The sequence below is a fragment of the Bos taurus genome, chromosome 10, assembly GCF_002263795.3.
Source record: "Bos taurus isolate L1 Dominette 01449 registration number 42190680 breed Hereford chromosome 10, ARS-UCD2.0, whole genome shotgun sequence".
NCBI lineage: Eukaryota > Metazoa > Chordata > Mammalia > Artiodactyla > Bovidae > Bos > Bos taurus.
The window spans coordinates 85935632-86079810 of record NC_037337.1 but is presented as its reverse complement, the minus strand read 5'-3'; the positions used below and the strand labels follow the sequence as shown (position 1 = coordinate 86079810).

Below are 144179 nucleotides of genomic sequence, written 5' to 3'. Positions count from 1 at the left end.
ATATTCTATGAGTTTGCAGCTTTAAGGCTAAAAATACACCCTAGAGATACACTGCCAAAAGGTTGCCAAGACAAACGCATACAACTTACACTAGAGTATTACATTAGCAATGAAACAAAAACAGCATAAGCATCCACTGATAAGGAAATGGATAAAGAACTGATTATTCAACCAAATGATGGTACACTAGGAAGCCATTTAAAAAGAAGGGTAGGGAATTCCTGGCAGTTCAGTAGTTAGGACTCGGCGCTTTCACTGCCAAGGGCCCAGGTTTCAATCCCTGGGCAGGAAACTGCTGTGTGGTACAGCCAAAAATAAAATAAATTAAAAAGAATGGTAGGTCTGTATATACTTAAAAGAAAGATCAAGGCAGACTAGCTGGAAAAGCTTTATGTGGACCATGTACAATGTTATACCTCTTACTTTATTGTGTTTTAAAGGCTGCATACAAATATCACTTTTATTTAATTTGCCATCTGTGTGGAAGACCTATTGAACATCTTGGCTTCATTATTTTGCTCCCTATCATAGCTAAGCTTCTTCAGAAACTTATCTACATTTGCTGTTCTGCACTTCCTCATTTCCTATTCTTCAAATCTGCTCAAAAGTGGCTTCTCCCCTCAACTCTCTAAGAAAGCTTGACTTTTTTTTTTTGACCAGACATCAACAATCACCATGTTGCCAAATTCAATGGTGAGTTCTCTTTTCTCAGTTTATCTGTCTTCTCTGTATCATTTAACAATGGACTATTCTTTCCTTCTTAAAACAGTTACTTCTATCTGAACTTCTAAATTTTGGAGTCCCGAGTCCTATTATCACTTCTAACTTCACTGGTACTTCGCTGAACTTCTGAGTTTTCACTCTCAAACTTATATGTCTCCCCTACTTTACGCTAATTCAGTAAATGGTACCACATGCATGGAATGCTTATGGCCAGAATCCTGAAACGTCACCATTGAGCCCATCCATCCTGGACCCTCTACATCTGATCCATTAAGAAGCTCCACAGATTCTCTTCAGTACTCTACTTCACACCTGACTCTTTTGCTCCATGACAAAATGGCACAAGCAGCCATTCCAGACTCCTTTAAGGTTGATAACGTGCTAACCACGTGAGGCTCTGTTCTCCATTATTTAAGTTATTTGTACATTTTGATCGAATAATTTGTAAGGTCTCTTTTGCAAATGTGTAATATGGTGCTGCTGCTGCTAAGTCACTTCAGTTGTGTCCAACTCTGGTGCAGTATAAACCAAACCACTCTAAAAAAATAGCATTCGTGTTTATCTGACTTTAACGTTCTAAAACCAGATGTCTACACAGGCCTTTAACTGTTGGTAATCACTCGTGGTCTCTTACCCTCTTCTTCCCAGGCTCAGAAGCACGAGTGTCGTAATCATCAGGGAGCTGAAGATAGTCCTCCATTCTGCTGGCAATAGCCTCCCAGTCACGTTTCCTTTTTGTGCCAGTTCTCAAGCCATCCAGCTTGTCTGAGGGACAAACACAGAGCCGCAGCATTAAGGAAGAGTGTGAGCTTGCACACGACACACAAACAAGGGGAAAGAAGGCTGGAACACCGTCGGAGGGCACATCCGCAATTCCGAGAGCAGCACCACTTGCAGATCCAAACTCTCTTCTTAGCTGAGATAATATCAAGTTCTGTGCAATTTCCACTCTTTATCTGGTGTTCATACCGGCAGCCTTTACATTACTATACTGGTTTAAGTAGCAAATATGGGCAGAGCAAGAGAAGACACTTGTTTACTGGGCTCCTTATCCTCCCCACCCACCTAAAATCACACTTCAGCTCTCATGTTCTGATGAAAAGCAACGCTGAGTTTTTCCAAAAGCAACTTCTTCCATTCTTTTTTGTTTTTGTTTCTTTAACACAACATTAACACCACCCATTCGATCTGCAATCATGTGTGATATTGTGTTACATGAAAAACAGGTAGTATAAGAACTTAATGAGCCAAGCTAATGCTTGGGAAAGTTTTAGATGAACAGTTTCTTGGGATTTTGACCACTGGTGACAGGATTTGCTGTAAGTTAACGTTTACAGGTAAGTTGATCATACAAATCCCCACTGTCTTTGGTTGTACTTTAAAGTGCTGCTGACTATTCTGAGGCTGAGGGCTAGTCAGCCAAAGTAGCTGGATCTGAATTTTCTTTCTGAATCCTCAATCTGAGAGGCTTTCCAAAGGCCCCAGACTTTAATCAATTAAATTAACAGGGAGTGCTGATTCAGAAATTATGAGATATGAGTTTAGGTGTCTTCAAGAACACACGATGGAAATGTGTATAGTCTGTTTTATTGGTTGGTAGTTGTGATCTTGAATTCTACATGTGAAATATTATGAGTTATATATATATACACACACACACATATATATGTACATATATATATAAAAGCTACACTGAAGCACTAAACTTTTGGATCATCTACAGTTATAAAAACATACTATTATTAAGTAGGTCAATAAAGGAAAACCTACACACTTCAGAAACATACAATAACCACACTCCATTTAACTCCATAAATGGTGAAGAGTATATATAAAAGAAACCTTTTAGGCATCAAGGCAGACAGAACGTGAAAGAAAAGTACAATGGAAGCAGGAGGCAAGATGAGTTTATGCTTCAAATGTAAAAGTTACACACACAACTAATTGTGCATACCATACAGATCTCAAAAACCAGTAAGATTTTGCATACTTGTCAAAGCTTTTATTTCCTAAGCCCCACCCCCATAAAAGCAATATTATTGAAAAATCAGCAAGGCAAACTACAACACTTTACAAAACTCAAGAAATTTTTATCATATCACTTTGGCAAATTTTTAACATGGATGAGTGCAACAGAAACAGTCTTCTAACCTCCTCTGTAAATCACATGCCATACCAAGGGGCTCTAACCTACATGTACAGGACAGGCCGTATTACACAAGATCTTACAGGTGACACCTTGATTGCACAGGGACATAGAATATGGTATTAGAAAAACCAGTGAAGCCCACAAACAGTAAAACTGTTCTCAGTTGAATACTGTAAAGTATCAGCCGCTCCAACACACTTATTGAATAAACGTCAAAGGATTTCCAAACTTAGTAAGATCAACTTCGACATTTACATACTTCAAAGGAAAATTTCATATTTCAATTCCAAGAATAGAACATGGTCAGGCAGCAATTACAGAAGGACAGTGTGAAAACTACAAGAACTCTTCCTCATACACTGGGTGTATGACAGGAGTTACACACCAGGAGTTTCACATTTGTAACACGGAAGTTCAGAAGAGTATGTATTTCTAGTCTGAACACCCTTGCTTGTAATATTTAATTTGAAATTTTATTGTACACAAGTTTAAAGTTTCCTTCTTGGAGCTGAAGAAAGGTTCATACCTCCTCCACATGGCATCCTGGAAACTCAAACACACAGATGTATGGCATAAGGTAAGGGAAGAGGAATCTGGGGTATTTGTTAGTTACAGAAGACGACTGGTATCCAATACACTCATACTAATGATTTTCAGAGGTTTGAATTTAAAAGATGAAGTTTGAAGATGAAGATGAAAGTTTAAATATCCAACTCTGCATGTCATAGGATTTTACCATATCTTCAAAACAGTATATTATATATAGCACAACAGAAAAAAATTTTTAGATACATCTATATGTTTTCTAAACATAAATGATATTTCTGAAAATTTGCTCATGGTGAACACACAAGGGTTACATGCCTATACAAAATAATTACATTCCAACTGGGAAGAGATGAAACTGCCTGACATGTAGAAGGCCAGTACACAGTAACTCATAAACGGAGACAAATGACGCTGAGATGAGAAAAGCAAAAGTAAGCTATATGAAGAAACCTAAATTAGGATGACAACAGTCTCAAGTATACTTTTGGTTTTTTACTGTTTGAGAAACTAAAATCATGTCAGTGGAATTTAAGCAGCTTGAATGCTGAATCCTAGCATTTGATGTGGCTTGTAACAACCACCCTTGCCTTAGGGCGCTTGTGTCCCAGCTGGAAAAGAAGCAAAGTGCTCCGGAGAGTGGGTCACAGACAGTCCTCAACAATTCCATGACAGCCAAGCCAGATGCAACTCAGGCTAGTTCTGAATTTTCCTAAAATCACACTGCTTCTACTTTCACACACACACACACAGGCTGAACTGAATACTATACTTAATGAACACAGATCAAGACAACAATAAGATTTAACAGTTGCTGAAAGATTACAAGTAAGTGAATACTTTCTCATTTGCCAATTCATCTGTAAGTCAAAATTTCTCAGTTACAGATTCAGCTTGTCTAGCTCAATACATGCCACCACGTGTCCACCCAGCATAATCATGTTACCAAGAGATATTTAAGAAATGTTGGTAAAATAGAGTTGTACCTGGTAGTCAAATCTATTGAATTTGTTATGATAAGGAAGGTGACAAAAAAGAACAGAGCCTCGTGCTTTAGGCTCTTCTTCTCAACTGGCTCCATGGACCCATATCAAAGGAGTACTCCCAGGAAGGCTCACACTCCTTCCTCGACAGATGATTTAGCTCTCAAGACAACAAGGTGGTGCAAGAGGCGAGTCATTAGATGGAACATCACTGTCACAAACGAAAACCCAGCTGCAAACATTTAAGAACTTCTTTCCTAGACTCATTACTGGATCTTCAGTGCCTTTAACTGAAACGGTTTATTTAACATCTCTATTTCTGGCATTGTCTTTAAAATGGACTGCATCTGTGGGACTTCTCTGGCAGTCCAGTGGTTGAGACTTGGCCTCCCAATACAGGCGGTGCAGATTTGATCCCTGGTCAGGAGGCTAAGATCCCACAAGCCTCACAGCCAAAAAAAAAAAAACCTAAAATGGACTGAATTTGTATTAAATGTATTTTCTGAGAAGCAAATAGCAGACCAGCCAGAATTTTTTCTGGAAAGTGATATCAAGATTAATGTCATATTATCTTGGATAATCATCGTAACTAAATTACATTTTCCTTTCTCTTTAGATATTAGAAAGGAAAGTAAGAGTGTGGATCGGCTCAAGTTAAAAAAAGCATTATCCTAGATAATATATTACAAAGGCCTCTTAAAGATCATATGCTTAGCTAAAATATTGTATAATTCCCATATCTCTTTAATTACCATTTCTCTTTGCCCCAAAAGATAATCACTATTTAGAAAAGCAGGAAAGAGGAAAATGATTTTACAGTCTTATAGGTTATTCTATAAGTACAGAACTTCAGATTTAAACTAATGTTAAAATAAACATATTTATAGCATTATTATTTAAAACTAATTTGTTGTTATTATTTTCCTACACACTTAATTGCATTTAAGCACTTTCGAATGCTTTAAAAGTTCAGGAAGGAGACAGTTGGTTATTATTAAAATGGATTTCCCACAGAGGAAGGACGAATGGAAGAATATGTCAGTAACCACCACATAAAATTTTCACATGCCGTACACTAGAAAATTCTAGACTTTGCAACAAAGCATCTATCCCAACAATATGGTAATACTACTGTTTACCGAATTATCTTTTAACATTAGATCTGGTCAACATCAATGGCTCACATGACCAACTGGGCACAATAAAAGGCACAGTCTATGCAACTGTGTGTAAAATGCACCCCTCTGATGTCAGAAACACAGATAGTATATCCCAAACAGTGAAGCAGCTAAATTATTCAAATTTGTTCTATAAATTTAAGGTATGTTTCTATGGTTACTTCAGCTCTGGGGGTTACAGCATAATTACAGAAGAGAAATGCAGAGACCAACAGTCATACTTCATACAGTAGCATGGTCCAGCTTTTTAAAAAAATCTTATAAAAAAATAAAAAATAAATAAAAAAATCTTATATCACCAGCTTAAATTATTTACTAATACATCTTAATCAACATATTAAATGGTTCTCTTTAGGCGAGATTTAAAAAAAAGTTATGTAATATTACCATAAAATACTGGTGGAAAATCCATTGGATATATGTGATTTTCTACTTGACAAAGAACCTCACATTAAGCAACTCCAAGTTTTTATTTAGACAATAATTTTCATCAGTTTACCTTGTAACCTGCACTAAAGACCAGCTGGAGGAAAATTTTAATGGAAACTTAGAAACCAGGCTCCTCAAAAACCTAAATTATATATCTACCTCCCCCACTTACAAACTTTTATTATACAAAGAAAATAACTGCTTTTTAATTAATTTTTAAACTTCAATATTTATTATTTTTACTATCACTATTATCCAAAATATTCATAATCCACTTCAATTTTGAACTACAGTTAAATATTTTTTTATAAAGGTAGAAATCTCATCTATACCAACATTTCTGATTAATATAAATGAATGGATTTTAGAAGTGACAATATTTTATTACTAAATTTATCACATATTTGCATTTACTCTGTCACAATATATAAAATGAAAGTCAGCAAAACAGACTGAGGATGTAGTAAGGTAGGCCTAAAATCTTTGTTTAAGCAGAGATTTGGGGGAACTTGTTCTTCTTACAGCAGAAAGATCTATGACCATTACCATCAGGTATCACATATAAAAACAGGAAAAAGGAAATACCCACCTAGCTTTGCCTCAGATGTGTCCATCTCCCATTTGCTTTTCGGAATGTAACCCTAAATCGTACACAGAGAGAAGCTCGAAGGGTTAGAAAGAGACACATACATGCATATCACTTTTGAATTGGAAAAGCATTACAACTGGGAATGGATTCAGTTTCCACTCACTATTTATAAATATATCCTTAGGGAAAACAGTCTCATTATCTCTGAAGAAACTGAATTACCAAATTCACGAACTTCACTACCCAGATTTGAGGACAGGCACTTTAGAATAGTATCATGAAGGCGCTTTGAGGCAACTACAGCTCAGGACACAACTGTAGTCTGAAAAACAGCTGTACAGCAAACACAGTAAGAATGTCTGGTAGTCACTACGCTGCTACTATGGTGGTTACTACGCTAAATACTATCCTTCAGAGCAGCAGAGAGCTTATCATCCTGGCCAGGTCATTTCTAAATACAACTGCTATTATTAAGTGATAATAGCATGAGGTCCAAGGAGTATTCTTCAAGACAATTACTTTGTATTCCAGTGTAATTTTAGATACACAATTATTAAGTTCAACCTCATTTTAAAATGATTCAATCCATTTACCAGTTAGATCTTACAAAGACTAATTTTACTGAATCTATTTCAGAGTATTACTTTTTCGTCAATTGGAAGCTAGATTATTTCTGATATTTTTTAAAAATTACACTTTTTCTATTATATGAAAAACCAGAAATCTCCACAGGCAATTTATGTCTTATTTAGTAAAATAACTGAGTGGTTTATTTCAAAGTCCTATAAAGATTTGCAAATTTCCCAATGTACCTATTTAACTATGCAGTAAAGCCTTTCAGTTTATTTGCCTAGCAAATGTATGCCTTTTCCATATAATTCACTGATTTATAATTAATTTCCATATAATTCACTGAAGTAAAACAGGTTTCACTTCATTTGGACTGTGTTCTTCTCTATTAGATCTTTACATACAGAACTTTAATATTAGGACTTATTATATAGGACAGATTCATCAAAGGTGTCAGCATCTTCTTTTAAGAATCTTTCTACTATTGGTAATGCTGAAGTTCACAGAATAGACTGACACACAGGTAAAGCTGGAAAGCATGTTGAACAGTTCATGACAATAGCTTCTGTGTAAGAGTTTACTAGAGCATTATCAATCTTACAGGAAATCAACAGGTTTTATACATTTGTAGTCTTTAAGCCAGACTAATAATTCAACTTCAACTAATTAGGTAGTATTTCAGATTATAAATTATATTATCTTTTCCAAATACATTTTCAATAACAAACAAAGACAAAGGTTGAAGTGATGGTGCTAAAAGTTTGGTACTGATGGAATCTGTACTGTTATATCTTAAAAATCATCTAAAAACCTTAAGTGTCACTAGAATAATATATTTTAAAATTCTGAGTCATATCTACAAGGTCCACTGAGGCATTAAAGAAGACAAAATATCATACCAATGATCCCCCCAAAGGAGTCTCTTGACCAAGAAAAGTATGGATTTCACACAGCTGTAGTAATCAGTACAGAGTAGAAAACAAAGTTGAGTGAAAATTCCATTAAAATGGTCTGAATGACAAGAGACTTGCTCTTAACCCTTTTATTAAAATTTTCCAAGAATCTTTTACTCCTGGAATAGAACCCAACAATAGGAGATCTGGATTCTGCATTTTGAAAAAAGGTTAAGAGAAGTTTTATAACATAAAGGTTAAGTAAAATGAGTATGTTAAGCTCTCCCTGCTGGAACTACTCTTTTCTTCCTTAAAACTTAAAATCATCTTCTCACTCTATGAAACATTAGGTTACTTGGAAATAAAAGAGAGAGTTCAGCAGGGTAGAGCTCTAAAGTTTCAATGCCATGTTTCTGGTGAAAAAATATTGTATTACAGTGTGTTTCACTTTGAAAAATAATAGTACATTCAATTAAAAGTTCCAAGTTTTGACCTACACCTAAGCAAGTCAGATGTTATGAACCATATCCTGAACTGAAATCTCTACAAAGGAAGACAGAGTTTCAGAGAGCTGACATTATAGGCTTCTCATATGATGGCTTTCTAATATGCACGCTGCAAGTAACTAAACTTGTCATTAGCCATATTCCAGGACAGCGTGGACCTTTAAGTGAATTTCCTACCTACACCTTAGATCATGTATGTTAAAATACAATCTAATTAAATAAAAAGACTTCGTTTAAAGGAAAAAAAAAACATACTGAGACTCAAATGCCATTAACTTTAAAGCTTATTTTTTAATCCACATACGAAATCTAGGAATGTAGAGGTTGACACCATCTCTATGCAAACACACAGTTTCTATCCAGAGTCCTCTATAACACACATGGGGTGATGAAACCACTTCTTAGCATGTATTCTCTAGGGGGAGGAATCGGGGTTCTCACTTTGTACATTTTCAGAAGAATATGAAAAGCAACTTTAGCGAGGGCTGAAGTATTAAATAAAACAAATAATATTTTGAATTAAAAAAGCAACACTATTTCAAGGCATTGCTAATCTCTGTACCGCATTAGCAAACACTGAAAATAACATAAGTCTGGAAGTCACATACTCTTGAATGACAGGGTAAGGCAGACATCACAACAGAGGTGTGATCAAAAGCATTTACAGTAGGTACACGGGAACTCTGAATTCACACTTACGTAAGCCTTTAATTAGCCTAAGCAAAATGCATTGCCTACACAGTCAAATCATTTTCCCCATCACTTAATAGGATAAAATGCAAAAGAACAAATCCGGGAGTCAGTGGCAACCCTCTGCCTCCTCATTCAATAAGTTCTTCTGCCTCAGTTTATAGAAACTCAGTTATGAGCTCTTAGAGCAAAGAAGAGACAATTATGCATAAGTTGGATAGGCTGTACCATGTATTTGCTGGAATGTAAAAATGCTCTTTCATATGTAATTGATTTTCTTAAAAAGTATATTCCCCTAGAGCCACCCACAAATAGCTGAGTGAATACAAGGGTACGTTTCTTAGCATTCTTAAAATTTTCTTGTTAACAACACAGTAGAGGGTTCTTTTCCTTTGGTCAGGGTAAAAATAAAAAGTATCCAAAAGTCTCCGTGAAGATGATTCTGGAAACTTTTACCATTAAGGTGCATATCAACAATAGTAATCTGACCACAGAGATGAATTTAAACCCTTAAGAATTTTAATAAAGAGACACTTTGTTCAAAGTGGTTGTTCTGTCTCCTACCAGTTCGCTTTCCTCTTCCTCTGCATCTTTCTTTTCATCCTTCTGTTCTTCAATATTTGCATCAAAATCTTCCATCTCCACCTACACCACCACAATAATCACACATAAAATAGGCTGAGTTAACATTCAGGAAAATGTTGAGTCCCTCACTGAGATCTGAAATGAGCACAGTTGCCCAGAGCAAGATGCACACTCACTGTTACATACTAGGAAATTTCAAAGTTTCTAAACTTTGAAACAGAACTGACAGACAAGATGATATTCCCGCCTTTCATTTTCCTGGGATATCTATCTTTATAACTTCCTGTGAAGTTGAATATAATGATCTAAGTTGATGGTTATCTGTTTTGAATGGCTATAGATTACTAGGATTTCTTTTGAAAATCTTTAGTAAGTATTTTTTCAATCACGTAAAACACGGTATAATTCAAATCTCAAAATGTAAGAAAGGGTATAGTAAGAAGTCGGAGGAGAGCTTGGCCCAGAAGAGCAGCACTGCAAATAGAGAGTAGATAGACTACAGAAGTATTTATAAGATAAAACTGACAAAATTTATAGACTGACTACATGGAGGGATAGAGTCAAACAGTGGTATAAAGGGAGTCAAAAATAATGGACAGTAAAAGAGTCAGGGTTTCAGAAACTTAGTCATTGATGGGTCTCGTTACTAAATAAGAGATTATTAGAAGAGGAACAGGTTTGGATGAATTATACATTGAATAGGTTGGGTTTGAGGTATTTTAAGGTAATAGCAATACATATCTTTTGGTACAAAATTTGGAAAATAATAGTAGAATTGTAAAAATCACCCATAACCTCTCCACTCAGATATAATTACTGTTAAGATATTGATAAAATTCATTCCAAGCTTTACAATTTAATATTAAGGGCATATAAGAGGGATTCAAGGTACCAGAAAGACTATCTACACAGAATGTGCAGACTGAAAGCAGAGCCTGGGATATAGCCCTAAAGAATTCCAACATTTAAGGACTGGATAGCAAGAGAAGCCAGGAAAGGAGACTTGCATCATGACCTGAGATGCAAGAAGAAAATCAGGAGAGGGCAGACTCACAGAAGCCGAGAAAAAATGTTTTCAAGAAGGTGGACACAGTCACATGTGGCAGCAAAATTATGCAACAAAAGTGAGAATTGTTCACTGTCATGAAACTCTCTGGTGAGAGAGTCTCTAGAGAATGGCTGGGACAGAAGCCAGAAGGAAATGGGTTGACAAGTGGCATGGGAGGCAAAAACACATAAAAATACAGTGGAAACATTGAGTATCGACAACTCTCATTCACAGGAAGAAGTCAAAAAAGCAGAGGTATATAACTGATTAAAAGAGAAAGAGCTCTCCTTTTCCATGATAAAGATTTATTTCTACCAAACAAATAATTGATTTAGATAAGAATTATCAATCTATGAAAATCTGTCAGGGAACAGGATATTAACAGTTTCAAAGTATCTCCCTACAGATCACTTATTACAAAGAGAAAAGTGTAGAAAACTTTGAAGATATCACCAAAACCAAGGGATCAACATTTTAATCAACAATAATAAAATAAGTTGACATCATATGACTCCTGATATGATGCACTAAGAACACGTCACTGCTAACGTTTAACCTAAAGCTAATCATGACAAACCCACAATGATGGGAGCTAACAGAACAGTTAACTGACCAATATGCTGCAAGATTTCTTTGTCTTTCATGACAGTGACATAGATGAGAAACCATTTTTTCTATTAAAAGGATTGGATCCTGGATTTTAAGAAACTGCTATAAAGCACATTACAGAAACAACTGGTGAAATATGACTATGGACTGTACATGAAAGAATTCAAGAAATTTATATCACCTAATGTGGGATCTTTGGAGAAGGCAATGGCACCCCACTCCAGTACTCTTGCCTGGAGAATCCCATGGACGGAGGAGCCTGGTAGGCTGCAGTCCATGGGGTCGCTAAGAGTCGGACATGACTGAGCGACTTCACTTTCACTTTTCACTTTCATACATTGGAGAAGGAAATGGCAACCCACTTCAGTGTTCTTGCCTGGAGAATCCCAGGGATGGCAGAGCCTGGTGGGCTGCCATCTATGGGGTCGCACAGAGTCGGACACGACTGAAGCGACTTAGCAGCAGCAGCACCAATATGGGATCTTATCAAATGTTAAATTTTTTGAATTTGATAACTGAGATTTCTACTTCTGTAAGAGAATGCCCTTGCTTTTGGGAGGTATCTTCTGAAATACTTAGGGGATAAAGGGTTTATGAGGTCTGCATTTTTACGCTCAAATGGTTTCACAGTAATAGGAATAGTAGTAACAGTAACAACAAGAAAAAACAGAAGAAATCTAATAGAGAAAAATGTGACAAAATGTTAACAATCAGTGAATCTCAATGAAAGTCATGCAGGTATTCTTATACTAATCATGCAGCTTTTCTGTAATTAAAAATTTTTTCAAAGTAAAAATGGTGGAGAAAAAGGTGGCTTCTGCAGTGCTTTCGAGCCAAAGGACACTCACCTCTTCAATAGCGGCATCCTGCAACAAAGAACGAATGTCCAGACGCATCATATGACGAGGTGCAGCTTCCCAGTGATCAGCCATCTAATTGAGAGATTCAGGAGCTCAAGTTATCTCTGGAAGCTACTCAAAGAAAGACCAAGAGACCATGCATGCCCTCTATGTTTTCTTAAAAAATAATAATAATAATAATGATCACCTTATTTATTTCTTTAAGCTTTCGTCCATGAATATTCCTCTTGCCACAAGTCTGGTTATCTGCACTCATTTCAGCCAAATACACCTAAGAAGAAATGAACAATGATTAAGCAAACAAATGCAAGACTTACATGATAACACAAAATACTCTAAAGTTCTTTAAATCTATACCTCAAATCCCTTGGTTTTTGCTGCACTCCAAAACTGGTCGAAATGTCTAACTCTGTCATTGATGGCGTCCAGGATGATGAAAGGGAAAAAGCCATCATCCAGAGTCTTTTTGAAAGTTTTGAACATGCTGGTACGGTAGGTTTCCTCCATCTCAGCTTCATATTCATATTCCATTACCTAAGATTCCCCACAAAAGAGATACAGAGTTAGCAAAAGCAGGAGTCACCTTGCATCTCTTCCCTAGTTAGCATTTGGATAAAGAAAGACAACTTTCCTTCTTTCTCAGGTGTAGTCTTTTCCTTCACACCTGAGCACTGAAGTTTGTGTTCAAAAAAGTCAATAATTTCTCTCTGAACATGCTTTCAATACTATTTATGAATTAGGATGTAATCTGAGAGGAATATAGTGTACCTTCTTTTTCACTTTCTTTCCAGAATCTGGATCTTTTTCTTCTTTTTCTACTTCAGTGATGAAGTAATCATCCAGGCTTAGAACTCTGGGTGCAGGTCCTCCGAATTCTACCTCCTTATCCTAAGTATCAGATATTCAAGAAAGTTAAAAAGAATTTATGGAATAAATTAATAAATGTGCACAAAGTTTTTTCTTATGGTTAAATACCACACAATCTTCTTGTGGTTTCAAATCAAGCTGGGGCAAAAGTATCTGTCTAAGCAGATCAAAATGAGACAGCATCCACCTGGGCCAACTAGAGCGGATCAAACAGGAAATACCTGTGTCAACATCACATTGCTTGTTAAGAAGGCAAATGGCTAACAAAAGCAAGTAATGCTTTCACTTTTCCATACTCACTCGAATAAGTTTTGCAACATGTGTCTTTCCACTGCCTGGCAATCCTCTCATTATAACAACAATCTGAAACACAAATAAAAAAAAAATTACTTAGTTGTTTTTTTTCCACAATGAATTGATCTTAGAGTTAACAATGACCTAATATTCTCCAGGAGAGACCATACCATAGGCCATGAAATAAACCTTAACACATTTGAGAGGACAGGAATAATACAAAGCATATCCCTGGCCACAATGGAAAGAAATTTAAAAGTTTGGGAAAATGTAAAAATGAAACACCATACTCTTAAATAACCAATAAATCAAAGAAGAAATCAAAACAAAAATCAGAAAACACTTTGAGATTAACAAAAATGAAGACACAACATAAGAAAATGGAAGAACAAACTAAACTAACTAACAAATGTTTAGTACTAACAAACTAAACAAACTAAACTAAACGTAAAGCAAGAAGGAAGGAAATAATATTAGAGCAGAGGTTATTAAAATAGAGAACAGAAAATTAAAGAAAAATCAATGGAACCAAAAGGTAGTTCTCTGAAAAGAGCAACAAAATTGACAAACCTTTAGCTAAACTAAGAAAAAAGAGATAGGATTCAAATTACTAGAATCAGAAAAAAAGAGAGGACATGAGTGCCATCCTTACAAAAATTTTAAAAGGGTTATAAAGGACTACTATGAAACCGCATACCAACAAACTAGATAACTCAGACAAAATGGACAAATTCTTAAGAGAGACACAAGCTACTAAAATGGTCTCAAGAAGAATAGATAACCTGGACAAACTTAGGACAAGTGAAGAGACCTAATTAGTAGTCAAAAAACTGCCAACAAGAAACACCCAGGCCCAGATGGCTTCCTCATTGAATTCCAACAAACATTTAAAAAAAAATACCAACTCTTCACACTTTCAGGAAAAAAAAAAAAAATAGAATAAGAAAGAACAATTCCCAACTTATTTTATGAGGCCACTATTTCAAACCAGCATATAATCTGATACCAAAACCAGACAAAGACGTCACAAGAAAATTTGGTATCTCTTATGAATATGGATATAAAACTTCACAACAAAATATTACCAAATTGAATCCAGCAACATATAAAAAGAATTAAACAAGATAACCAAGTAGGATTTATCCCAGAGATACCAATTAATATCTAAAATCTGTTAATGTAATAATATATCAATACAATAAAAACCAAAAATTCCCAATGCAGAGAAAGTGTTTAACAAAATCCAACATCCTTTCATGATAAGAACATTTACCAAATTAGAAATGGAAGGGAACCTCCTCGACTCGATAAAGGACATCAAACGAAAATGCACAGCTAGCACAGTACTTAATGGTGAAAGACTGAAAGTTTTCTTTCTAAGTTCAGGAATAAAACAAGGATGCCCACTCTCACCACATCGATTCAACACTGAACAACTATGCAAGAAAAGAGGCATCCAGACTGAAAAGTAAGAAATAAAACCATCTCCATCTGCAAGATTATATCATCTCACATACAGGAAAACTTCCAAGGAATCCACTAAAAATCTATTAGAACCAATAAATGAGTTCAGCAATGTGGAGCAATATACAATCAATACACAAAAACCAACTGTATTTCAATACAGCTGAGCAAGCCAGGAATGGAATTAAGCAATCCGTATCTCTTTTTCTTTGATGGCCCTGCTGTGTGGCTTGCAGGACCTCAGTTCCCCAACCAGGGACTGAACCTGGGCCACAGCAGTCAAAAGTGCTGCATCCTAACCACCGGGCACCTGAGCCATCTACATCAGTAACAACATGACACATGAATGGATTTAAGCAGTCCAATTAAGAAGCAAAAAACATGATCTAAACTACATGCTGTTTAGAAGGAACACATCTCAGACTGAAAGACACAAACAGATTGAAATTAAAAGGATGGAAAAAGGTATCAGCAACCACAGGAAAGCTGGAGTAACTATACCAATAATAGATGAAATAGACTTTAAAACAGTGACATACATACATACATGGTTCAAACCTCTGACAGAAATCCCAGTATCAGTTTATTTAAATGGAATCTATTTATTTTGCAATACAGGGTAAATGTAAGAATGTGTGTGTATATATATAGATATACAGATAGACAGATAGATAGATATCTATGTATCTCTCTCTATATATAAATGGAGGTCACCAGGAAAGTAAGTCTAAACTAATCAAGTTCTTCTAATTCTTCCTTTTAAATTCCACACACCATAAGACCAAATCCTCTTTCCCCTTCTTCAAAGTGCAATTAATTTCTTCTTAATTATTTTCTATAATTTAACACCTTAAAAAATTTTTTAATTAGAGAATAATCAACACTTTCTTTTTGCCAAGCAATTAAGCTCTAATTTCTTAGATTCTAAAGGATAGGCAGTTTATGAGAAATGATGATTTGGAGATGGCAAGATGCCATGAATCTGATATTAATACTATGTCACACATGGAGACAACCTAAATGTTCACTGATGGATGAATGGATAAAGAAGATACACACACACAACAGAACACTACTCAGCTATAAAAAAGCATGAAATAATGCCATGGATGGACCTAGAGATTATTACTAAGTGAAGTAAGTCAGAAAGATAAAGACACAAATACCATCATTATATGACTTATATATGTGGACTTATATATATGACTTATGTGTGGAATCGAAAATATGACACAAATGAATTTATCTACAGTACAGAAACAGACACACATACATAGAGAATAGACCTGTGGTTGCCAAGGTGGGGAATGGGGGAGGACAGACTGAAGTTTGGGATTAGTAGATGCAAACTATTATATACAGACTAGGAGAAGGCAATGGCACCCCACTCCAGTACTCCTGCCTGGAAAATCCCATGGACGGAGGAGCCTGGAAGGTTGCAGTCCATGGGGTCACTGAGGGTCAGACATGACTGAGCGACTTCACTTTCACGCACTGGAGAAGGGAATGGCAACCCACTCCAGTGTTCTTGCCTGGAGAATCCCAGGGATGGGGGAGCCTGGTGGGCTGCTGTCTATGGGGTCGCATGGAGTCGGACACGACTGAAGCGACTTAGCAGCAGCAGCAGCAGACAACAATAAGGTCCTATTGTATAGCACAGAGGACTATGTTCAATATCCTGTGATTAAACTATGGAAAAGCATATGAAAATATGTATCTATACATGTAATTGAATCACTTTGCTATACAGAAGAAATTAACACAACCTTGCATATCAACTATACTACAATAAAATAGGTTTTTAAAAATTAAAAATAAAATACCATGTCACAGAAAAGTACAGAAGTTCTGTTCAGGATACTAAAAAGATCTCTTATCAGCTTCTGATTTGCAATAAAACTAGTCAACCCCACAGGACTCACTCTCTCAGGTCTGCTCTCTCGGCCAGGTGGTTTCAAAATATCATCCACATTCTTAGATTCAGGTTTCTTCTCAACCCGTGGAGCTGGAGGTGGCTGGTGGCTTATTGAAGGAGCTGGCAGGGGCATTCGCTCCTCTGGGTAACTTCTTCGTTCTCCTAGGATGCCAGCGGTTGAACAAGATTACTATTTATATAGTAATTATTTAAAATTTTAATGCTCTCCACTCCTCCTAATACATATATATATATATATATGTTAATATATATGAGAACGAGTCACCAGCTTAGGAAAACTTATTCACATAAATAGGTATGAATTGCTAGTTTATTTAAGTCTAATTTATAACAGTGAAAAACTAAAAGCAATCTAAGTGTTCAAAAATAAGAGTCTTACATCTTATTCACTTGATGAACTATCATAGAGCCATTAATATAATAGATTTACATACAGAAAATTATATACAGTATAGTATCAATGAGAACAAGCACAATAAAGAAACTGTATGCAGACTTTGTTTACAACTTCATTAATATGTATGTGAAGAGAGAATGAGAGGAAATATACAAAATTACAATGGCTGTGGTACGGTAGGTAGGTGGTAGGATTATAAGTGATTTTGTTTCTGTCTTCCAAAATTTCTTTAATAATGTAAAAAAGGAGATTTACATTTTATTTCATATGACTCTTTTTGGTGATAATGTTGCCATCTCTGAGAAATCTGTGAGTGTATTTCACTCTGAAAGTTTAAACCCAGAGCTACAATCAAAAGCATCTCCTGTAGTTTTCAATTCTCAGCATCTTTATAGTTAGTAAGGCACTAATCTACCTCCAAACATGGACGGTCCTTCATAGGCTGGTCGGTCAGACTTGCGATCATAGGAAGGCCTATCAAACCCTCCTCTTCTGGATGAGGAATGCTCTTTTTTGTCTCGATATGACTGAGTCCTAGAAAGTTTGACAGGAAGTGCTTTGGTAAATAAAAAACATATGGCGGTCTCTTATAATGCAACACCATTATATGCCCAATTTTCTCTATGGGTAGTTACCATTCATAGTCAATATTTATATTTTTATTTTGCTTTTCCATTTAGATCTGCCTTGCATGCACACATCCAGAGCTCACAAACAGCAAAAATTAATTGTCTGCCTATTAACTAAGCAATGATTACAACTCTGTTGACAATACTCTTTCCTTTCTCCATCTCCCATTTAACTCTCTGAAAGTCAAGCTTGCAAAACTCAAGAATCGAGTCTCCTGAAAATTGGTACTCTTCCCTCTCCAAATTATACACACACATGCATGAGAAAAATACATCATTTACTAAATTTCCCTTAACTACACTGACTTTGGCTGAACTTAAGTATATGGTAATTTGCACACCCAGCAAAGATAGTTTTCACGGCATACCTATCATCTCTAGGTCTGCGTTCTCTGTCAAATCGATCCCGGTCATAGTCAATAACACCACGATCTCGGTCTCGATCTCTATGTGTCTCCCGATCCCTTTTGAAATCTCGATGATCTGCCATGACATTGCTTTGACGATCAAAATAAGGCTCACGATCTCTGTCTCTGTCGTAACGATCTCGTTGGCCTGCATGCTCTGCAAAAACAATTAAAGTTAAGAACTACATCCCTTTTTTCCTGAAATAAAAGCAGAAAAATACAAATCTAAATTTAGAACTAGTATAAACTGCTGCCCTAAATTCAACGTATGAATCCTTTAGCTATATTAAAGGGAGGCCCAGATAATCTTACCAAAAGGAAAATCATATGATAAATAGGTCCAAAAAGGTTTAAAAATACTGATCTCCCTGGGACCTCTACCTGTTTCAAAAGTTGATCTTTCAGGTAGTGGATCTGGACGCAGAGTTATTCTTTCTCCATAGGGTATCTGTTCAACTTTATTAGTGGATATGTCTGGTAAACAAAAATAAGGATAAAAACACAGTAAGAGTGAAGCTTAAGGAAGCCAAAGTTGAAGCTGACAATTCCTCTAGAATCCTAAGTACAAGTCTGCCATTTTTACCTACCTCGGCCATGGCCATAATCAACAGTCTGCTGCACTGGTGGTGGTTTGGACATGGGTGGCATACCCATAGGCATTGGGCCAGGAGGAGGGATGGAAGGGTGAACAGGTGGGGGTGGCAACACTGGAGCAGATGGAATTGCTGCAGGTTCAGATTTAAATTCCGAATTCAGTCCCTGCTCATCATTTGTATCCCAGAGGCCATAGAAAGAATCTTCATCCCAGCGTTCTTGTTCCACAGCTGAAGTTTGTGGCTTTATCACTGGAGGAGGCGGTGGTGGAGGAGGAGGAGGGGGTGGTGGTGGCGGTATTGGGATAGGTGGCCTGGTCACAGGAACAGATGATCTTGCTGGTGGGGCAGGCGGTCTTACAATTGATCCTGGTGGCTTACCCATAGGAGGCGGTGGTCTGTAGGACCCTGGAGGCTGGAGAAGAGGGTAAATGGCTTAATGAATGAGCATACCATCATATGTTCACGTATCAGTAGAAACCTGGTTCTCATTACACTGAACTTATTCAAACTTCAAAACTTTCTGTACTTTAAAATACACCATCAGGGAGACAATATATGCAAATCACATATCTGATAAAGGACTTATATTGAGAATATAAAAATCTTTTAAAAGACAATCAAAAAATATGGCCATAAGATTTGCATATATTCTTCCAAAGAAGATGTATGAATGGCCAATACCCCATGAAAATACGCTTAACATCATTAGTCATTAGAGAAATGCAAATTAAAACCACAATAAAGTACCATTTCATACCCAATAGAATGGCTATAATTGATAAAACCGGCAATAACAAATGATGGCGAGGATATAAAGAAACACGAAGACACTTAGGACTTACAGTTAGAAAGTAAAATGGTGTAGCCACTTTGGAAAATGTAGATTAGCTGTCGCCTGGGACCTGGGGTAGGAATGAGGATTAACTGCAAACTAGCACAAGGGACCTTACTGGGGTGATGAAAATGTTACACAACTGAATTACAGTGATGGCTGCACAACTTAGTAAATTTACTAAATATCACTGAATTACACACTTAAAAATGGACAAATTAGATGTATGTAAATTATACCTCAATTAGGTTGGTTTAAAAAAGGGACAAAAAAACCTGCCCTCAAAACTATCACCTCCTCCCTCCCTCTGTCCCGGCTGCCTTCTCCTCTGCTCATCTTCTCTCCTACCCATCATTTTATCACGAAAGTCTTCTTGCTTGACCAACCCTGGGCCGTGGCTGATTGCCTGGCCTCGATCTCACGTTCACCACTTCGTTTAAGAATCTCTGCTATAAACTCTCTCTCCACTCTAGTGACCTATCTCCTCCACAAAAATAGTGAACTTCCAGTGAGAGAAACAAATTCTAGCTAGCTCCCTCACTTCTATCCAGTTCATCTGGTTGACAATAGCTGTCTGTGGCAACACATGACATCAGTGACGGGAAATGACAAAACAAAGAAATCAAACGGACATTGAGTATTCTCTCTGACAAGCACCGGATGTCAACTGAAATGTGTATTACGGAAATAGTAGAATCTCTGGGAAGATAGGTCCTATCTACTTAATACTGAAATCCAATTGTCAAATTTTATTTTAATCTTTGCAAGTAATGTCTGATTTGAATACTCTTTATCCATTTATTTCTGTGTTTCTGCCTTGTTTGTTCTATTGACAAACACACTGACGGTTACTTCAGGCCTTGGAAAGTCAATAATGCACATTACTTACATATTTACTCATACACAAGCTAGGCTTTAAAAACAAACTTTTTGAGTAGCAAAATTACATTTTGGCTAATATGTTAGGAATATCATTTATCAAGAGGCCAATACAGGCTAAAGACAAATGACTACTACCTAAAGATAAATTTTAGATTACAGCACTTTAAACTGTGTTAGAAAATGCCTTTGTATGGCAAAGCTACTGTATCTGGAGCACAGCTGTCCAGACATGTTGTGCATATCTTAGGAACTCTTTGGACTATAAGTAAAAAGTGTTTTCTTCATAGTACCCAGTGATAGCAACACATACATTTATGAAAAGCAAAACACCCCTACAGTATTTACATTAGAAAGGATTAATATCTATACCATAAATTCATAAGAAAAACCTGAAGAGTCAAATAGATAACAATAGTCATGTTCACTAATTATCAAAACTACCAAATATATTGTAACATTTTATTAAACTATTCAATCTACCAAAAATATTAAGTAGCTCATGCTACTAAGGCTACAACACAGCTTTAGAGAGCTGTTGACTACATTACAGGAATCATTAAAAATGTCCTTGTTCTTTAGTCATTAAAAGGATTCCTAAAGGATCTTTAGGAATTTAAAAGTACTTTTAAGAAGATACCTAAAATAAGAATTTGAAGCATAATGCATTGTGGTTTGTAGAAAAAAAGAATGCAGATGCGAGCTTATATACAGAATGGGCAAACAACAAGGCACTACTGCACACTCAGAGGATACTAGCCAATATCCTGAGACAAACCGCAGCATGAAGAACATCTTAAAATGCACGTATATATGTGTACACATATATATACACACACAGACATACATAGATATATGAATCACTTTGCTATACAGCAGAAATTAACACAACACTATAAACCAACTATACTTCAATAAAAAAATACTAAAACTATTATGAATTTGATATAAAGACATTCATTAACATTACATTAATAAGAGTAAAAGATTAGAAACAAAGGTCTAACAGAAACAGAATAGTTTTAATAAACTATTATGCATCAAAAATATAAAGCATGTAGCAAAACATTAAAATGTTTATGATTTATCAAGTAAATAAAGCAGAAATGTAGATTTATAATCTAAAGCTTCTACTGTTTGCTAAGAAATACAAAGATAAAAGACATAGTTCCTATCCTTATGAAGAATAGGCAAAATAAGACAGAAGGCAAGACAGACAAGAAAACAGACAATCGAAATACAGGACCATAAGGGTTCTGGCAGAGAACTTAATCACGTGACTCTTTAACATAACTTCACTGCCTGAATTGGGGCATGATGTTCTATCCCTTTCCTTAGCTAAGGACTAGGAGTTTGAACAGGTAGGGAGGCTAGGAAGCTCATATGAGCAGGGCTCACAGGGAATCCTTGCATAGTCCAGATGAAAAATAGGACTATCTGAACAAAAAGGATTACCAAGAAAATCTGTGTTTTCTGAACACAGAGCCATATACATAGTTCTGATGTGCTTGGTGTACTTAAACTGTAAGGGGAAAGCATTTCTGTCACACTTCCGACCATACTCCTAAGATTCTCAAAGGTTCATTACCATTAGCGTTTTTCACTTTTCCAAAATTTTCATTTTTTACAGAGGAAAATTATACTTATTGTAAAACAACAACAACAACAACAAAAAATCAAACGACATACAAACATACAAAGTGAGAACCATTTCATTTTTCTGAGTACATTATTTTCCCGTACCGGATACAATCCAGGTCTTGAAGGTGTACTCTGTAATCTTGAATCCTGGGGTGGCAGATGGTCAGGCATTTGAGGCTCAGACCCATAGTCTTTCATCTTTTGAAGCTGTTCTTTCTGTTCTCTGTAAACAAATAAAATTGCCATTGTATTTAAGGCATGTGTTCTCTGTTCCTAAGTAACTATAATTAATATCGAAAAACAAAAAAGGAAACTAAACACCTTGTTTCAAACTCTCTATAGAGTACTCATAAAACATCTCCAGGGTAATACTTTTTTGTCTTTACGAGCTAACTTATCAGACATCTACAACCTATAAATAATGATAAGTTATTGAAGATCTAGAAAGGATCAATTCTAGAACCTGCCTCTTTAGTCTGTTTTAGTATCTCACCTACTTGTCATGTTTTTCATTCATCCAACCAAAATCTCTTGCTGATTTTTTTTTCATTCAGTAGTCTTTAGATAAGTGGTTGAAAAATGGTGGCACGTGGGCCAAATGTATTTGGATATATATGAACACACAAAAAGGCTTTTTACAATTTGGCTTTCATTATCAATTTAAAAAATCTGTGCTAGTTGACACTATTTACAAAGCAAAAAAATACATACTTTTCAATATAAATTCAAACTTGCAATTTGGAAACACTGGGCCTACACTCCCACATGCCAGCAATCACTCAGTGGAGCAGCGGCCGCCAGCCTTAGATGAAGCGCTTTGCTACAATCCTCACACTCAGTAGAGTTATACTGGCCCACTTTCACTCATTTTAGTTACCTGTCTGGTTCTGGTGGGCATTTTAGTTTAAGGCCCCTCTTGTATATGGTGAGAACAATAGGTAGCCTAAACCTTTAAAAACAACACTTCATGTTCCTAAAGAGTAATTATGTAACTCTTCAAGATTCTCTTTAAATGGCTGGTCAAATTCCTTTCACTTTGTCTTACATCCACAATCAACACGTAACAACATGTACCACAACCTCTTCAGACCTTTTACAATTTTCTTCCTACCATTCTGCAAACTGTAATGACCCAAGTGAACACAAAGGGTCAAGTGTAAGAAAAAGATTACTTTCTGCCTCATGTAACTCATATTGTGACTTTCCTGACACAATATGGCTGACTTGTATTCAACTGTGACCATTATTACCCATCATTTCACATATTTTGTTTAATTATGTGGCCTAGAAAGAGCTTTTTAAAAGGAATGATGAAGTAACTCTTATCCAGCATTTCTATACAAAGCAATAATGGATGAAAAGGAAATTTCAAAAAGGGAAGAAACCTTGGTAGCTGAGTAACATCAATCAGCTTAGTGTTCTCCTTAAAGAAAAAAGACTTTAGAGTTGGACAGACTTCAAATTCTAGGTTTACCAATTCTAGTAGCCAAGTGGTACTCTCTTGAGTCTTAGTGAAGCGAGAATACTACTACTTATCTTTGCAGTCCTTTAAGATAAGGATTTGAAATACGAAGATTGAGACGATAACACAGTAAATTATCAGCACAGTGCCAGCACAGAGTAGGTGTTAAAGATATCCATAATTTAAAAGTGAAAATAGTAGTAGCTAAGTGTTCCATAACATGCTTTCTACATCTTCATGAGCAATCTGGAAAAGTTAAATCCCTTAAAGTGTATCTTCTGTAGACCACAGAAATTTGTTGTGTTGCCTGAGGCATCTGATCTTTCATTTTATATGTATTTTTCCTCATCATACTTTCCCAGTTATAAAGCTTCAGCTATAATTTAATTGTCATAATCTACAAATATAGACCAGAATTGAAAAAATGAAAGAAACAATATACTGGAATATATAAAAAACTAACCATTAATTTATTTTTGCAAAAAATTTGCTAATTCATAAGAAATTATTCAAAAAGTAATTTCTCATTGTAATCTGTCAGTGACTCCTAAGGATTACATAAATCAATACATACAAAGCACTTAGTACAGTCCCTGGTATATAGCAAATGTGCAATAAATGTTAACCTTTATTATTACGGCTACTAATGGGAAGTGTTATGTAGATACCTATATACATAGGTGATTGTAAGTCAAGAAATCTAAATTCTATTCTCCATTTCACAAAGAAAATATTTGCTTATATAGAAACAAGTAACAACCTCAAGCAGAGATAGCTGCTTCTGGTTATAATGAAAGATCAAACATTCCCAAAAGGAAGAATCAATAGTTAGACAAATCTGAGGCTGCTTCCGGGTAAACCATTCTTAGCTTCAAAAGAGAAAAATATAAATCCTTCCACCACTTTCCAAAGTTATACCAAAGATTAGTAAATATGAAGTCTATCAGATCTAGTAACAAAGAGGGGGGAATAAAGGATTTTACATACGAGCTCTGTGAAACCCAGAGTACCGGAAAGTTGAAGTCTGAACTTGACATAATCACAGGTATGACATGTCAGCAACATATCTATAAAAGTCAAGAATGGCTACCAAATTTTCATTTTTCAGGACATAAGTTTATAATTAACACAGTTCCTAAACAGCCATCCTACCCTAAAACAGCAATGACTAGAAATTAAAATTAAAATTATGTGGTAAAAACTTAAAATGATTCCATTCAAATATATCACATCATCGTTTTAAAAAGAGAAGTATGCATGTGGCTTGTTCTAGAAGAAATGATCTTAAGTAGTCAACTTACCGAAGCATTTTCAGTTCTTGTGCAGCTTTCAGAATGATTTCATGCTGCCTCTGACTGAGAACCATTACCCCTCCAAGGCCTTGGTCAGAGTCTAAGTTTGCATCCGACCCCATCATTTCAGAAGAATGATGTGAAGGCATATGTTCCGCCATGGGGGAATGTCTATCCACATCAGATGGGTACCATCTGTCTGACAATCGTTCTCTTTCCCAGTCCATTCTGTTAGGAATATAATCTCGCTTTTCCCGCCAGATATCTCGTCTTTCTGGATACTCTCGGATCCTCAACTCACCCCTATCACGGAAATCTTGATCATACCCATGGTCTCGGTTTCTTTCTTCTCTCCATCTATCATCCCGGTATCTATCCATAGGTGGGAGAGGTGGGAGGGGTGGTAAAGGTGGAAGAGACGGAATATCTCGTTCACGAAACTGCGATTCTTGTTCATCCAGTGGTCTCCCATAATCTCTGTCCCACTCATTATCCAAATTTCTATCATACATATCCACGGGTCTTCCGATGCGGTCCACATCCCTGTCCATGTCCCTGTCCATTTCCCTGTTGTAGTCCTCGTCCATATCCTGATCTCTCTCCCAGTCATCCCACCATGGGCCTCGTCTATCCCCATCATGAGATCGAGATGGGGCTGAAAACCTGTCCTCTCTGTTATACGGATCTAGAGTATCATCTTGATAGTCATGTTCACATTCTCTCCAGTATCTCTCTCTATCCCAATCATCAAGTCTTTCTCGTTCCATTGGAGCATTTCTACCATCTAATGGGAACTCTTCGTGCCCTCTCTCTTCTCCATGGTTCCAAGGAGCCCTAGGAGGCTCATCTCGGTGATATGGATACATTTTTTCCCCACCGTCTCCTGGTTCTGGTCTAAATGGACCTCTGTCACGACCAAATTCTGGTCTTCCCAGTCCCCTCTCCCGACCACCAGGCCCTCGAGGCAGTCCCCTCTCCCTGCTCCCAGCTCTCCGGGGTGGCACTCTCTCTCTACTCCCAGGTCTTCGAGGGGGTCCTCTCTCCTGACTGCCAGCCCTCCGGGGTGGTCCCCTTTCTCGGCTGCCAGCTCTACCTCTGTCCTGGCTGCCTTGCAGACCACCTGGCACTTTCTCCCGAGTGCTTCCCGGCCTCACCAGCCCTCTGTCCCGGCTGCCTTCTCCTCTGCTCATCTTCTCTCGACTGTCTTCTCTTCTACCCATCATTTTATCACGAAAGTCTTCTTGCTTGATCAACCCTGGGCCGTGGCTGATTGCCTGGCCTCGATCTCTACTGACTAGTCCTTTATCCCGTGTGTCTTCCATTCTGCTTTGCCCAGGACCTCTGTAAGATGAGCTGCTGCCTTGATTGCCTTCTAACCTATTGTCTCTGTTATCTGGCCGAGGTAGCCCTTTATCTTGGTTGTTTTCTGAATGGGGCAGACCAATACCCAAAGGTTTAAAATCATTATCTGCAGTTAGTGATGATGATGTTGCTACTGCTGTTCCTCCCTCCATCCCCCCGGTTTTTGAGGGAAAAGTAGATTGAGAAGGTACAGCTTTATTTGCAAGGGGCACAGGGTGAGTAACAGCTTGGGATTTGTCCATTTGAGTCTCCATACTGTGAGAATCCTGGTCCCAATCAGAAGGCTCTATGGGCCCTTCCGAGACTTCGCTTTTAGGTGGCTCTTGCTGAGAGTCGCTTAGATTCTCATTTGACTGAGCCGCCTTGCCATCCTTTACATCTGCAGCAATGGGAAATGTAGCTGATTGCATTTTAAAATTCTTCTGCTGGTTACTACTGGTGTCTGCTAATGGTTCTTTGTTTCCTGGTTCTGCTTGTGACTTAGGTTGCTGCTGATGTTGCTGTCCAAAAGTTGGTTTGGGGCCTTTCCACTGTGGTCCACTCTGTCGAGGGCTGAGGGATGTATTGGGGGTAATATAGAACTGAGATGCTGGCCCCCGGGGAATCATTCCCCATTTGCTTTTAGTGCCCTCTGCTGGGTGACCTTCATATCTGGGTCTTGGCCCATCGGGGCGATTTCCTTCAAAACGAGGCCCTTTGGGTCTCGGTCCTTCACACCTTGACCCTAAATCCTCAAATCTTCGAGGACCATCAAATCTACAAGTAAAACAAAAGATATTACTCAAGACAGTAAAGCAGAAAAAAAATTTTTTTCCATGTAAAAATATTTAAGGCAATCTTGCCTTAGAATTTTTTTTACAAAAATGACTGCTAGTCATTAAACAAATCCTGAGATACCAATATCTTAGAACCATTATGTTAAGGTGGCAGAGCTCAGAAGGTCTTAGGACAAATCTCCTGCAGCAAGTCACTGAATTGTTAAAAAGCAATGATTAATATTGTGCCTTAATAAAGACAGAAAAGTCCATTCTTGTCAAACAGGGGGAAAAAAAAGTCCCATAGCTAATTCTAAGAGTACTTTTAGAGTTAAATTATAACTAAAACCTAAAAATGAAACAATTAGCAATGTTAACATAGGATGAGTATAAATATTGTTGGAGCTAACATTATCATCCTAACTGACAAAAGTTTAAAAAACAGCAGCCAGCTGTGTCTTAAGAGCACGCCCCAACATTTAAAAATCTGGACCAAGATATTCTGCTATGGACCCACTTGCACATTTGATAAATATTTAGCGTATATCCTCTGTCGAGTACTACGCTAAATCCAAGAGATACAAGAATAAAATGTTCTTTGCCCTCAAAGAACAATTCTTTGTCCTCAAAGGGCTTACAACAGAAGAGAAAGAATCTAAGTGTAAATAATTGCCAAAAGATGCAATGACTAACATCTATCTGCATATAATAAGGACAACAGAGGAGAGAATGGTCAACCCTATGAGAGTGAAGGTGGTGTTGTCCCATAAAGGCTTTCTATAACAGAAAATGCTTTAGTTAACTCAAGAAACAAATTCTCAGAGACCAGGTTAACAGAGAATACTGGAGCTGATGCAAGTGGGTGGCAAGGATTTCTCAGGTTAAGGAAGTATTATGAGGAAAAGCAGAAAAACACATACCAGCATAGCATGTTTGGAAGTGCAGTTTGGCATGGCTGAAGGAAAGAGGAGACAAAGTCTGGGACGGCCGGGAAAGAAGGAGTGGAACAGCAGCACACGGAGAGGTAAGGTAAAGGGACAGGCAAGGTCAACTCCCAGAAGACCCTGTGTACCTCGGCGCCACAGACTACTGGTACTCCTCCAATACACATTTCCATTTTCTTACTGTAATTGAACCTCTCCATTTTTAGCAAGACATAAGGATAGCCAGACTAAAGACTCTCTTTCCCAAACTCTCTTGCAGGGAGAACTTGCAGCCCCCAATGAGCTGACAGTGAAAATGATTTTTCCAGTGGTCATGTATAGATGTGAGAGTTGGACTGTGAAGAAGGCTGAGCGCCGAAGAATTGATGCTTTTGAACTGTGGTGTTGGAGAAGGCTCTTGAGAGTCCCTTGGACTACAAGGAGATTAAACCAGTCCATTCTGAAGGAGATCAGCCCTGGGATTTCTTTGGAAGGACTGATGCTAAAGCTGAAACTCCAGTACTTTGGCCACCTCATGCGAAGAGTTGACTCACTGGAAAAGACTCTGATGCTGGGAGGGATTGGGGGCAGGAGGAGAAGGGGACAACAAAGGATGAGATGGCTGGGTGGTATCACTGACTCGATAGACGTGAGTCTGAGTGAACTCCGGGAGTTGGTGATGGACAGGGAGGCCTGGCGTGCTGCAATTCATGGGGTCGCAAAGAGTCGGACACAACTGAGTGACTGAACTGAACTGAGTGGTCAACTTAAAGGGAAGAACACATTCTTCTCTTCATATTCTCTTTTTCATGCTGGCTCTGATATGGTGGTGGGGCATCCTGAACCATGTAGATATGGACCACATAATAAGAGATGGTAAAGTAACAAATGAGAAGGAATCTGGATTCTTGACACTGTAGAGTCACCACATAAGTCCTAAAAGAGAACAAACCTCCAACTTGTTAAAACCGTGGACTTTGGATCTCTGTTATAACAGATGAATTAATTCAGCTGGGTAAGGAGTTAGAGGGCTTCCCAGGTGGCGTGGGTGCTAAAGAAGCTGCCTGCCAATGCAGGGGACATAAGAGCCACGCGGGAAGATCCCCTGGAGGAGAGCATGGCAATCCACTCCAGTATTCTTGCCATGAGAGAATTCCCATGGACTGTAGTGTCCATGGGGTCGCAGAGTCAGACATGATTGAAGTGACTGAGCTTGCACAAAGAGTTAGAAATTACCTTAAGCACTCAGAGACGCTAAGTATCTTATTTTTAAAAGATTGCTCCAGCAGAAAAGTAGCAGATGGATAAGTGGGAAAAGTTGATGGTACACTGTCTCTACAGTCTAAGTAAGTGAAAGTGAAGTCTGTTCTAAGACGGTGACTGAATGAGGAAAAGGAGGAGATAAAAGTGAGAGATGTGAAGGAAGGTAAAGCTGATAAATTTTCTAACAGGTGCGATTTAAAATACTGGAAAAGGAAGAACTAGGATGGTTCCAAGGTTTCTGGCTGAGGTGATAGTGATGCCTTTCATGCCTCTAAAGAGAAACAGAAGGGTTTTTCTTTCATTAGTTAGGGAAATAAATGAGAGTAATAAATTCAGTTTCAGCAAAATATTTACTTCCTATCCCTGTGACGTTAGGCTTTGCTGATCTGGAAGTCTCAGTTTCAAAGGGAGGAATGCTTCCATCGGGCAACACAAGGACTCTATTAAAACTTCAGTTCAGACTGCCACCTGGCCACTTTGGGTTCTGAATCGACAGGCAAAGAAGGGAGTTATTACTGTACTGGCTGGGGTGAGTAATACTGTCTTTCAAGGGGAAATTGGGTACTTTTTATACAATGAGGGTGAGGGTATGTCTGGAATGGAAGAGATCCTCCAGGACACTCCTTACTACCTTTCATGTCCTATGACTAAAGTCAAGACAAAACTACAATTACTCAATCCAGGCAGGGCTGAGAATACCTTAGACCTTTCAAGAATGAAAGTTTGGGACACTTCATCAGGCAAGGAACCTGGACAAGCTGAGGTACTCGCTGAGAGCAAAGAGAATATGGATTAAGTAGAGAAAGAAGGTAGTTATAAACACCAACTGAAATTACATGACCAGTTGCAGAAATAATGGGTGTGTAGAGTAGTTCTTCCTCAACATTTGCTATGAAATGTTTAAATATATACATATTTATTAGTCAGATATTTCTGACTGATTCTTCTTCCTTATCATCTAACATAAGATGTATTAGTACTAGCTAACTTTATATCTCAGAATTTCAGTCACAGACTATCAAAGAGGGGACGTGAGCCAGCTAGGGAGAACAAAGTTGATTTCCCCCAAAACAAAAAAAAACAGAGACTTTATAATCTTTTCTGGGAAAATGGTTAGAAGGTTTTTGGTTGTCCAGGGATAAATATTTCCTGTTAGATACAAAATCCCCCCCACCCTGTGACCCACCCTAACCAGAAACACAGAAGCAAGAGAACTCTGGGAAATGTACTTCAGCCCAGTCAAGCTGACACAGAATCATCACAAGGAATTTAAAAATGCATAAACTCACCATAAACAGAGAGAAGGGGCAGCCAGCAGATGAGAATTTTGTTTTTAAACTCTAGATGACAAAGAACAAACATGAGTGGTGACACATGGAGCAAGAAGAAGCTGCAGTTTAGACTGCCGGGAGCAGAGGAGGGTACAATCAAAATGGGTCTGGCTTGCCCACAGAAACCCAGAGAAGGTCAGGATTCTCAGATGCCAGGGATGCTGGGGAAAAGACTAGGTAAGACCTGCGGCTAAAACGATGTAAATTAAAATCCATATTCTAAATCATCGATCAGCCATTCCCTGGGCTTGAATTGTCTCTAAATGCCTGAATTTGAGGGTCCCCTAGCATTAGCAGACAATCCTCTGGCCTCCTACAGCAAAGTCTTGACAATTGATGAGCCCCCCTCCACATGCATAAACAGTGCCCCATCAGTTTCACTGTCTTCCTCTCAAGTATAAATGGACAACTAAAGATCACAATATATTTGAGGAATGCCTCCAAAATGAAAGGAAGAGAATATGGATCTGGAAGAAAGAGCAATAATGCAAAAAAGCAGAAGAGAACTTAAAAATAAACAACTCTCAAGTTAGTATCCTCAGAGAGAATTCTTAAGATATAGTATCAGTAAATCAAGAACAATTTGCTATATATAAAAAAGGATCAGAAGCAGAACTATAGAAATTATTTAATTCTCAAAATAAAAAAGGCAATAAAAGGACCAGAAGTATCTCAGAAAGTTTAACAAAATGAGAGAGAACAGAAAGAAATATAGTCGGTTCAAAATCCTACAAATCAGGGGTTCCAGAAAAAGAAAAACAGAAAACAAGAGAAAAAATTAAGAAATAAATGAAGAAATAGGACAAAGAAATTTCCCAGAGTTAGACTCTAATTTCCAGATGGAAAGGGTCCAGTTCACTAAGTATTCAGTACAGTTAATAATACTGAACAAATACAAACCACTATAAAATATTAAAATAATGAAGATTAAATAAAAATTTTCTAGTAGTAGGGAGAAATCATCTAAAAAGGAAATGAATCAGAACAGCACAACAGTTATACTAGGTAACAGAACAAAAGAGAATGCTTGCTGACCCTAAACACTGATCCTAAATTATGTTCAACTTCAATGGACAAGAGTTTAAGTAAACTCTACGAGTTGGTGATGCCAGGGAGGCCTGGTGTGCTGCAGTCCATGGGGTCACAAAGAGTTGGACACAACTGAGCGACTGAACTGAACTGGAAACTATTAAATACTATGGCACTGGTACAAAAACAAACATACATATCAATGGAACAGAAGAGAGCACCCAAAAACAAACCCAGGAGCATGCAGTCACCTAATTCATGACAAAGGAGCCAAGAATATACAATGGAGATAGGATAGTCTCTTAAATGAATGTTACTGAGAACAGACAGCCACATGCAAAAGAATGAAACTGAACTACTACTGTATATCATACACAAAAATTAACTCAAAATGGATAAAAGTGTAAGACCTGAAATCATGAAACTTCTAGAAGAAACAAAAGGCAGTAGGCTCCTTGACATAGGTCTTGGCAATGATTTTTTGATTCTAAACATCAAAAGCAAAGAAACGAAAGCAGGCCTACATCAACAAGTAGGACTGCATCAAACTAAAAAGCTTCTGCTCAGTGAAGCAAACCATCACTAAAATGAAATGGCAGCCTACTGAATGGTAAAAAATATTTGCAAATCATGTATCTGATGGGCTTCCCTGGTGGCTCAGCTGGTAAAGAGTCGGCTTGCAAAGTGGGAGATTTGGGTTCGATCCCCTGGTCTGGAAGATCCCCTAGAGAAGGAAATGGCAACCCACTCCAGTATTCTTGCCTGGGAAATTCCATGGATAGAGGAGCCTGACAGACTACAGTTCATGGAATCACGAAGAATCAGACATGACTGAGCGAGTTCATGTATCTGATAAAGGGCTAATTCCAAAATACAGAAAGAACTCATACAACTCAATAGCAAAATATGAAACAACCTGATTTTAAAATGAGCAGAAGATCTAAACAGACATTTTTCCAAAGCAGACATACAGATGGCCAAGAGATACGTGAAAAGATGCCCTACACCAATAACGGAAATGCAAATCAAAACCACAATGAGATGCTACTTCACACTTGTTAGAAAGGCTATTGTCAAAAAGACTAGAAATAACATGCATTGGTAAGGATACAGAGAAAATGGAACCCTTGTGCACTGTTGGTGGGAATGTAAATTGGTGTAGCTACTATGGTAAACAGTATGGAGGCTCTTTGAAAAACTAAAAATAGAAATATCATATGACCCAGCAATTCCATTTCTGGGTATTTACTGGAGAAGAAAACGAAAAAACTAATTCAAAAAGACACATGCCCCTCAGCGCCCCGCCATGTTCACCGCGGCACTACTTAAAATAGCCAAGATACGGGAACAACTGATGTGTCCACTGATGAATGAATGGACAAAGAAGATGTAGCATATACATTAGATGGAATGTTACAAGAATGAAATCTTGCCATTTGTGACAATATAAATGGACCACCAGGGAATTATGCTAACTAAGTTAAATAAGTCAGAGAAAGGCATACCATATGACCTCTCTTAGACGTGGAATCTTAGAAAAAAATTTAATTAATTAAAAAACCAAGCTCTTAGATACAGAGAACACATTGATAGTTGCCAGAGGTGGGGTGTGGGAGGTGGGAGAAATGGGTAAACTTTTTATTTTCTTTTGCTTTTTAGTTTAAATAAATTATAATAAAATATATTCAACCTCAAATTATATATTCAAATTATTCATCAAGTGTGAGGTTAGATTAAAACATTTTCAGGCATACAAGAATTCAGGGAACTTACTTCCAACCCACAATTTTTTAGTTAATTGAACAAGCACTCCAGGAAAAAGAGGCACTACACCACAAACAGAAAGCCATGAGACTCAACAAACCGTGAATCCAATCTAGAATAAGAGTCAAAGGAAATGACAGAATAATAGCCATATGACAGATCTTCAGAGCAGCCAACCAACCCAGGTAAAAGCAAGAGGATGCATGAATTTGGGAGAGAGAGCTCAAGAGAAAAAGATGTCGCTTTGGGGACCGGAGTTAAGAGGATTATTTAAAGATGTTGCAAGAAGAACAGCAACTGGAAATTCTAAAAAAAAAAAGGTTACTACACTAAAGAAAAGGTAATCACAGTATACTGCTTACCTCTATGAACAACATTACTTACTGATTTATTTTAGAATAATGATATAAATATCATTGGGCAAATGGGGTTACAGAATAGTAGAAGAACTAAATTTTACCTATCAGAACAGGAAGTAAATAAGTAGTATCTAAAATGTATAAATGACAAAAGGAACAGCACATTCTTTAGTACTATAAGGTAATTACCAAAAGAAACAGCTGAAGAATTAGAAGCTGTCCTTAGGAAACACATTGACAGTGGTTTGGAGCAGTGGGCAGTTGTTTCTCTTGATTTTTAAAAAAATTATATGTATGTATCATTTTTATTAACAATGGATTTAACAGACACACAAAGAGTGTTAGCTTTAACCAGGAAAAGGGCTTCTTCTGAGACCACAAGAACTATGAGGATGGCAACTGAAGTAGTGGTAAGGCAGAGAAGTAAATTTCACTGGGCCTGAAAGCCTTGATTCTCGGGCAAGGAGAAAAATTAAGGATACAAAGAGAAATAATGTTTGCTGAGACAGAGAAGGCAGCAATAGCACAGAATGTCTATGCAAAATAATGAAGGCTTGACACAGCTATTGCTGGACAAAGGGGAAAGGAGCTGACCAACTGCTGGTCAAAGGTACACCACAGGAAGTCCAGGTTAGGATGCCATGCTTCCACTTTGTTCCCTGGTTGGGGAACTAATACCCCTCAAGCTGCATGACCCAGCCAAAAAAACAGTATGTCTCAATGCTAAGGATAGAGACCATATATTTATGAAGGAAAAAAGTATGCCATTTCAGGCTTTGTGATGATTTGGTTCCTTTTCTTGAAGTTACATTCATCAATTTATTAAAATGCCTAGAGTAACACGTTAGGCCATTAAAGATGTGTAAAATCATCTGTTCTGTATTCAATTCAGGAATTATTAGCTCCTATCAGCTGTAAGAGAAGACTATACACAATACACAAATCAGTATAAGAACATTCTTTAATATGTTAGGTAGTATTATAATCAACTTCAGAATGAATAAACTATTTTCTAACTAAACTGTGAATGCCCTGAGAATTTTACCCATAACTGAGATATTTGGCATATGCAACATTTATTGAACCCCTACTAATTGTCAAGTATTGTGTTACTGCTGTAAATAACTTGATACCTAACCGCAAGGAGTTCATAGTCTGTAAGAAGAATGAGACAAGTAAATCAGCAATCAGAACAGAATTTGATAAATGTGGGGCATGCTGGTCTTGCTCACTGAAGTATTCCCAATGTCTGACTCACTGAAGGTTCTCAACACATTAACTGTAGAAGTCCCATCCCCAGGGCAGGAAAAACAGGAATCGATAAAGCAAAAGATGACATAAAAGGGATTAAGAACAGAGAGCAGAGCACGTGCAAAGGCCAGAGGAAAGGATAAAGGAAGCAGGAAGCACTAAAAGGTGTGAAAATAAAGAAATGAACAAGGCAGAAAAGCTGTAAAAGGTAATGAAATCACTTGTGTAAACCTCACGCCTGCATATATAATACAGTGTCCATGAAAGGGGAGGGTGTTTTGCTTTCACATTAAATTGCTGACCAGCAGCCAAGCAACATCATTTTATTTTTATTTTGGTGGTCAGAAATATGTTAAACCAACTGAAATATACTTTCAACACTACATACAAATGGCAACCAATTTTTCAAAGTTCAAGGATGTTACAAAATGTCAAACTATCAAAACCTTTTTGATTTATAAAAGTAAAGAACTTTTCGGCCCTTGGAACAAATATATTAAAAGTTACTCATATTAAACATATGTACAAAAATAAGCCATCTTCACATGAACACAATGAAATATTATGACCTTTTTGACATATAAAAATGTATTGAAAATAAAGTACAAACAGCACACATCTGCTCAATCACACAAAGCACATGCAATGCACACTGGCTAGACGAAATGAAAAAGAGGCAAATATCTGGGGTTTAAATATTTTGAAAAGTTTTGCTTGTATAGTTAGGTATTTCAGAAACTTCTAAAAGATAAATTTAATCCTGTTTTTTTTTCCTCTTAGCTTCATTTGTAAGTATCTATGTCATTAAATATTTACTGTAAACATTAAAGAAAATCCTAAAACTAGGCATGAGACCATTAGAACTAGGAACAAAAATTTCAAAATGCGATACAAAAAATATAATCCAAATTGGGTACAAAAACTTAAGAGGGATATAGAAATATAAATACCCTTAAACAAGATAATAATGTCTGATTATCACAATATTTATATAAACACACTCACATCAGCAGATCATGGTAATCACAAGATGCTAAATTCTGGAATCAAATGCCTGCCCTTTTGGTTTTCACGTCAAATGCCATTTTCTAATATGTATAACTAAGATCTTAAAATCAAAATTCCAAAGAGAAGTAATCATAAACAGAAACAGCCATGAAAATGGAAGAATTAAGAAAAAGTATGGTATTAATAGCCCCTTGCTAACAGTTACAGAATGGAAGAGGTCATATTTCCAATCCTAAAACTAACAACAAGTGGGTAAAACTGATCTGAAACCTTGATATTATAAAAATGTCAGTTCTTCCTCAATATCATCAATAGAATCTATACGATGTTCATCAAAATTCCACCAGTTTTTTTTTTTTAAACTGACAAGCTGCTTACATTATAGGGGAAATAGAAAGGACCAAGAATAGTTAAGATAATCTAGATCAGGGGTCAGCAAGCTACGGCCCATGGGTCAAACCCAGTTAACAGTAATTTTAAAAACATTTTATAGGCTAAAGAAAGGAACAAAGAAAAATGTTTGAAAGAGACTAAATGTGGCCCACAAAACCGAAAAACATTTACCACCCGGCCCTTTCCAGAAACAGTTTGGTCACCCCTGATCTAGAAACACAGACCTGGAGGACGCACACTAAGAGATGGCAGGATTCACTCTGAAGCTACAGAAATTGAAACTATATGACACTGGTGGAAGGACAAACAGACCAAAGAGAGAGTCCACAGACAAATCTACACATGTATTCACTTATGATGAAGGAGACACTGCCAAGCAGTAAGAAAAGGATGCTTTTTTTCAGTAGATGGTACTGGAGTCAACTTGACAGCCACATGGAAAACAATGAACTTTATACCCTGTCTCTTACCATACGTTAACCAAAAAAAAAAACCAAAAACCAATTCTATATGGATTGTTGATTTTAAAATAAAAGGTAAAACAATAAAAGACAAAATACAATAACATATTTATGACCTTAGAGTAAGCAAAGATTTCTTAAACAGGACATGAAAAAGCACAAATCATAAAGAAAAGATCAGTAAATTAGACTACTAAATTAAAAAACCAAGAATATCTATTAATCAAAAGATATCATTAACTCTTAGGGTTCATTTCAGCTCACTGGATCCAATTTTAGTTTTTAAATTTTTTTTAAACAGTTGTTTTTAAGGACTGATAGTTCATGACTTTATCTCTTACAGGCCTTCCTAAGAACAGAGAGAAAATTCACCTTTTGAAAAACAGAACTATCTTGCAATTACAATATAGGTTCATTGAATTCTTTCATAAATCTAAGACATATTACGGGATCTTCAGTGACTTTTTTTCTATATAATGAAATATTTTGTGATTTGCTTATCCTAGAATTCATTATTATTCATCATTACTTATCACTTATCCCCAACTACGCTAAAGGTTAGAATATAAAGACAGCAAAGGAACGACAAAACTGTGAAATGAGTCGTCGCCCCTCCTGGATCGCCCAAATATTGCAGTTTGCTTTTAGGCTTCATTGAGCACAATTGAGAACTGAGAAATTTTCATATCCTGACAAAGAAAAGTGTAAGAGAAAGTTGTGTCAAAATTATTAGATGAAGTAAAGATAAATGCAGACAGCTATACTCCAGGTTCTAATAAAAACGTGAAATTAATCATACAAGCGAATCTCTAAAGAGTCCTTGGATGACAATATTCTAGATAAATATTCTCAAACTCGAGAGAGGATGTGAACAATATATTTCTAAGGACAGAAAGGAAATATGGCATTGTCATCCAGCTATTAAACAGAAAGACTTCCTCATGTATCTTTGGCAAGAACCTAGACCATTTTGCTTTGCTCAAAGAATACATGACACAATTATTTCATCTTCTATAATGTTTCTGTGCCAAAATTTACTTGATGCAAGGATTTTTATTCTTTTAAAGTTTTATTAAAACTTCTGGTAAGTTGTTTTCCTTATCCCTTTATTCGTACTTCTGTACGTTATTTATAAAGTTACTTTTAAATTAAAAAAAATAAAAAGGTTCCACTGGACCATCTAGATGGAATAGTGAAGACTAATAGTTTTCTAGTATCCTGAAGGATAAGAATGCAAAAAGTGCTGCTGAGTGAGAAACAGTCAAGACAATTTAGACATAGGATATACAAAGAACTGGTATCTAGTCTATATAAAGAACTCCCACAAGCCAGTAAGAAAAAAAACATAACCCAACAGAAAAACAGGAAAAAGACTTGAACCAGCATTTCACAAAAGAGGAAATCCAACTGAATGATAATCAAATAGAAGTCAATTTCATTCGTCATCAGGGAAATATAAATTAAATCCATATTACAGTATGACTAAACACCCACCAAGATTACTAAAATTTAAAAGTTCATTAATACCAAGTGTTGATGAGGGGATAAAAAAATTGCAGTACAGAAACACTGATGATGAGAGTATAAACTGACACAACCACTTTGGAAAACTGACCATATTTATCAAAGTACAATATTATTCATACTCCTATGACAAAGCAATTCTAATCCTTGGTGTATACATCTAAACAAAATTAAGTACAAACACACATGCACACATACACACGTGCATATCTAAAGGGACATATATAGCACCAAAGAAACAATGCAGTGTTATGCCAAAAACTTAAATGACCATCAAATTAGAATGGATAAACAGATTGTGGTATATTCATACAATAAAATACTGTATAGGAATGAGAATGAACAACACTAATGAATCTCACAATAATAAAATGTCACGTAAAAGATGCCAGACTTAAAAGAGTACACATAGCATGAGTCCATTTACCAAAATACAAATTTCAGAAATAGGCAAAAGTAACCTATCACGTAAAAGTTGGTATAGTGGTTACCTTGGGATAAGGAAAAATGGGAAGGGGCATGAGCAAGACTTCTCAGTTCAGTTCAGATGCTCAGTCGTGTCCAACTTTTTGCAACCCCATGGACGCAGCCCGCCAGGCTTCCCTGTCCATCAACAACTCCTGGGAGTTTACTTTAACTCAAGTCCATTAAGTCAGAGATGCCATCCAACCATCTCATCCTCTGTCGTCCCCTTCTCCTCCTGCCTTCAATCTTTCCCTGCATCAGGGTCTTTTCAAATGAGTCACTTCACATCATGTGGCCAAACTACTGGAGTTTCAGCTTCAGCATCAGTCCTTCCAATAAATATTCAGGATTGATTTCCTTTAGGATGGACTGGTATGACCTCCTTGCAGTCCAAGGGACTCTCAAGAGTCTTCTCCAACACCACAGTTCAAAAGCATTAATTCTTCGGTGCTCAGCTTTCTTTACAGTCCAACTCTCACATCCATACATGACAACTGGAAAAACCATAGCCTTGACTAGACGGACCTTTGTTGGCAAAGTAATGTCTCTGCTTTTCAATATGCTATCTAGGTTGGTCATAACTTTTCTTCCAAGGAGTAAGCATCTTTTAATTTCATGGCTGAAGTCACCATCTGCAGTGACTTTGGAGCTCCAAAAAATCAAGTCTGTCACTGTTTCCACCGTTTCCCCATCTATCTGCCATGAAGTGATGGGACCGGATGCCATGATCTTAGTTTCTGAATGTTGAGCTTTATGCCAACTTTTTCACTCTCCTCTTTCATTTTCATCAAGAGGCTCTTTAGTTCTTCTTTGCTTTCTGCCATAAGGGTGGTGTCATCTGCATATCTGAGGTTATTGATATTTCTCCTGGCAATCTTGATTCCAGCTTACGCTTCATCCAGCCCAGCGTTTCTCATGATGTACTCTGCATATAAGTTAAATAGGCAGGGTGGCAATATACAGCCTTGACGTACTCCTTTTCCTATTTGGAACCAGTCTGTTGTTCCATGTCCAGTTCTAACTGTTGCTTCCTGACCTGCATACAGGTTTCTCAAGAGGCAGGTCAGGTGGTCTGGTATTCCCATCTCTTTCAGAATTTTCCACAGTTTGTGGTAATCCACACAGTCAAAGGCTTTAGCATAGTCAATAAAGCAGAAATAGATGTTTTTCTGGAACTCTCTTGCTTTTTCAATAGTCCAACAAATGTTGGCAATTTGATCTCTGGTTCGTCTGCCTTTTCTAAAACCAGCTTGAACATCTGGAAGTTCACAGTTCACATACTGTTAAAGCCTGGCTTGGGGAATTTTCAGCTTTACTAGCGTGTGAGATGACTGCAATTGTGCGGTCGTTTGAGCATTCTTTGGCATTGCCTTTATTTGGGATTGGAATGAAAACTGACCTTTTCCAGTTCTGTGGCCACTGCTGAGTTTACCAAATTTGCTGGCATATTGAGTGCAGCACTTTCACAGCATCATTTGTAAGGATTTGAAATAGCTCACCTGGAATTCCATCATCTCCACTAGCTTTGTTTGTAGTGATGCTTCCTAAGACCCACTTGACTTTGCATTCCAGGATGTCTGGCTCTAGGTGAGTGATCATACCATTGTGATTATCTGGGTTGTGAAGATCTTTTTTGTATAGTTCTGAATATTCTTGCCACCTCTTCTTAATATCTTCTGCTTTTGTTAGGTCCATACCATTTCTGTCTTCTATTGAGCCCATCTTTGCATGAAAAGTTCCCTTCAGTTCAGTTGAGTCACTCAGTCGTGTTCGATTCTTTGCAACCCCATGAATTGCAGCACTCCAGGCCTCCCTGTCCATCACCAACTCCCGGAGTTCACCCAGACTCACGTCATCGAGTCAGTGATGCCATCCAGCCATCTCATCCTCTGTCGTCCCCTTCTCCTCCTGTTCCCAATCCCTCCCAGCATCAGAGTCTTTTCCAATGAGTCAACTCTTCACATGAGGTAGCCAAAGTACTGGAGTTTCAGCTTTAGCATCAGTCCTTTCAAAGAAATCCCAGGGCTGATCTCCTTCAGAATGGACTGGTTGGATCTCCTTGCAGTCCAAGGGACTCTCAAGAGTCTTCTCCAACACCACAGTTCAAAAGCATCAATTCTTCGGCGCTCTGCTTTCTTCACAGTCCAACTCTCACATCCATACACGACCACTGGAAAAACCATAGCCTTTACTAGATGGACCTTTGTTGGTAAAGTAATGTCTCTGCTTTTGAATATGCTACCTAGGTTGGTCATAACTTTTCCTCCAAGGAGTAAGCGTCTTTTAATTTCATGGCTGCAGTCACCATCTGCAGTGATTTTGGAGCCCAGAAAAATAAAGTCTGACACTGTTTCCACTGTTTCTCCATCTATTTCCCATGAGGTGATGGGACCAGATGCCATGATCTTTGTCTTCTGAATTTTCTTGAAGAGATCTCTAGTCTTTCCCATTCTATTGTTTTCCTTTATTTCTCTGCACTGATCACTGAGGAAGGCTTTCTTATCTCTCCTTGCTATTCTTTGGAACTTGCATTCAAAGGGGTATAGCTTTCCTTTTCTCCTTTGCTTTTTCTCTTCTCTTCACAGCTATTTGTAAGGCCTCCTCAGACAGCCATTTTGCTTTTGGGCATTTCTTTTTCTTGGGGATGGTCTTGATCCCTGTCTTCTGTACAGTGTCACAGACCTCTATCCATAGTCCTTCAGACACTCTATCAGATCTAATCCCTTGAATCTCTTTCTCACTCCACTGTATAATCGTAAGGGATTTGATTTAGGTCATACCTGAATGATCTGGTGGTTTTCCCTACTTTCTTCAATTTCAGTCTGAATTTGGCAATAAGGAGTTCATGGTCTGAGCCACAGTCAGCTCTTGTTTTTGCTGACTGTATACAGCTTCTCCATCTTTGGCTGCAAACAATACAATCAATCTGATTTCAGTATTGACCATCTGGTGATGTCCAGGTGTAGAGTCTTCTCTTGTGTTGTTGGAAGAAGTGTTTGCTATGACCAGTGCATTCTCTTGGCAAAACTCTATTAGCCTTTGCCCTGCTTCATTCTTTACTCCAAGGCCAAACTTGCCTGTTACTCCAGGTGTTTCTTGACTTCCTACTTTTGCATTCCAGTCCCCTATAATGAAAAGGACATCTTTTTTGGGTGTTAGTTCTAGAAGGTCTTGTAGGTCTTCATAGAACTATTCAACTTCAGCTTCTTCAGCATTACTGGTTGAGGCATAGACTTGGATTACTGTGATATTGAATGATTTGCCTTGGAAACAAACAGAGATCATTCTGTCGTTTTTGAGACTGCATCAGACACTATTAATTTCTATTTCTTGATTTGAGTAGTGATAACATGGGCCTCGGAGAAGGCAATGGCACCCTACTCCAATACTCTTGCCTGGAAAATCCCATGGATGGAGGAGCCTAGTGGGCTGCCGTCTATGGGGTCACACAGAGCTGGACACGACTGAGCGACTTCACTTTCACTTTTCACTTTCATGCATTGGAGAAGGAAATGGCAACCTGCTCCAGTGTTCTTGCCTGGAGAATCCCAGGGACGGGGGAGCCTGGTGGGCTGCCATCTATGGGGTCGCACAGAGTCGGACACGACTGAAGCAACTTAGCAGCAGCAGCAGCAACATAGGCCTAGCTATTCATGAAAATTTACTAAGGTATACACTTATGATTGTGTATATCTCTGTATGTTACTCTTCAATAAAAAAGCTTTATTACTGAAACTAAAAGACTCTTGGAAACCAACATTCACTAACATGACAATTTACTGGAGCAGGGGTAGTCTTCTACAAGACTTGGTGAATTCAATGATACATACACACATATACAGTTTCAAAAAGTTGCCTCAGAATCTCAACAATGTGGTATGCTATTTACATATAATGCAGTTATGTTACTTGAGTTCTTGTAAACCTTCAGTTTTTTGAAAGCAGTCTAAATCCAGATTTTTCAGAAAACTGTTAGCAGGATTAAGGTAAAAAATGCGAGCAGCATCTAATTCAGGGACAAAAAATGCCATTCTTATCAAAGCTGCAGGTGGAAAAAAGCTGGGAAAGGGTATCTCATACCTAAAAGCAATGTAACCTCCATTCACCAAGATTTCAGCAGACTGGAATGCAGGCCCAAACCTAACTAGATAAAATATAAAGTCTTAGAAAAAGAAAAGTAAAAAGACCAAAAACTGTACAAGTTCAGGGTGAGAGAGAACAGTAAGATGAAACAGTAAGATGTTTAATAACAGAAAGATGAAATAGTAAGAATAACAGTAAGATGAAAAAGACCTAGGAGGCCAAACTGACGTTACGCTCAACACGAGTCAACACCATGTTGACTGAAGCCACCCACCCCCCCCATAAAAAGCAGTATGTTCAGCTATAAAAGTACATTCTTTGTGTCAAAGTTAGTAACAGTCCTATGGTCTGCTCCATCTAAGTGTTCATTCTGAAGCAGACTGACAAACCAAAAGCTCTTCAAAGGACCATCAACAATAAAGCAGGAGAAAGCTAGGCACCATGAACATTATAGCAGGAGAAGGCTAGAACCCATGTTAGTGTGAAAAGAACAGAACTTCAGCTTATGTGATGGCAGGGCAGAACGGTTAAGGCCGGTGGACGGAGACAAGAGGATGGTCTTTAAACAATGGTAGGTACACACTGAAGAACAGGATAATTCATTATGTACTGCACCACACAGGCAGATCTAGAATCAACGTGTAGAAGTCAAGGCAACATATTAATACTCAATGTAACAAATAAAGTTTCTAGAAAACTGTATAGGGCAGTGCTGCTTACTGCAGTGGCAATGCTGAACATCATCAACTGCTTGTCACAGGAAGAGCAAAGGACTTAAGAGTGGATCAGAAAGCCTTGGATTCTAACCCCACCTCAACCATTTATTTGCTATGACATCCAGGGCAATTTATCTGTAACCTCTCCGAATCTCAGCTCCCTTTACCCATTTACTTCATAAGATGATGGAGAAGAACAAATTAGGTAACATGTGCAAGACCCAGGATGACAAACTAAAACGCAACACCAAGGTGAGTTGCTAAAGAGGGAAAACTGCACTGTTTAATTGCTAAGATACTCCTAGCGCTGAAATTATTAACTGTACCTTAAGGCAAGAAAAAACTTAAAATAGGTCCTAAATTTACAAAATCAAGATTTTGGTAGGCAGAAGAGAGAAAACATTATTATGCCAGAAAGAAAGGGAGCAGGAAACCTATGCTGTATAGGAACAACATAGGTTACAAGAATGTCACACAGCACGTCAGCTACCAGATCTAAAAGGTAATGCTCTCAATCCAGGAGTTAAACAGGAATTCAAATCAAGATGAAACACGTGCCAAATAAGCCAAGACTACAAATGCACTTCTAATCACTGACAGGATGAACATCACTGAATCACAGCATTAAACACAGTGCTTAACTAGCGCTCTTGCTCTTGGGACCCTCTAATCTCAGCCCCTACTGTTGCATGCAGGTTCACCTCCCCCACTTTATGATCCTGAGCAAGATACCCAATCCTCTCCACCCCTAGTTTATAAAGCGTAAATGTAGGGATAAACCTGTCAAGTTCACAATCTATCAAGAAGACTCCATGGGATAATATATGTAACGCTTCTGAGAAGAGTTCTGGTACTCAGAGGAATTCATGTCAATTGCCTCTAACTAGCTTTCATTTTTGTATGGAGTTTTGTTTTCTGAATATAAACTTGGGGAATAAATAAAAGACATATTTTGTTTTCAAATATTTAATTTAGGTAATGTAGATCCATCAACAGAGATGGGAAAACTAATCAATACTGATAAGTGAAAAATCAAGTTACGAAATATTACTTAGTACGACTCAATTTTTTATAACATATGTTTTAAAAATTATCTCCAGATGGTAGAATTAGGTGACATTTACTTTTTTCAATACTTTCCTATTCTGTCTACATTTTGTGTAAGGAGTATATATTTCCAGTACAATTTCCAACTGGAAAAAATTCTAACTGAAAATGTTTTTCTATAAGAAAATAATCATTTAGGCCAACTTTAGGAAAAATATTTCTACAAATTTGGAAAAATAAATTTAAGCCCTTTTAAAAGGTAAAAGAAAAAATTTAGAATCTATTGGTAAATATTTTTTGTGCTTTTCTAAATAAAAATGTGGTTCAGACAAGAGAAAAATATCTCCTAAAGAGAGGAAAATATAAAGGATAAAAGTTCCATGGGGGCAGGGATTTTATCTGTTATGTTATAGTCACTGCTAGAAGCACAGAGCAGAAACTTAATAAATATTTGCTGAACAAATGGATAAAAGTCCTGTTTACCCTTAAATTTCACTGCCTATTTCACTAGATACTTATTCATTTTTATCTCTAACAGCTAGCATATCATCTCACAAAAAGAAGTTACCAATCCAGTTATTTGTCAAATCAACAAAGAGTAAAAAAGATCAATAAATAAACAATGATTTTGAAGCTGAAAGTCAAAGTCACTAAGGAATTGGTAAGCATTATTTTAAAACCACTACATTCATCCTGGAATAAAATCTCTACATGTAGGATAAAAGCAGTGACATCAAGGAAAGGGGGTATGTTGCCATTTCTAGATTTCATTACGCCATGTCTAATGAGTGAATAATACTAACATTATGCATTGTAAATCAAGAATATATATAAAAGTATAAAAAGAATGTAAACGCCTACTCAACCTACAGCAGCAAAACAGCCACCATCCACCCCCCACTCCTTCCCACCCCCTCCCCAAATAAAAAGGCAGACCTACCTTGGGCCTCTTGGACCTTCCAAGTAACTGCTTCTAGGAGGATCTGGAAGCAGTCCACCTGACCTCCCTGGCATATCCTTGACTGTGGCGAGTGGCTGAGATGGAGCAGCTGAGGACTCCCCAAGTCCTTGCTCAGATGAGAACGAACTGTATGGCAGAGCAGACTTGCTCAGAGGAGCTTTGGAATTCACTTGGTCTGATGGGCCAAGGGCTGACTGCAGTGGAGGGTGGTAAACCGAGGGTGGGGCTGAACCAAAAGACACAGGGGTGGGCAGCAGCGCTGGTCGAGGTTTCTCGGGAACTTGTGAGTTCTGGGAGCTGGAGGCGGGTGGAACTGGGGCCGCTGTCAAGGGAGGAGGCATCCCCTGGGGAACTCCGGGGGGAGGGATGCCTGGAGGAGGTGTGGCCGAAGAGAGTGGGGCGAGGGGCATGACAGGGGGCGGTGCGGTCGAAGCCAGAGAAGGTGGTGGAAGCACCGGCGGCGGCCCTGCTGAGGACAGGGATGGTGGGGGGAGGACGGGCGGCGGCCCCGTGGAAGAGAGAGACGGAGGCATCACTGGCGGGGGCACAGAGCTCGGCAGAGACGGTGGCATCACAGGTGGGGGCATGCCAGGTGGTGGGACTGACGGCAGGGCTGGGGGCATCACTGGCGGCGGCAGCGACGGTGGCAATACCGGCGGGGGCATTGTTGGCGGGGGCGGAGGCATCTGAGAATAGGGGACAAACGGGGGCGGCATGGACATGTTCCCCATGTACTGGTTCTTCACGTTCTGAAGTGCGCTGACTTTGTCCTGGAGATAGGTCTGAGTGGCTTTCATGTGTCCCTGCCACGTCTTCCACTGCTTCTCATACTCCTGGAGCTGATCTTTGTGAGGGTAGGAGTGGAGCTGCTCCTCCCACAGCTGGAACTCCCGCTCCCATTCTTGGTAGAGGTGTTGGAACTGCTGCTGCTGCATCTCGTAGTGCCGCAGCTGCACGTCTACGGACATGGTCTACAAACAGAGGGATGCAAATGACTGTTAAGACATTCACAGAAGGGAAGTAATTTTAAGCTGAAATATCAAGGAGTCAAGGGTGTTTAAAGCCTTAGGAACTCGGACCACAAGACTAAGGAAGGCTAAGGATATGCTTGTTAAATCCCTTCAACAATGATCATTCGCCTTTCTCCTTTTAACTTAATTATGTAAGTTATCACAGAGTCAAAAAAAAAAAAATATCAACTGGACATCCTTTGTGGCGCAGTGGGTAAGAAATCTGCCTGCCAATGCAGGGGACCCGAGCTTGATCCCTGGTTGGGGAAGATCCCACATGCCCACAACAAAGCCCATGTGCCACAGCTACTGAAACCCATGCGCCTAAAGCCTGTGCTCGGCAACAAGAGAAGCCACCGCAATGAGAAGCCCATGCATTGCAGCTAGAGTAGCCCCCATCCTCTGCAACTAGAGAAAACCTATGCAGCAACAAAGACCAGGCACAGCCAAAAATAAATCAATTAAAAAAATAAATAAAAGGATATGCTTAAAAAAACCCAACTAATCACTAAAGCAAACACATATCTCAGCAGTTTTTAATATTACATATGGATCATTTTAATATTATTACTGAAAATGATCTGTTATAGACGTAAGTTTACACCTCAAAGATACAAGACATACAAGGATCTAAGTCACTTCATCTTTTGTGGTGTATTTGCACAGGCTTTCTGGGGTGGTTGCTTTGATCTTGTCAGTAGATTTTTGCTTGTCATACTTTTTAGGCAAAACACAGGTTAACTTGAAGCAACATAGGAAGTTCTGGTTCTTTTCTCTTTTTTTTTTTGGGGGGGGGGGGCAGTCTGCACAGCTTGCAGGACCTAGTTACCTGACCAGAATTGAATCTACACTCTCAGCAGTGAAAGCTCAGAGTCCTAACCACTGGACCGCCAGGGAATTCCCTGTGTTTTTTTAAACTGAAATATAGTTAATTAACGATATTGTGTATCAGGTGCACGGTATACACACACACACACACACACACACTCTCTCTTTTTCAAAATCTTTTCCATTATAGGTTACTATGAGCTGGTGAATATAATTTCCCGTGCTCTGCACTAAGTCCTTAGTGTTTACCTATTTCACAGACAGTAGTGTGTTATCTTTTAAAATCCACAGGTGACAAATGTGACAAATAACTACTTGGGCACTCCAGGGGGAACATCTGATACTTTTCCTTCATCACACTTAAATCTCTTTCATGAGAAACAAATCCCTTAAGCATCTGGGACAACTTTCCACATGTCCGTGAGGGAAGCTCTCACCTGGATGTGCGGCGGATGTTGTATAACCTGCTGGTACTGCTGCAGGATCTGCTGGAGCTGAGTGTGCTTCTGCATTATTCCCTGGTACTGGAAGCCAACTCGATGCTGCTGATGCTGCTGCCAGTGTGCGGCTGCAGCCTGCAACTGCTTCAACCTGGCATCTTCTTCCGGGTCCTCAGACTGAAGGTGAAAGAGGGGGTATGCTTTATTCTAACCATAAACAGCTTTATTCTAAGTCATAAACAAGAAACATGAATATGTAATAAAGTATTATGCTATAATAGTATGGTATCAGGAGAAGGCAATGGCAACCCACTCCAGTACTCTTGCCTGGAAAATCCCATGGACGGAGGAGCCTGGTAGGCTGCAGTCCATGGGGTCTTGAAGAGTCAGACACGACTGAGCGACTTCACTTTCACTTTTCACTTTCATGCACTAGAGAAGGAAATGGCAACCCACTCTGGTGTTCTTGCCTGGAGAATCCCAGGGATGGGGGGGCCTGGTGGGCTGCAGTCTATGGGGTCACACAGAGTCGGACACGACTGAAGCAATTTAGCAGCAGCAGCAGTATGGTATCATAAAGTCCAGAATCCCTGCAACTCTGGCTGAGAAAAGCTATTCTATCTTCAGATAAAATACTTAGTTCTGTTAAAATCTTAGTGTCTTACCCTGTGATCATGAATACTAACACAAAGGAATTTACAAATCCCACAGTCTTTGCTGTAATAATCACCTCACTGTTCCTCAATAGGATAACCATTTCCCCAGCAGAAAGTAATCCACAGTTAGTGTCCTTTCCACTATATGAGAAACCTCTTTTTCACCGTTAAGTCACTTTTCACCAGCTGACTACAGTGTAATCATTATGTTTCATTAATGTTTCTACATAAGGCTCTTGGGAGAACAATGACCTTTGGACCAATCTGAGGACTTTCCATGTGCCAGCCAGTAGGTTAAGCTTCAAGGATTATCACATTTAATGCTTCAATGGCTCTATAAGAAAGCTACAATTTAAATATGCCCATTTTTTAGATGAGGATATTGAAGTATAGAATGGTGAACTAACTTGCTCAGAGTCACCACCAGTAAGTAGCAGTGCCTGGACTACAGCACAGGCAGTTTGACAATAAAGCTGAATCTCTTAAATTATTGCCCTGTGCCATCAACATGAAAACATCCACCCTGGCATCCCTTTAGTGCTTAGAGATACTCAATTCAGAAGAGTGTCTAATTCTTCAATTTCACTTAAACCATGAAAAAAATGTTCTTTTCTAAATCCCTTGAGGCGTACATCTGATTATTCCACAAAAGAAATTTTACATGCACTTAAAAATGAAAAAAATATATCCATTTAAAACAAAGGTATATATATACATACACATTTATATATATGAATCAGAAAAAAAGCTGAATAACTTAAAAATACCAAGTAATTAATTTCATGGTTACCTGGGGCTCCTCAGGTGGGAGAGGAGGTGCTGCGTCTTCATTAGTGGGTGGTAATGGAGGCTCCTCAGATGCAGAGGGTTCTGGTACTTGGCTGGTGGCAGGTACAGTAACTTCTTCTTTCACTGGCTCAGCTGCATCCTTTGCTACAACAGGACCCTTTTTGTGTCCCGGCAAATGCACTTTTGTCCTCTGCTGCAAACTAAGCAGGTGCTGTCGATACCAATACTGCTGCTGTTCCTAGAACAGAAACCATTTTTTTTTTAAGAATTTTAGTTGACAATCCTACATATCTGCAATTTGGCTTTGACAGAGAGCTACATCTGTGTCTGTGTTCACGTACTTATACATAATAAAAGGCAAAGCTGAACTGAAAATGGCAAATAAACAAGATCTTTCCATTCCCCCCCCCCCCAAATGTATATAATTAAGTTAAACCAGAAGGGGACGACAGAGGATGAGATGGTTAGATGGCATCACCGACTCAATGGACGTGAGTGTGGGTAAACTCCAGGAGTTGGTGATAGACAGGGAGGCCTGGCGTGCTGTGGTTCAGGGGGTCACAGAGAGTCAGACACGACTGAGCGACTGAACTGAAGTTAACTCATACATATTAATTCAATATACTTCTCTGTCATTAAAAAAAAAACAAACAAACAAACATGCTTTTGGAGGTGAAAGCAGTCTTTCTCAAAAACGACCAGAGTAAATCCTTCTAGTATTCACAGCTACTTGTTTTTAACTTGCCTTTTAGTTTGTTCAGTTTTATCCATAGTGGTCTCATGATTAATGAATATAACCAAATAGTCCTACCTCCTTTCTTGGTCTTCTCTTTTGCATTGTCCTTCCCTCTTTTAAACCCCTGCTGTATCATTAATCTTTTCATTTTATTTATTTATTTTTGGCTATGCTGGGTCTGTGTTGCTAAGCAGGCTTTTCTCTAGTTGCAGTGCATGGGCCTCTCTCTGTGATGACTTCTCTGGTTGTGGAGCACAGGCCCTGTAGTTGAAGCACACAGGCTCAGTAATTACAGCTCCTGGGCTCTAGAGCACTGTCTCAACAGCTGTGGCACACGGGCTTAGCTGTTCCATGACATATGGGATCTACCTAGACCAGGGATTGAAGTTGTGTCCCCGCCACTGGCAGCCAGATTCTTTACCACTGAGCGACCAGGGAAGCCCTGTTATCATTAATCTTGCCATACCAAGGGATATATGCATAAATGAAAATACACTGTTTCAGAATGCTTTCTATATATTTTTAAAGTTTCACTCTGTCTTCCAAATATTACTGTAATTTAATTTTCTGTATGCTTATTTTGTGCTTCCACTTTCTAAAAACTACAATAATAAGTTTAATGTGGAAAAAAATTAGAAGATACAGTCTATCTTCATTATTCATGGATTCTGTATTTGTGAATTTGCCTATTTGCTAAAATTTATCTCTAACTCCAAAATCAACACTCAGGGAACTTTCACAGTCACTTGTGGACACTCAGAGATGGGCAAAAAATTTGAGTTACCTGAACTGCATGTTCCCAGCTGAAGCAGAAAATGGCCATGCTTGGCCTTTTTGTTTAGCTCTTATACTATAAATGAGTGTTCTTTTCAAGGTCTCTTTAAAGCCACATTTTTCATATTCCTGTACTTTTTGTTGAGGATTTTTCTGTTTAAAAAGCACACCCCTTATTGAATAGTTGATTCAATGTTCATGAATCAACAGTATACATTAAACAAGGTGTCTAAACAGAAACACATATGAAACAAAGTTATGTACTGACTGGTTGATGCAATCAACCAAAGTGACCAAAGGCCCACAGACACCTAACCCCAACAAGCACAGTGCTGAACTGTTATCTACTGTCCTAAGTGCAAGAAGACTGTGATGTGCCTTATGGAGAAAATATATTTGCATTGGATAAGCTTCCTTCAGGCATGTATTATAGTGCTGTTGGCTGTTGAGTTCAATGTTCATGAGTATCCATTAAACAAGGTGTCTAAACAGAAACACATATGAAACAAAGTTATGTATTGACTGGTTGATACAATCAACCAATGTGACCAAAGGCCCACAGACACCTAACCCCATATTTCCCAACTAGGAGCAAAGGTTCGGATTTCACTAATTCAGTATTATTGAAAACTTAATAAAACATAAAATACCTCATATAAAGAGACTCAACTACAAATAAGTAAACAAACAATAATTAAAATCAACTTTAAAAACTCACCACTCAGAAATAACTATAGGATCTTCATTTTCCCAGTGTTATATAAGTCCCCATGGTTACAAGGTTGTATAAGGGGGAAAAAAAGCCGTCGTAACACTAAAATATTCACTAATGAACTGCCCTATATACTTCTATAATTAACAACAGCATATATTTCTATTATAATTATAAAGATGCAGGATTTTATGAAAGTGATATTGGAGAACTTCAGAACTCATTAACGACAGGGGAGGATGGAGCAGAAGCATTACCAGTTAACAACCAAAAAGAATTCTTATAACATGAACTGCAAAAGAGGATGACATGAATATCCAAGGCTGAAAAACAGTCCCTGGAAAAATGCATGAATCCCTAAAATATTTTTTCAACATAGCCAAAAACAAAATAAATGATGACAGTATAGTGTTGTCATACAATTTTGTCACAAAAATTATAGTACAGAAATCTGATCTAAACTTTGTTCTTTATAAACTCTAAGACTCGGCTATTCTTTACAATTTTTGAGCTTTATTTTTCAAGACTGTGTCCCAAATCAAGGCTTTTTTTCCCTTTTTACAATAAACTTTTGGTTCTGTGTTAAACAGATTCATTTTACTTGAATTCACTGGGATTCATTATCTTTGGATAACCAGAATGTCCTATATTGTTACTATTTTATTGTATATCCTCTCTAATTTTCCACATGCAAACATACCTTATATTCTTTTCTCACTAAACACACTGTTTTGTTATCTGTTTTTTCATTCACAGAGTGTAATTTTCTTCAGAGAGATACGTCTCATGCTTTTCTCATATCCTACCTGGTGCTTAAGCACACTGCTGGAGCACACAGTAGAACGTCAGTAAGTGACTGCTGATCAGCTAAAGACTTCTCTTCTAGGCTACTAATTTCTATGACCTGAAATTTGCTGCAATCCATTAGGAAGAATAAATGCCATCTCACTAACTCCATCTTGAAGTCTGGGTCACAACTAGATTTTTTTCTTTTTCATTATCATACACATAATCATCAGCTCCTGGAATGTAATTACTTTTACTATCCAACATCAAAAAAAACAAAAACAAAACACTGCCATGGCAGTCAACAATAACATGGTATTAAAACATGTTCAACTCTCTTCCATTATTCTATGAAAATACTGAAAAACAGGCTTGCCTTTTAGCTTTAAAAAACTGATAAACTCTTTCAAGTAGAAGTTAAAAGTTTCCCTTTTCAAAGTTGTTTTGAAAGTATTATCAAAAGATACAAAGATGCAAACCATCTTTCATAAAACTAGAAGCCAGTGGCTATAGATAAGAAGATTCTTCAGATCTAGATTCTTTATCAATCTGCACCAACCTTATTTTCATGCTTTCTATCTTTGTCTTAGACCTAGTCTAAGGTTAAGAACCTTGTTAGGAGCTCAAGTACTTGTTGGTTTACGGACAGCATGCACTGCAGGTCTATTTCCATTTAATATGAACCCAATAAACAGAACCCAGTTCTAATTCAATCCTAGGATGAGGTTCTGGCACATCTTTAAAGCTCTACAAATGAATGATGATGAAATCATTCAGAAATGTCCTCAGTGATCTCAGAGAAGGCTGCTTTATCTCTATTTTAGAAATGAATAAAAACGTGCCTGGACTTGATAGAAGCTGAAATAGTAGCCAGTTCTTCTAAGTATCTCATTGTATCAGACAATTCCATTTCATATAGGATGTTAGGTCATTTGTAGAGGACAAACACAGTACATGTCACATTGAAAAAGAGACTGAATGGAGTTAAAAAGTAAGGATGTATTCACCACAAATACCATTACCAAAAAGATGCTAATTAATCCAGCAAATACTTACTGACTACTTGCTACCAGTACAGTAAGGAACTAGGTACTGAGTGATTCTCCAAGTAGGGAAATATAAAGAAGGAGGAACAGAGAGACAGAGAATGAATGAACGAATATATGTGTATATGTATGTGATGCTTTAAAGATTAATTCTGAAAGGTTGCCTTTCCTATCCAGGTTGATTAGGATAAATGCCTGTAACACTAAATATTCAATGCCAACTCCTAAAGCAAGTGGTTTAGGGAAAGGAGACGATAAAATGATGAAATGGATTTCCATTTAAAAAATTTACTTAAAATATTTATTTTCAGTATTTTTAAAGTTCACAGTCCATTCCAGGAATTAAGGTCACCAGATAATCTTCATCCCATTTTAGGGAAAAAACCAAAAACTCCTTTATTTTCCTCTTCCTCCAGCCCCTGCCTACATTCTCTCTCTCCTTCAGTCAAACTTCTTGAAAGAGTTGTCTATACTCACCATCCCCATTTCCTCACCTTCCATCATTCCTCAAATCAATGCAATATGGCTTCAGTCACTATGAAACTGCTCCTGCCAAGGTTAACAATAATCTACATGTCAGTAAATGCAAAAGATAACACACGGTCTTCATCTTGCTTGACCTCTCAGCAGTGACACAGCTGACCACTCTCTCCTAGAAACAGTCTTCCTCGCACTTCTGTGGCACTTCGCTGTCCTGATTTTCCATCTACTTATTTGGCCTCTCTTCCTAGTCATTCCCTTAGATACTGTGGTTCTGCAGGGCTAGGCTCAATGTCCTTTAAACTTAATTCTTACTCTATACACACTCCTCAGGAGACCTCATCCATTTCTGTGCCTTCAAATATCATTTTTATGCTGATGACTCACAAGTCCATCATATCTCTCAGATCTGGCTTCTAGAATCCAAACCCATACCTTACTTCCAACTGGACATCTCCATTTGGAATCTTTTATCTCAAGGATCTTAAACTCAGTAAATCTAAAACTTAAACTCATCATTTTCCTTTCATCCCCAGACCTGCTGTTCCCTCTCCTGTAGGCTGTTAGTATATAGAACCACCATCCACCCAGTTTCCTATCTCAGAAACCCAGGAAGCATCCCCGATGCCACCCTCTCCACTACTACTCAATCTCCAATTGGATTCTAGCACCTAAATATTTCTCCAGTCTTTCCACTTCTTTTCATCTTCTCCATCACCATCCAAGTCCAAGCCACTGTTAACTCCTGCCTGGATCACTCTCTAGATCACTCTTGCTTTTCTCGACTCCACTCTCCCCAAAGCAGAATGAACATTCAACAGGCCAATCTGGCACAACGGCCTATATAAAACCCTTCAATGGCTTCCTACTACCCTTAAGATGAAGTCTCACCTTAACCTTCAGTCAACCTTACTGAACTTTATTCTTTGAACTCCTATCTGGTCATTTCCTACCCCTTCTTCAGATTTCATTTAAATACTACTTGCAAAGGGAGATCACTTCAATGAGGTTAGCGCTCCCGGCTATATTCAATCATTTGAAAAATATTTATTATTCATCTACTATGTGTTAGATCCTGAGCAAGGTACTGTGACTATAATGGTGAACTTAAAAAAGCTCACCTTTTCCTATTCCTATGGCATAGTCTAGTGATATTTTCTATATTATTTTTCCTCAGCGCTTTACACTTCTCTTAATTACTTTTTAAATGTCTTTTCCTCCCATTGGAACAAATCCAATGAGAGCAGGTACCTTGCCTATTTTGATCACCATCTCATCGCTCCAGTACTAAGCGCAGTTCCTGGTACACAGTTGTTAACAAATATTTGAATATTAAATAATGACTAAAAACACTAATCAAAGTCAACAACTTTACTTAAGTTTTGAGCATAAAAAAATAAATTACAATTCATGAAAAAATAAAAGACCAGTATGCATTTTAGTTAGCCAGTCCTTTAAACTCAGAGAAAAGTTAATTCTTCAAAAATCATATTCCATTAAATCAACAACACTTTACGATGAAAACTAGAAATTAAATGGAAGACTATCAAGCATTTATCCTTTATATGCTAACTGCATTTCCAATCAAATAGCCCTAGTTTATGAGTGATAAAGTTTTTCTTTATGACATGCCTGATGGTAAATGTAGAAGAAATGGCAGAAAAAAAATCACCACATTGTGACCTCTAACTAAGAAATGATTTACTCAAAGACCATCAATCGATGAACCACTAAATGAAACATTAGATATGGTATTTATGGGAAGCTTTATAGGGGAGGAATCGGACTGTCACCCCCTGAGCAATCTTGGCACCACTACGGGATAATCGGGTACTCAGTGCCTCCTGATGGGATGCCAAAGAGGTACACCGCGCTCCCTAGGTTACAAAGTCCCCTTGCCAAAAGGTGAACTTAAACCTAAGAGGGTTTCATGGTTAACGTCTAGTTTATGAAACACATGGGAGAGAGGAACAAACCAAACACCACCATCAGGCAACAGACAAATTCACAACGTGGGACGTTCTCTAGGACAACCAACACAGATTTTTCATCAAGATCAATGGCAGGAGCAGAAAAAGAATCATAGAGACTGACCTAAATCAGGTGTTCTTAAGGGAGAGTGATTTTGCCCCAGGACATTTGGCAAGGTCTAGAACTATTTCTGGTTTTCACAACCAGGTGCTGTTAAGGCATCTAGCAGGGAGAGGCTGCTAAACATCCCGCAACACACAGTACAGCGCTGCAACAAAATTACCCTGCCCAAAATTGCCTCAGCTGAAGCCCGATCTCAACAAGCCCTCAAAACACTATTGAGTCCAGCTGGGAATTTTAACACGGAAAACAACAAGGAATTATTTTGATTAGTACGATGAGACAATAGGGGAAATGTAAATAGGTCAAGTATTAGATGATACATAGAAACCTGTTAATTTTGTCAGGTGTTATAATGTATGTTTACCTTAGAAGAAAGTCTTTAAAAAAAAAAAGACATCAATTAATTAAGAGTCCAGGAATGAAATGACGTGAGATCTAAGGGTCATGTGAAAATATTTCAGCAAGAACTACAATAAAGGCCTAGGTAAAGCATACATGGCAAAATCTTGATACTTGTTGAATCTGAGTGATGGGTAATGGGGGGGAGGATCATACTATTTTCTCTACTTTTGTGCATATTTAAAATCTTTCACCATAAAAAAAATTTTAATGACATACTCCAAAAACAAAATATGAATCAACTAAGAAGGGTTAATTGTCACGGATTGGCACTGTCATGAAGAAAATGTGTAGTATCTAATAAACCAAAGTATCCTAAGTCTAGAACACGACAACTCTTTTATCTTATTCAACACATCTTTGTGGAAAGCCGCCAGTTTGCAAGGCACTGTCCTAGGTGCTACAGGGGATAAAAAGGTGAACATAGAGAAGAGACTTTTGGACACAGAGGGGGAAGGAGAGGGTGGGACGAATTGAAAGAGTAGCACTTACATTATCATATGTAAAACAGATAGCTAGTGGTGAGTTACCCTATTACACAGGAAGCTCAACCCAGTGTTCTGTAACAACCTAGAGGGGTGGGCTGGGGTGCTGGGTGGGAGGGAATTTCAGCAGGGAGGGGACATATGTATCCTTATGGCTGATTCACATTACTGTATGGCAGAAACCAACACAACATTATAAAGCAATTATACTTCAATCAAAAATAAAAATTAAAAAAAAAATGGTGAGACAGTCTCTTTCTGCAAGGGCCTTATAATCTGAACAGAACAGAACCAAACCACATGGGTAAGCTGAGGCATGGCTTCATGGACAGCCTGATATCAGAGGGTTGAGGAAGTTGGGACAAATTCTAGACAGAGGTTTAAGAAGAAAAAAAAAAACACCTTAAGAGGCTTAGCACGGGCCTTCTTGTTCTGACCCATTCACACCTCTCAAATCTCATCTTCCACCACTTTCTTTCTGGCTGTCATCAAAGAATTTGAGGCACTGAATAGTCAAAGCACTGAAGATGTTCACCATAGACAAGGGTACAAAAGCAGAAAAGCAGTGTTCATGTTTATACTAAGGACTGGCTTGATTTGCCCCCACCACTACCAAAAAAACCCCCAATTCATTGGTTTCTCTAAAAGGCCAGAAAAAGTCTAGTAGAGATGAGAATATAAATGTCATATTTTGGCTTGGACTAACTCTGAGAATGTTTGGCAACAACAATAACAAGAAAAAAACCTAGCAATTTCAGAGAGGGGTGGTAAACGGGGAGAAATTCTGTCTATAACAGAGGAATCTGAGGAAATAACATGCTGCTGCTGCTGCTAAGTTGATTCAGTCGTGTCCGACTCTGTGTGACCCCATAGAAGGCAGCCCACCAGGCTGCCCTGTTGGTACTAATTTGGTGTAAGCTAACAGAATCTCTCACTCTACTGTTTTACCCCAGCATCTCAGCTGTTTTCTCCTCATGCTTTTCTTAATTTCTAATGCCAAACCACTGTAAACCCAAACCATCCTCAAACCCATCTTTTGGAAATCTTTTATATGCAAATCTGAGCTTGTAAATTAAAAGATTCTCTTTTCATTAGAGAAGCTAGGTAGATTAGGAATTGCTAAAAGTGTCTATTTTAAGAAATCAAAACAAATGATTTCTTCTCCTTCATCTTCTTTCCTAAGAAATGAATTCATTTATTACTGCTACTCTATCAATCTTTGACATGGAAGCATCACTTCAAACAGAAGTTGAGAAGGGCTCTCTCATGAATGGAGAGATGGCATGAACTTTTTTTTTTTTTTTTTTTTACAGCTTGGCCAAATTCCAAGGCTGTTACTCTGGAGTAAATGGTAACAATAATGCAATGCAGCAAATTGGTCATGTCTTAAAACTACCTTTAAGTGATGTGAGAAAAGGGCTGTATGGGGTCAATTCCTGAAAATGACCAACAGACTCCCAAAAAGGTCATATATGTAGACTTCCCTAGGTATGGCATATATATATCTATAAACAGGACGTTCCTGATTAGAACAAGATTTCCATCCTTCATTTGCTGAGATTAACTCAGCAAATTGACAGCTATTAGTGGCCCTTAACTTTCTTTTAAAGGAGCTAACTGGTCATAAGATTTATATTCATTTCAAGTGTCAGCCCTTTGAGAAGCTTTTTTTTTTTTTTACGCTGCCTCTCAAATACAATTTTAAGTTACAATTGTGGGCGCGGGGGGGGGGCGGTGGTGGTGCAGGGGGTGGTGGTGCGGGGGGAGGGGGAAGAAAGGCCCTTTGCAACAGCAACAAAACCTAAAAGGCTGGTTAAAGGAAATCAAAGAATGTATCTGGGAACTAACTCTTGATCCACCCAACTACTCTGGTGTCTAGAAACATCCTCAAACACTGTTCTTCTAATAATCCACGTTTAGCGGATTATAAAGCTGGTGTGTCAGATCCCTGACTTTTGTGAAATCCTTTGGAGTGTAAATTTGCTCGTTATTGTTGGGGGAGGGGGAGGGAATCAGGCCAAGCACTAGGTATAGCCTCCAGGGCCAGCTCATTTAGGGCCCTCTCGGTAAGAGACTCAGCTCTGGGCAGGAGCTTTCTTACCTGTGGAGTCATCGTAGAAGGGTCTGGCTCAGGGGCAGCTTGCTGCTGTTCAGCGCTCTTGTTCTTGGCCCCACTCTCCAAAGGTTCTTGCTGGACAGTTGTCTTATTCCCAGGAGGGGCGGACGGCGGTGGCGGAGCCAGCAGCTGGGGTTTAGAATGGCCTTGGGAAGGGCGGGAAGGAGATGCCTGAGAAGAGGGCAGATAGGACTGCGAATGGCTCATATAGGACTGCGAGGAGGACGAAGAGGAGGAGTAGGACGGCGTGGGCGCCAGGTAGGACTGGGACGGTGGGGACTGGGAAGGGGACGGCTGGGCGGGGGGCAGGTAGGGCTGAGATGAGGCCGGAGGGTAGTACGAGGGCGGCGGCTGAGGCGGGGGCAGGTAGGACTGAGACGGAGGCATGTAGGACCCGGGCGGCACCGGGGGCGACTCCGGGGGGGAATCCAGCTCCATGGGAACCAAACCAGGAGGCCCGTCTCGTTGGTGGTGGAGCATCTGATGTTTGTACTGCTGCTGCTTCTGATAGCTGAGGGCCGGCCCTGGCGGCGGGGGCATCGGCGGCGGCGGCGGCTGCCAGTCCCCGTAGCCGCCCCCCGGCATCCCCGGTGGGGGCGGCAGCGGGGGCGGCGGGAGGTGATGGGGCTGCAGCACGCACTGCATCTGCTTCTGATGCATCTGCTGCAACTGCTGGAGCTGAGCCAAGTGCTGCTCGCGGAAGCTCATGAAGCCGGAGGAGGAGGGGGCGGCGGGAGTCGTCGAGCTCGAGTACCCGGGCCCCGGCGAGGCCTCAGGAAGCGCCACCGGAGGCGGCGGCGGGACCGGCGGCGGCGGCGGGTAGTGGCTGCTCCCGCCATAGCGGCCCCAATTCGGGTACATATCGGGAGAAGAAGGGCGCGGCGCTCGTCCCGGCGCCGTTACTCGTCGCAACCGACCCTCCAGGAGCTGCGGCGGCGGCGGCGGCGACAGCCGGAACTCGCGGCGCCTACAGGCCCCGGAGCGTGTAAACGGAGCGCGCCAGTGCGCCGGCGCTACCGAGCTGGGCCCGCGACCGGGAAGGTTGGGGGACCGTACGAGCGCGACTACGCCTGCGCAGTGGCCACAGATCGGAGAACAAAGGCGAGATAGAGCGGCCCAGTCCTCAGCGACTCTCGGTTGCCATCTTTCTTCCGGTTAGGATAATGTCGGGGCGAGTAGAAGGTTCCCGTAGAACCATAGAGTCTCATCGCTGAAAACGGTGGTAGAGATCCTATCGCTCTGCGGGTTCATTTTTGAATGGAGAAAAAAAAAAAAAAAATAGGTTCCATTCACAATAGCAACGATCGCAACAACAACAATTAAAAAAAAACACCTGTGAAGCAGGTAGGACTAACACTAAAAAGAAATATGTAGAATCTGTGTGAAGGAAACTACAGAACCGTAGCGAATCATATCCGAGTGGAATAAAATTAGACTTGAAATAATGGAGATGTTTACCATGGTTCTGAATGAAAAGAAGAAAAAGTATAAAGATGTCAGTTCTCAAATTAAGTGAATAGGCTTCAGTCAGTTCTAACAAAAAAATCCAATTGGGAACAAATCTGTGATGATGTATTCTGAAGACGGAATGTAAATCTTCACCAATTCCTGCAGGTATTGTAAAAGCGGAGAAAGGAAATTCTTTAGAATAATTCAATGCAGAAAAATTTACGTTGGAGAATATCAGCCAAGGGGAAGAGAGTAAATGCCAGATAACAAGATTGTCCAGAGAGGACTAGATTGGATTTAGAAAATAATCCAGTCTCATGTAAGACTAAACAGGAACTCCTTTGGCTTGAATGAATCGCTGAAAAACAAAACTGATACACCCTGAATTCTGAAAAACAAAACAAAAAACTATGAGACTGTTAACTGTGTCAACGTGTCAGTTCTGCATCACTCAAAGATTTGACATTGCTTCTATCCTAACAACCCAGATCTTCACCTCTCTTAGGAGGGGAATGTGAGTAGAAAGTGGGGCAACTAAGTATCCTTCAGAAGAGCTTTTCATTCTCAAATAGAAATTTAGTTGTGTGCCTTTTAATTTTTATTGAAATATAAAGTGCATACCTATAATTGCAAATCATACATACAGCTAAGTGAATTTTCACAAACCAATCACTCTTGTGTTCAGATCAAGAGACAGAACATTACCCAACTCAGAAACCCACTTACTTGTAATTTTAATATTTTCAATTGAAATTCTTGAAAACTATAGAAATAAATGTAATTTCCTATAGAACGGGCTTAAGGAGAAAGATTTTTATGATTAATGAGAAAATAATCTCATTAGATGCAGAAAAAGAATGTGATAAATTTCAGTATCCATTTTTTTTTTGGTGGGGGGGGCTGCCTTGGGGCCCACTGTGTGCAGGCTTTCTCTAGTTGCAAGCAGGGGCTCCTCTAGTTGCCGTGCACAGGCTTCTCCTTGCAACGTCTTCTCTTGTTGTGGAGCCGGAACTCTAGGCATGCAGACGCACAGTTGTGTCACACAGGTTTAGTTGCCGCACTGCATGTGGGATCTTCCCTGACCAGGGGCCAAATCAGTGTCCCCTGTATTGGCAGGCAGATTCTTAACCACTGAACCACCAGGGAAGTTCTCCATTTATGATTTTTTTAAAACTATTTACTTTCTTAATTAATAAATTTGGCTGCGTCAGGTCATAGGTGCGGCATGCAGGATCTTTAGTTGTGGCATGTGGGATCTAATTCCCTGATCAGAGATGGAACGCAGGCCCCCTGCGTGGGGAGCACGGTATCTTAGCCACTGAACCACCAGGGAAGTCCCATCCACTTTTAATTTTTAAAAAGATTTGCAAGTCAGAAATAAAAGGAAACTTCCTTGATCTTATACACAGAGTACTTACTAAGAAAACTACAGCAGACATCACAATGCTGAAAAGTTGAAAGTTTTCCCACTGAGATCAAGAACAGATGTTCACTACTATCACATCTGTTAAGCGTTGAATTTTGTTCCTCCCCCACCCCTAAAAGATTTTTAGGTCCTCACCCCCAGCACCTCAGAATGTGACCTCATTTGGACATAGGGTGGTCCCAGGTGTTGTTTGTTAAGATGAGGTCATACAGGAGTAGGATGGGCCCCTATCCAATGTGACTAGGCTCCTTATAAGATGACCATTTGAAGACAGCACACAGAGAGAATGCCATGTGATGCTGAAGGCAGAAATGGAGTCATGCAGCTGCAAGCCAAGGGATGGAACAGGTGGAACAAACACTGCCAGTGGGAGTGTAAATTGGGATGACCACTCTGAAATACTGTGGCACTATCTAGTAAAGCTGAGCAGCCCCAGAGCCTATGACCTGGGAATCCCACTCCAACAAAGCATATAACCAACAGAAATGCATACATATATATATATATATATATGTTCACCAAAAGACATGTATAAGAATATTCATAGCAAATACTACTTGTAATGACTGAAAACTGGAGAGCAACACAAATGTCCACCTGCACTAGAATAGATAACCAAATTTGTATACTTTACAAGGAAATACAAAACACCAAAGAAAGAATGATCCAAAACTACATGAAACAAACTCAGATGAATCGCACAATGTTGAGCAAAAGCAGCTAGACAGAAAAGAATATATACTATACGTTTGCACATATATACATTCAAAAATAGGTAAAATTGATATATAGTGTTGGAATTTAGGACAGTGGAGGGACAGTGACTGAAGGGGGCAGAAAGGGACTTGCTGATGCTGATTCTTCATCTGGGTGCTGGTTGCATATCTAGGCTGGGTTTATGAGCAATTCATCATCTATACTATTTTTTATTTGAACACTTCACTGTTTGTATAATTCAATAATGTACCTCCAGGAAGACTGTGAAAGACAGAAGTTCCAAAGAATATTTACTGTAAAATTGACTTTACAGATTGTTCAAAAATAGGCAAAATGAAATCATAATGTTGAAGTGAAGATAGTGCCTTTGGGGAGAAGGAAAATGTTAGTGACTGGGATGGGTCACAAGTAGGGTTTTTTGTTTTGTATTTAATATTTACTTATTTATTTGGCTGTATCTGGTTTTAGGGTCAGCAGGTGGGATCTTCCTTGCTGCATGCAGAATCTTTTTGTTGCTGTATGTGGGCTTCTCCAGTTGCAGGGTGACTTATGGGATCTTGTTCCCCAACCAGGGATCGAACCCACGTCCCCTGCATTGGAAGCATTGGAAGGTAACCACTGGACTGCCAGGGAAGTCCCATAGGTAGGGCTTTAAAGGGCTAACGATGTTCTAATTCTTGAACCAAGTGGTAATTATGCAAATATTTCCTTGTTAAAACTTACTGAGCTGTAAATTTATCCTTTGCCGCTTTCTGATTGTGTGTTTTATACCTCACAAGTTTTAAGTTTTTAAAAGAGTGGGAAGGAGAAGAAAAGTGATGATAGTGGTAAACTGAGAAAGATGAGATTAGATGGCCAAAGGTGGAAACCTTTCTCTTGGCCTTTTCCTTTCCTACCTGGCATGGTAGGTTCTTGCTGTCAGGCCATCTATCCAGAACCCCTCCCGCAACAGGGGTCTTTCATCTCTTCCACAAGGGGAAACAGCACTGATGTTTAAAACAGGTCCTTCCACATTTCCCTCATTGTTTTGAGATAAATTTCAGCATTGTTCTAGATGCTAAAGGAAATCTTATCCCTTACATTCTTACTCTGGGGGAACTAACATACAGTTGGCCATTCCAGTCTTGTAGCTTGCACAATTAATTTTCAGAAGTCACAGCAATCTTCATTATACAGAACCCCTGTCTCCAGAAAATTCTTTAAAGGAAGCCTCATTGTTTGTGTGATACTCTTCTCATGATGTTTTAATAACATTGAATTCACATTATATGACCTACCTCAAGCCCATTTTTTAGAGACTAGTTTTACTAATCTAGAATGCAAAGAGTAAAGAACAATAAAAATGTGGTGGTGGTGATTTAGTTGCTAGGTCGTGTCCAACTCTTATGACCCCATGGGCTGTAGCCTGCCAGGCTCCTCTGTCCATGGGATTTTTCAGGCAAGAATGTTGGAGTGGGTTGCTATTTCCTTCTCCAGGGGATCTTCCTGACCCAGAGATTGACCCCTAGCCTCCTGCAATCCAACCCCAAGCCCGTTTTTTAGAGACTCATTTTTCTAATCTAGAATACAAAACCTAAAGACCCATATTGCCAACATCTGCTGGATCATGGAAAAAGCAAGAGAGTTCCAGAAAAACATCTCTTTCTGTTTTATTGACTATGCCAAAGCCTTTGACTGTGTGGATCAAAATAAATTGTGGAAAATTATGAAAGAGATGGGAATACCAGACCACCTGACCTGCCTCTTGAGAAACCTATATGCAGATCAGGAAGCAACAGTTAGAACTGGACATGGAACAACAGACTGGTTCCAAATAGGAAAAGGAGTACATCAAGGCTGTATATTGTCACCCTGCTTATTTAGCTTATATGCAGAGTACATCATGAGAAACGCTGGGCTGGAGGAAGCACAAGCTGGAATCAAGATTGCTGGGATAAATATCAGTAACCTCAGATATGCAGGTGACACCACCCTTATGGCAGAAAGTGAAGGGGAACTAAAGAGCCTCTTGATGAAAGTGAAAGAGGAGAGTGAAAAAGTTGGCTTAAAGCTCAACATTCAGAAAACTAAGATCATGGCATCTGGTCCCATCACTTCATGGCAAATAGATGGGAAACAGTGGTTGGCATCTGGTCCCATCACTTCATGGCAAATAGATGGGGAAACAGTGGCTGACTTTATTTTTCTGGGCTCCAAAATCACTGCAGATGGTGATTGCAGCCATGAAATTAAAAGACACTTACTCCTTGGAAGGAAAGCATATTAAAAAGCAGAGACATTACTTTGCCAACAAAGGTCCGTCTAGTCAAGGCTACGGTTTTTCAGTGGTCATGTATGGATGTGAGAGTTGGACTATAAAGGAAGCTGAGCACCGAAGAATTGATGCTTTTGAACTGTGGTGTTGGAGAAGACTCTTGAGAGTCCCTTGGACTGCAAGGAGATCCAACCAGTCCATCCTAAAGGAGATCAGTCCTGGATGTTCGTTAGAAGGACTGATGTTGAAGCTGAAACTCCAATACTTTGGCCACCTGATGCGAAGAGTTGACTCATTGGAAAAGACCCTGATGCTGGGAAAGATTGAGGGCAGGAGGAGAAGGGGACGACAGAGGATGAGATGGTTGAATGGCACAGAGGATGAGATGGTTGAATGGCATCACCGACTCGATGGACATGGGTTTGAGTGGACTCCGGGAGTTGGTGATGAACAGGGAGGCCTGGTGTGCAGCGGTTCATGAGGTCACAAAGAGTCAGACACGACTGAGTGACTGATCAGAGCCATGAAATCATAATCTTATTCAAAATGAAGTAAGGGATGAGTTAAAGCACAAATCACATGGGAGGTTCTGTGTGGGAGACTCTAGAGGAAGTCAGCTGTTAATTGCCAAGGCTGTCAAAATCAACACATGAGTCTTCTCTGGCTTAGGTTTATAATCCAGCTGCACTTCTCTCCTTATGTTTCATTCTTGCTGTTACTAGGGTGAGGGCTGGGATGAGGAGACAACATTTGATTGGTTAGTGGTTTGAAGCTGTATTCTGATTGGCTAGTGACTTGCATATTATTTTGTGGACTAGAAATCCCTGCTACCCTCTTTGCAGTTTGAACCATTCTAAACAGGATCTAAAAGCAAATTATCTGCTATTGGATCTATGCACCCCTAAGATTTCAGAAGGATAGTGTGTATACTCAGGTTAACCTGGTCATACATAAACTTGACAATATGAGTACTTCTTCCCCTTCTTATAACCATGATATTACGCTTTCACTTTATTCTAAAAAAAAAAAAAAAAACCCATAGGTGTTCATGTGTGCGTGCTTCAGTCATGTCTGACTCTTTGCCTGCCAGGGTCCTCTGTCCTTGGGATTCTCCAGGCAAGAATACTGGAGTGGCTGCCAGGCCCTCCTCCAGGGGATCTTCCCAACCCAGGGATTGAACCCCTGTCTCTTATGTCTCCTACCTTGACAGGCAGGTTCTTTACCACTAGTGCCACCTGGCAAGCCCCATAAGTGTTCATCAATAGTCTCAATTGCATGTGGTCAGTCCTCCATTTCCAATAGATCTGCACAGTTTAGGAGAGCCTGTAACCTGTATCTGTTACAGTTCTTTGGATGTTGTCCATAACAGCAGCTAAAACTTTAAAAGAAATGTGTTTGGAAAGATATTGTATAAGGCACAGAATAGACAAGAAGGCCATTGCAACTAGGCCTAGGAGCAAAAAGCCAAGCCAGGACCTATCCAACTATTAAAGTGCTGGATATTGTACAGAACAAGGTTAAACTCTATTATTTTCCCCCTTCAGCTACTCAATGCCTTCTCAGATCTGTGAGGGTGGTGAAAAGAAGGATCTGGAAGAAGGAGCCTCCAGTTCTCTCTTCAGCCTCTACGGTGAAAAGATTGGGCTTTCTGATATAAATCCTAATACAACTGCACACAATTTGGGAAAGTGTTAATACCCCAAGAAAAAAAGTCTAGGTACAGTTAGGAGGAATGGATATGAGCAAACAAAAGCAAGAAATACCCGCTCCACTGGGGGAAGGGCCTCCATTTTCAGGCAAATGGACTCAAAGTCCAGGCAAAAAAAAAAAAGATATTAGCATTATCAATCAAATGCAAAAAGAACACCACCAAAAAGATCTTCAGAGAGAATAAACTCAGGCTTTCTGAGCAAGGGTAAACCAGGAATGATTTTTAAATATGTATAATATTAATATATTAATTAAGAAGTAGTCTAAACTCCTGTAGCAATGAGAAACTGAAGTACCGTAGGTTAAACCAAAGTTCATTTTCACTCACAGAACAATTCAGAGGTAAGCAGTCCATAGTTGTCATCTTCAGCATAAAGCTTCCATCTCTGAGTTCAAAGTGGCTGCTCTGGCTCCTGCCAGCAAATCTGCCTCTAGTCCATGGGGAGGTAGAATGGGTTAGGGGTGCATACCTTTAAGGAGCTTGCCTTTTAAGGTCATAATCCAGAAGAGATACTTAGACCTAGCTGTCACTCCCTCAGCATTAGTAAGTTCTTGATCACTTCTTATCCCAGGACTTTGCCATCTTGCTACTCTTGTGGCAAGTGTATCCCTGCTTGTGTTTATGTACGATTTCTAATCTTGCCGTAGCTGTTCAACTCTCCATGTTTTGAGATCTAAGTTCCCCAAAGACAGTCTCTGTTTCCTTAACCACCAATTTCTATGTTAGATGTATGTGGGTATGATGCCCTACCCTTGGCTCAATTAATAGTAGTTGAGTTTGCTGATTATTGCCGTGGTCCATGTGTGGGTTGGAAGAGAATTTCCAGACACCAGGCAGAGTGAGAGGAGAATAAAGTTTATTAGATGGGGAGAGCCAAACCCTCTTGCAGGCTAGCAGCCAACTTTTATAGCCTCAAGACAGAGAAAATTCCTACTGGAATGGTGGCATTAGGTGATTAGTTAGGATGCTATAAGGTGGATAATAGGGTGGGTATTTTACATAGTATGGGATCAGGAAATGGGCTAGTTTAGATCCAAAGGATCATGGCAATAGTTGCTATGGGGCTTGGTCTGTTCCAGAGATTTTTATTGTGTGACCTTGGTACAGGGCTCCACACCTGTGACCTTGGTGTAGAGCTCCACCATCATGAAGTACCAATTTGGCAATTAATATTGAAGGTGATTGCTCTGTAGGTGTATTATTCATGCTAGCTTTCTGTTCAATACACAGATGGATAACCCACTGAACAATTTAGGCTCAAAGTTCTTTTACCATGTCAGTCTCAAATTCTTTATCACAATTGGTACCCATAATACAGGATTAGTCCTTATCTCTGCTGGAATAGTTCCACTTCTACTATCTTATATTCTAATTACCTATCTCAATCTTTTGTTTATATAGCCCGCTCATTTCCTAATTTTTAATATATCTGTTCACCAACCGTCTTTAGCCTCCTGTCCCTTGGCTGATTCCCCTTTTCCCAATCAACACTCTTCTCACAGTTTCACTTTCCTATTAATTCTTTTTTTAAAATAATTTTAAAATTTATTTAGCTTTGACTGTGCTGGGTCTTGGCTGCTGTGCACGGGCCTTCCCTAGTTGCAGTGAGCGAGGGCTACTTCTCTGGTGGCGATGCTCAGGCCTCTCGTTACAGTGGCTTCTCCTGTTGCCAAGCACGGGCTCTAGGATGTGTAGGCTTAAGTAGCTGCAGCATGTGGGCTCAGTAGCTGTGATTCCTGGGCTCTGGAGCACAGGCTCAACAGTTGTGGTGCACTGGCTTAGATGCTCAGCCGCATGTGGGATCCTCCCTGACCAGAGATTGAACCCATGTCTCCCTCACTGGCAGGCAGACTCTTTACCACTGAGCCCCCAGGGAAGCCCCCTGTCAATTCTGGAACCTGTGTTATATCCATTCAACCTCTCTTGCATGCATCCTCAACTCTTTTTTTCTACTGTCATGCTTGCCCTGTAAACTCTCAAGTGTAGTTCATTCCATCCATCCAGAAGGATTTTGTTAAATACATCTGTGGAAACTACATAACACACAATTGGCACCACTACTAATCCAGGTTCTGCAGTTCTGCCTGCCTATTCAACATTACTTTGCTATTTATGCGTCATTGGCATCTCTCATTTACCGCATGGCTATTTCAATCCTTCACCACTACCCCAAGCTTCGTCCCTCAATAAGTGGCCTTGTTTTCAACATCACAGAGTTGAGATCAACATGATCAACATGTGATGTTTTCAACATCACATAGTGGAGAAAGTTGAGATCAGTAGGCACAAACTCCTACTTCTTCTCACACACACTAATTTTTCCTGCCTCCTAGCCTCTAGTTTCAGAGTGGCTCTTCTGTCCCAAGTTAATCCTGGCCTTTATGCTCTAGAGTCCATCTCTTGACCCTACTTTGTCAATCATCTTTTTCTCTCTACTATATTTTTCACTAATTTTTTTCACCAAATTTTATATTTTCAAAAATGCCAACCCTGTGGAAAAGTTGTCAGAATAAGTAAATACGGTAACTCTCTGGTGATCCAGTGGTTAGGACTCCACACTTCCACTACAAGATCACAAGTTCAATACATGGCCAGGGAACTAACAGCCTGCAAGCTGCGAGGTACAGCCAAAAAAAAAAAAAAAGCACCCTATACCCTTCATCTAGGCATAACATTTGTTGATGTTTTACTGCATTCTGTCTCTCCCTCCCTCTTTCATCTATCTATCTGCTTTTCCCCAAACCATTAAACAGTTACTTGAAGATATTGTGACCCTTCACAGCTAAACGTTCAGCGTATTTCCTAGGATGGAGGCTATCCTCACATGCAATTACCACAGGGCTTCCCTGGTGGCCCAGACAGGAAAGAATCCACCTGCAACGCAGGGACCTGTGTTCGATCCTTGGATTGGGAGGATCACATGGAGAAGGGATAGGCTACCCAATCCAGTATTCTTGCATGGAGAATTCCATGGACAGAGGAACTTGGCAGGCCACAGTTCATGGGGTTGCAAAGAGTCACGACTTAGTGACTAAGCACTCACGAAATTCTACAGGCAAGAATACTGGAGAGGGTTGCCATTCCCTTCTCCAGGGTATCTTCCTGACCCAGGGAGCAAACCCACAGCTCTTGCATCTCCTGCACTGGCAGGCGGGTTCTTTACCACTAGTGCCACCTGGGAAGCCCCAACATAATATTCATGCTAAAGAAATTTAGCACAAATGCAATTACATTATCTAACAATCAGCCCATTATTTAAATTTCCTTAATTGTCCCAATAATATCCTTTACAGTTTCTTATTAAATTCAGACTGTAATCAAGGATCACACACTGCATTTAGTTTTCATGCCTACTTAGTCCTTTTAATATAAAACAGTTCTCCAGCCTTTTTTTTTTTTCTTTCATGACACTGACATTTTTTAAGACTCCAAGCCAACTGTTTGACAGAATGTACCTCAATTTTGGGTTTCACAGTTTCCTCACAGTTAGGTTTCTTTTTTTAACTTGGGGCGTGGAAATACACATAATTAATGTATCCTTCTGTACCTCACATCATGATGTACATTATGTCAATTTGTCCCATCAGTAATGATATCAAGTTTGATCATTTGGGTAAAGAAGTGTTTGTCAAATTTCTCTATTTTAAAGTTACCTATAATAATCTATGGGGTAATACTTTGAAGATCTGAAAATACCTTGTTCCCTACAGTTTTTCACTAGTGGTTCTGGCATCCACTGATGATTCTTGCCTGGATCAATTATAATAGTGGTGATTGTAAATTATATTTCTATCATCCCTTCTACATTTATTAGTTGTAAAATTCCTATTCAAAAACTCCTCTATCTCTTCCATTTTCTTTATTTATTCTAGTATCTTATAGACACGTGGATTCCTTATTAAAAATCAATGTATCATACACCTTACATTTATACAAGGTTATACATCAAATATATATCAATAAAATTAAAAAGTCATGATAATCCACTACTATCATTATTTTGATCCTTAAATTGTCTTGAATTTGGCCAGCATGAGCCTTTTCAAGCTGGTTCCTATTTCTTTTGGCAAGTCCCCATTAATTTTTGAGTATTTCCTTGCATTTTTCTATAATTAAAAATTTTCCTTATTATGAAGAGGGACAAAGAGAGTGACAGAAGGCTCCTGAACTTCCTTCCTCCCTTGGACACACAGAATGTACAACCACACACAGAGCAATTCTGAGAAAAATCCAGAAACTAGCCCAGTGACTTCTGCACACTGAGTAGATAATACCTCAAAATGAGTAGGAAAGGCTGGGATACACTCTCACCATAAGTCTCACTCTCAGCCTAGTGCCATACAGTTGGGAGGAACCCCCAACTCCCAGCTTCTGCCTGAGGAGTGAAGGGTTTGGACCCACATCTAGTACGCCAACTTTTAAACAATCCCCTGGGATGGGTCCCTAAAACACCTAGCTCTGAAAGCCAGCAGGGCTTGGGTCCATGAGTCCCACAGGACCGTAGCAAACAAAGAAACAACTCTTAATGGGCATGTGACTTCATTTGATCATTAAACTTTCTTTTCTCGCTGAGCATTACTTTGATCTTATGATTTTTTTTTTATTGTAGTAAAAGTTGTATCACATTACATTTGCCATCTTTATAATTTTTAAGTGGATATTTCAGTTGCTTCCACTTCTTCGTTATTGTGAATAATGCTGCAATGAACATAGGTGTGCACATATCTCTCTGAGATTCTACTTTGAATTCTATTGCACACACACAGAAGTAAGATTGCCAAAGTGAAAGTGAAAGTGAAGTCGCTCAGTCGTGTCCGACTCTTTGTGACCCTATGGACAGTAGCCTACCAGGCTTCTCTGTCCATGGGATTCTCCAGGCAAGAATATTGGAGTGGGTTACCATTTCCTTCTCCAGGGGATCTTCCCGACCCAGGGGTCAAACCTGGGTCTCCTGCATTGGAGGCAGGCGCTTTAACCTCTGAGCCACCAGGGAAGCAAGACTGCCAAATCATATGGTAATTCTATAATTTAGTTTTTTTGGAAAAACTACTATTTCCCATAGCAGCTGTACCATTTTACATTTCTAGTGCAAAGTGTTCCAGTTAATAAGATATTGGCCATGTCCTCACCAAAGTTTGTTCACTTTCTGTTCTTTTGACAGTGACTATCCTAATGGGATATATAATACCTCTTTGTGGTTTTGATTTGCATTTCTCTCATGATCAATGACGTCAAGCATCTTGTTCATGTGCTTGTTGGCTATATGTGTATCTTCAGAGAATGGTCTGTTCAAGTCTTTTATCCATTTTAAAAATCAGGTTGTTTTTTATTGTTGTTGAGTAATGGAAGTTCCTTATAAATTCTGGGTATTAATCCCTAATCAGATATATGATTTCCACATATTTTCTCCATTTCCATAGATTGCTTTTCACTCTTTTTGTTTCGATACGCAAAAACTTTTTTAAGTTTGATGTAGCCCCGTTTGTCTAGTTTTGCTTTTGCCGTCTAGACTTTTGGTGTCACATCCAATAAATCATTGTTATATCCAATTTTCTGAAGTGTTCTCCCTATGTCTTCTAGTTTTATAGTGTAGATCTTTAATCCACTTTGAGTTAATTTTTGTGTTGAGCATAAGGTAAGAGCCTAACTTCATTCTTTTCCATGTGGTTATTCAGTTTTCTGAATACCATCTGTTGAAGAGACTGTCCTCTTCCCATGTGTAGTCTTGGTACCCTTGTAGAGAATCACCTGGCAATATGGTCAGCCCTCCACATCTGAAGGTATTGTACCTATAGATTCAAATAATCGGGGATAAAAATATTTGGGAGAAAAAAGTCTCAGAAAATTTCAATAAGTAAAATTTGAATTTGCCAAGCACTGACAACCGTGACGAACAGAGAAGCCTCGTGTGCTGCAGTCCATGGAGTCACAGAGAGTCGGATACGACTGAGTGACTGAACTGAACTGACAACTATTTACATAGCATTTATGTTGCATTAGGTATTATAAGTAGTCTAGAGATGATTTGAAGTATACAGGAGGATGTGTGTAGGTTGTACACAGATCACCTGTTTATATAAGGGACTTGAGCATCCACAGATTTTGGCGTCTGAGGGTCCTGGAACTAATCTCCTGCTAATACGGAGGGATGGCTGCATGTGTGGGTTTATTTCTGGGCTCTTTGTTGCTCCATTGGTCTATATATCTGTCTTTATGTCAGTACAACACTGTCTTGATTACTTCTTGGCTTCGTAGTATGTTTTGAAATCAGTAAGCCTGAGGCCTCCAAGTTTGTTCTCCTTTTCCAAGATTGTTTTGGCGGTTTGGGATCCCTTGAGATTCCATATCAGTTTTAGCATTTTTTTCCTTTCTGTTTCTGCCAACAAATGTCATTGGGATTTTTTTAAGATTGCATTGAATTGCTCTGGGTGGTATGGACATTTTATTACTATTGAGTCTTCCCATTCCTTTGTATCTTCTCTGATTTCTTTTAGCAATATTTTATAATTTTCAGTGTACAAGCCTTTCACCCCCTTAGTTAGGTTTACTCCTAGGTTTTTATTCTTTTTGATGTTATAGCAAATTGGATTGTTCCTTAGTTTCATTCTTTCTTTGATTCTTCTTTTTTTTTGGATTGGTCTTTGCTAGTGTACCGAAATGCATCCTGAAACTTTGCTGAAATCATTAATTAGTTGTTAACACATTTTACAAATGGTTTCTTTAGGGTTTTCTACCAATAAGATCATGTCGTGTAAAGTGAGAGAATTTTACTTCTTCTTTTCCAATTTGAATGCCTTTCTTTTTCTTTTCCAACTGTTCTAACCCAGACTTTTCAACATGTGCTTTATCAGTTGGTATAGGCTAAGTTATGCTGGAGTAAAAAACAAACAAAAAACCAACCCAAATCTCAGTGGCTAAAAGAACAAATGCTTATTTATCATTTACCCTAGTGTTCCCATCATTTGGTTGAGATGTTCTGTGGGACCCAGGCAAAGCAAGGTTGCATAGCTCAACCCATAGTGATCTTTTTAAAAAAATGTTACTTTCTAGTATGAGCCTCTGATCACACGTGAGGCTTCAGTAATTTATTTATGTTTTTACTGTACTGGATTTCCGTTGCTGTGCAGGCTCTCCTCTCTTTGCAGCAAGAGGGGTCTACTCTCCAGTTGTATGTGCGCTTCTCATTGTGGTGGCTTCTCTTGTTGCTGAGCTTGGGCTCTCGGGTCTGTGGGCTTCCGTGGTTGTGGTTCCTGGGCTCTAGAGCACAGGTTCAATAGTTGTGGCGCAGGGGCTTAGTTGCTGTGAGGCATGTGGGATATTCCTGGATAAGGGATCAAACCTGTGTCTCCGGCGCTGGCAGGGTGGATTCTCCAGCACTGACCCACTGAGGAAGCCCCACATAATGACTTTTAAAACTTCTACCTAAATGACATATGCCATCTTCACTCACTTTGCCACACTTCACTTCAAAGGTGGTGGAGAAACGCCTTCCTACCCTGGGTTCATAAATAGCAGAAAGCCAGAAATATTCGGTGAACAGCACAAACAACTGCTACACTCTGCCCTTCTAGTTACCAAATGTTGATCTCACTTTCTCTTCCACAAGTCAGGTATACACCATACAACCCCCTCCCCCGCACAGACACTCTCACAGTCCTGTCCAATCAAAACATCATGTTCAGTTCAGTTCATCATGTTCAGTTGGTAGTTACTTTAAGAATAGTGGAAAGACATCATGACTGACAAGCAACACGCAGCAGCTTCTGGGTTATTGGCAGTGGTCCATTTCTTAACCTGAGTAATAATTAGCTGGGTGTTCATTTAAAATCATTAAGTGGTAGATTTATGCCTTATTTGTCTTTGTGTTATATCTCATGATAAAAAAATTAAATACTGTATGATATGGGCATAAGAATAAAAAATGGACAATGGAGCAAAAAAAACAAAAACAAAAACATCATGTTCAAAGTCCAGGATATCGAGGTGCATGTGGCACAGCAGTCTCTACAGCGAGGGGTACATGTAGTAGTAACAGAATTGGGAGCTGTGGCTTGTTTTGATCAAGAGATTTCTGCACCCAGAAGGCAAATTATCTGCCTCCATACTCCAAATATGGGCTTACCTCATGGCTCAGGTGATAAAGAATCTACCTGTGATGTGGGAGACCTGGGTTCAATCCCAAGATTGGGAAGTTCCCCTGGAGGAGGGCATGGCAACCCACTCCAGTATTCTTGCCTAGAGAATCCCCATGGACAGAGGAGCCTGGTGGGTTATAGTCCATGAGGTCACAAAGAGTCGAATATGACTAAGCGACTGAGCACATATACCAAATATACCGTTGGTGAAATACTAACAGCACAACCACAGTGAACACTCCTATTCAGAAAAGGAAACAAAAGAAAACACACAGAAGTGACTAGTCTCTAGCAATTCTGACTACAAGATGAACCATGCAAGGCACCTTTAGCTTTTTTGGAAAAGCTAAACATAGAAAGACAGGCAAAAGTATATAAGGCATACAAAATAAAAAGTTTAAAACAATAAAATAAAAAATTTTAAAGTATATAAGGCAAATGCATTACAAAAAAGAAAAAGAAAGCAAAAATACTGTTCTTATTAATATTAGAAAGAATAGAATTCTGGCTAAAGAGCATTAAATGAGACTAAAAGGTTACACTATAATGCTAAAGGCTACAATTTACAAAAAAGTATATTGGTAACTAGTATACATGCACAAAACAACACAGTAGGAATTTCCAAGTGGAAACTCTAAGAAGTGCAAGGAGAAATAGACAAAATATATTATTAGAAAACTTTTTTTCTCAGTGTGAGACAGATCAAAGAGTTAAAAACAAATATAAAGATACAGAAGACTAAAACAGTCAGGTTGATCTTATGGGTAAATATCAAACCTTTTACCCTGATAACACCAGGTAATACAGAATACATCTCATTTTCAGGTGTACATGGAATTTTCATGAAGTTGATGTTAGGCTACAAAGAAAACCTTATTATTTTCCATATTGTATATTTAAGCAGCATATTGTTTTTGCATAACTTTTCCCATCTTTTAATTTACTGAGGTGTAATTTACAAATACAATTCCTGCTGACGGTGACTGTAGCCATGAAATTAAAGGACACTTGCTCCTTGGAAGGAAAGTTATGACAAACCTCAGTTCAGTTCAGTTCAGTTCAGTCGCTCAGTCGTGTCCGACTCTTTGCAACCCCATGAATCGCAGCACACCAGGCCTCCCTGTCCATCACCAACTCCCGGAATTCACTCAAACTCACGGCCATTGAGTTGGTGATGCCATCCAGCCATCTCATCCTGTCGTCCCCTTCTCCTCCTGCCCCCAATCCCTCCCAGTATCAGAGTCTTTTCCAGTCAACTCTTTGCATAAGGTGGCCAAAGTACAGGAGTTTCAGCTTTAGCATCATTCCTTCCAAAGAACACCCAGGACTGATCTCCTTTAGAATGGACTGGTTGGATCTCCTTGCAATCCAAGGGACTCTCAAGAGTCTTCTCCAACACCACAGTTCAAAAGCATCAATTCTTCAGCACTCAGCCTTCTTCACAATCCCACTCTCACATCCATACATGACATACTGGAAAAACCTTTGCCAGCCTTTGTTGGCAAAGTAATGTCTCTGCTTTTGAATATGCTATCTAGGTTGGTCATAACTTTCCTTCCAAGGAGTAAGCGTCTTTTAATTTCATGGCTGCAATCACCATCTGCAGTGATTTTGGAGCCCCCCAAAATAAAGTCTGACACTGTTTCCCCATCTATTTCCCATGAAGTGATAGGACCGGATGCCATGATCTTAGTTTTCTGAATGTTGAGCTTTAAGCCAACTTTTCACTCTCCTCTTTCACTTTCAAGAGGCTCTTTAGTTCTTCTTCACTTTCTGCTGTAAGGGTGGTGTCATCTGCATATCTGAGGTTATTGATATTTCTCCTGGCAACCTTGATTGCAGCCTGTGCTTCCTCCAGCCTAGCGTTTCTCATGATGTACTCTGCATATAAGTTAAATTAGTAGGGTGACAATATACAGCCTTGACGTACTCCTTTTCTTATTTGGAACCAGCCTGTTGTTCCATGTCCAATTCTAAATGTTGCTTCCTGACCTGCATACAGATTTCTCAAGAGGCAGGTCAGGTGGTCTGGTATTCCCATCTCTTTAAGAATTTTCCACAGTTTTTGTGATCCACACAGTCAAAGGCTTTGGCATAGTCAATAAAGCAGAAATAGATGTTTTTCTGGAACTCTCTTGCTTTTTCGATGATCCAGCGGATGTTGGCCATTTGATCTCTGGTTCGTCTGCCTTTTCTAAAACCAGCTTGAACATCTGGAAGTTTGTGGTTCACGTATTGCTGAAGCCTGGCTTGGAGAATTTTGACAAACCTAGACAGTGTATTAAAAAGCAAAGATGTTACTCTGCCAACAAAGGTCCATATAGTCCTAGGAATGGAGTTATTGGGTTGTGTGCAAAGTGTATTTTCTAATTAATTCCAACAATTTTGTGTCATTCTGATTTAGGCACATCTTGTAAATACCATATAGCCACAAGATTTTAAAAACATCCAATCTGAGTATTTGTCTTTAATAAGGGAACTTTAGTCACATTCATCATGGGTACTGTTTGGACTCCTTCCTACCAACTTTTGTTTTCTATTTACCGTTATTTCTTCTTCTCTGATTCTGCATTTCTTTTCCTTTTAAAACTTACATATAGTGAAATATACAGATCTCCAATGATGTATTCTGCTTTTTTTAAAAAATCTATTTATTTGGCTGAGTCAAATGTTAGTTGTGGCATGTGGGATTTTAGTGCCCTGACCAGGGATGAAACCTTTATCTCCTACATTGCAGGGTGTAGGGGACCACTAGGCAAGTCCCAGAATTTCCTTCCTTTTTAAAGCTGCATACTTTCCATTGTGTGTATATACCACATTTTGGTTATTCATTCATCTGTTGAGGACACTGGCATTGCTTTGTCCTCTTGACTACTGTGAATAGTGATGCTAATGAACATGGGTATACAAATCTCTTTCAGATCCTGCTTTCAATTTTTTTGTATATATAACCCAAAGTGGAATTGCTGGATTATATGGTAGTTCTATATAAAATTTTTTTAGGAACCGTACTATTTTTCATAGCAACTGTACCATTTTACATTTCCATCAACAGTACACAATAGTTCCAGTTTCCCCATATCCTTGTCAACACTTGTTATTTAGTTATTCTTAACTGCAGCCATCCTAATAGGTATGAGGTGGTAACTTACTGTGATTTTGATTTGCAATTCCCTAACGATTAGTGATATTGAACATCTTTTCATGTGCTTTTCGGCCATCTATATGTCTTCTCCAGAGAACTGACTATTCAAGTCCTTTGTCTTACTTTTAAATCTATCTCATTGTTTTTAAGTGCTTATGACATTCCGTGGTATAAATGTAACATAGTTAAAACTTTCAGATGGATATTTACATTCTTTTCAATTTTTCTGTTATAGTGGTGCAGTAAACCTCTTTCTATACACTTCCTTGTACACACATGTGAAATTTACATTTATCATGCATTTATCTCACACTGATGATGTATTTTAAAGGAAATCACCTATATGATACCTATAAACTAAAAGAGAGAATCAGGCTCACATGACATCTGTAATTTTTATTTTAATGGATCCTAGTGAAGTGAAAGTCACTCAGTCATGGCCGACTCTTTGCGACCCCATGGACTATACAGTCCATACAGTTCTCTAGGCCAGAATACTGGAGTGGGTAGCCTTTCCCTTCTCCAGGGGATCTTCCCAACCCAGGGATCGAATCCAGGTCTCCCACACTGCAGGTGGATTCTTCACCAGCTGAGCCACAAGGGAAGCCCAAGAACACTGGAGTGGGTAGCCTATTCCTTCTCCAGGGGATCTTCCCAATTCAGGAATTGAACCAGGATCTCCTGCATTGCAGGTGGATTCTTTACCAACTGAACTATCAGGGAAGCCCAAAGGATCCTAACTGCTGTTCAAAATGGTTTTACTTATTTGCCTTCTTGTCAGCACTACAGGACTACCCATGTCCTTACACCCTTATTATATATATTAGAAAATTTTGTCAGTCATTTGTCTTAAGTTTGGGGGAAGTTCTTTTTTGCAGATAAATCTAATTTTAATGTATCCACACTTTTTTCTTTTATGGCTTTTACATTCTTCTTCAAGAATTTTGCTGCTAAGTCACTTCAGTGACACGACTTCAAACAGTCATGTCCGACTCTGCAACCCCATGGGCTGTAGCCTGCCAGGCTCCTCTGTCCATAGGATTCTCCAGGCAAGAATACTGGAGTGGATTGCCATGCCCTCCTCCAGAGGACCTTCCGAACCCAGGGACCGAACCTGCGTCTCTTACGTCTCCTGCACTGGCAGGCGGGTTCTTTACCACTAGTGCCACCAGGAAGCCCTCTTTAAGAATTCTACTCAGAGCTTATATACATTTTCCTTTTTCTTTTTCTAATACTTCCATGTTGGATGGTATCATTGACTTGATGGACATGAGTCTGAGCAAGCTCTGGGAGTTGGTGATGCACAGGGAAGCCTGGAGTACTGCAGTCCATGGGATTGCAAAGAGTCGAACAAGACTGACTGAACTGAGTTGAATACTTCCACACTTCCCTGGTGGCTCAGACGGTAAAGCGTCTGCCTGCAATTCGGGAGACTCGGGTTCAATTCCTGGGTCGGGAAGATCCCCTGGAGAAGGAAATGGCAACCCACTCCAGCACTCTTGCCTGGAAAATCCCATGGACGGAGGAGTCTGATAGGCTATATAGTCCATGGGGTCACAAAGAGTCAGACACAACTGAGCGGCTTCACTTCACTTCATGGCTTAAAAAATATTTAGACTTTGATCCACTTGAAGGATATGAGGAATCTCATGAAGGATATGAGGTAGAAATATAAACTTTTTTTCAAGTGGATAGTCAACTTGTTATTATAATACAGTCATCACTATCATTTACTGAATAACACTTCTATCGGGTACTATTCAATACTATCTTGTTGGGGTTGTTTTGAGGATTAAATAAAAATTTTTTTTTTTTTTCTATTTTTTGGCTATTCCTGGCATACAAGATCTTAGTTCCTCAACCAGGGATTGAACCCAGGCCCCCTGCAGTGAAAGTGCAATGTCTTGACTACTGGACTGCCAGGCAAGTCCCTAAATAAAACATTTAAAGGGAAGCAAGGAAAGCATCAAATGCTTATGTAATTTTCCCAATTCATACAGATATTAACTGCTGAAGTCAGGATCCTAACCCTAGTGGGATAACCCCACAATATTTGGCCTTCTAATGCAATTTCCTTTTCCCATAGATTTAAAAATTTTTTAATACCAGCTTTATAACATACTAAATTACCATAAATACATAGGTCTGTTTATGGACTTTCTAATCTGTTTCAATGATCTATTTGTTTGTTCTTATACTGTCTTGTGATCATGTAAAACATCTAATCTGATCATGTTATCCATCCTAATTAAAAATTTAATGAAGGTTGACCTCAGGATTAAGTCCAAACCCTTCAGCCTGTCATATAAAGCCCCCTCCCTCCCACCTCCTACCTCTGGGGTCTCAGATGTGAGCACAGACCCCTCCCCTCTATGTTCTAGCTCTCTTCAAGATTAACCCAAACATAACTGCCTTCAGTCCTTCTTCTCTCCCTATCCCAACCAAGTAGAAAGAAATCATTCTTTCTACCTGTTTGTCTACTCCCTCATACTTTTATCCTAGCATCATTATTTTACTGTATTTTTTCATCTACATGTCTTTCTTTTACCATAATATGAATATCGTGAGGATAAGAGCACATGTTATTAAATGCTTAGCATAACCTTAAGAGTTGGATACGACTGAGTGACTTCACTTTCACTTTTCACTTTCATGCATTGGAGAAGGAAACGGCAACCCACTCCAGTGTTCTTGCCTGGAGAATCCCAGGGACGGGGGAGCCTGGTGGCTGCCGTCTATGGGGTCACACAGAGTTGGACACAACTGAAGTGACTTAGCAGCAGCAGCAAATCAATATAAAATGACCATCATATCATGTGAGAAGTTTTCTGATTTATAAAAAGATGCAGCAAATTTTAAAATGACACAAAATATAATTTTAAAAACAACATTAAAAAGTGAGTATATTTAACTGTAACTCAGCTCATTATAGAGCAAGTGGGTGAGTGCAATAGTAATTCACACTATAGCATGTTTAATGAACTTGCAAAAGAGAAAACAGGTCAAAGGAAGGTGGACAAAGTTTCCCTTTTCATTAGAACCGAGGGGCTCCGTAATCATCTGGCATCCGCTCAATGTTGTACCTGATGAGGACAAAAAATTAACACTGGTTAGAAACGTGTGTTCAGAACCCACCTTAAAAGCCCATCCTTTACTGATTGTATCACTCTCACCTCCTGCTGTAAATCCTTTTTGTCAGTGGGAACATTTTAAAGGCATATCATAATGAATGATTTACAGCAAAATGCTGACTATATTATCTTTATTCTTCAAAGTGGAGAAACAAGTTGGAGAGCCAGGTACGGAGTCCAGGTGTGCCCAAGCCCCTCACCCATATTCTTCCCATTTTGCTGTTTGTCCCAGGATGAAAAGTTGGCCAATAACAGTCTGAGGACTGATACAGGAATATCAAAGAAGGATAAAAAGCAGCTTTTGTTTTCTTTTTTTTCTAAATAAACTTTCAGTTTCCCAAATAAGATGCTAATCACCTGCACTAGGTTTTCAAAAAAAAAAGTATTTCTAGCCAAAAAAATAAGCTTAAGTTACTGCTTTGTATCAATATTTAAGGCCACACATTTCCCTATTCCTGCTAGTGATCTTACTGTAACAATGTGACTGTCTGCCTCATTCCTAAATCCTAGCTTTATCTTTTGTTTGTGTTCTTGTCATTAACACTTTGTCTCATTTATTCAAATAGAACTATGTAAACATTTGATACATCAAATTTTTTTTCTCCAAATCCTTCTATATCTTGACATCAACTATATACAGTTAATCACTTCTCTAAGAGAAACTTCTCACCTATGGTTAGAAATGTACATGATGGGAACTCCAGGGATCTTCCGGATTCTTCGTTTAAGGTCCCGGTCAACTGTGGCCACAATGTAACACTTGTGCTGGAAAAGACAGGATTGGGTGTTCCACAGAGCTCACCAAGTGACGCTGGATACAATCACTGGTCAGTCTGAAGAATCACTCATTTTTACAGTAAACAGGAAAGGAAAGGCTAAAACAAATTGGTGAGTAGTTTCTAGATCGAGGAGCTCATATTTATCACATAAAACATAACAAGTTGCCTGGGCTGATTGTAACTCTAAGAATCTTGAGGGGGAGAAGATAGAAAAAAGCTGCAAATTGTTTTTTGTCTCATAAGTGGAAGGGATTTTCATATCTAGGGCAGACAATTCCTTGGTTTTCGGAAAATACCCTTAGAAAGACAATGTAAAGGCAGAGTTACAGCCTTAGATCCGAAGGCACAGCTTTTGCTTTTAGAAGGATCTCTGGGGAAAATCCCGTGGATGGAGGAGCCTGGTGGTGGGCTGCAGTCCCTGGGGTCACGACTGAGCGACTTCACTTTCACTTTTCACTTTCATGCACTGGAGAAGTAAATGGCAACCCACTCCAGTGTTCTTCCCTGGAGAATCCCAGGGACGGGGGAGCCTGGTGGGCTGCCGTCTATGGGGTTGCACAGAGTCGGATACGACTGAAGTGAGTTAGCAGCCGGGGCTGGTCCTACTCTGGAGGCCTTCCATCCTACCCAAATCTCTTGCTGAGTTTAATAAAGAGTTGTAGATTAGGGCCAGCCATGCTATGGGGAATTAAGGGAAATGCTGGCCCCACTCAAGGGATGAAGTGGCTCAAGGGATGGCAGTGTGGTCACTACATAGAGATGATTCTTTTCAGCAGAGACAGGCTTTTTAAGGTCAATCAGCAATAGAAGTTCTTGCAGTGTTTGACAAGGAAGAACAGACGAATCAAAAACCTACTTATTCTAGGCTATGTGTGAAATAGCACCCTGGGAGACTCAGATGTAACAAAATTCCTACATAGGGAGTAAATGGAACTTTACTCAATTATTTATTTTTTGGCTGCACTACATGGCATGTGGGATCTTAGTTCCTCCATCAGGGATCAAACCTGTGCCCCCTGCATTGGAAGTGCATAGTCAACCACTAGACCATCAGGCAAGTCCCTGGAACCTTATTTTAGATTCAGGGAGACAGAACCTGATATATTAGTATGTCTGCACTCACCTACTTAAACCATATTATAGAGGAGATTTGTGGAATAAAGAATCAATAAATGCTCCAAATTACACCTCCAATAAATGCAGATGCCAAGATCTGAAACCATGTCTCCTCCCCAAACCCATGATCTTTCCATTATGGTTACAGTATACACTTCCATTCCACTCTCTCAAGTAAATGAGGACACCAACACTTCCCATGAAGGGATTCTATATAATTTTTTTTTTAATCATTTATTTTCCTAGATACTTTACATGAACATTCAGGAAATAATAGCTTATCTTTTTTTTTTAATAGCACAGAGTAAATATTAAAAAATGATGATACCTGAGTTACTCTTTGTACTAAGCAGTCATCTGCATAGGTTCCTTTGTGTGTACACGGTAATCGTTCAAATCTTGGATCCTTGGCAATCCTATACAGATTATAGGATTATAAAAGTAGATTAATAAAAGCATTCAAGCAACTGAGTAACTTTACAACCTTCAATCAGTGAAATAAGAGTAATGTGATGTATGTGGAGATTTCAAGACACCATTCTCCCCTTGAAGCTTATCTTCTATAATAATTGGAAAGACAATTTATAGAAAAGGGAATTAAAGCTTACTGACTGAGAGCTGCCAAGCCTTACATCATGTACTTGTTACAGAAATCTGAATTATTCTATTTCCGTTTTACAGATAAAGTAGAAGATTCAGAGAGTTTGATTAATTTGTTCAAAGCTACACAGCTGGGAAAAATCAGGATTCAAAACTACATCAAATTAAACCTAACCATTTTGCTTTTAGGAAGTTGTCTTACACAAATACACAAGAATACAGGTGCAAGGATGGTCACTACAAAATGGTTTACAGCAGTGGAAAACTGGAGATAATCTGAATATCCATCAGCAAGGTAAAAGTTCAATACATTTTGGTCCTTCTAGCCTACTGTAAAAAACGAGGTAGAGCTGTATGTACCAACGTGGGAGGACATATAATAAACAAAGCAGACACAGACACACACACACGTATATAACATTAAAAAACCACATTCATCAATGTTTTCACTGGTCTCAATAGAAAGGTCCTTAGCATTGGGAATGTGATTGATTAGCTTATGATTTTCCCTAACTCAAAATCAGTGTCTGTCAGTTGTTCTTCACATGAAAATGGTATTTCATGAAAAAGCAGCTCATTCAGCTCACAAATGCTTCCCTTTGAGACAACGTTCATCCTTTGCTCTGTTTTCCGTCTCCTTCCAGTTTTACTGAGATGGAAGTGACGTACAGCGCTGTGGAGTTGAAGGCCCACAGCACGGTGACTTGGTTTATACATGTTATGAAACGACCGCCGTGGAAAGGTGAAAGGTGCGCCCACCAGCAGAAATGCTTTGTGTGCACTTCTCACTGCACCACAAGGAACACTGGTGTGTATTCCAGGGTTGAGATTTAACACTTTAATGAATTTTACTGTTCTATTAAGGATATTCTTAAGTGACTCTGGTGTTAAAAAAAAAAAACAACAACTGCCAGTGAAGAATAAAAAAACTACTAGAATCATCTGGGCCCAATGTCTTGCTTTGTACTGAGGTAATGCCATTTTTTTGCATTCAGTGCAAATGTCAGCACAGTGACAAAGGCAACACCTTGGTATTATTAAGAAAATAGTTTTGCAAACTCCCTGCAAAGGTCTCTGGGACTCTGGGGGTGGAGGAGGGTTGCCGCACTTTAGGAACCACTAAACTGAAAGGCACTTTCTAAACTCAAAACTTCTTGTAAGTTTTGAGTGTGAGATTCTGTTTAAGTGTGAGATTCTGAAGATACCCAGATAACAAACTAATAGACAGACGCTTTCTAAGTGAAAATCCAGAGGAACATACAAGGAGGCCCAGGAGACCTGTGTGACTAAGGAAGTTTAGTTCAAAAAGCTTCAGCTGGAAAACTCTAACCTTCAAATGTCTGCTTTCTAAGTCATGCATAGTTAACTAGTTTTGTATGATTTTTATTTAAACTAACCAGACAAGAAACCTTTGGAGAGCAACAGAAGAAGGAGGGTCAAAGAATCCTCAGTGTACCATCTAAAACAAATCTAGATCAGCTCCATCCTACCTTAAAGCCACTCTATATTTCTGCCCCAATTTCTCAATTTCAGCCATTACGCAGTCAGTTATACAAGGGATACCTGCCAGGAAAAATAAAATTAGTAACAAACTTGTGAAGGAACTGATTTAACTCTCTGAATTATATCCTGTTGAGAGTCTTACCACTGGACCACCAGGAAATTCCCTGAATTATATACTTTAAATGAGTGACTTATATGGTATACGGATTGAATCTTAAAGATGTTAAATAGCATGAAGATGAAAAAGTAAATAATGCATGATCTATTCTTATTCATGAACAAAAATAACCTCACAGAATGAAGTTATTTATTATGAACAAAAGTACCCCATAGAAACTGTATATGAACTTTTTAAAACTGCCCCTTTCTGAGGAAAGGCATAACAGGGAACTTTCATTTTCTTCATGCTAGATTATTAATTTTTTTCACAAGTATACTAACACTCTTGAGAACAAAGTTAAGACATCTTAAACTAAAATACAATGCTCAGAAGAAAAAGCAGTTGTAAAATGGAGGGAAGAAGATAGGAGGAGCAGATAGTCATGGAATTCGAGGGCAATACATGCCTTCAAAGGGTCGATTTCAGGGCCATGCAGCACTGAAACAAGAGCTTGCATCTAGAGCAGTGAAATGGGTTCAGGAAGATCACTACAAAGAGGACTCTCAGTAGAAAGAAAGCGCATAGGTAGCTAACTGTCCTCATCTGTTGGAGCGTCAAACAGGGACCAAGAGCTACGAAAAGGTCAAAGGGGCAGCTCCAAGCCAAAAGGAAGATAAAGGCCTTCTTTTATGAATAAACCAAGTTAAAAAAAATAAGCAGAGCTTAAAACAGTTGAGGAATCTCCTAGGTAACTGAACTTGTGCACTTGAATGTTTCTTCAGCCTTTGCTCTGAGATCACACAGAAAAGTATCACACAGAAAAGTGGCATTTTCCTTAGTAAGTTTTTTCTTTCAGAAAAGGCACTGTGAGAGCAATTCGCTGTATGCATTATAGCTGTACTCTATGGTATCCACAACTGGAGAAAGACCTAACTATAAGGCCAATGCTATCCCAAACAATCATCTTTTTTTTTGGCCATGCCATGCAGCTTATAGGATTTTAGTTCTTCAATCAGGGATTGAATCTGCATCCTTGGCAGTGAAAGTGCCGAGTCCTAACCACTAGACCACCATGGACTTCCCCTGAACCATTTAGATAATAGTAGTGGAGCTAGAGAGCCAGGGAAGCAATGCAACTCCAAGGGACCATGCTTAAACCCTCCATCCACTTCATTCATAAACAGGTCACAGCATTCCTGGAGAAGCAGCTAAGACAACTATAAGAAACACCATGGGAATAGAAGAAGTCCACCAAGATCAGCTTCTTCCCTCATACAGGCCACCTTAGTCCACTTTTAGGCATGGTCGTGATCCAACTTCAGACTACTCTTTATTATTCCTAAAAGACTTAAGAAAATTTTTTTTTAAGTATTACAAGTACATAGCTTTAAAAAAATACAAAAAGGCCTATATGAAAAAATAATGATCCCTTGATCTTTTTCCATTCCAATTCTGAGAGTTGGACTATAAAGAAGGCTGAGCACTGAAGAATTGATGCTTTCAAATTGTGGTGGTGGAGAAGATTCTTGAGAGTCGCCTGGACAGCAAGGAGATTAAACCAGTCAATCCTAAAGGAATCAACCCTGAGTATCATTGGAAGAACTGATGCTGAAATCGAAGCTCCAAAACTCTGGTCACATGCTAGAAGAGCCAACTCATTGGAAAAGACCCTGATGGGAAAGGCTGAGGGTAGGAGAAGCGGGAGACAGAGGATGAGATGGTTGGATGGCATCACTGACTCAATGGACATGAGTTTGAGCAAACTCTGGGAAATAGTGAAGGACACGAAAGCCTGGTGTGCGGCAGTATGTGGGGTAGCAAAGAGTCAGGCATGACTGAGTGACTGAACAAATTCTGATCCTTAGAGATGACTATTTTAATTTCATTGGCTGTTTTTCTCACTTGGTGGTTACATGCATAACTTGATACAATAAACTTATGCAGTTAATTTTTATATTAATTTTAGGCATTTAAAGAATTGACCTCTCTTACCCATCACACATCCCTTATCCCATCTTGCTAATTTTAATAAATCAATAAACAGCATTCACATTACTATCACTCTGTAAATGTTCACTATGTAGTATCTTTTATATATATTAAAGGAGGTATGAAGTATTTCCTTTGATTCCAATAATTAATTCTTTATGGCAAATTGTAAGTTTAATTTTCATTTGTACCTTTTACTAGATGACTGGAAAATGTGTGAATATAAACCCACTACAAAATATAACAGATCTCACTATTAGGAAGTTATTCCCCTGTACTTGTCCTAAACTATCTTTTTCCTCCTCATGGTAGGAAAAGAAGACCATTTGAAGGAGGAGACACCCAAACACACAAGGGAAATCTATTAATGGTAAACTACATATCTAGGTGTAAATAAACTACCTCAGATCCTTTGCAGTACAAACACACAACAGACTGAATAAACTTAGGAATGGTTGCCCATGATCAATTCTAGTTCTGTGACTGTAAATGGCAAAATGTCTTATTTAGCTTTTCCACACTGAAGTGGACAGGTGAATGTTTCCTTCCTACTTAATGTAAATAATACATATAGTGAGAAATGAAATAAATTTTCATTTATCCAGAATTTTAAAATCCAAAATCCTAAAACAGAAAATTCCCCACCTATTTTCTAAGTTGATGTCTGTAACGATGGTCAAAATATACTAAGTGTTTTCTCAACTGTGAAAGTTTAATTATTCCCAGTCAAGTTTGCATTATATTTCAATTCATTGAAAAGGGTCCTCGCTATGGTGAGCAAATTAAATGGCCAGCAATTCAGTAAAATTGATTATTTTACTGAAATAATCATTTTAAATTCAGTAAAAGTATGATTATTCTTTACAAATGTCAGAGAAATGGAAAAGTCTGATACTCACACTTGGCATACAGACAGTCCATCATTGACTGCACTAAGTCCAGTTTGGCCTTAATGGAAAAGTTGATAAAGTTGGTATCGACCAGGATGTGGTAAGGTGGGCCCAGCTGTGTGTTATATTGGAAGAATAAGCAGGAAGGGTGTTGGGGGCTGGAAGAAAAAGAAAAAAGACATGAAGTAATGTCTACACTGATATTCTGGTATAAACAAACAAAAAAGAAGTCTCTGCTTGGAATAGTTTGTTCCTTTCCCCCCGTTCATTGAAAGTAAATCCTGTGATGATATATCCATCACCAATCTAGGGCAAAATGAGAAAAATAAGAAAAATGTGATGAGGTTTCATAAAGTTAAATGTACTTACTTAAAAGGAATAACCTTTATCCTGAAACTATGCCCTTACTACTTTTTGGTGATATGCTGTCTCTTTTATGAAATGCGGGTATGTTAAAACAATTAACAATCTTTCAATTTTCTTTTGAAAGTTCCTTGGCAAAGAAAAAAAAAATGATATTAGATTTAATCCCCAGGATTTAAGGAAACTTTTACTGCTCCATGAAGTCCAAAAACCTTTGAATCATTAGAATTGGTTTATGCTCATCGATATCACTTCATTTGCACAGCTGTGCCAGACTTACAAATGACTGAGCAAATCAGTTCAGGGGATGCCTGAATTTCTCAGAGGTCTATGGTTTTAGAATCTTTTAGTTTTAAAGGAAAACTTGAAATTTTTGATTACTCACACTTCTCTTTCCTTGAGTGCACTGGGATCTTTCTTTTCTTTCTTTTTCGGTTTTAATCTATCCTTTTCTTTACTAGAAAAAAAAAAAAATTCAATGTAGGAGAGAAAAAATCCACAGCAGTGATTATTATTAAAAGTTTCTTCTTTTTTGTCTACAAAGGAAATCCTATTTTGTGAGATTATCATATTAATATCAGCATAGGCTTCTTGTGCACAAATAACTGTGTAGAAAGTACCCTGGAATTAACACAGTTAATCAGTAAAACCTAATTAAATTTTAAAATCATTAGCTAATAATCCATATAAATTATTAGTGGATAAGTAAATGTTGGTTATATTATTTCTTTCTTTGTCAGCTCTCATATCAAGGATAAAAATCCACTTCCAAGCAGTGGGTGAACAGGCTGACATTTATCCTCTGAAGACTCATATGCTTCAACAGCAGGAAGGGTTCTCCCACATGTCTCTTATAAAAGGCTAAAATGTGACAATATATATACAGAATTTAACCTTAACTAGAAACAAAATATTATTAGTGGGTCAAATTTCCTTAAAATTACATAATAAATTCATACTAAAAGTCAAGAATACAATTTAACCACAATGAAGGCTCTAAGGACTACTCCTTTGTACTGAGACTCTTAAACACAATGAAGCCCAGTCTTTATTTAATAACTCCATCCATTCTTAACCAAGCTGGCAAGCTGTTTAGTTTCTCCTTATACTAGGGAGTATCATTCTACTCTCTTCCTCCACAGTCATAAATCTTGTAAGATTTATCAAATGGAGACACCTAGGTGTTTTCCCCGGAGAAGGCAATGGCACCCCACTCCAGTACTCTTGCCTGGAAAATCCCATGGACGGAGGAGCCTGGTAGGCGGCAGTCCATGGGGTCCCTAAGAGTCAGACATGACTGAGCGACTTCACTTTCACTTTTCACTTTCATGCATTGGAGAAGGAAATGGCAACCCACTCCAGTGTTCTTGCCTGGAGAATCCCAGGACTGGGGAGCCTGGTGGGCTGCTGTCTATGGGGTCGCACAGAGTCGGACACGACTGAAGCAACTTAGCAGCAGCAGCAGCAGCAGCAGCAGGTGTTTTCCCATTTTTTCTTTCAAAAATACTTGAGTTATCAGGTGCTGGTACACAAGACAATGATAATCTCTGTCTTTCAAAAATTATAACAAATCTTTTCCCCCCCACTGGGGAATGTAGCAGTGTAATGACAAAAACTTAAAGTAAATCCTACCTACCTCACAGAACAGTCAGGAGGCTTCAAAGTGATATGGCACATACAGTATATAGAAACAGTGATACAAATTGAACACTTAAGAGATGCTGAATTCCCAACCCATTCATCAGTGTACCTGCTCAGCAGCTAAGCCACTGTTGTACCGTATTACCCTATAATAATCCAAGACATAACACCAAAAGTAAACAAAACAACAAAAATAACAACAGAAACTTTTACTACTTATCCCCTCGTGATTTCTATAGCTCTGGGCAGTCTAGGAACCCAGGTGATTCCAGACACTCACAGCCTCTGATCTCTGAGACTAAGCATTCGCTTCATGGTCGCATACTTCCGTGTTTTCTTTTGCTTCCCCTTTAAACAAAAATTTTAGAGTTAAAAGGAGTTGGAAACACACCGCATATTCCTAAGTTCCTTTTCTTTTGTCCACATCCTTCTTCCCTCAAATACCCAATTCCTCCTATCTGCCTCAACCAGACTTTTATTTTCTTGGGCTCCAAAATCACTGCAGATGGTGACTGCAGCCATGAAATTAAAAGACGCTTGCTCCTTGGAAGAAAAGTTATGACCAACCTAGACAGCATATTAAAAAGCAGAAACATTACTTTGCCAACAAAGGTTCCTCTAGTCAAAGCTATGGTTTTTCCAGTAGGGTCACGTATGGCTGTGAGAGTTGGACTAGCGCGGAAGAATTGATGCTTTTGAACTGTGGTGTTGGAGAAGACTCTTGAGAGTTCACTGGACTGCAAGGAGACCCAAACAGTCCATCCTAAAGGAAATCAGTCCTGAATATTCATTGGAAGGACTGATGCTGAAGCTGAAACTCCAATACTTTGGCTACCTGATGCGAAGAACTAACTCATTTGAAAAGACCCTGATGCTGGGAAAGATTGAAGGCAGGAGGAGAAGGGGACGACGGAGGATGAGATGGTTGGATGGCATCACTGACTAGATGAACGTGAGTTTGAGTAAACTCCGGGAGTTGGTGATGGACAGGGAGGCCTGGCGTGCTGCAGTCCATGGGGTCGCAGACCCGTACACGACTAAGCGACTGAAGTAAACTGCCTCAACCCATCCTCCCAACTCGCTAAAACATAAGAAGCACTACTCCCGCAGTTTAAAAGGTGAGATCGGAATGAAAATAAGCAAGGAGACTTTCGTGGAAGTTTGGCCAAAGGCCACTCCCTCAATCTCCTCCTAGACGTGGTCTGACAATGCCCGTTCTCGGACTCCCCGGGGCCTCACCATGTTCACGCCGCGCTCTTGTTTCTTCCGGAATCACCGGCGGCGCGGCTCGTTTGCATCATCCGTACGCCACTTCCGGCAAAGGCTAGCCCGGAAGCGGAAGCCGTTTTGGGAAACGGAAAAGCCCAGCAGCGGGTTCCCAGCCGCCGGGCTGGGCAATCTGTACTGGGTTCTCTTGAGTGGGAGGGTCTAGGGCCGTATTTTCTGCTGGTGCTGCCACCGCCTCCCAGAGTAGCAGAGCTGCGACTTCGCCGTGCTGCACCCCCAGTTTGGGTAATGTTTCCCTCTTGCATTACTCCAGCACGAGGCAGAGCTCAGAGGACCTGCCTGCATTATATAGAGTTCTAGAGAGAGGGAGGACCAGGGTAGAGGGGACGACATTCTGGATTGCCCAGTAGGTTTGGGGAAAACACGTTCTCCTCATCCTTCAGCGGCGGGCATCAGGTCTTTATCGTGCTCCGCGGAGGCTCTGGTTCCTCCTTGGTTCTCCCAACCGGCATTGTGCTTGGGGTAGCCGAATGGACGATTCTCGTGATTTCCCCCGAGTGCATACCGTGTATTCGTCTTGGTGAAGCCTAAAGGGATGAGGGAAGGGTGGGATGAGGGATGGAGCAGCATTTGAGGGCTTTGAGGGCTTTCTTTGGACTGTCTCTAAAAATCGAGGCAGACGCTTGCCTGTGTTACTAGTTACCAAGCCAGTAAAATGTTGGGAAATAATTAGCATTGTATTCTGAAGCCTTGGTGTGTTATCTTTCATGGGAAAGATTAGAGTTTTTGAGAACAAGAAGGGTAAGATAACTTACTTTTTTTTTTTTTTGAGTACCTTTTTAGGTACTCTGGTGGTTCTTAACCTTTCGAAGATCCAGGGACAGTTCTTTAGTAAGTGGGTACACGTTGCAATATTTGTCACACGATTATGAGACTGGTGACCTCAAAGCCTGTCTGTGAACGCTCTAGGTCTGCGCTTGACATGAAGAACCCCGATTCTATATATTGTATTAGGCATTTTAACTGTATTACCTTCTTTGACCTTCACAGTGATTTCAGTATCCCCATTTTACATAATGGGAAGCTGAAGCCTAGACTTTGTTCAGGGGTTTGTTTGGGTCTAATTCCACAGTCTGTACTTATTTCACAAAGCTGTCCTGATGTTTGAAATCCAAAAAGGTTATGAGGTTAAAGAAAAAAAAGCTGACCATAGCAGCTTAAGACTTATTATGAAACATAGTGTATTAAAATGGACTTTGGAGTCTGACTGATGGGGTTTTAAAAATCCCTGTACTGCCCTCTAATTACTTGTATGTTATTGGGTGATTTTATCTGTGCTTCAGTATATGTGTAAAATGAATAGTATCTGTCTTACAGGAATGTCTGTCAGTAATCAGGACTAAGTGAGTTAAAGCATGAAGTCCCTAGAAGAGTGTTCACCACGAGTAAACCCTATTAAAGTATTTTCTGTTATTATTGTGTGTCTTCTGTCAAAGTATGCCAATGATATTTTAATATAGTTGCTCAGTTTTGGAACTTGAGTGTGTTATAACTTCAAGAACTTGATTACATTTTCAGTTCTTGAAAAGCTCCTTTGCAGGATGATTTCTTGAGTTGATTTGAGTACAGTTTTCTTCCTGCTTTCCCTTTGAGGCATGCATGCATGTAGCTAGCTTTGTAGGGCACATATTTGACTTTGTAGGCTCTGAATTTTTGACATTGAAATAATTTTGTTATGGAAGCATCTACAGATCCTGTGTATGCCTCCTGCTTTACCCCATTTGTGGTTTACTAGAAGTTCCTAATCTTTAGGGAACAGCCTTTCTGCCAAGCTGTCATGGTGACATGATAGCCACAACTTTTTTGATGCATTAGAACCTCATGGTGATTAGGCAATAAGCTTTTTAAGTAAACATGATCGGTGTGTTTATTTTGAACATTTGGAGACTGATTAGTATTATATATAGGTTTAGAGAGAAAATTGCATATAATTAAATAGTAATTTGCATTTAAATTCAGGCACCGACAGAAAAACACTCTCTTGGTAATGTGTACCCTGAATTTTGAATTCTGTGAACAATAACAAATTAAAAAATACAAGCAGTGTGTAATATCTATTCTGGGACTTTTCTGATTTCCTTGATTGATAAAGCTTAGTAGGGAGCTAAATTAGTGTGGGAACACTATGGAGGATGAGAACATACTTAGGAAAATATGGTTTTGTTTTTTTTTTTTTTTTGCTTTGTAATTTTGTTCCAATCCAAGATTCTTACGTTCTAAGATTCATAAAGTACCAGGATATCCTATAGCATGTTTTGGTAGTTATGGGAGGGACAGATGGTGTTGCTTTGTGTTGGGTGGGAGCAGAAAGTAATCGATTTTGATTACATACTTGTGAGAAAAATAAGTGATTTTAGTCCTTCTCAGCAGTCAGGAGGGTTGTTTGGTTCTTTTCTGCAGTCTTGAAGAGAAAGAATTGCTCAAGGCATTTGACCCACAGTTTGAACACATAATTGGGCTTGGATTTCATTCCATTCACTAATTGGCCTAACTTACTAATGTAAGTTGTTAACAAATTGCTTTTTAAAATTTTGGAGGATGAATCTTGTAGGTCAGTGTTAGAAAGTTCGATGTGTATTCACTTTGTGGCCATTAAGGGAAAAAAATCACATTATTTTCTTCCGTTTCAAGTTAGTTTTTACACTTTTTAAAGAAGATGTATCTATTTCTTTACTTACTTATTTGACTGCATCAGGTCTTAGTTGTGGCGTTCAGGGTCTTCGTCATGTCGTGTGAGATCTTTTGTTGCAGAGAACAGACTTTCTAGTTGAGCCGTGACGGCTTAGTTGCTCCGAAGCATGTGGGATCTTAGTTTCCTGACCAAGGATTGAACCTGTGTCCCATGCGTTGCAAGGTGGATTCTTAGCCACTGGACCACTAGGAAGGTCCCTTTACACTAACTTTTATGTCTCATGTGATAGGAGTTTTTTCCCCAACAAACATTAGTTGCTGTTAGTTATTTTTCAGTTAGCTCGACTACATCTAAATGTGGTAGCATGGTATATGTACAGCAGTCCCTGTTTGTAAGATATCGATATTGAACTGGTTTATCAGGATACCTGAGAAGTACGTTCCTGCTGCATGTTCATTCATTCAGAGGCATTTATTGGAGGGCCCGTTCTGCTGCAGGGAATGTGCTGGTTATTCTTCAAGAACTCAGGCCTGTATTAGAGAAAGAGTTGTGAACAGGTAAATTATGGTAGGTGGTTGAACCAAGGTATGCAAATTGAAATATTTTATTTTTTTAAACTATAAAACATATTATTAAAAAAATTTTATTTTGTATTGGGGGTAGCGAATTGAAATATTTTAGAGAATTTATTCTACCTGTTCTTCTTTCTGGAAATGGACCAGGTCAGAGTACTGTTGTGTAATATTTATTTAGTGCTATAACATATAACAGATCGGATTTTATGACTATAATGGATTCTAGTATGTCAGTTTATCTTTTAAATGACTGTAGTCATTAAATAGTTTAGGTGTAAATTTCAGTTATCTTTCTTTTGTTTCTTCTTTTACGCTTCACTAAAGCATCTGCTTACAATGCAGGAGACCCGGGTTCAGTCCCTGGGTTGGGAAGATCCCCTGGAGAAGGCAATGTCAACCCACTCCAGTACTCTTGCCTGGAAAATCCCATGGACTGAGAAGCCTGGTAGGCTATAGTCCATGGGGTCACAAAGAGTCGGACACAACTGAGCGACTTCACTTCACTTCACTTTTCCAAAGTTCTGAGGTTGTTTAACCTTATTGTAGCGTGTGTATATGTAAGCATGCCTGGAGCTTGATACAGTGTTATGTCTCTATGACATTTTCCTGATGGGACTCTTGAAGCCTATACTACAAAATGTGCTTTAACAGAGGGAGATACGTATTTACCTAGTTATTAGAAACCAAACAGTTATGGTAAGTATATGGCTTGCCATTTAGCCTGAATTGGAACAGTATCATATGATTTTAATATGTATTTTTGTTACCTTGAGAAGTTGAGGAATTTGTACCATGTTTTTCAGAGCTTTTAGCTGAAGCATCCATTTCACTGCAGTTTGCATTTTGGTGTTGAGATGCTAATTGTCAATATCTGTTCATTGTATTTTTTAAAATACTGACACAATACATTTTACTGAAAGATTAAATGGTCTAGTGTATTCACTCAACTAATGGTTTTGAGATTCCTTCTCACTTAGGTACTTCTAAGATCTTATACAGTGTTCCTGTGTGATTCCTACCTTCTCTTCCCAATGCATATCCATCTATTTTTATCCTTTAACAAATAGTTCTTCTTTTTGGACTAGCCTTAAAAACAAAGAATGAAATAAAACACTTTAAAAAGCATTTAAAATACATTTCTACCATGAAAAATTGGGATTGACTTAACTAGATGACTTGTCTTTATGCTTCTGTATGTCTTCAAGGCCATCTGATTCCACCTGAACCGTTCAAGGAACCTGAATTTGGTGCCCCACACATCCTACCCACCAGACACGAGGCCCGCTACTCTTAGATGTCTACTAGCCATACTTCTGGTTGATGTTGTTGTTTTTGCACAAAGTCCACCCCAAGAACTTTGACAAAGCAAGAGAAAATACACGTGCTAGCAAAAGTAATCTCATTGTAAAAGTTGCTTTTACATTTAAAATTCCTCAATTGCTAGCTTACTGTGGTTATAAAGTGCAGAGAATTCTTTTTGTTGATTTCTCCACCTCCCTACCCCTAGCATCCATTTCCTCCCAACAGATTTTCTTCCATGTATTCTCTCTCTTCCCTTGGAGCCATGTGCTTCAGGGGGAGCCAACCACATCTTCATGCCAAAGAATGGGCCTGGTTGGCTAAGAATAGTTCCATCCATTCTTTACCAGTCTCTAATTTAGGAGAAGAAATGCGATTCAATTTTGGTCAGTGAGAGATTTAAATTTGCTCTTGGCTTCTTTAAAAGTCCTTCCTCATGCTTTCATTGTGTTTTCTATTCATTATTCTTTTTGGTCAGAGATTAGATAAAGGTAACTTATTAATACACAACATTTACTATTGTGTCCCTCCCTTTGTTTTTATCCAGAGATCTAGCCCAGGTTATTTAAAACCCCTGGCTTGTCCACTTACGGAAGTTTAACTCCAAGGATTGTTGTTGAGTTGCTAAGTCATGTCTGACTCTTTGTGACCCCATGGACTGCAGCACACTAGGCTTCTCTGTCCTTCAGTATCTCTTGGTGTTTGCTCAAACACATGGTCATTGAGTCACTGCTGCTATCTAACCATCTCATCCTCTGCCGCCCTCTTCTCCTTTTGCCTTCAGTGTTTCGCAGCATCAGTCTTTCCCAGTGAGTTGGCTCTTCGCATCAGGTGGCCAAGGTATTGGAGCTTCAGCTTCAGCATCAGTCCTTCCAATGAATATTCAGGATTGATTTCTTTTAGGATTGACTTTGTTTGCTCTCCTTGCTGTCCAAGGCACTCTTAAGAGTCTTTTCCAACACCATAATTTGAGAGCATCAATTCTTCAGCACTGAGCCTTCTTCATGGTCCAACTCACATCTGTACATGACTACTGGAAAAACCATAGCTTTGACTCGAAGGACCTTTATCGTCACAGTGATGCCTCTTTGCTTTTTAATACGCTGTCTGGGTTTGTCATAACTTTGCTTCCAAGGAGTAAGCTTCTTTTAATTTCATGGTTGCAGTCACCATCCTCAGTGATTTTGGAGCCCGAGAAAAGAAAATTTGTCACTGCTTCTACATTTTCCTCTTCTAGCCATGAAGTGATGGGACCAGATGCCACGATCTTAGTTTTTTTAATGTTGAGCTTCAAGCCAGCTTTTTTACCCTCTTCTTTCACCCTCATCAAAGGCTCTTTAGTTCTTCTTCACTTTATGCCATTAGACTGATATCATCTGCATATCTGAGGTTGTTGATATTTCTCCCGACGATCTTGATTCCAGCCTGTGATTCATCCAGCACAGCATTTCGCATGATGTACTCTGCATATAAGTTAAATAAACAGGGTAACAACATGCAGCCTTGTCTTGCTTCTGTCCCAATTTTGAACCAGTCAGTCGTTCCACATAAGTTCTATCTGTTGCTTCTTGACCTGCATACAGATTTCTCAGGAGGCAGGTAAGGTGGTCTGGTATTCCCATCTCTTTAAGAATTTTCCACAGCTTGTGATCCACACAGTCAAAGGCTTTAGTGTAGCCAGTGAAGAAGAAGTAGATGTTTTTCTGGAATTCTGTTGCTTTCTCTGTGATCCAGAGAATTTGTCGTTAGTTTGATCTCTGGTTCCTCTGCTTTCTCTAAACCCAGCTTGTACATCTGGAAGTTCTTGGTTCATGTACTGCTGAAGCCGAGCTTGCAGGCTTAGCTCCAAGGATACCCCTTGGTGTATGTGGTAGAACTGTTAGGAAAACAGTTAAAACCTTCCAAGTATGATTTGGGTTTTCATATCCTGGTGAAGAAGGAAACCTGGTTGGGCTACATAAATGGTTTATAGAAAACCATTTAAACAGATAAGGTTTTGAAAAATGTTTTAAGCGAGCATTACCTGAATTGGAGCAATGACTTGGGAGGCATGATCAGAATCCTAAGGGGGAGTGTGAATGGAAAGTGGGGAACCATATGTACTTTTTTTAAACCCAGATTTTGTTTTGGAATCATTTTAGGTTTATAGAAAAGAAGCAGAATAGTACAAGGAGTTTCTGTTGTACCTTTTACCCAGATCTCTCCCTAATGTTAATGTCTTACATAATCGTGGTAACATTTTGTCACATCTAAGAAGTTAACATTGGTATGAATTGAACTGCAGACTTTATTTGGATTTCACAAAACTTTTCCACCAATATCCTTTTTCGGTTCCAGGATACCACACTGCATTTAGATCATGTATGATTTTGATAAATAGATTGGGGTTTTCAGTGAGCTTTTTCTGTGCCATGTATGTGGTCCAGTAATCCTCTCTGACCAGTGCTGAGGAAAGTCATTGACCTTGAGAATAAACAGTACCACATAGGTGGTTTTTGTAGCCTTTGATGCTCAAAGCACTGTTAAGCCAGTGGAAGAGTTGGCTTTGCTCCCAGGAGGGTGGTGTGACGTTTCCTGAGAAGCTTAAGAGCTGATCCTGATTGTGGGTCCCTTCTTAGCTTCTACTAAAACCGTGTGTATACCTCATAGATTTTACTACATGGAACTATCCCCAATTATTTCTTGTCTTGCTCTTTACTAAATTGTGTGTCTCCAAGGGGTCAGGAACTATCTTACTTATTTCGGAGTCTAGGAGGCCTGGCCTGCTGCAGTCCATAGGATCGCAGAGTCAGACACGACTTGGCAACTGAACAACAAGAAGCATTCAGCATATTGCTTGGCATGTAATAAGGTCTTAATACACATTTGAAATTAATAAGTCCATGTTTGGTAACATTGATTAGTTATTAGGTCAACAGAAGTTATGTTTTGAATGCCACATGTGTTGAGTTTCTCCAAATTGAGCCCTCTTAAGTGGCCATTTCTGTGCCTAGTTGAGTTTTTCTTCCCAGAATCTTAATCAGAGAAGTATAAAATACTCATTTAAGGTTGCTCTTTCTTCTGATTATATAAACAATTTATTTCTCTTAAAAAATGAGAGTAGGATCGAAAGTAATAGCAGTGTATGTGTGTGTATGTATGTATGTGTGTGTGTGCGTGTATGCATGTGCTAAGTCGCTCAGTGTGTCTGACTCTTTGTGACCCCACAGACTGTAGCCCACCAGGCTCTGTCTATGGGATTTCCCAGGCAGGAACACTGGAGTGGGTTGCCACTTCCTTCTCCAGGGGATCTTCCCGACCCAGGGATCAAACCCACGTCTCTTGGTCTCCTGCATTGACAGGTGGATTCTTCACCACTGCGCCACCTGGGAAGCCCAGTAGATGGTAGTAGAGGTAGAAACTGGGTTAGCTTTTGAGTGTATGTGTGATAGTTGCAGTTTCACCCCACTAGGCTGTAGATCTGGCTGTTTGCCTGTCATTTCATGCACAGTTAATGAAATAAAAACTTCCTAGACTTATTGAGGGAGACGGCTTGTCAGATTCAGAGAATTAGTTTAAAATTTTTCCTGTTACAACCAAGATTCGGTGGCCCAGGGTCACCTAAGCATAAAAGCTGCCATGGTATGGGAACACAGGGGTCTGTTCCAAATCTGTGGATCGGGTGCAGTAGATCAGCTTGGTAAATAGGAAAAAAACATCAGGGTAAGAAGGAGTTGTAAATCAGAGCTGCTGTTTTCTTGATTTAAAGTCTGTGACAGGGGCCTTGATGAGCCAGTTTTCTACTTTGTTTCTCTTCAGACGTCCTGTGAAGTTAGGAAATGAGCAATGATAACTTCTCATTTCATTTCTCCGTTTTAGTCACATTAGCTTTGTATACCTTTTTCCTCCTTTCTATGAACTATATTTTATTCCAAGGGGCATAGAATAGAAACTCGTATACCCTGTTCATTTAATTTTGAGTCTGAAGAACTCTGGCTTATTTTAAAGAGACTGATGTAATGGAATCCAAGTTGAATTAAGAAATGTAAAGTTCCTTTTAAGAACCAACGTCAGGGGTCCAGAAGTTTTATGTCAATTTGAAGAGACCCGAGGGACTAAAATCTTGCCTACATTTAGAAATGCCATTTATTAGATTGAAGAAGGGGAACATCTGTTAAAAGATAAAAATCTTAACAATTCTGAAATAGACTATAACTTCAATAGTGCTTGGTAATGAGGGAAGTTGATTTTAAAAGAAACAAAGGGATAATAAAATTGTGTGACTAATTATGAGATAAATGGAATACAGGCGTTTTAAAGAAAAGTCTTTTTAAAAACTTTGACGAGATTTTCTTAGATGAAGCTTTTAGATAAAATTTCTAGAAGAAAATCTTTGTGACCTTGAGTTAGGCAAAGATTTTTAAAGAATTTTTTAAGATACGAGAAAGGACAAACTGTAGAAGGAAGAAAAAATTTATAAGTTAGATTTCATCAAGTTAGGAAAGTTAGGAACTTTTACTCATTAAACAACACCGTTAAGAAAATGAAAATGCAAGTCACAGAAAATATTTGCTGAATGTGCATCTAATAAAGGACTTGTATTCATAACTTAACTTTTACAACACTACAGTAAGAAGGCAGCTCAGTTTTTAAAAATGACAGAAGATTTGGATACCAGAGAATCTTTATAAATAGCCAACAGGCCCAGGGAAAGACGCTCAGTATTGTTAGTCCTCGGGGACTTTAAAACCACAGTGAGATACCACTTCACACCTATTAGAATGGGTAAAATTTAAAAGATTGATAATACCAAGCATAGGTAAATACAGTAACTGGAGCTCTCATACATTGCTGGTGGAGATGCAAGGTAGTACAGCCACTTTGGAAAATAGTTTGCCAGTTTCTTATAAATTAAATGTATACTTATTACATGGCCTGGCAGTCCCACTTTTAGCTGTTTATCCAAGAAAAATGAAAACGTATGTCCACATTACACTTGTATTTGAATGTTTACCCATAATAGCCCCACCCTGGATAGAATCCAAATGTCCTTTGCTGGGGAATGGATAAACAAACTGTATGCCCACATCATGGGTGACTACTACAAAGGGGAATGAACTACCGATACAAATAACAGCATGTATGGAGCTCACAAGTATTGTATCACACAGTAAAGACTGTATTTTCTATGTGATGTCATTTATAGGCATTTTGCAAAAGGCAAAAACTATAGCTAAGTAAAGTACATCAGTGGTTGTGTAGGAGGGTGAAGGACTGCAAAGGGTCTTGAGGAACTTTGGGGGGTTATGAAATGCTCTGGATCATGATTGTATTTTATATCATTACCTTATACAGTTGTCAGAACTCTTAATTGTATGCTTTAAATTGGTGACTTACTACATACAAATGACACTTTAGGGAAACTGATTTTGACAAGAGATTGGACAAAGGTTTTTTTTTTTACTAGTGATTTATATATTTGGAGAAGGCAATGGCACCCCACTCCAGTACTCTTGCCTGGAAAATCCCATGGACAGAGGAGCCTGGTAGGCTGCAGTCCATGGGGTCGCTCAGAGTCAGACAGAACTGAGCAACTTCACTTTCACTTTTCACGTTCATGCATTGGAGAAGGAAATGGCAACCCACTCCAGTGTTCTTGCCTGGAGAATCCTGGGGATGGCGGAGCCTGGTGGGCTGCCGTCTATGGGGTCGCACAGAGTCAGACACAACTGAAGTGACTTAGCAGCAGTAGCAGTAATTTATACAGGACTAGAGAATGGGTTTAAAGTTTGGATCTGAATTTGTTATAGACATTAAAATAATTTTGAAATAATATCACTGAACTGAGTTGCAAAGAGCTTACTAGTTATGTGTTAGGTCAAGTTTAAATTAATGTTATTTGTAAAAATAGATGGAGATAAAATATAAATTTTACATGAAGAAGTTGCTGTATCAGAGAATGAGAGTTCCATATAAGGAAAAAAAACATGAGGGCTGATTTTGAATTCCCCGCTCTGGCCTAAATCTTTACTTGGTCTAATACAATTCACCATCACTTTGGAGGAATAGTCACTTCCTTTTGCCTCCAATAAATTACTTAAAAATTTTTTCTCCTCTGAGTTTCTTCTCAGTTTGATTTGCTAGCTCCTCTGAGGAAGCAAGGGCAGGATATGTCTAAAGTTGGTCCCCTCTAGCAGTCTCTCCCCATTCCCCATGTCTTTTGACTGCCCTCCAGATCCTGGTATCTCTAGCTTCAGATGCTGATTTCCACTTGTCTTGTGGATTTTCTCATCTGGATATGTTCCGTCTATGTGCCTGCTCAGTTGCTCAATCGTGTCCGACCCTGGGACCCCATGGACTAAAGGCCGCCAGACTCCTCTGTCCATGGGATTCTCCAGGTAAGAATACTGGAGTGGGTTGCCATTTCCTCCTCCAGGGGATCTTCCCAACCCAAGGATCAAGCCCACGTCTCCTACATTGACAGGGGATATCCTGTAGACGCTTTAAACTTAAGTTCACTACTGCACTCATTACCTTCCCTCCATATCTGCTCTGCCTCCTTAATTCTCTGTCATTATTCATCCAGGCTCCCAAGCATAGAAAATCCTAACTTGTCTTTGGCTTCTTGCTCCCTTTGGGCTTTTTGTCTCGAAGATCACTGATCCTGTTGCTTCTAACAGAAACAAAGCACACTCTAGTCTCTTCCTGTCTATGTCACGACCAGTGCCTAGAAGCTTCCTTGGACAGTATCCTCTTGTCTCTCAGCCATTGATCTTTCTCTTCAGAGTCTCTTTCACATTACCCCCAGAGTTACTTCTCTTTAAATGTGTGATCTTGTTACTCCCTTAGTTAAAGAACTTCTCTTGTGGCTTTGTTGCTGTTGTTTAGAGTCTAATCAAATGAAGTCATATTCCTTTAAATTTCCAAATTAAATACTTCTGAGCTCTCTTTCTTCTTATCCCAAGAATGTCTCTCCCTCCCCAACCCTTTTGGAGGTTCTTGATACATCAATATTCCTGGATAAGAAGGTAGGCTCTGGGATCACATTGCCTGGTTCCTTCAGTTGTCAATTTAGTGACCACAGACATGTTATTTTAGCTGTCTGTACCTCCATTTCCTAATCTGTAAAATAGGCATCATAATACAGTTACCTTATCCGGTTGCTGAGAGAATTAAATGAGATGATCCGTGAAATACTTCACACAGTGCTGGCACGTAGTAAGTTCTCAGTAGAGGTGGATTCTTGTTTTTATCATCATACTGGAAAAAGAATTCAGAAACTTAGTGTTTTGGATTGTTGCTGTCATTGGTTCAAAATGAGATTTCTCTGGATCTCTCCATCTTTCCTGATGAGGAGAGAACAGAAATGAAAGCTGTGTAACTTGGCTGAACCAAATTCCCTCAGGTACACTCAGTGCTGTCTTCCTCATTTATTTGGGTTGGGTGGCTTGGGCATAGACCGCCATCATAACCTGGCAGGCCCAAAGCCTGGGTAGCACATCGAGCCATATCCCCTGGGGCTCTCCTGTGGTGCCAAGTCACCTGGGCCTAGTTTCCAGTCTCAACCGGTCTTCCCTTCCTTTATAGTCCAAGTCTTGCTCCCCAAGGGCAGCTGAATTCCTTCCTTTTCTCAGTGCATCTCCATGTTATACCCGAGGCAACAGAAGAGAAGCTAAATAGCTTGTTCAGGATCACTTAATTGTAAAATTCACGCTCTTAACCACTGCACTGTGCTGTACTTAGTATCAGGCACCCTGGTTTAGCCCCATGGTTTTCCAAACACTTTGCTTTCATAATGCTTTTCATCACTCTCTCTTGACTCAGTCCTTTTACTTAGGATGTTCCTTCTACCTAGGATATTGGTGGTGGTTGTTGTTGTTTCCCTGCCTTGCAAAAGGCCTACTCATTGTTAGGTAACGGCCCCACTCAGGCAAGATAACCTCTCTCCTTCCTTTGCCTTCCACATATTGTTTTTCTCCTCTTTTGTACACCTGCTACGTTGTATTATCTACCTCCCACATTGGACAGGGTTAATGGAGGTTGAGAAAAGACTTTGTCTTACTTATCCTTGTGACCTTAGCTTTTAGCACACAGTCTTAAAAAATGAAATGAATGAAGAATGAATGATACAGAAGAACCTAAAGATGTTAGTTTGCCAACAAAGGTCCGGCTAGTCAAGGCTATGGTTTTTCCAGTAGTCATGTATGGATGTGAGAGTTGGACTGTAAAGAAAGCTGAGTGCCAAAAAATTGATGCTTTTGAACTGTGGTGTTGGAGAAGACTCTTGAGAATCCCTTGAACTGCAAGGAGATCCAACCAGTCCATCCTAAAGGAGATCAGTCCTGGGTGTTCATTGGAAGGACTGATGTTGAAGCTGAAACTCCAATACTTTGGCCACCTGATGCAAAGAGCTGACTCATTTGAAAAGACCATGATGCTGGGGAAGATTGAGGGCAGGAGGAGAAGGGGACGACAGAGGATGAGATGGTTGGATGACATCACCGACTCAGTGGATATGAGTTTGAGTAAACTCCGGGAGTTGGTGATGGACAGGGAGGCCTGGTGTGCTGCAGTCCATGGGGTCTCAAAGAGTTGGATACAACTGAATGACTAAACTGAACTGAACTGAACTGAGAGATATTAGTAGTGAATTTGCTAAAACTGCGTTTAAGGTAAGAGAAAATACAGATGTCTAGGGATGGAGGAACATAGAAAAATGTGAGTATATGAAATGAGTGATAATGGGTAGTATACCAGTAAGTTGAATGGGGGTTGTAGTGATTTTCAGAATTTTCAGCTCAGGTACCTCTAATGGGAGAGGACAGTGGGTGTGTAACCCTTTGGGGGCTGGGAACAGAGCCTGAAGTCGCCTTTCTGCCTCAGTGACAAAAAGCATATGAATGTTTTGAACATGTCCATGTTCGTGTCCATGTTTTATCTTTAGAAATTCATGCATGTTTTGCATTCTATTTTACTATCTAAATGAGTTTGTTATAACATGAAAATACTTTTTTCTCCCCATCCACCTCATCCTCTGATAGCTGGATGCAAGTGGGAATGTGTCCATTTATCCTCTGTCTCCTACCACATTCTGGCATGCCCCAGTGCCCAGATCAAGGAAGCACGGAATGGGTTATAGTCTAATACAGCAACATTCTAGCTTTCTGTTTGGGGGGATCGTCTGCTTGGGAGTATTATGTCATGGAACCGAGGAGGGTGAGCTCACCCTGTTCTGACTAACGAGGCTGTTCCTGGAGGGCTGCAGTCATTTGGAGGCACCTCATTACCAGATCGCTGGGGAGCAGCTGGAGAGAGTTCACAGAAGACCCACAGGAATGATTAAGAGACTGGAGGGGCTGATGGATGAGGAAAGAATACAAATGAAAACTATAACTTGGCTGAACCAAGGTCACAGGAATACACAACTGTATAAATATCTCAAGAGTATAAGCTTGACAGGGGAGGGTGGTCTTTTATGGTGGGATTTAGTGGTGGGGAGAATAAACCAAGGGTGAAATTTAAGCAAAGGAAAAGGTAAACTAATATTCTCAAGTGTCTGATAGTGCACGTTATTTCTTGGAACATCCTCAGTTGGGCCACTCTAACTTGTGGGCCTTTGGCTAATTGAATGATCTCTGTTTTTTATTCGACTTCCGTGGACTTGAGGTCGGCACTTCTCTGTGTAGAGAATGCTGGAGACTAACATCTTACAAAGCACACATCTTTCTCTTGTCCTGACTCGTTCTGTGGGACTCAGTGGTTATTATTTGGTACTCCTATGTGCTGCCTATCTCTTTATCCCTTTATGTACCAGAATTCTGAAGTGGACTTTCACATACTTTTTTTTAAGTTAATTTTTTATTGGATTATCGTAGATTTACAACATTGTGTTCGTTTCAGGTGTACAGCAGAGTGGACCAGTTATACATGTGCATCCATCCACTGTTTTAGATTTTTCCCCATGCAGGTCATTACTGAGTCCTGAGTATAGAGTTCCCTGTGCTATACAGGGATCACAGCTTTTTAGAATAGCACTTTAAAAGTAGCAACAGAGTCATTATGTATGGCAATAATTTTAGAAACCCAGGTACAGTATTTGGTCCCTGAGGTACTTGTTGATTTTAGGAAATTGTAGCCTTGATGAAATCTAAGCATGATTGTATGAAGCACATACTTTGGGAAATGGTTGTATAAAATGCCTATTTGGGGTATGGAAGGCATAAAACTTTTAAATGACAATTGAAATTAGCCAGGAGACACATTTGCATAAAATCGCCAGTTTTATAGCCGTTTTCTTAAGCAGGGACAGTAGAACTGGAAGGTGATTTTTATGCTTTTTTTTGATACATAAAAATGAGCTTATTAATACTACACATTTATGTAACTTTAAAACTAAGTCGTCTGTACCAGAAGTGGATAAACTTTTTCTGTAGACACTCAGATAGGAAAGCTTTGTAGACCATACATCTCTGCTGCAACTACTCAACTCTGTGTTGTAGTTCAAAGGCAGTCAAAGATAGAATGTAAACGAAGGAACTTGGCTGCATTCATTCTTTCTGACAAAACTTTTTTTTTTTTAAAACAAAACCCAGTGACTGTCTGGATTCGGCCTGCAAGCTGTAGTTTGCCAGCTCCTCCTGCTGTAGACCCTTGCTGCTCCTGAAAGCATGGTCTGCAGACCAGCAGCGTCAGCATCACCCGTGAACCTCATAGAGAGGTGCAGAATAGTAGGTGCCTTCTCAGGCTGGCTGCTCTAGAGTTGAGGCCATGCTTCCTGAATTTTAACACACATAGGAATCACCTGGGGAACTTGTGAAAGTATGGACTCTGAGATGACTTTGAATACCATGTTAGTCACTGGGAGGCAAAGATGAGTAAGACCCAGTAAGTGTCCTCAGGGAGTCTACAGTTCATTAGGAGAGACTACTGTATAAACAAATACTTATAATACAGACTAATAAATGCTTCAGTAGAGGTGTCTTCAGCATAGGAGTATCACAAAGGAGGAAGTGATTGGTTCTGCCTGGTGTGGGGAGTCCTCAGAGGGTCTTAGGAATTGGACCAGGAAAGGGGCTGGGGGCTTGAATTGAGTCTTGAAGCTCACTAGAAGCACTGAAGCGTGGGGAACAGAGGTAAGTGTGGCAGTTCATTGTGGGGCACCATAAAGATGATGTAAGATCTAGGAGTTACTTGATTTAATAATCGAATAGCTGATCACAGGGTTGGAGACCCACTGAGATCATTATGAGTAGAAATAAAAGTTCAGTACGTTCTATTATATTTAACTAGTTTTAAAATACTGTTTCCTTGGTTGAAAAATAAAGATCTTTTGCCTGTTCTCTCCCTTTTTTAGAAAAAAAACAAAACAAAACACAGTATTTGTTCAGAAATAGAAACTTCTTACATGTTTTCCTATCATTAAGAATTTGGGGGACTTCCCTGGCAGTCCAGTGGTTAGGACTCTGCTTCTACTGCAGGGGACACAGATTCAATCCATCCCACATGCCACATGGTGAGACCAAAAAAAAAAGAGAATTTGGAAAACACTAAAAGGTACAGTTAGAAAAAAATGTCTGTAATTCCAGACACCAAAAAATGACCACTATGAACATTTTTATGTTGCTCTTCCCAGTCTTCTTTATATAATATTTTAACAATTGGACTCATGTAAATAATTTTGTGCTTGCTTTTTCATTTAACATTTTATTTGTGAGTGATTCACTGGGTTGTTATTCCTTAAAAGTATCATTTTTTAAATGCTTATATTACATTCTGATGGATCTCTTATAGTTTATGTGATTCTTGTTTGTGGCTCGTTTGAACTGGTTCCAGTTGCTAGTTGACCCAGGTTTTGGCTGATGTACTTGGCAAGTCTGTCACCATATTTTAAAATAATAACACATGCTTATTTATTTTTAATTATAAAAGTTTGCCAACTTGTTTGATCTGGTGGCTTTCACCCATTCTGTTCTTTGGCTCTTGTTAGCATTTTTTAATTTTGTTTCTTAGTTTCCCTTTATAAAAAGGCAGCAGAGTGGTCATCCAAAGCATGGCATCTGAGTCCAGGTTGTCTGGGTTTGACTCAAGTCTACTATGTACTGTGGTGATCTTGAGAAAGTTCCTTGAGAAAATGCCTCAATTTCCTAATTTGTAAAATAGAGACAGTTGTATCTGTCTGAGGGTTGTGAATTAATACACGTGAAGGACTCAGAACAGCTTCTGCCACGTGGAAAGGGACTGTCTCTTCACTTAGTGATCAGTAGTTTCTTGTTGTACGGTGGCTGTTCTTACTAGAACCCCCTTTCTGCTACATTTAGTTCATGAATATCTTTGGTCAGTAAAGATGGACTTTACTCAACTTTATTACTCAGTGTCTTTATCTTGAATGTTCACAGAAAACTTCCCCTCACCCGTAGTAGCAAATTTTACTAAAATTTTAAAGTCAGTACTAAAAGTAAACATAAAGTCAGTATTGTTTAACCCTGTCTTGGAAATGCATACATAGGCATAAAGGGAGCAAACTGTATATAGGCTGACTGATCAGGTTATTTTTTAATTTACTTTTTAGTTGGATGATCAGGTTTTCAAGCTCTTGGGTGGTTTCCCCTTTCCAGCTGAGTGTTCCCTTGGTTCCTTATTCATGGCTTCTAAGGCCCCCTGCAACCCGGCCCCACTATCGTCTCCTTTCATTTCTCTTCACCTTGTTCCCTGTCCCATTAAAGTGAAACTGGTCGTGTGGTTGGGAGGAGACTCACTCTTAAGTCTGTGCTCTGGTTTGCTTCTACTGAAGGGTTGGAATCAACTGAAGTGCCAGAGCTCCTTTCTGGGAAGTGACCAGCTAAGGCGGTGAGATCGCCTCTTGGCTTTTCTCATGATTTTAATTGGGAAAAGCTTGGTCAGAGGTTCACCTGCCTTTGGTTATTTTTGGTGCCACAGGGTTTCCACTGCCTATTCTGTGCCTCTTCTTTGTTGTTTGCTGGGAGTTCTCTTTGAGAAATGAAAACCTATCCCACTGACTCCTTTTTTTCTTTGTAGGATAGGATCCTAAGACAGCAGACCCGAAGCACCCTTCTGCAGCTGACTGCACCCTGCATTAGAAAGAGGTCCAGAGATGATGTATTTGGGGATTATGTTTCTCTACCCAGGAATTCAGGCAGTTCGTTCCAGAAACACTGACCCTCTGCTTGTGTGACACACCCTTCCTGAAGATCTGATGGACACTTTCTGTTGACCTTGCAGCTGTTTTCTCACGTGGAAGTTGGAAGACCAAGGTGAAAGTGGCCGAAAGGTACCTGCTTTGGTGAATAGACGTGCTCCCCTCGGTTCTTAGAACATGGGACCTCGTTTAAAGGTAAGGTGATAGGCTAGTTAAGGTTCACTTCTTATTAGGATGGAGAATATGGACTCAGTGACCAGTTTCTGAGTTCTCTCAGCAAGGCCTAGCTAGCATTGACGTGCACAGTTGCAGTCAGAATTGACTTTATTCCCAGCAGGGCATATTCAAGTATGAAGAAATCAATTCTCCATTTCTGGGAATTGACTTTTTCACACTGGATCTTCAATGTTAGGGCTAAAATTTATTTGATACTGTAATTATAAATCTTTGTACTAAAAAAAGGCAAAGAGTTTTAGAATATGTGTCAGTCAACTTTCTAACATTCCCCTGAGACAAACAGCTTCAAGTATTTCCCCTTTCCCTCTTTTGTAGATAATGTGAGCCAAAGTGCTGTAGTATTAAGCAGCTTGCCCGGGATCTTTTAGTAAGCAAGCGATATTTCTGCATTAGATAATCGGTACTGCATTCCATTTTCCTTTGTAATGCTTTATTTTTATTTCAAAAGATTAAAAAGGAGGCCATAAACATTTATCTTTCTAATTTTAGCCTCGGTAAGATTGGGTAATGTTTTTCATACTTTATTTTACCTGTTTTCTTAAATCTTTTCTCTCCCCAAATACTTCACTAGCCGTATGACTCCACTCATTTTTCGTGATTCATGATTCACAGTTATATGAGGTTAAGAACATTGGGCTTCAGAGTTAGACATGGGCTTGAGTCACTTATCCTGCTGGGAGATGTTCAGCAAGTCAACTTTTCCAACCCTAGCTTTTTTTTTTCAAGTCTTTAAAATGAGAATAATAATGCTCATTTTACCAAGTTGTATTGGTGACAATTATTTAGGCTAACTTGTGAAACACTTAGTACACTGTTGGCCTGTGGTAATGACTCAGTAAGGGGAGTTGCAACTTATGGGTTTACTGCTGTGAGGTGGGACGGGAGAAGAGATGGGGCAGAGAGCACACCACAGGTACAGTAAGAGGACAGAAACTGCCACAGAAGAAGTGAATCTGGAATAAAAGTGGTTTGGGGGGTCACCCTAAAAGGAAACCCTGTATCCAAAGGCATGGAGGCTTTGTGACAGCATCCAGAGGGAGAAGATGCAGAAGGCAAGTTTAGAATGTGACCATGGGCAAAATTGAGAGCTGGGTAAAGTATTGTTGCGGGGGGGGGTTTGGAATGGTATTGTCAAGAAGTGGGATAGTTCATAAAGATCACATTAATGAGTGATGAATTGACAGAGCTAATTCCCTGGTCACAAGGTGGCTTCATGGAGAAGAGAGTTTAAAAAAAAAAAAAATTGGTATGCTGAGTTTTAAATAATAGAGGAAATTGAAATAGAAAAGTAGAATTAATGTATTGGAAAAGGTGTAGGTGATCTAGATCAGTGGTGGTGATGATTTGGGTGAGCAATAAGTGAATGGGGAGATGGACAAGGTTTTAACAAAGTCAAGTTTATTATTATCAGCCATGAGGACTGAGACTATGGCTGTTGTATACCATTCCCCCAGTATCTGGCGTATGAAGTAGGTACTCCCTATTTGTTGGATGAATTATTTTAGTATGAATTTTTTTAAACTCTTGATTATAAAAATTTTCAAACATGAAATTAGAACAGTATAAAGAATGCCATTGTAGGCAGAGGATTTAAGTATGATTAGGAAGGCTTAAGGAAGCCTTTCGTTTTGTAGTTGTGATGCGTTTCTCGTTGAATGAAGTGTGACCCTATAGAGGAGTTCCCTCAGTTTCTTATTGGCTCTGAAGCAAAGAAGCAGTGATGCTGCTGCTACTATTGATAATAGTTAGAGTAATAGTTTTAAAACTGAGAACTCACTGGCCCCCTTCTAGGTTGTTTACAAGTATTAACCCTTTACATGTATTAACCCTTTTCATCCTCACAGTACCCCAATGAAGTACACACAAATATTAGCCCCATTTGATAGATAAGGAAACTGGCAAATTATAGAGAGATTAAATAAGTTGTGAGTGGCAGAGAATGGATTTGAATGCACGTAGTCTAGCTTTAGTCTCGGTATACCCTCATTCTCTGTATTATTTTTTTTTTTGCTATATTTTTTAAGAGTCTTGATAGTTGTGGAGAGTTATACTGAAGTCCTGTCACACTAAAGGAGATGGTACCATAGGAATTATTAAACCTCAACCCTTTTTACAGCAATGAGAACTCTGAAGCTTAGACAGGTCATACAATTGCAGCCTGGAACTGGTCTCTTGGCTCTGACTTACTGCTTGTCAGCTGCCTCTCACAGAAATGTTGTTGTAGTTGTCAGAGAGATAGTACATAGGAATTTCCCCAGCCCTCATGATGTGTGCCATAAATTTAGTGTTGCTTCCTCCAGGGAGTAAGAGACTTAAGACACAAGTCTGTAGCATCACCTACATACACTTCATTTTCTACTGAGTGCTGTAACTTTGCTGAGGACTAAATGTTCACATCCAGGATCAGATTGAATGACATCCAACTGAGAGAGTGTCTGAGACAATTAAACTGCTGGTTTTGGTTCCACCAAGTTGCCTGGTACATCCTGTAAGGCACAGACAGATGCTTTTAGAGAGATGATAACAGCTTTTCAGCCTCGGAGATGAGATATTTGTTTGGAAAGGAGACTTGCTAGCTGTGATCTCAAATTTTGAGTTAGTGTATTGTCTCTGTAGACCCTTTGGAGAGCAGTGTAACCCATGTGTATTGATACCGCTAATGTTCCATATGTGGATTTCTTTTCTGGTGGGACTTGAGACACCAGTCTCAATAGTGATTTCTAAGAAAATTGACATGGTCACTCCTGAGATTACCTACTCCCTATGGTTTCCATTGGATATATTGTTATCAAAGGATCTAATGGCCATTTTCAGCCACTCTTTCTCCTAAATTTTCCCAGCACAATTAGACATCAAAGCACAAGCTGTTCAAAAAAAAAAAAAGTGATTTGGTTCCTCTCAAATCCGAGCATAGAAATTTTCATATGTCTTGTCGCTAAGTTATATATTAGTGGTGATGAAAGGTGCTGGCTTAAGATCACATTGATAACCTTAATATCTATTGACTTTAAAGAGTGACTTTAGTGCACTGTGAACTGGAGAGCACGTATAGCCTGCTAAGGTCAGAACTCAGGGGTGAGATAGGAATGTCAGTGTGCATTGCATTTTTCCTTGGCAGTACCTTGGGTGGTTCAAATGAGTAAGAAGATTGAAGTCTTACTCTGGAATAACTCTACTAATAGTGAAAGTTTCCCCTCAGACTCTGGCCCCTGTCTGAATTGTTCTGACCTTGGCAGACATCACTTGGGATGAGAAGTCCAGTCTCCTCCTCTGGTTCCTCTCCTTGGCCTCTGCTGGGCTCATCTTTCACAAGGCGCATTAGTTTGTCTGATTGGTAACAGCAAAAAAAAAAAAAAAAAAGCCAGCTTCTCTTACATGCCCACCGCTTATTATTGAGATGACCCAGAGTTCATTTTAATTACATAATGCCAACATGATGATAATAATCCTTGCTTTTAAAAAAAAAATCCACATTTTATATAACTATTTCTACTTAGATGAATTACTTCCAGAAGGCAAATGTAAGGGGAAAGTGACTCCATTATCCTCTTTGCTTGTGTTAATTAGCACTACTTTGCATGGGGGAGGGAAAACTGTCTTGGGGCCCTGGATCCAGGAAGATGAAAGCCATGTTACTGCATTTCGTAATTAGAAGCGGCTGTTTGTGGTATTCCTAGGGTGGTCGGTAGATTGGAAATTTTTCGGGGCAGTGATGCAGTCTGTTTCTCTGCAGTGTTGTAGGGCACCTGTCAAGCTAGAGAGAGAGCAGGGACAGGAAGGCCAGAGATGGTTGGCTCAAGCCACATGCTCTGCTTTGTCTCTCCCTGAGACGGCTGCAGGGAAGAGTCAGGAAAAACTAAACACGTTTTCTTTTGCAGCTGCAGCTGTGATCCTCGGCTGTCTGTTGGCACTGAAGGGACCTGATGTTTTACGTTATTGGTACGTCACGGAGAGAGCCCTCTCTCATTTTTTTGGTTAGGGTTGCTTATATCCTTTTCTGCCTCCCTCTTTGTCCTTGAAAAGAGACTTAGAAATATTTCTAATCATGCCAGAATGTACCTTCACAGAGTTAGCAGCGGAATTCATTCACTTGAGAAATATTTATTGAGTAATTATAGCCAGTGCCAGACACTGTTTCCTGTCGAGTCAAAGTCAAATAAGGCAAAAATCTGCCTCCATGAAGTTCGTAACACAAAGGGGAGAAACGTTGAGTAAATGAATCAATGTACAGGAGTTTGAGGGAGCCCAGAAGGAACCCCTGACTGTGGTAGGGACTGTGGGGGGGCTTTTGCCAAGTGGACAAGGAAGGGGAGGGCTTCCAACTGGAGAGAGCAGAACACCCATTCTTTTTACTGCTCTTGTCAGGGCCCAGCACAGGCAGGGAGCTTGTGGGTAGGCATTGTATATGGTCCATGGTATAGAACAAGGGTTGGCAGACTTCTTCTGTGAAGGGCCAAAGAGTAAATATTTTCAGCTTCCCAGGCCATACACTCTGTGTCACCACTGCTGAACTCTGGTTTTAGGGCAAAACCAGCCCTAGACAATAGTAAATGAGTGGGTGGGGCTGTGTTTTAGTAGAATTTTATTTGCAAAAACAGGCAGTGGGTGGAATTTGGCCCAAGGACCTTCGTTTTTGACCCTGGTACGGAAGGAAGTTCCTGTCTTCACCCACAGAGGTGGTGACCCAGTAGAGTGGGTCTTTGGACTTCTCCCCTGACTGATGGCTGGCCTGTTCCATAAGGAGAAGCTGTAATGTGTAACTGGAAGGTGGTGTGTGTTCTCTCTTTCACATAGGTGGCATCACAGTGTCTGTGGTTGCATTCTTCTTCACAATTAAGTTCCTCTTTGAGCTTGCCGCACGTGTAGTCAGCTTCCTTCAGAATGAGGACCGCGAACGCCGAGGGGACCGGACTATATATGACTACGTGCGGGGAAATTACCTGGATCCCCGGTCTTGCAAAGTCTCCTGGGATTGGAAGGACCCCTATGAGGTGGGCCACAGCATGGCCTTCCGAGTGCATGTAAGGGAATGTTTCTGTCTCTGTACGCACTGGGGTTTCTGAGTCAGTTGCCTTCCAGAGCCTAGTCCGGTCTGGCCTGGACTGTTAATATTTTCCCTTGTTTTTCAATTCCCCCATCTCGCCCACCTACCCCCACCAGGAACTTGGGAATTGTTAACATCTAAAGAGTCAATTTTTCTATCATTTGGCTTTAATAAGTATTCAGCTTAGAAGAAGTATAAAGCTTAATGTTACATTTTCACAATGAGAAAAATGTTACTGAAGAGGGTAGGTGTTGTAGATTAGGGGTTGGCAAACCATGGCCCAAGCGTTAAATCAAGCTCACTTCCTGCTTCTATAAATACAGGCTTATTGGAACACATTCGCACCCATTCATCTTCCTGTACTGCCTATAGATGCGGTCACATTTGAGACATTAATCACAGCTGAGTAACTATGTATGCCCTGCTAACTAACAGTATTACTCTCTGGCCTTTTGCAGAAAGTTTGCTGCCTCTGCAGTGACTTCTGCACTGCAGCCTTCTTCTTAGTTTCATAGTCCGAAACCCCCAGCCTTGCCTAGAGCTTCTGTTCACTCAGTGCCAGTGATACCCACTGACTTCTCCTGATGCTTGAGCTAGCAGTGATAAATGTAAGAAAAAAGGGCGAGTAAGACAGGGGAGGCAGCCTCTGTGGTTCATTAAGTGTCAGTTGAAGTGGATTCAATAGTATATTTCACCCCTTTCCTCTGAAATGGTTAAGAATCTGTCTGTGATTTAATGGTTTTCTTCGAAGCATGGAGAGAATTTGTTTCTCCTTGTGTGAGCAAGACTGTAGGATTAGGTGGGTGTGGGGATTTACCAGCCACCCGCTCCCACCCCACACACTCTCAAGTTGCACAGCTGTTATCCCCCTGCTCACCAATGGGTGTCCCTCTTCTCCCCACCACAGTTATTCTATAAGAACGGGCAGCCCTTCCCTGCACACCGGCCTGTGGGACTAAGAGTCCACATCTCTCATGTTGAGCTGGCAGTGGACATTCCAGTGACCCAGGAGGTCCTCCAGGAGCCCAGTTCCAATGTGGTCAAGGTGGCTTTCACTGTACGCAGAGCTGGGCGGTATGAAATCTCAGTGAAGCTCGGTGGGTTAAACGTGGCCTATAGTCCCTACTACAAGATTTTTCAGCCTGGTAGGTTTTTTGTTTCTCCCTCCCTCCATTCCTTCCTTCCTTTTTCTTTTCCTTTTTTCTCCTTTGCTTTTTAAATAGTGCCTTTATTGAAATTTAATTCACATGCTTTATAATTCATTCATTTAAAATACACAATTTAATGGTTTAAAAATGTATTGCTGGGTGGTATTATTGCCTGGTGTGAGTATACCATACTTGATTTAATCTTTCACCAGTTAAAGAACATCTGGGTTGTTTTCCAGTTTGTGGCCATTATGAATAGTGGTTTTAGTCTGCATGTCCCTAGTGGTTAACAGTGTCGAACATCTTTTCATGTGCTTATTTGCCATCTGTGTGTCCTTTTCAATGAAATGTCTTTTGTCCGTTTTCTAATGGGATTTTTTGTTTTTTACTATTGAGTTTTGAGAGTTCTTTAAGTCCTTTGTTACAGATGTGGTTTGCAAATATTTTCTCTCAATCTTTAGCTTTTCTTTTCATCTCCTTAATGGGGTCTCTCACAAAACAAGTTTTAATTTTGATGAAGTTAATTTATTAATTTTTCATTTTATGGATCATGTTTTGGTGTCTGAGAACTCTCTGACTAGTCCTAGGTTCTGAAGATATTCTCCTGTGTTTTTTTTTTTTTGTAAAATTTTCCAGTTTTAGTATTCAAGATTGTAATCCATTTTTAGTTAGCTTTTGTAATTTAGGTCAGTATTTTTCTTATAAATGTCTAGTTGCTCCAGCATCATTTATTGGAAAGGCTATCTTTCCCCTATTACATTGGTTTTGCGCGTTTGTCAGGGATCTGTTGGGCATATTTGTGGTGACCTATTTCTGGGTTCTCCTTCCGTTCCTTTGGTGTAAGTGTCTATCCATCCACCAATACCAGAGTCTTAATGATGTAGCTACGTAATAAGTCTTGAAATTGGGTAAACTGACTCTCCACTTTTCTCTTTTAGAATTGTTTTAGCTTTTCCAGAACTTTTGCCTTTCTATATAAATTTTATTTTATTTTTTAGTTCTCAACCTGTTTAATGTGTAAAAGGGGAAAAAAGAGGAGGTAGGCAAAGTTTCGGTCTGAATACATTCTCGGAATGCTGGCCATCCAGAGCATCATTCTGAACAGCTGATTATCTTCTGTGACTCAAGAGTTTCAGTTTTGAAAAGACCTAATTCCATGGGATTATGGTGACTCATTTATCATAAGAATTAAATACAGAAATTTAAAGGCTCCGAGCAAACAGCAGGGGTGGGACTAATATGACAGTAATAGATGGAGTTGATGGGGCAAGAGGCAACCAATCATAAAATTACTTTTCCTTTGTAACAAAGGGTTCACACTTTTAACATAAATTATACATTCATTATGGTTTTTAAAAACAGTCAAGCCTAAATAAATTCTTCATACCATCAAGAAAAGATACATACACTGAAAACCTGCTTAAGTACAGAATTTTTCATTTGACAGCTCTTGGCCGGGGCCATGCACATTTTACAGGGAGCTTTTGCTTCTCAAGCTTAGTGAAAGTCTGCCAATCATTTTGTATAAAAATAAGACTTAAATTTAAAACCTCACCAATCTAGGAATCTGATGTAGAAAATCAGTGACACCGGAACGGCTAAAGCCGGTAGTTCTCAGACTTCAGCCCTTGTCCCAGTGACCTGCGAGGCCCTGCCCCGCGTGTCCGAGGCCTGGGCAGGCCCAAGTCCCTGAAGGGTTCCCCTGGGGGGAGCTGCGCTGGTGCTCCAGGAACCCTGGCTCAGAACCTCTGCTCACCGCAGACCGTGTCCACACTCTAGTCAGCTGTGGTTACTCTGTGGGCGACAGCAGGAGGCAGCGCTCAGGAGTGACACCACCGCCCACTGCTTTATGGTCAGAAGAGAGAGGTCCCGGGCTTGCGGTCAGGTTGCACGGAGTGCTGCTCTGCCAGCATGCGATGCGGTTTACAACTAAAGCCACAGATGATGTGTTTGAGCGTCAGGCACTCAGTCACGTCTGACTCTTTGCGACTCTGTGGACGGTGGCCCGCCAAGGCTCTTCTGTCCATGGGGGTTCTCCAAGGCAAGAATACTGGAATGGGTTGCCATTCCCTTCTCCAGGAGATCTTCCCGACCCAGGGATTGGACACAGGTCTCCTGCATTGCAGCTGGGTTCTTTACCATCTGAGTCACCAGGGAAGCCCCCAATATACTTGAAGTGTATATTTAATGCTGGAAATTCACCCCACGGGACAGACAGAAGGCTGTGAAAGGAAAGGCACCATAACTAAGCTGTCCTTGGACATACTGAGGTTTTTTTTTTTTTTCTTTTCTCTCTCAAATACCTTCCCTTTAATGTAACTTCAAGCCCAACACTCTGGGAGGTAAACAGTCTGGTAATCACGAGGGATGAGAGGCAGCATGAGCCCCAGGATGACAGGAGGAGCACTGGGGTCTGGCCACTCGACTAACTCTACAGCAGGGCCTTGACACGAGAGCCCTGGGCAGCTGGAAGACACACAACTCCTCAGGTTCCCACCCGTCATGAAAGGGTGCCCCTGAGAGACGCTCTGAACCGGGCTGGGCAGAGCCACGCCAGAGTCTGGCTCAAAACGGCGGCCCAGAGAAGCAGTGCCCATGCCTCGAGGCCACAGGGGTCCCTCTCGCCTAACCCAGCGCCTGACACCACACAAGACAAGGCACGTGGCCAGTCTCAGAGAAAGAGGGGCTTGCCACTGGGGTGAGAACCCTGGAAGGAGCTGACCCGAAACCCAGAACTCTCAACTCGGGAAGTTCATTTAAAATGAGTTATTCCAAGTAAAACGCACGGCCAAATTCTAAGTGCAGCAAGAAGCAGCCTAAGGGGAGGAGGCTCCAGGTTCTGCCAGTCTGCGCTGGGCCCCGCGTCCCCCCTCCCTACCCCATGCGCCGCGGTGAGCTCCCAGCAGCCGGACTGGGGGGGGCTACGGGCTCCAAGTGCCACTGCCAGTCATCGTGGGGAAGCTCAGTTTGGCCAAACTGTTCAACACCAGATTCCTCCCGGCAAGTCTCTATGGATGTCCATCCCACTCTTCCCCAGCCTCTTCTCCTGCCTAGCCCAGCGCCCTCCGCCTAAAGTGCCACCTGCCCAACACTGAGGGCAGCTGTGGCAGAGCTCAGGTCACGGGGGTGGGCTGGCAGCCGGCAGGGAAGGGCTCCTTTCCACCCATCTCACAGTCCTGTACCACTGGGAAGAAATAAAAAGAAATGCAGATTTCTTGATATCATCATATGCTCCAAACTGAACACTTAAAGGCAAATCATCATCTTAAAGTACTACGTTTAGGGATTCAGTTACAATATACACGTGTTTTGTCTTCCCTTTGATCCAACTGTTGCTATTGCTTCTTCAGTTCAGTTCAGTTGCTCAGTCATGTCCGACTCTTTGTGACCCCATGAATTTGCAGCACTCGAGGCCTCCCTGTCCATCACCAACTCCTGGAATTCACTCAAACTCATGTCCATCAAGTCGGTGATGCCATCCAGCCATCTCATCTTCTCTTGTCCCCTTCTCCTCCTGCCGCCAAATCCCTCCCAGCATCAGAGTCTTTTCCAATGAGTCAACTCTTCGCATGAGGTGGCCAAAGTACTGGAGTTTCAGCTTTAGCATCAGTCCTTCCAAAGAACACCCAGGACTGATCTCCTTTAGAATGGACTGGTTGGATCTTCTTGCAGTCCAAGGGACTCTTAAGAGTCTTCTCCAACACCACAGTTCAAAAGCATCGATTCTTCAGCGCTCAGCTTTCTTCACAGTCCAACTCTCACATCCATACATGACCACTGGAAAAACCATAGCCTTGACTAGATGGACCTTTGTTGGCAAAGTAATGTCTCTGCTTTTGAATATGCTATCTAGGTTGGTCATAACTTTCCTTCCAAGGAATAAGTGTCTTTTAATTTCATAGCTGCAATCACCGTCTGCAGTGATTTTGGAGCCCCCAAAAATAAAGTCTGACACTGTTTCCACTGTTTCCTCATTTATTAATAGGACTTTAAAAAGAATTGATACCCTAAAAAAAGAACTCGATTTGTTTAAAAAGAAGTGCAACAATGTGGGGTCGGGGTGGGGGTGGGGGGCCCGGAAAAGCGTTTCCTCTCCCCCTCCCGCCCACCCCCTTTTCGTTTTGGCTCACAAAGCTTTTTTTTTCCCCCCCTCTTCGCTGTGGCAGAACTTCAGGGTGGCAGGCTTCAGGAAGCGTCCCTGGATATCCACCCGCTCTCAGTGAGGAAGTTCAGGATCCTCTTCTTGAGGACTTTGTCCAGATAGCTGGGCAGGCGGCTCTTGGAGGGGATGCCCTGGTGCTTCTGCAGGTGGTCCTTGTTGATGATGGTCTTCACCGTCACGCAGCGTGCGGGGCTCAGGTTCAGCGTGCTGCATAGCACCTTCTTGTGGTCCAACAGGAGCTGGAAGCCTGGCAGGTGCTCGATGGCCGTGAACCCGCCATTCCAGCCGTCCTCCTCGCCGCGCTTGGCGCTCCCCTCTGCTGCCGCCGCCTTGTGTTTCTCGCTCTTGAGGCCGACTCCTCCATCCTGGTGATGCCGTTGAACCGGTAGCACTACCGCTCGCGGATATTGGCATGCAGCATCTTGTGCATGTTCTCGAACAGGTCCTCGAACTCCTTGCACGACATGAACTGGTAGAGCGGCCACAGCTCCTCTTCCTTGGTGACCTTGTGCCGCGCCACCTGCTCCTTCTCCTAGTCCTTGCCCAGGAAGGCGGGCACCAGGTTGTAGTCGCGCGCGATGTTCTTGTGCCGCTTCCGCTTGCGGAGCTTGCGCAGTACATGTCCGTGCACGCACGTTTCAGCTCGATCTCCACGGCGTTGTCATCATAGTTGACCGAGAGCCTGCTGATGAGCCTCTCAGCGTCCTGGTTGTACTCAATCTCTTAGTAGTCCCGCAGTGGCATGTAGCTCAGCTGCTGCTGCTGCTCGGCCACCGAGATGTCTAGGGGAGGCAAGGGGGTAATGAGGCTGGGATAGAGGGGGCCCCCACTGGGGCAGGTGGGGATGGTGTTGGGGATGCAGGCCTTCCCCAGGTTTCTGTGAATGTACATGCTTACTTAATGCTCCATCACTTCCTGGGGGTTCCGGGAAGCGCCGACCTGAGCTGCCGTGTCCTCAGCCAGGCAGTACACGCAGTACTTCTTGCAGAGCTCCACCATCTTCCGCCGCCGAGGCCCCGCCACCCCGTGCTCCAGTGAAACTGCCGCGGCCGCTGCCACAGCCACCCCCCTATATAAATTTTAGAATAATACTGCCTAAACTTACCAAAAAATCTTTCTGAGATTTTGATAAGAACTGTGTTAAACCTCATGCAAAGAATTGACTCACTGGAAAAGACCCTGATGCTGGGATGGATTGGGAGCAGGAGAAGGGGACAACAGAGGATGAGATGGCTGGATGGCATCACCGACTCGATGGACGTGAGTTTGGGTGAACTCCGGGAGTTGGTGATGGACAGGGAGGCCTGGCGTGCTGCAATTCATGGGGTCGCAAAGAGTCGGACACAACTGAGCGACTGAACTGAACTGACCTGTGTTAAACCTAGAAACAAAGAACGGTGTTAAACCTTATATCATTTGGGGAGAATTGGCATCTTTACTATGTTGAGTCTCTGAATTCATAAACATGGTATGCCTCTGAACTTATTTCTATAATCAGCATTTTGTAGTTTTCAATATACAAGTCTTCCATGGGTTTTGTTAGATTTGCCCTTAAATATTTAAGATTTGTTTGTGTTACAGTTATTCACTTATTTTTAAGGCCAGTTTCACTTGTAGGTTCCCAGTGGGATTCTAGGCACTATATCTGTAACTCTCACTTCTGTTTCCTCCAATTTATTCTGTCATTGTGGTTAGTGCTTGGAGTAGATAGGAATTTGTAAAAATGAGTTCCCAGAAGTTCATTTGAGTTAATCTCTCTGTTTTCTTTCTTTCTCTCTGGCTCATAATGGTATTGTTTATCCCTAGGAATTGGGCAGGCACCCAGCTTTCTAGGACTCACTGACTGAGTAGATCTCTGTGTCCTGAAAATCACCTCTCTGACATTACCTTCCCTTGTCTTTATTCCAGGAATGGTGGTTCCTTCCAAGACCAAAATTGTGTGCCATTTTTCTACCCTGGTGTTGACCTGTGGGCAGCCACACACTCTTCAAATAGTGCCCCGAGATGAATATGACAACCCTACCAACAATTCCACATCCTTGAGAGATGAGCACAACTACAGCCTGTCCATTCATGAGGTGAGCAGGCTCCCATCTAGGTCACTTTGATCCGTCTCCTTCTCCCTGACCATGGTGCCAGCCTTCTGAGACTTAGATTAGCTCAAAGTAGGAAAGTTCTTTGTAAATTTCTGCACAAGCAGGGAAAATTATGTGTGGTTGGTGATGGCTTCGTTTTCCTCGTGTAGCTTGGTCCTCCGGAAGAGGAGAGTACCGGTGTCTCATTTGAGAAGTCAGTGACGTCCAACCGGCAGACCTGCCAGGTATTCCTGCGGCTCACCCTGCATTCTCGAGGCTGCTTCCATGCCTGCATCTCATACCAAAACCAGCCAATCAACAATGGTGAATTTGACATCATTGTCCTAAGTGGTGAGTTGAGAGGAGAGCTGTGAATTAGTCCTCTTCCCAAGCCACTTGTCCTTTGCACATCTGCAGTCATCTAACCCCCCCACCCCAAATATTTGGTATTTGGACCAAAACTTGGTTTAGAGACCTGTGGACTGAAGGTCTGGTGATGGGCAGTTTCCTCTCCTGTCTTGCACTTTAAACCTTATTCCTTGTTGCACTTCAGAGAACGAGAGGAATATCGTTGAACGCAACGTGTCCACCTCAGGAGTGAGCATTTACTTTGAAGCTTATCTGTATAATGCTGCCAACTGCACCAGCACGCCGTGGCACCTCCCACCCATGCACACGAGCTCTGCCCAGCGCCGGCCCTCCACAGCTCTGGAGGAGGAAGATGAAGACTCACCCTCTGAGTGTCACACCCCTGAGAAGGTGAAGAAACCGAAGAAGGTGTACTGCTACGTGTCACCCAAGGTTGGCACTCCCACTCTTGTCCCTGCCCGAGCCTGCTCATATTTGGTAACCAAACCCACCCAGCAATGGTCTGAGAATCAGGGTGCAATCATCACCTTGTGGGGGTTCAGGGATACTAAGAGACGGCTTCCCATTGAGCAAAAGGCTATACCGCCTCTTCTGCCTCTTTCAGGCTTGGACTGGATTACACCTCTGTCCAGAGAGTCTGTGCCTTGGTACTTTCGAGCACCTGGGGCGTTCTGCTGTTTGATCGCTCCTGGGAAGATTTTTCAAGGCACGGCTCTAGAGTTTTAAAGAAAGCTACTTTTAACCATTAATAATTTCTCACTAGGGTAAAATCACTGTTGGCCCTTTGTGCCGTTTGGGAACAATTTGATCTTTCATGCTGTGATTTGTGAAACCACAAGAGATGTCATCATCGGGGTACAGGGTTAGAATAGAGAAAGTTTGGCAGAGACAAGGGAGGTGAACTTCCCAAGGCCCCTGAGCTGAGAGACACTTTGTGTTAGGGAGTTTCTTTTTTAGTGTTTGTATTTTGCTTATTTATACAGACCTCAGAAAAACGAGACTCGAACCATCCCATTACATTCCTTTAATCTCATAGCAAAAACTGAGTTCTAATTCTGTTCTACTTCAGAACACTTCACTGTGTACCATTCATCATTTAAACATCTAGCCTTCATTTGTCCTGGGGAATGGCTATGAGGGAAATGGTAAGGTAGAGATGAAGTGAGATTGGCTATGAATTGATTATTGTTGAAGCTGGTGATAATTCATTGTACTGTTTTCTTTAGTATGTGTTTGAAATGTTCTTTAATGAAGAATTTTTTTAAAAATCAAGAAAAAAACCTGACCTACTATTTGTTCAGATAACAGAGGGGTCTTTTTAGCTTAAAAAGTTATTGCATTGTCTTTTCTTTTTTTTGAATGGCAAGAGACTTCTTTTTATTCTTACATATAGGGTTTTGTGAACTCTTCCGTATGCGACTCCCCCCACCCGCCCTGACACCATCATCCCCAGCACATCCTTGCTGGCATTCTGATAGGGATAAAGCAGTGGGCAGGGGCCACTGGTGTTCCCTGTCCACTGATTTGGAAGAAGTCTCTCTGAGAAGTATCTGGCTAAGCAGGAGGAGAGTCTGATTGTTTGTAGTGAAATGAAATGTTGATTTTGAAATGTTCTCTACTTGTAAAGTGAAAACCTGATCTCAGATATTTGGAAATGGTAGTAAGACCTGAGTATTAAGGTTATGAGACATCTTTGTGAAATTGTGACAATGTCACACTTTGTGAAAGTGTGACAACAATATTTTAAATTTGCCTGTTTTTAGGTGGAATTGATGTTTTCTATTTGATTTCAGTCCTGACTAAATTATCCTTGTTTAGAGAGGAAAAGGGCTATCCTGGAAAATACGGATGGGGACAGGTATTTGAAATACAATACCCAAACAGAACCTCTTAGTCATTCATTTCATTTTCTGTGTGTTGGTCCTCCAGCAATTCTCAGTGAAGGAGTTCTACCTGAAAATCATTCCCTGGCGCCTTTACACCTTCCGGGTATGCCCTGGAACCAAAGTAAGTTAAACCTTACATCCGGTTCATGTAGAACAGGCTTCAGCCTCCCAACATCTCAACCTTTTATTTTTTCCCAGAAGGGCTTTTGGTGTTTCTGGAAATTCTCATTGTGCACACAGGATTCACTGCCAAATAAAGAAGCAGATGCTACCTCCTTATGAAGGCAATAGTTGTAGGAGGACACATGCCTACAGAAACAGTAGTTAGTAGAAGTCAAAATACTTCAACAATTCTCTCCTGCCCCTAAGACTAAGCTAATGGAGAGAGTATTGGAGCTCTGACCTGAACTTGGCTTCCTAATGTGCCAAAACTAACTGTTTCAGCACCAGTGGTCTCATCTATTAAAAAAATTTTTTTTTTTTTTTTTAAATTTCTGAGCTTTTGAAATCTACTGGCAAATCATTTTCTTCCAGCCAGTTTGCCCAACCTATTCAGGTATTCATTTGCTGTTTTACATATCCTTACAGCTTTCACACTTCTTATATTTTATGTTTGAAAGTCTGTAGTATTACCTGTGATCCTTACTTACCTTGCCTGTGATCCTTACAGGTGGTCTCTATGACTCAGTTTAAAATAAAATCTGAATCATAGAGCATGCTCCGTCACTCAGTTGTGTCTGACTCTTTGTGACCCCACGGACTCTAGCCCATCAGGCTCCTCTGTCCATGAACTTTTCCAGGCAAGAATACTGGAGTGGGCTGCCATTTCCTTCTCCAGGGGATCATCCCAGGCCAGGGATCGAGCCCCCATCTTTTGTATCTCCTGCATTGGCAGGCGGGTTCTTTACCACTGGCACAGTGGTAGAGGACAAAGTCTCAAAATGGAATCAATGCCTGGAGGTTCCGGGGATGAAACCCAGGCCTCATACATGCAATGCATGTGCTCTACCGCTGAGCTGCACCCCCCACCTGAAGTGAAAAATAAGGAAATGTACTCCTGGTAGGTACTTACTTGGATAAAATAGGCTTAACTTGTTTTTGTTGGTTGGTGCAGAAGGGTAGGGATGTGAAGGATTTTTGGTGGATTTGAGGGCTTCACAGAGTAACTCTTTTTTTTTTTTTTCCTTTTGTTAGTTTTCATACCTTGGCCCTGACCCTGTCCATAAGCTGCTCACCCTTGTGGTGGATGACGGCATTCAGCCTCCTGTGGAGCTCAGCTGTAAGGAGAGGAACATCTTAGCGGCCACGTTTATTCGCTCGCTCCACAAGAACATAGGTGAGGTTGGACAGGGAGTCTGATGGGGAAGGCAGTGACCCCAGATACGCTGAGTACATGAGGATGTAGGGGTGGCCTACACAGGGGACTTGTAAGGATTCTGTAATCATGATGGATCTTGCTGCTCCTCAGGAGGCTCCGAGACCTTTCAGGACAAGGTGAATTTTTTCCATCGAGAGCTTCGGCAGGTACATATGAAAAGACCACATTCTAAAGTCACCCTGAAGGTCAGCAGACATGCCTTGTTGGAATCGGTGAGTAAAGTTTCTTTCATGTCAGCAGTTGAACAGTTACCAAAAATTTCCAGCTAGAAACCTCTGTGCTATTTGGTTATATCCTGCAGGTTATTGTTTTTATGAAACACACATCTTTGTCTTCTTTAAACATGTTAAGCGCTGTCCTTTGTGTTTGGCTATACTGAATTTGGGGCAGATTTGTTGGAGGTATGTTAATTGAGGGGAGAGACTAGTTGACACATTGGCTGTAAAATCTGTTCTTGACTAGTTCCCGAACAATCTCATGGACTTCCTATGGAAGGCAGGTATTAAGTTGTTGCAGAAGAAAGTTCCTGTTCTTGAATCCCAGGGTTAAGAAGAGCTCTTACGGGATTAAAAGGAAATGATTTTTGTTGTCACTCTGGTCTGATGGAAAAGGAACACCTGATGTGTTTCTGTCTCCACTGCACAGACACTGGCATAGTTCTCACATTCCTTGACAATGAGAAGGCTTTGGTCCCTGTCCAGAAAGTGTTTGTGATGTTTGGCTCTGGCAGGTGTGACTGGAAACCCCTTTTCTCAGCCACTTTCTCCTTGTGGCATGGCTCCCTGTCTGAACCTAGCCTTGTGGGTTAAGATGTCTAGTGGGTAGACTGTACTTTACTGAAAACCAAGACTCCTTGGTTCTCTTGCTGACAGCTTACTGATTTGAGCCATTTTTATTTCAAGTTTTCTCATTAATAAAATGAGGACTGTTAAGAAATAAAGTTTCAACTTTCCAGTCAGGCAATGGTATAAATATGAATTTGATTTTTTTTATCTTAAATTTCTTCTGGAGATATGTGCATTTTAAATTTAAGATGGTATTGTTAAAGCTTATTTTTGAGTAACATATTGCTTCCAAATACTTCTGACTATTAAATGGACAGTGGTAATGTTCTTGTGTTTTTGTCTTTAACACCCAAGAGGCACTGGCCAGTGTTCTGACAATTTCTTTTCTTTTACTGCTTTTCAGTCTCTGAAAGCCACTCGGAATTTTTCCATCTCAGATTGGAGCAAGAACTTTGAAGTGGTTTTTCAGGATGAAGAAGGTCAGTTTTGAAATTTCCCACTCATCTTTTTTAACTCTCCTTCCCACTCCTCCCTGTCTCCTTACACGACATCCACAGAAACTGAAAACAACCCTCCTACACATGCTTGCCACCCCTGCTCCAGCTTCTTTTTCCCAGGGAAAAAGAAGTCATGAGTCAAGACCAAAAGGGTGGTGTTTACTGGCTAGATGGCTTGGTTGAGCTTGTAGAACACAGACGGACAAGGATTTGGAAGGTGAGCTCTTATGAGTTTGAAGCAGAAGGGCAGAGTAACCTTTGTAGTACCAAGAGAAGCAGCAGTTCCTGGGATCTCTGATCTGTGTTTCCACGCTAGAGCGCATCAGCTTAGTGATTAGAATACCTTTAATCCTACAGAATGAGGTGGGATTTCAAAAAAAAAATGTCCACAGTTAAGGTGGGTTGGAATATTGGACACCAATGTGGTGGAATGGAGGGAGGAAGGATCAGGGAGTATAAAATGATGAATAAATGAACAAAAATGATAAAAGGTGATAAGCCAGCATCACTTTTGATTTTTATTGTACTTTCCAGCTCTGGACTGGGGAGGGCCTCGTCGGGAATGGTTTGAGTTAATCTGCAAAGCACTATTTGACACCACCAATCAGCTGTTCACCCGATTCAGTGACACCAACCAAGCATTAGTGAGTCTGTGACTTCCCCGGGGGTGGGAGCAAAGTGTGGATTGTGTTAGGATGGAGAGACTAGTAAGAATTTGAACTAATCAGATTACCTCCCCCCTCTTTGTCTTCCTTATTTCATCTCTAAGAGAAAATGCAGACAGATGAATAAAAAGCATTATAGTGCAGAGGCTGTTCTACTCCTTAGTATTTTAATAATTAAGCCACTTTCAGAACATCCCTGAAGCAATTGAACTCTGTACAAGGTCTTTGACTAGGGGAGTAGGGAAGTAGACTCTGGCTGAAAGAGGTTCTGGTTTAGGGAAGAGGCATTATATCATCCACTGATTGACTTCTGTTTGTAGCCAGTGACCACAAAATCAGTAGAAGATTCTTCAGTTTATTGTAAGTCCATATTTGTCCTTTATCCTCCAGTCACTTTGAATTACTCGGTGGTGGCTACCAAACAATGCCATTTGGATGGGCTCCTTGATCCTAACACTGAAATTCTTGCTCCCTTGGGATAGAGTTGTGGAGGGAGAATCTTTCCAGAACTAGGCTTGAAGAAAAACGATCCAGGACCTTTTATCTCTCTTTGACAGGTGCACCCTAACCCTAATCGCCCCACTCATCTGCGCCTAAAGATGTATGAGTTTGCAGGGCGCCTGGTGGGCAAGTGTCTCTATGAGTCCGCTCTAGGAGGAGCCTACAAGCAGTTGGTCCGAGCTCGATTCACCCGTTCTTTCTTGGCCCAAATCATAGGACTACGTATGCATTACAAGGTAAGGTCTTAGATATGTGTTTCCTGCTAAGTCCCCTGGCCATTAACTCTGGAATCTCTCCAACCTCTGTTTATTATTTTTGAGGTTTGAAGGGGTAAGTGGTTCCAGGCAGTTACAAATTTTATTTCTGGGTGAGAGTGGTCATGTGTTCTGTGTCTTTTTGTCTCCTCAGTACTTTGAAACAGATGACCCAGAATTCTACAAATCTAAAGTTTGTTTCATCCTCAACAATGACATGAGTGAGATGGAGCTGGTTTTCGCAGAAGAGAAATATAATAAATCAGGTCAATTGGATAAGGTGAGACAGAGAACTGAAGCCTGTGGGTCCCATTTCTCAGCCTCCTCTGTATCAGGGCTGTCTAGTAGAGCTTTCGCAATGATGGAAGTGTTCTCTGTTTGTACTTTCGAACACCCAAAATGTGTCTGGTATGACCAAATACCTGAATTTCTAAATTAACTGCCTGTGACTAGTGACAGCCGTATCGGACAGTGCAGCTTTGCGACACTATATCCCACATTGTATGGCCTTGGCCTGTTTAAATGGAACCGGAGACACATATACCATCCATCCCCCTCATCCCTCCTTTCCAGTAGAAAAAGAACGAAGTGATAGTGAAGTGTCACTGCACTTTGGAAGGGATGACAGTGTCTGTCTCAACATTAGGGGCAGGGAGGTAATTGACTTCCATTTTAACACTGTGCCTGTTTATTTTTAAGGTTTTTATTAGAAAACGGCCAAAAGTATTTCTGATGCACATGTGATTTTGTTTGCATTCTGGGGTTAAATAATATCAAATGATCATGACAAACCTGACGTTGCAGTTATAAATAATTGAAACCAAAATAGCAATGACTGAAAGTTTGTGATCACTGATAGCACTGAACTGATAATCAGATACCCTTGTGAGCCCTGGGAGGGTCTTAGCTGCTGGCCTTCACGCCTGTGTGGGTGGAGCCCGTTTTCTTGACCCAGCACTGCAAGGCATCTCGAGTCAATAGAAGACTGAATTAGGATCTGCAGGCCTAGGGGAGTACTGATTTTATTTGGATTTGATATGAATACTAAATCTTAGTCATTTACTACTTAGGCTAATAGTTAGAAGTGTTTGCTACTGCTGCTGCTGCTAAGTCGCTTCAGTTGTGTCCGACTCTGTGCGACCCCATAGACGGCAGCCCACCAGGCTCCCCCATCCCTGGGATTCTCCAGGCAAGAACACTGGAGTGGGCTGCCATTTCCTTCTCCAATGCATGAAAGTGAAAAGTGAAAGTGAAGTCGCTCAGTCGTGTCCGACTCCTAGCGACCCCATGGACTGCAGCCTACCAGGCTCCTCCATCCATGGGATTTTCCAGGCAAGAGTACTGGAGTGGGGGGCCATAGAAGTGCTTACACACGTAAAATAAAAATAACCAGAACTGTGCACAATAATAGAAAAAGTCTTACATGTTTAGATCCATTGAGAATCTTTGCTCTGGACCAAAGTTCTGTCCCTCCCATGCCACGGTCAGGACCTTAAAATCTGATTTTGTAACTAAATGGAGGCCTTCACTCACCTGTGAAGACAGTCTTGCTCGTTGGGCACAGGTTTTCCAGGGTGGCTTTAAACTGTGTTTCAGGGCTTCCTCAAAGCTCCCTTAGGAGTTGCTTATCAGAGGAGGGTGCCAGTTCTATTTGAAAATCATACAGTTCAGCCTTTTCTTTGCAGATAGAAAAACCGGGAGTCCAAATAGCTAAGTGACTGAAACCCCATAGCAAGTTAGTCTCCAAGTATCAAGCCATGGCTTTTTCTATTGCCTTACGTTAGAAACAGAAGAATGTAGGGAAACATCTGTACACGTCTTGGAATTTCTGAGATTATGCTTCTTTACTACTTTTCTGGCTTTATAGAGCCTCAGTTGTCTCAAGGGTTTAAGAGAAGAGGTCAGTAATGGTTTAATTTTGGACCAGAGGAATGTTAAAGTGCTGCTAACAAGGGAACATACATATCTTCCTGTTGCATCGCCACTATTTGACCAGGTCGGAGAAGACTCCCTGAGAGACCCGCTTCAGAAACAGTAGTGAGTAGAATACAGCAATAGTGGTAGGAACCCTGAAGTTTAGTTACTGAGTAAAACCAAGTGTGTTGAAAACCTGAATGCAGAGCAGGAACGTGTGACAGCGGTGCAGTTCAGTAATGTGCTGTTTGTGGGACATGCCGGGTAGCTGTCGTCTTTTAAACTCCCATCCACACGCTCTCCCTGTCTTTTGCTTCTTCTTTCAGGTTGTAGAACTTATGACAGGTGGAGCTCAAACTCCCGTCACCAATGCGAATAAAATCTTCTATTTAAATTTGCTGGCCCAGTATCGACTGGCCAGCCAAGTGAAAGAGGAGGTGGAACATTTCCTAAAAGGTGGGATTCTGTTGACTCTTGGTTTGAGGTGTAAATACCTGTATCACATGGTGTGGATATAGCTTTCACTTGGGTATTTTGTTTCAGGCCTGAATGAGTTAGTCCCTGAAAACCTCTTGGCTATTTTTGATGAGAATGAGCTTGAGGTAAGTGCTTACAATTGGAACCCCCTGTCCCTGGCTTGCTGTTTTATTACGCCCACAGGAACCAGCGTCCTGCGCCTTCTGCTACGAGATGCGGCAGGAAAGCCCTTTGGGAGTTGGTTTCACTTTTGTTACTCTTCATGCATTGACCCTTTCTCCAGCTTTAAAAAAATTCGAATGTGGAATAACTATTGATGAATAGTAATAATGACTATTTACTCATCAAATATTATTGGTACTGGTTGAGTAGTAAAGAATGTTGGTATCTTGTACAGTCTTTGTAACTCCTGTGACCTTTTAAGTTGATTTAAGGCGTTAGAAGCATTTATTTGTTCAGAGACTATTTATATTGAGTGCCTCCTATATGGCATGTGCTTTTGAGGAACTGGGGGGCTCATGGAGCCACATTCTAGTGAAGGAGACAATCCAAAGGATGTGAGGCCTGTCATAGCTTAGGGTGACAACACTACAGAGTTAATATATTCTTCCTTTAGATCCTGTGACAACCGGAATGCACTGTAAGATGGTAAATACCTTGCTATAATGAGCAGACTTGAAGTTCCATGAACTTCGGGTGTAGGCCAAAAGTAAAACCGGTTTGTTTTTACTTGCTGCTCACATGATACATGTAACGAAAGTTATTAGCTTTAACGTCCTATAGCCTTTATTAAAGTTTCTCTAAACTGTTTGCTACAGTGAGGAAGTTCTTTAAAATTGGGGAGACAGGGGACTTCCTTGGTGGCCTGGTGGTTATGACTCTACGCTCCCAAGGCAGGCGGCATGGATATGATCCCTGGTTGGGGATCTAAGATCCCACATGGAGGCGGTGAAGTATGCCCCCTCCCCCTCTACCCCCAAAAAAAGGAAACAGGAGTTTCAGGTGGTCTTGCACCATTTTTATTCTTATTAACTGAACTGGCTTTGAGAACAAGAATCAATGTCTTTTTCAGCACATTTTGTACCTTTAGGTATAAAATCCAAATAATGCAGTCCTGAAGTTTCCAGCAGACCCGTTACCTAGTGCCAGCGTTTTCGGGGCTGAGAAACAGCTACTGGTGGATTTTATCCTGAAGCAAAATGTTTGTTAACAATTGGTAAAGTGTGTAGGAGGAAGGCACAGCCTCTCAGGATTGCTCCCCTTCCTGCTCTTAGTTACTTGTTAGCAAGTTCTTTTTGAAGAAACCAAGCTTCTCAGGCTTCATTTGGGCTTCTCTTGTCTCTTGATTGGGACTGCCTTTACAGCTATTGGATGCTAAGTCTGCTAAGTAACTTGCTGGATCCTGAACCAAATTAAGACATCAACAAGAAGTTTAGTGCTCTGATGTCATTAATGTTCTCATTTTTTGGCATTCTTTTTCATTTATCTGATCAAGTAGAGGTGGAGCTAAAGGGACAGTAGTAAAAGTTCAGTCCATAAAAGAAAGGGTGGATTTGGGGGAAAGGAAGGGCCACCTAACAAATTTGTAAATGGGGCTGGGGTCTTCATTGAAGGGGAAGGGCCCACTTTCCCCCTGGTATTCCCAGGCCACATCCAGAGCAGTCAGTAAACACTTGCTTCCCTTTTTGACCTTGGTTTCATCAAAACAATATATATAGCAGCAACTCTTAATGAGGGGTGCCCATCAGAAACACCTGGGAGACTTTTTCAACGTTTGTAACCTGTCCCTAGAGATTCTGATTCACTAGGTCTGGGGTAAGGCCACAGGCATCTATCTATCTCTATATTTTAAAGCTCTGTGAGTTTTACTGCACTGGTTAGGAACCATTGACCTATTAATAATTGATTTTCCTAAAATAGTATTCTTGGATTATGACCTCACCATGCATCTTTTTATTGATGTTTCTGTATTCCGCATTTTTCATGTTAACATATTTTGACCTTATGATGGGACTTCACCCCTCTGACTGTCCCAGTAAACACCTGACTGTCTTCTCCAGCTGCTGATGTGTGGGACTGGGGACATCAGTGTGTCTGACTTCAAAGCCCACGCAGTGGTCATTGGTGGCTCGTGGCATTTCAGAGAAAAGGTAAGTGAGCCAAAATTCTTTCAGTTGAATTTGTACCATATTATACAGAAGAAGTTTCAGAGGGAAAAAGCTGAGAAGCAGACATGTCAACTGGGAAAAAGCAATACATGGCGGGGAATGGCAGATGGTCATCCAGACAGATGGGAACCCTCGTCCTTAAGGGCTATTCATGCTGCATCCACAGAGGCAATAATGTTGAAAAGGCGGAGAGAGAGAACTGAGCAGTCAGGGACCACCCTGCTGGCTGGGTGTCCACATCACTCCCTTTTAAGTTGATTCTAGCTGCGTGCAAATAACCAGGGCCTCCCCTCCCACTTCAGAGCATCCGTTCCTTTCCCCAGGGATCAGATCCGCAGCAACACCTGGGTGTGACCCCAGCCTCGTGCTCTTCCCACAGGTCATGAGGTGGTTTTGGACCGTGGTTTCCAGTCTGACGCAGGAAGAGTTGGCTCGGCTACTGCAGTTCACCACAGGCTCCTCTCAGCTGCCACCCGGAGGCTTTGCTGCCCTCTGTCCCTCCTTCCAGATTATCGCAGCCCCGACCCACAGCACGCTCCCAACTGCACACACGTGGTGGGTATCTGACAGCCCGGCGCAGGCTGTCACAGAGGGTTATCTTTGCAGCCCTCGCTGGTATGGTCTGCTCGTGTGAGTTAATCACTCCCCTCCCCTCGGCCTTGCAGTTTCAACCAGCTGTGCCTCCCTACGTATGACTCCTACGAAGAGGTGCACAGGATGCTGCAGCTGGCCATCAGTGAGGGCTGCGAGGGCTTCGGCATGTTCTGACCACTCTCCCTGCCATCTGCTTGGCTCCCGTGGCTTCCCGGAGCCTCCAGGCGGCGCGCGCCACAGACGCGACCGCTGACCCTGACACAGAACCATCAGCCAGAAGCTGCGGCGTGCACCCCCGCAGTGTGTGGAGGAGTCGGTCACCCCCCAGCTTCGTCCTTCCCTCGCCCCCTCCCTTACCCCCAAGAGCCCCCTTTGGCAAGCCCCTACCCTGAGCAGCTCACTCAGTCGCAGAGGAGGGTGGGGCCCGCTGCGCTCGCCCTCGGTTCTCAGAGGAGCTCAGTGGTGGGAGCTGCCCCAGCCGCTGGGGGGAGGCGACACGGAGGCTCGGCCTTTCTGGGAGCACTGCGATCCTCGCCTCGCCCAGCCTCCTCTGCCAACGCTCCGCAGGGGTTCCCTCCGTGTCCCCTTGACCCGGGGTCTGTGAGTCCCTCTTGGGGACAGGTGACTGCGTCTGCTCGCCAGGAGAAGAACAGACGGGAGGTGGCCCACAGCGACAGACAGCCTTGAGTTTTGTCTGTCTGCACAACGGCCGGTGCAGGCACGGGACTAGCTCGCGTGGTTACTGATAGCACCGAAGGGTCCTTTTTTCTTTGGCGTCAGAACTGGAAAATGAGCTTTTCCATGCAAGCGTTTCTGGAAATGATCATATCGTTCATAAAGAAGAACTCCCTAGTAAGCTTTTTTCTTTTTGAGTATAATAAACCTGTGAGACAGACCTAAGAATGTGAAAGCTTAGCTGGGCTGCGGCTTCCAGTGCTGAAGGCGATGCTCCTTTAGGGTTGTGGGGCATTTCTTGGCATGTGACTGGCTTGAAGACTACTGATGCTTGTCCCTGAGTTTGTTCTTTACACTGAGATGTGGCTGGCCCTGGCTCCTTACCTCCAACTTGTGCTGTCTGCTAAGAGCTGGGCGTTCTTTAGGTTTCCACTGAAGAAAATTTTGGAGCAAGAAATTAGGACAGTTCAATAGCATGCCACTGGTCCCTGGTTCTCTCTGCTTGGTGTTCCCTGGCAGCACTAAGACAAGGGAGAAGGGATCAGTAATTTAATTGCTTCTCAGAGGTCCTTAGGGTCAGGACACAAGGGACACACATCGAGGAGCTGTGTCAGATGATAAACGCCTTGCTGTCCCAGTGACTTCCTGTCACTCCCTCAGTTACCAGCAAGGGCACCTCAGGAGGGAGGAAGACAACCAGGTTCACTGTGGCGTGACTGAAGAGAGCCTGCAGCTGTTTCTTGGAAGATGGCGACAACATTTTCCATTAACGATTTGAATGAAGACATTTTCAAGACTCAGAATCTCATCGATTTCCGAAGTTTCTGTTTCTAAGAAGGCTTTGCTGCAAGCGACCATTCCCAATGGGGCATTCGACTCTGAGAATATTAACAAGCCATCTTTATAGCCAAAACCAGCAAGTACAAAGAGTCCAGAGATGAGGCAGGACTTGAGGCCATGCCTTGGCCTGCCGGAAGCACGTCTGAGCCCTCCTGTTCCCAGGGATCGTGAGGAACACGCCTTCCTGAGCTGCTACAATTCCTGCCTGACCTCACTCCTTCGCAGTTGTCATCTGTCCTTGGCATGGGTGCTGACCTCACTCACCCTTGGGGTCCAGGGTCCAGCATTGGGGCCCTCTGTGCCCCAGGGTCCTCCACGCCACACGGTCACTGCTCTCCTCAGGGACCAGGACAAGGTGCTGCCCTGTGGGATACGTACAGGCAAGTGTCATCATCCCCCTGGGAAGCACAATGCCGCCCTTTGGGCCCAGAGAGGGATTCCAGCTAGGGGCACGTGGGCTGGCTCTGCTGTCTTTGGCCGTTGTTCCTCTTCCAAATCCTGTGTCCCCCGTCCCCTCCCCCCTTGCCCCTCCAGAGACTGATGCTGGAGCGTGAGTTGATTTTCTTGGCTCGATCTGTCCTTTCTGAGCTCTAGTCATAGCACTTTGCAGAGCATCCTGGGCACCCTGGTGGTGCAGCTGCAGCCTGCGGCGGTCCTTAGCCCCAGGGTCTTTGTTTCACAAAACCCTCTGGTACTGTTGTGGTTTTGTATTCTTCCAGTGTTCTCTCTCTCTGTCTCTCCTAACTATTCAAAAGTATCTTTGCTCTTTTGCCCTTTCCTTTGACCTTCTGTTCTAATCCTGCTTTGGAATTAGCCGGTGTGGGGAGAGGTACACCATGTCGGAGAGAAGAAAGAGTGCCTGTTACTGGAAGTGTTTCCTATTCACGTTTATTTTGCTCAGTTCTTTTTATTTATGCCCTTGTGGCCCAGGTACTTGGGCAGCCAGCTAACCTCCTGGCTAGTGAAGGAGACCAGGCACAAAGTGAACACCAAGGAAAGTGTCGTGTGTTTCTAGAACTCCAGCAGAGACCAAGCCCTGCTGCAAATTTGTCAGGCCAGACCAAAGGGCCACACAGTTGCTCAGTAGTGTAAATATTTTGTACAGTGAATAAATGAATGTTTAAAAGGACTAAGAAGCAAGTGACTGCTTTATGTGGTGATTCAGGGCTTAAATTGGAGGTGGGGAAGGAAAAGAAAAAAATGTAGAAATGTTTTTGCATTTCCCCAGTAACCCTTCAGAAGCAGTCAACTTGAGGTAGAATGGACTCCCGGAGCCCTAGCCCGGTCCAGACCTGCTTACCTTCTCACCCTTCCCTGACTGCTGTCCGTGGTGCCTGGCAGGGCCTCGGTGCCTCCTTGCACAGAGAGCTAACAGCTGGGACAAGTGCTTGTACTCAGCTCCAGAAGGAGAGACCAGTTTGGCAAAAAACAGGATGTCTGTTCTCATCAGTCTTTTAAGTGTTAATTCCTTATTGTTTTACTACACAAGAAACTCAGTGTAGAAAATTTGGAAATTAAAAAAAAAAAGTACAAGAAAATAAGATAGTTGCCATCCAGAGGGAAGAACACTTTGGTGGGTGGTCTTATTTACATATGGCACATGTATTTCTCAATGTCCTCTCAACTCTTGACTCTCCCACAAGTGCTTTGAGTATGGGGAAAAAAACCCATAAAACCTGCTCCTCAAAAATTTTGGGGTAGCAGGTGGGATGAATTCTTTTTCCAACCATAGATAAGCTTGGCAGAGAAAACCAGACCTTTGATATAGGCCTTACAGGAGAAGTGTTAGGGACCCTGGCTTTCTTGCAGAAGTGAATTTGTTGTCTTTGACATTGGTTCCCATTCTGGAAAATCAAAACAAATTCCCCTTTGTAATTGTGTTTTGTTGTGCTTTTGTCGTGTTTTGCTTGTCTTTTTGGCCACTCCGCATACCTTGCAACTACTCAAGCAGGGATTGAACCCAAGACCCAGCAGTGAAAGCACCAAGGCTTAACCACTGGACTGCTAGGGAATTCCCCTGTAATTGTTTTTAAAAATACAGATTTTTTTTTTCTCTTCTGCTCCCACCTCCCAGACTCAGCGAATTGGAATCTTAACTTGAAAATTACTCCTTTAGAGTGCATTCAATTCACTCCCACCTCATCAAGCTCTCCTGAGTGGTATGAGATGTGTTAAACACACAAAACAAAATTCTCTCCCTCTAGCTTTACACTTTCAGGTTATTTAACAGTCTTAAATCTTTTACACTTGCTGCTCTTATGGTTTTGACTGGGTCACTATGAACATGCATCACTGAGTGATTTCATCCCTTCGTGAAGTTATTCATAAGACTCAAGAGGCTGGTAGAATTGTTCTTGAATTAACACAATAAAATGCTGCCTTCAGCTTCTCATGGTGTTACCTCTGAGCCACAGCAGCTCAAGCTCTGAGACCTCTGCCCAGCCACACTTCTCTTAAACAGTGGAGGTTCTCCAGCAGGTGGCTTGACCAGAGGGCTCCTTACCTCTGCTTTGATTTCACTTAGACCCTCAAGCATAACAGACCAGCTCCAGGTATCCTGTAATATACTTTCATTTAAATAATTCCTCTTTTATTTGGAGGTGAACATATATACCAAAAAGGCATGCAGCATATACACTTTAACAAATAATTATAAGGGAAGTGCATATGCAACCATCATCCAGGAAAGAAAGAAAGAAAGTGTATTACAGCACTGCAGAGCAATTACCTAACCCTTCTGGAGGTAACTGTTTTCCTGACTTTTAGGATACTTTTTTCACCAATTCCCTTTTCAATGAGCCTGTCCCAAAAATCACAGTGGAGAGGAGGGTGGGAAATGAGTCCATGTGGTCTCTTGATAAGATGCTAACTAAGGTCAGTTTCTCCACAGTTTGTTTCAAAAGTCATCTGAAACCGTCATTGCCCCATGAGAATCTAGTTCAGATTCCTAATGCTGAATCTGATGAATCAGTCGTATTCAAAGACTATCAGTTCAGTTCAGTCGCTCAGTTGTGTCCGACTCTTTGAGGACCCCATGGACTGCAGCATGCCAGGCTTCCCTGTCCATCACCAACTCTTAGAATTTACTCAACTTATGTCCATTGAGTCGATGATGCCATCCAACCATCTCATCCTCTGTCCCCTTCTCCTGCCTTCAATCTTTCCCAGCATCAGGGTCTTTTCAAATGAGTCAATTCTTCACATCAGGTGGCCAAAGTATTGGAAAAGACATCTGGAAAAGACCCATTTTCATTCCATCTGGCCATCCAAATTTCCAGATACGATGCATCAATTCCTCAGCACTCAGCTTTCTTTATAGTCCAACTCTCACATCCATACATGACAACTGGAAAAATCATAGCTTTGACTAGACGGATCTTTGTTGGCAAAGTAATGTCTCTGCTTTTGAATATGCTGTCTAGGTTGGTCATAACTTTACTTCCAAGGAACAAATGTCTTTTAATTTCATGGCTGCAGTCACCATCTGCAGTGATTTTGGAGCCCCCCAAAATCAAATCTGTCACTGTTTCCATTGTTTCCCCATCTACTTGCTGTGAAGTGATGGGACCAGATGCCGTGATCTTCGTTTTCTGAATGCTGAGTTTTAAGCCAACTTTTTTACTCTCCTCTTTCACTTTCATCAAGAGGTTCTTTGGTTCTTCGCTTTCTGCCATAAGAGTGGTATCATCTGTATATCTAAGGTTATTGATATGTCTCCCAGCAATTTTAATCCAGCTTGTGCTTCCTCCAGCCCAGCATTTCTCATGATGTATTCTGCATATAAGTTATCCTTCACATATTTCTTTCCCGATTTGGAACCAGTCTGTTGTTCCATGCCCAGTTCTAACTGTTGGTTCTTAACCTCCATACAGATTTCTCAGGAATCAGGTCAGATGGTCTGGTATTCCTACCTCATGAAGAATTTTCCACAGCTTGTTGTGATCCACACAGTCAAAGGTTTTGGCATAGTCAGTAAAGCAGAAATAGATGTTTTTCTGGAACTCTCTTGCTTTTTCGATGATCCAGCGGATGTTGGCAATTTGATCTCTGGTTTCTCTGCCTTTTCTAAATCCAGCTTGAACATCTGGAAATTCATGGTTCATGTACTGTTGAAGCCTGGCTTGGAGAGTTTTGAGCATTACTTTGCTAGCATGTGAGATGAGTGCAATTGTCCGGTAGTTTGAGCATTCTTTGGCATTGCCTTTCTTTGGGATTGGAATGAAAACTGACCGTTTCTAGATATTTGACCATCCAAATTTCCAGAAATTTGACCATTTCAGAGACCATCAAGCCTCTGCAAAGGTTCCCCCAGATATTCTAAATTGGATAATTTATTCAGGATGAAGTCAGTGTATGTAGTTGCTACTTCTTGGAGTCCCCAATTAGCAGGCTGGTATGGCCTTTGTGGTCTTTGATGGCCGTGAATGCCTTAAACTATGTTCGGCTGGCCAACTAGGCAACTCTCTGAGTGAGCAAGATCTTGGGAATTCATTTCTTAGGGGTGATCCTAGGAAGAAGTCAGTCTTGGACTACTCAAGGAGCTAGGCAAAGATACAAATCTCTTTTCTAAATGTTTTTGTATCCTGGACCAAGTGGCTCTTCCTGACGCTGGGAACCTACTTGTATCCTATGTTTCTGACTCCAGCACTCCTGGGCCTCCAGCCTCCCCTGTGGGCGAGGCCTCTCCTGTCATTTGGCCTTTTCTCAAAGATGCCCATGAATCCTTTTGCATCAAGTGTGCAGAATGGAGCCCTCAAAAGAATAGAGAGCCATGAATTGATTTTAACTCTCATGGTTCAACTTTGGGCAAGACAATCTTTTAACATTAGTTTTCTGACCGGCAAAATGATGCTGTTAACTAAAGGAAATTGGCTAATAACTTGGAGCCCTTGCAAAAAAGTTTTCCTACATAGGTGTGTGTGATAACCATATTGATTATAGCTCAGTTCAGTTGCTCAGTCACGTCTGACTCTTTGCAACCCCATGGACTGCAGCATGCCAGGCTTCCCTGTCCATCACCAACTCCTGGAGCTTGCTCAAACTCATGTCCATTGAGTTGGTGATGCCATCCAACCATCTCATTCTCCATCGTCCCCTTTTCCTTCTGCCTTCAAACTTTCCCAGCATCAGAGTCTTTTCCATTGAGTCAGTTCTTTGCATCAGGTGACCAAAGTATTGGAGTTTAGCTTCAGCATCAGTCCTTCCAATCAATATTCAGGATTGATTTCCTTTAGGATTGACTGGTTGAATCTCCTTGCCATCCAAGGGACTGTCAAGAGTCTTCTCCAAGACCACAGTTCAAAAGCATCAATTCTTCAGATTTGATTATAGCTCAGGGCCCTTGTAATTGCCAGAGTAGGAGATGATATGGATCTGGGGGCAGCAGGGGATGCTAAAGTGGATGACTGGTATGGGGTGGGGTTCTTTTCCCAACCTTGCCATGTCCAGGCAGGCCAAAGAAAATGAGCATTCAGGGACGAAGACCCCGGGTCACAAGAGACCTCCTCTCTCTCCTTCAAATTAACCTCCAAAGGCCAGAGGAAGTATCTGAGGGGCCTGCATCTCAAACCACATTCTGTGGTAGGCAACCTAATCCCTTTGGCTTTCTTTAACTCTCTGATGACTGAATCATGAAGGCAGCATCCATATTTTTAGCTCTTCCCTGACACCCGGAGCTTTAACATATCTTGTCTCATGTTGACGATGACCCTGCAAGGTAAGTTGTTTTCTCCACTCTACGTGAAGCAGTTCAGGCTCAGAGAAGACAAGCAGCTGCCAGGGTTCCTTAGTAAGTGGCAGAGTGGTATTTGAACATGGGTCTTTCACATCAAAGCCCAAACTCTTTCCACGTGGCTGGTTTGTGTCGAGCTTACACTAAGGTTAGCTCAGACTGAGAAACAACCCAGGCACCTGGGCCACCTGTGTTCCTGATCCCTTCTCACATACACTTGGTGACACTGTGTGACAGATGAGCACTTTGTTTACTTGTCAGTCTGAGGATTTGGGATTTCTGAGGAGAAGGCCCTATTGATTCAGCAGAACTTCTAAGAGATTCAGCTATTGGCAGTAGCTTTAAAATCTTTTGTGTTTGAAAGTTCCATAGAATACCAACTAATGACTTGAGTGAATTGACTTCCAAGTTTAAATGAATCTTGCATAAAGTGTACATGACACTCACGAGGCTATAACTGAAGAAGAAAAGCCTCAAATCTTAATATCCCCACTTTGGATGAAAATCCATCGATTGCACGCAAATGAAATGTTAGAATGAGGTCAGACATGGTGTACAATACCCTGATGTTTATCTCTTGGTAACAAAGTCTGCAAAAAAAGACTCATTTAAATCTTTTGTCTCTAAACTCCCCTTACATGAAACACAGCACTGTTCAGCAAAGGCCAAATCTCTGGTGGTTATCTTGCTGAGGAAGCAAACATTTTCAAGAATGCCAGAGTTAAAGGGAGACACACACCTCAAATAAGACTGATTCTATTGGGACTATAAGCATAGTATCTTCTGCAGGGTGAGGGGTCCTGTACCTCTAGGGTGAGGTCACTGTTTCAACCACTGCCACTTCATCTGCATTATGGATTTGCACACAGAGAAGTTTCTGAATCTTCTCATCTTTTGATGGAACCACAATCAATGCTCGCTCTCTACTCAGAACTCCCACTCCAAAGAGTTGCCAAGACATTCTTCTATTTGCCCATAGAAGAATGTCTTGGGACAGAGTCAGGGATAGCAGTATCTGCAAGCCAGCTGGAGATCCTTTGATGGTTTTTATGCTATGTTGAAGACAAAATGCTGTGTTATTGTGTGAGAGGAAGATGATGTGTGTCATCATTTTGTGCTAGTTCTCATAAATCCTGGGTCTAATTCTACTCTTAAGTTGTCACTTCATTTCCTTTAAATGTGCCTCCCTTGCCGCCACGATCAAAAACAAATCTGATGTTTCTGTTCCTTCCCTGGTTTTATAGCTTTGCTTTTCCCTTCAGTACTTTGCATCTCTGCATTTCAGTAAACATCTGTGGATCAGGCACTGGGCAGGGAGCTAGGGACACACACAACAGAATGTGATCATTGCTTCTGAACAGCTCACAGTCTCGGAGGGGAGACAGACATATAAACAATTCGTTTTCCTGAGAGTTTCCATCCCTCAAGGCTTAAGTGCCCCAAACCATCACCACCCACTCCCATAGTTTCTGTCATTCCTGTTTAATTTAAGTGGGGAGGGGGGATATTTCTGCTTATGCATTTGGAGGTCTTACTTTAAGTGTCGAGTAACAGCTGTAAGTGAAATTTGTTGGGTATGGGTAGGGAGGGGAGTTCATCTCCCTGTTGATTTTCAAAAAAGCAAGAATCCTTGCAACATGGATTCCAAACTGTGAGCCAAGGAGCAAGCCCCTCATTGTGCCATAAACAAGCCATCGCACCTGAGCAGATCCAGGGAAAGGCGGGGAAAGGGAAGTCCGTCATCTTGGGACCAGCTTCCCCTTTAACTTACTCTCCCAGACAAAGCAGACCTGAGGTGTTGATTTTGGCAGCCCAGGGCTGGCCTGCAGATCGGTGAATGAAATTAAAATCTTGAGTGAATGGGAAGAAGGATGTATCTCCAACACTAACAGCAATCAAAGGGTTCCTGCTGTGGTCAGAATAACTAGGGGGTGGCAGAGGAAAGACAGTTGTTATTTTCCAGGAACCCAGAGGCTTCACGAGTAGCCATGGAGTTGGCTGTGGCCACAACAGATGGAAACATGGCTTCACTCCAATTTCCCTTGATGCTTATCAAACCCAGGACATTGGAGTCCTTGGTCATCTCTTTGTAGGGAGCTGCAGCTGATGCTTAGTTCTTTCTGGGGTTTGGGCAGCTCTTAAAGTGGATCCCCCAGGCTTCTGGGCTGGATCACAGCTAGATGGGCCATTGCCTTGAGGAAAAATTTCAGCTCCTTTCCCCAGAGGGATTTCCCTGACACAACATCCTTGTTGTGATGATGCCAACCCACATCTCCTCAACAAGTCAAAGCTGCGGAAAGACCCTCAGATGTTCCCCTCCAGGTCTGACACTCGCTATCCCAGTCAAGGTAGACAAATGTTGCTGGATCTTGGCAGGATAATGTGTGCCTCTCTTGGAGATGGCCAGACTGGGTGTGGATGCTGCAGCCCTGCATTTGCCTGCTCCGTGAAGGCCTGGTTTCAACAATTCCGACTGAGATCCCCCTCCACCTTGAAAGTTCTATTGTTTTAGCATCCAAACTGTGTCTTCCAGACAGCCTCTCACACCTGGAAGCAGCATGAAACTCTTGTCAGATCGTATCTTGAGTTTGGGCTCCAAAAAATGTCATCCAACATTTTCTCTCATCATGAGAAGATGAAAAAATAAAAATAAAGCCAAACTCCAGTCCTGACTTTTGGGGGGTCAGACTGGGCTCAGGGGCTTGGTGTGGTGGGAAAAGGGGGCCAAGAGAGTGGTTGGCACAAGGTTATGGAGAACTCTGGAAGCAAAGCCAGAGACGGAGGATTGAGGCCCAGGAAAGTCTGGCACCAATAGATGCTGGGTATTTAACCAGGAACAGTCGTTCTATTTTTCTCAGCCTTGGCAGTAGGTCAGGGCAACAAGCAGTTCTAGCGGGGTCCACATCCTTCCTATTGTCTCCACCCCAGCCTCGCTCCTAGTCCCAGACATCTGCTTCAGATTTGGGCCCTTGCCTTCTCGCCATTCCTGTACCAAACTGCGGGTGGTGGGGCCAAGGGGGCAGGTCTGCAGGTGTGGGGCGGGGCAGAAAAGGAGAACTCTGGGGAAAGCTGCTGAACGGTTTTGCTTCAGGTGCCGCAGAAGGGTCTGACTTTTTTTTTGTTTGTTTAATGTGCCTATGTATCACCAAAATCTAACCAGTTAGTTGTCTTCCTCTCGGGGTAGATGGAGCAACCCAGGGCAGGAATGAGGATCAGCTGGGGAAGTCTCCAGGCATCACGTGGACAGTTGTCAAAGGTAGCTCAGAGTCACTCCAGAAGGAACAAGTGATTAGTGCCCACAATGAGCCGTGGGAAGGTGCTAACGAGGTATTAAATACTTCAGCTAGCAGCATGGATGACAGGCGGGGAACCAGAGCAGTGGAACCAGCAGCTTAGGACTGGAGGTGGCAGAAGAGGAGAAATGAGCCAGTGCTAGCAGCCAGCCCCAGCAGCCTCGGAATCACACTAGAAGGGATTTCAGTTTCTCCGGTATTTGCCCTGAAATCCCAATCCATTTTAAGTGACAGAAACACCCCAAGAGAAAACACTGGGGCGTCTAGGGGAGTGATCTCAAAACTTATTAAAAAAATAATAATAGCCAGCATCTAACACTATGCCTAGCCCTGCCTGCTATGCCTAAGCACTGCCGGTATTAACTCATTTAATCTTCACCTCAGTCTATAAGGTAAAGCCAATTACCATTCCCATTTTAGAGATGAGGAAACTGAGGCACAGAAAAACGACTCACCAAGGGTACATGTCCAGTAATGAGTCTAAGTTGTCAAGCAGGCCCTGACACCTT

At 40.7% G+C, this 144179-nt stretch overlaps 3 protein-coding genes, 1 non-coding gene and 1 pseudogene across 7 annotated transcripts in view; 1 reads left to right on the top strand and 4 right to left on the bottom strand.

Moving 5' to 3' along the window:
• Positions 1 to 60144, bottom strand: part of YLPM1 (YLP motif containing 1) — a 64341-nt gene extending 4197 nt beyond the window's left edge. Inside the window, exons 1-19 of one of the 2 annotated variants that reach the window (XM_002691007.6) lie at positions 59086 to 60144; positions 49474 to 49710; positions 48025 to 48204; positions 45729 to 46720; positions 25064 to 27172; positions 22403 to 22523; positions 18940 to 19360; positions 18734 to 18826; positions 18314 to 18509; positions 17732 to 17850; positions 16906 to 17060; positions 13526 to 13588; positions 13127 to 13246; positions 12716 to 12892; positions 12546 to 12629; positions 12347 to 12430; positions 9821 to 9901; positions 6598 to 6649; positions 1358 to 1488 (exon numbers count right to left, since the gene is read on the bottom strand). In XM_002691007.6, coding sequence (XP_002691053.1) covers positions 1358 to 1488; positions 6598 to 6649; positions 9821 to 9901; positions 12347 to 12430; positions 12546 to 12629; positions 12716 to 12892; positions 13127 to 13246; positions 13526 to 13588; positions 16906 to 17060; positions 17732 to 17850; positions 18314 to 18509; positions 18734 to 18826; positions 18940 to 19360; positions 22403 to 22523; positions 25064 to 27172; positions 45729 to 46720; positions 48025 to 48204; positions 49474 to 49710; positions 59086 to 59961 — 6291 coding nt within the window. In that variant the 5' untranslated portion in view covers positions 59962 to 60144. Of the gene's footprint in view, positions 1 to 1357; positions 1489 to 6597; positions 6650 to 9820; positions 9902 to 12346; positions 12431 to 12545; positions 12630 to 12715; positions 12893 to 13126; positions 13247 to 13525; positions 13589 to 16905; positions 17061 to 17731; positions 17851 to 18313; positions 18510 to 18733; positions 18827 to 18939; positions 19361 to 22402; positions 22524 to 25063; positions 27173 to 45728; positions 46721 to 48024; positions 48205 to 49473; positions 49711 to 59085 lie in introns of those variants that run through there. The other variant, XM_059890942.1, reaches the window with a different exon arrangement.
• Positions 60145 to 71578: 11434 nt separating this feature from the next.
• On the bottom strand, positions 71579 to 71650 carry TRNAW-CCA (transfer RNA tryptophan (anticodon CCA)). Its single transcript has one exon. It is a non-coding gene; the product is annotated as a tRNA-Trp (tRNA).
• Positions 71651 to 80894: 9244 nt separating this feature from the next.
• Positions 80895 to 91323, bottom strand: FCF1 (FCF1 rRNA-processing protein). Its single transcript, NM_001037452.1, has 8 exons — positions 91289 to 91323; positions 90330 to 90397; positions 88794 to 88865; positions 88055 to 88203; positions 85054 to 85126; positions 83292 to 83379; positions 81739 to 81833; positions 80895 to 81020 (listed from the first exon to the last, which is right to left on the bottom strand). The coding sequence occupies exons 1-8, from the start codon at positions 91289 to 91291 to the stop codon at positions 80972 to 80974; spliced, it is 597 nt and encodes a 198-aa protein (NP_001032529.1). The 5' UTR covers positions 91292 to 91323; the 3' UTR covers positions 80895 to 80971.
• Positions 91324 to 91389: 66 nt separating this feature from the next.
• AREL1 (apoptosis resistant E3 ubiquitin protein ligase 1) lies at positions 91390 to 135775 on the top strand. Of its 3 annotated transcripts, none has more exon segments than NM_001076165.1 (20): positions 91390 to 91561; positions 109061 to 109172; positions 113093 to 113153; positions 114009 to 114235; positions 115166 to 115403; positions 121477 to 121646; positions 121814 to 121994; positions 122197 to 122444; positions 123942 to 124019; positions 125093 to 125234; positions 125367 to 125488; positions 126465 to 126540; positions 127093 to 127202; positions 127781 to 127960; positions 128133 to 128258; positions 130219 to 130348; positions 130436 to 130494; positions 132430 to 132519; positions 132917 to 133092; positions 133203 to 134031. In NM_001076165.1, coding segments are annotated over 18 exon segments (2472 nt in total). In that variant the 5' UTR covers positions 91390 to 91561; positions 109061 to 109172; positions 113093 to 113137; the 3' UTR covers positions 133306 to 134031.
• On the bottom strand, positions 119536 to 120603 carry LOC101904254 (transcriptional adapter 2-beta-like; annotated as a pseudogene).
• Positions 135776 to 144179: the final 8404 nt, after the last annotated feature.

Coding starts and splice junctions, on each gene's coding strand:
- FCF1 (NM_001037452.1), bottom strand. Junction 88,204..88,793: donor GCACTCAAGGAAAGAGAAGT/GTGAGTAATCAA, acceptor TTTTTCTTCCAG/CCCCCAACACCCTTCCTGCT. Junction 85,127..88,054: donor GGACTGTCTGTATGCCAAGT/GTGAGTATCAGA, acceptor TTTTCCTGGCAG/GTATCCCTTGTATAACTGAC.
- AREL1 (XM_024997737.2), top strand. Junction 115,404..121,476: donor CTACAAGATTTTTCAGCCTG/GTAGGTTTTTTG, acceptor TCTTTATTCCAG/GAATGGTGGTTCCTTCCAAG. Junction 128,259..130,218: donor AATCAGGTCAATTGGATAAG/GTGAGACAGAGA, acceptor TTCTTCTTTCAG/GTTGTAGAACTTATGACAGG.